Source organism: Pollachius pollachius (genome assembly GCF_949987615.1).
Source record: "Pollachius pollachius genome assembly, chromosome: 1".
NCBI classification, from domain to species: Eukaryota; Metazoa; Chordata; class Actinopteri; order Gadiformes; family Gadidae; genus Pollachius; species Pollachius pollachius.
Window position 1 is genome coordinate 24,914,828 of NC_136934.1, and position 144,179 is coordinate 25,059,006.

At 44.6% G+C, this 144,179-nt stretch overlaps 3 protein-coding genes across 4 annotated transcripts in view; 2 read left to right on the forward strand and 1 right to left on the reverse strand.

Annotated features, from left to right (window-relative positions):
* The window catches only part of LOC307086626 (protein crumbs homolog 2-like), a gene marked incomplete at both ends in the record, with an annotated part of 16,669 nt that extends 14,380 nt beyond the window's left edge, over window positions 1–2,289 (forward strand). Inside the window, 4 exons of the mRNA XM_079751899.1 lie at window positions 1–42; window positions 880–996; window positions 1,519–1,645; window positions 2,068–2,289. The exon at window positions 1–42 is cut by the window's left edge and continues 826 nt beyond it. Coding sequence (XP_079608025.1) covers window positions 1–42; window positions 880–996; window positions 1,519–1,645; window positions 2,068–2,289 — 508 coding nt within the window. The remainder of the gene's footprint in view (window positions 43–879; window positions 997–1,518; window positions 1,646–2,067) is intronic.
* A 3,855-nt stretch (window positions 2,290–6,144) lies between these two features.
* On the reverse strand, window positions 6,145–82,403 carry znrf3 (zinc and ring finger 3). Of its 2 annotated transcripts, none has more exons than XM_079749219.1 (8): window positions 81,999–82,403; window positions 34,442–34,564; window positions 16,254–16,328; window positions 14,684–14,815; window positions 13,307–13,417; window positions 12,097–12,264; window positions 10,443–10,545; window positions 6,145–10,153 (listed from the first exon to the last, which is right to left on the reverse strand). In XM_079749219.1, exons 1-8 carry the CDS (start codon window positions 82,224–82,226, stop codon window positions 8,439–8,441), a joined length of 2,655 nt encoding a protein of 884 aa, XP_079605345.1. In that variant the 5' UTR covers window positions 82,227–82,403; the 3' UTR covers window positions 6,145–8,438. The 2 variants fall into 2 exon arrangements, with proteins under 2 accessions (XP_079605345.1, XP_079605346.1); XM_079749220.1 differs by having other exon boundaries at window positions 13,307–13,414; window positions 81,999–82,352.
* A 44,830-nt stretch (window positions 82,404–127,233) lies between these two features.
* xbp1 (X-box binding protein 1) lies at window positions 127,234–130,295 on the forward strand. Its single transcript, XM_079744904.1, has 6 exons — window positions 127,234–127,657; window positions 128,142–128,238; window positions 128,341–128,457; window positions 128,563–128,735; window positions 128,879–128,891; window positions 129,074–130,295. The coding sequence occupies exons 1-6, from the start codon at window positions 127,389–127,391 to the stop codon at window positions 129,680–129,682; spliced, it is 1,278 nt and encodes a 425-aa protein (XP_079601030.1). The 5' UTR covers window positions 127,234–127,388; the 3' UTR covers window positions 129,683–130,295.
* Window positions 130,296–144,179: the final 13,884 nt, after the last annotated feature.

Genomic DNA, 144,179 nt, shown 5'->3' on the forward strand with positions numbered 1-144,179 from the left:
AACCTGCTCCTGTCCTGCAGGGTTCGTGGGCAAACGGTGTCAGTGAGTACTGCTGCAAGGTGCTGGGAGGAGGAGTCGGGTAGGGGGGGTCTTGGTGGACCACATATGCAGTCTTTATGGGTTGGTTTTGGTATTTGTAACATGTGAGCATGTGTGAGTAACAGAGCTAATACCCAGTGTGGTTGGTCGATTTTAAAAAGCTGAGCATCCCGAAACTGTTGCTATTTATGTCACCACGGATTATACTGTTTATACATCTTTACTCTCTCAATGTCACCAATCAACAAAGTTCAATATTCTCCCAGTGTGTTTCTTAGGCAAACACAAATTAACACAAAATATCAATTGGAAAGCATTCAAATGGAAAATATATAATGGAATGCACAAAACAACCACATTTTTGCTGTAACATTTTATTAACTAAACAATATTTATTATATATTTGTTTTTCATTATATCTATTATTTTTGTCAATTTGTAAATTTGTCTATGTTAAATATTAAAACCCACATACCACCTACAGTAGCCCACACACTGGCATGTGTGTTTAGGATCCTCCTGTGTCTTTGCCCTCCTTTACTTTCTTTACTACTTTCATACTTAATTAAAAGTGACAGCTAGATTACTATCCCAAGGTTAGAAAAACAACGTGACTGCCCTCCTCTTAATGACATCATGTAGGAGGACAAATTCCTTCATTAAGTTGGTAATGAATGTCAAATGTTTAAAGCGTAAGCAGCCATGACAATCTAAATATCTCAGCTTATGACACAGCACCTGGTTTTAACTGATCTGAAATGCTGTGTGTGTGTGTGTGTGTGTGTGTGTGTGTGTGTGTGTGTGTGTGTGTGTGTGTGTGTGTGTGTGTGTGTGTAATAGGTGGCGTTTTCCTCCGGTGGCATGTGACGCAAACACTGAGTGTCTCCATGGCGGTATCTGCATGGGAGGCGTGCTGGGGGGGAACTGCACCTGCAAGCCAGGGTACACTGGGCCCAGGTAGGAGAACACATTTAGACACGTACTGGGATACATTCATACAGACTAGAGTACATACTAGGCAACAAACTGTACGTAAGTATGTACTCTAGTATGTATCATGTGTATGTGTGTATCGCTTACCTGTAAATACCTGTGTATCGGCTACCTGTATGTGTATCGGTTACCTGTACGTACCTGTGTGTGTATTGGTTACTTATACGTACCTGTGTGTGCTAGTTACCTGTACATACCTGTGTGTATTAGTTAACTGTACTTACCTGTGTGTACGGGTAATCTGTGTTTACCTGTAAGTATGGGTCACATTTTTATACCTGGGCGTATTAGTTACCTGTGAGTAACTTAGCGTATGGGTCACCTGTCCTTAATTGTGTGTTGAGTTTACCTGTGTATATTGGTGCTATGTCCTCATCTGAGCATGTCATTCCTGATCTGGTGTGGCAGCTCTGACCGGGACCTAGGGGAAACAGGGATTAGTTGTGTGTCAGCAGGAGTTGTGCTAAAGCTCTGTTGATGTTTCAGGTGTGAGGCGGACCTGGACGAATGCCAGTCTGACCCATGTCTGAACGGCGCCACGTGTATGAACAGACTCAACCACTTCCAGTGTGTGTGTGTGCCAGGCTACAGTGGCAGGATATGTGAAAGCAACGTGAGTGAAACAACCATTCCACAGCCTTGGCTGGGTTATTATCACATCACAAATCATGTTGCATATTTAGCCTATTACTTAATTATACATTTTGAACTATTGTTTTTTTCAGTAAAGGAACACTGTTCATTCTCCATGTAATGCATTTTATTGATTGATATAAAGAACTTTGAGCTGCATTGTATGAGTTTATGGTTTATAAAATACAATAGGACTACTAAGAGTAGTTAATCCTTTATTGACAGGGAAGTCTATTTCCATCTTCAAACCATCCAGGCTTTACTATGTGAGACGTGATTTCACTCACTCACTCACTCACTCACTCGCTCACTCACTCACTCACTCACTCACTCACTCACTCACTCACTCACTCACTCACTCACTCACTCACTCACTCTTCTCTTCTCTCTCCCTGTATGTAGAAGCTGGAGCTGAGTGAGGGTGTCCCATGGCTGGTGGTGGCAGTCCCCCTTACCTCCCTGTGCATCCTGCTGGCCATCCTGGCCACATTCTTCCTGGTCCTCACCGCCCGTAAGAAGCGTCAGTCAGAGGGCACGTACAGCCCCAGCTCCCAGGAGGTGGCCGGGGCCCGTCTGGAGATGGGCAGCGTGCTCAAGGTGCCCCCAGAAGAGAGGCTCATCTGAGGGCCGGTCTGAGGCTAGTTTCAGGCTAGTCAGGGACTGGTCTCGTTTGGTCTGGATCTGGTCTACAGCTTGTCTGGTCTGGTCTGGTCTGGTCTTGGTCTGGGGCTGGTCTTGGTCTTGGTCTTGGTCTTGTTCTGGGCTGGTCTGGTCTGGTGTTGGTCTGGTCTGTTGTGGTCTGGAGCTGGTCTGGTCTGGTCTTGGTCTAGAGCTGATCTGGACTGGGGCTGGTCTGGTCTGTGGCTGGTCTTGGTCTCATGCTGGTCAGGTCTTGGTCTGGTGTACAGCTGGTCTGGTCTTGGTCTGGAACTTGTCTTGGTCTGGAACTGGTCTGGAGCTGGTAAGGAGCTGGGCTACCTGAGCGGAGGTTTGGTTTGATGCAGTTTGATGGTCGGCCCCCCCGTCTCCCTCCGACTCACTAGTGCTTTTGACCAGACCAGCAACTCCCAAAACTCTGATGATAGTGCTGTGTGTGAATACATAGAGCTGCTAAGGACAGTTGTGGATCTTCCAAGTGCCACCGAGCTATGAGGTACAATGGAAGAAAAATATTGATTTTTAAAAAGGAATGACATATCCCTCGATCAAGTCCCTTTACTACTGACATTACTTGATCCTGTTCCTCTGTGGTTCCGTTTTGGAGATAATTGTGGTCAACAAAGTTCCTGAGAAGGTTTTAGAAGGTTAAGACTGAAGTAGGAAGACCCTAAAACTCTGTGAAGTTCTGAGTGGGATGGTGGGATGGTCCAGCTGAGTTTTGATGTATCGATCCACCAAGGATGTGCACTATGTTGGTGGACCACTACACCAACCATTTTTGGTAAATCATCACTGTGTACATAGAGAATGTTGTTCTGTTGAGTTCACAATGTGTATATACTGAGGTATTTTAAAGACACTGAATATTTTTTTACTTGTCTAAAAGAAGGAGTTTATGTTTTTTTTCTGGAATTCTATGTGTTATTTGTATGGTATTGGAGTGTGTATACAAAACTGTTAACTTTGTAGTGAAAGATATCCCCAATGTTCCCAAAGAACGAAGCTTAGAGAGCAGCTCATTGAAACCTCTAAGTAATGATTTAAGGGAAACTAAATAAGGGAATCAGACTTTATTCCTGAAAGTATTCCACAATCAAGTCTAGGCTTAATATTTTCTTGCAGTAATGAAACAAATGTTGAAGTCAGAATTGTGAATGAATGAGGCACCTATGTGTTTATTGTGTGCTTTAAATTCCACGGTAAATAACACAAAATGAATTATACTTTGACGCGATTCCAACTTTGACACTGCTGTCTTCCCAAATAGATCACAGATCAGACCTTTTGCTTGGACTCCTATTTACTATAACAATAACATGTTATGTATACGTAGGTAGCTCCGGAGCTGCTGTACTCACATGAAGCTACTGCAGTCTCCACTGTCTCTGCCTTCCTGGTGCTGCTGTCAGACCACCCACAACCTGGTGCTGTTAGCACTGACCTTTGTCCTGCTTTTAGAGACAGTGTACACTGTTACTTTGAGCTACTTTAGATACAAAAGGTGGTTAAAACTAACAAACTTTGACTGAGGCAACTGGTTTCTCACTGTTCTTGTTTTGTACCATAAGAGCCTGTGTGAGAACAGCTAATGTGTGCCTTTCTGTCTGCCTGGCTGTCGCATAAGGGAACTGAAACGATATAGTGTGTCCAGTGAACCACTGTGATGATTGTATCTTTTAGAAAATGCAGGAAGAAATTGTATCATTAGTATCTCTGAGAGCCACGCTTACAGTGGTGTAATGTATGAAATAACACTGGGATGAGTGAGTCTTTGGTTATTTAGTATGCATAATTTATATATTTTTACACCTGAAAAGTTTTGTAAAGCAAGTAGAACAACAGTAATGTTGCTTTAGCTAGCTTCCCTAATTGCTGCTCTTCTAGTCAGCTAGCCAATTGTGTCTCTAGCTTGCTAAAACAGCAGTTAGCTAGCTAGCTAGATGACCTGTTCGTTAGCTGACTAGAGCAACGACTAGATAGGTAGCTCAAGCTGTTACATGTCAATGTAAACAAAGCAAATGTGTCCTTTTTTAAAGGTTTTCTTGTGATTGAACTGCTTATTGCCTCTGAGCGTGTAAAAGTTATTTTTCCAAACTACCACAAAATCAAGTTTTTTATTCTGAAGTGTCGCAATATTTTTTATACCTACTGCAACTGTCAATTTTTTTTAATGTTCTTAAAAAACGGGTATCTAGAATTGGAAAGAAACTCCTGAAAACACTGTTTTGAGATGTGCACGTTTTAAATGCAACTAGATAGCAATACTGATTGATATATTGATAATGAGGACATAAACCCAAATGTTATGGTTTTAATTATTGTGTTAATTTTTTTATTTCATGCTCCACTGTAAGATAAATAAATAGGATTAAGTATAAGGCATGAGTTTTTTTTTGCAAAACTGGTGTTCAATGCATTTCTATTTATGTTATCTCATCATTATTCATTTGGTTTTAGGGTTTGGTATTAGAGTTGTGTTTCTCACGAATTTTTATTTTTCGTACTCTCCATTCCCCCCGCCCCCATCTTTTTCATAGTATTTCTCGTTCTCTCCCTTATTTCCCCCTCACTTTTTCTTGATTTCTCAGTTCTCCATCGGTCTTCCACACCGAACCCTTAACCCGGACCCTTATAGGAAACCCTAATCCTTAATATTTTTTTTTGCAGTAATGAAACAAATGTTGAAGTCAGAATTGTGAATGAATGAGACTCCTATGTGTTTATTGTGTGCATGAAATTCCAAGGTAAATAACCAAAAAATAATTATAATTTGACGCAATTCCAACTTTGACACTGCTGTCTTCCCTAATCTTCGTATTAAATCTCATAACCAATAACCAAACCAAAAAACCTGTCCCTAATATAGGAAACCCTTACCCTATTATACCAAACCCGAAAATCTGACCCTAATAAGAAACCCAAACCCTAAAACCTGACACTAATTAGAAACCCTAAACCTAAAAATTGACCCGAATAAGAGACCCTAACGCTAAAACCTGACCCTATAAGAAACCCTAGCCCTAGTATCAAACCATATAACCAAACAACAGACCCTGAAACTGGACCCTTATAGGTGCCCTAACCCTAACACTCAACCCTAGAACCAACAAACAAACTCTAAAACCTGACCCTAAAGAGGACCCATTACCCTGGTATCAAACCATATAACATAATACCAAAACCTAAAACCTGAGCCTAATGGAAAACCCTAACCATAGTATTAAACCTTAAAAACAAAAAACAAACCCTAGAAATGGGGTTCTAACCATAGAAAGTTTTATGTTCCGATTTTTGGAAATATATAGTTCATTCATTTAACAAAATCTAAGTAGTTTAGTGTTCACATTAAAACTTTCAGGACATCCCGTCTGGGGAATTAACTGTATATTCTCTGGTAATAGGGCAGTCTAGAGACTAACTTTCCGGTTAAAGTTCCAGAGATACATGTACATTTATAACTGTTCTATTTAATATTATATAGTACAGACATACAACCTAGAGTGTTTCATGTGCTGTCACTCACCTTGTAAGCTGACCTCTTGGTTATTTTCACCATCATAACACTTTAAATAAAATAATAAATGGTTGCTTGGTAATTCTAGAATGTTTGGCCAAAAAGCAAGATGAGTCGAATGAGGCCGAATGAGTTCTTGTTCCAAACTAGAACTGAATGATCAGTGCATGCTGTTGAAGAAAACACACCACAACTTGAGTTTTACTTGAATAAAACTGTATATTTTACAGATCTTTGTACACTTTAATTACAAAACTGTATCATACTAAAGTTTTAAAATCAATTTTTTGGTCATAGAGATTTAATTGTCTTGTGTGCAATTACCATGTATATACAAAGTCTCATGTTAGTGATTTTCCTCAAAATAAAAAGCAACCAATATCTCCAAAATGTTCATACACTCTGAACAAAAGACATGGCTTAAAGATAAATATATTAGTAAATAAATATTCGGAGAACATATTTCCATTTATGAAACGTGTTGCTATACAGGAACAGAAATATACAGATGGATTTCTAGCCTTTTATAACATTTGTAATGATAATGACGGAAAATAATTATATTCTTAAAAAAAATAAAAAATATTATTTTTGTACACATTTTAATATTCTTAAGTGCTAGAAACGATAACCCCAAAAAATTAAATAGTGACTTAATTACCCAAAAATGTTATATCTGCAGTAGGTACAGAAACCTCTATGCAAAAGGCAAGATTAGATTCTCACTTGATTACAGCACTGGGTTATCATATAAATAGGGTTATTTTAGGAGGTTTGCCTCTGTCAAGAGAATGAGTACATTTCATAGAAACAGTATCAAAACAGTCTGCAGGACAAACGGATAGGTCTGTATGAAGTAGAGTTGATATCGACAGCTTGTGTTGTACTGTATGATAGGGAGACACTGTGGTATGTGTAACTGCAATGCAAAATAATAAAACAAAATAAATCACATTACAAAAAGGAACCCTTATGAACCATGAGTCTTCCTGATCCTTTCCTTTGGCCTTTTGAAACACACAAGAACCTTAAGAGCCGCACATAAACAAGAGCATACCTTGTGGAGGACATTTTGAGTGCCAGTGAAAAAATAAATAAATGTAAGGGCTAAACTCCACATTTCAAAGAAACACAATAGCCCTTTAGAAACTGCTTTTCTCAGACGGCTTTCTATCCAATCGCGCCTCCCTCTGTCTGATTGCCCGGCCCCCTGTCCGACCGCCCAGCCCCTTGTCCGACCTTAAGTCCCTCTGTCCGACCGTGCAGCTGTCTGTCCTACCGCGCGGCTCTCTGTCCGACCACACAGCCCTCTGTCGACTGCAGGGGTCTTCTTACCGACGGAAACTGTCCGCATGGGTTTCAAGGGAAGCTATGATAGCATAAGGCTTATGTGTTATACTGGCACGTCCACGAGTAGGCCACAGCTGGATAGAAATGGACCGCAGCAACCTGAAGGTACAACGTGTCACACAGTACTGAGACAAGCAGCGTTTATGCATGTACATTTCTATGCTTTATTAGTTTCCAATTCCTATCGATCGCTTTATACTTTTCTCAAGAGAGAAAACCGGTCTGTTTAAAATGTATCAAACATGGCAGGCTTTTACCTAGATCTTATAAAGAGACCATAGCTGTGTTCAAAATCATTCCCTATCACGGATATAGTGCACTATATAGGGTGCTCTCCATTTTGTAGTGGTGTTCAAATTCTCAGTGGTTAATTTCATTCACTATATAGTGGACAATAAAATTTAGTGAACATATGATGTTCCCTACATGTTACTCCCGTATACCACAATGCAATGTGGTCGTGTTTTCTAAACGTCATTTACTGACGCAAATGACGTTTAGAAATGTTTAGCGTAGTGTCCGAATTCTCGTTTGTTCGTTCCCTATATAGTTCACTATATCATAAACACTATATAGGGAATAGTGAGTGAGTGAATAGGGAACGATTATGAACACAGCTCAAGCCTTCTGAGTTCTGGTGAAGCTCATCCATACAACGGTTTCTACTGGAGTTTGTGGTTGATGAAGCATTTTAGCATTTTCAATGTTCACGTAAACACATGAGACATGATGAAGTGACACGAAGTGAAGGATCTAAATCAAACCAGTTGCACAAAAAAAGGAAGCTTGATTCCAAGTGACAAGCATACAAATGAAAGTAGGGGACCAGTTACAACGCCATTATGGGATGGCAGATCCCTTGTTACCATTATGGGATGGCAGAAACGTAATCATTATGGGATGGCAGAACCCTGGTTACCATTATGGGATGGCAGAACCCTGGTTACCATTATGTGACGGCAGAACCCTTGTAGAGGGGCAATGTGTCCAAGCTGTTCCTGTTTGTGTTACAAGGCCCCAACAAAGCTTTTAGTACCAGCTGGCCATGTCCAGCCCTAGTACTGAACTGAATAAACTGTGTATCTGCCAACCATAATTTTCAGTAGAAATATTACACTATCGAAGATGCCAACATTCTGAGTTTTGCAAAAAAGGCGACTGCAAGGCAACTAAGGGCTTTAATTTGACCGCCTGATTGATCGGTTGGCTTGCATTGTACCATCGACGAGGCAGTATAAATGCTAAGTCCTTACAGTCCCCGTTCACTTGTAAATGTATTGCTTCCTGATTCCTTGTTGCTTGTTGGGCCATGGGGTTGGACCAGGGCCCTCCTCTCCTCCTCCTGTGGGTACACCTGACCTATGAACTGTCCCGAGGACAAGTACCCCGCCCTCCTGTCCGCCTGCGGCCTCCCTGACTGGGCCTCTGCCTCCGTCGTCCCGTTGGCCGGCAAGAGGCTTCCCTGGGTCTCTGTCGCTGCACCCAACTCATAGTCTGTGTCCTCGGGAATTATGGGTATTCTCTGGCTGAGTTCACAGCGTCCCTGCCCAGAGCAAGCGTCCGAGTCTGTGTGTGCGTACAGCACGTTGACGGCGTAGTCCTCGGCATAGCGCGCCACGCGATGCACCTTCCTCTCCTTGTAGAAGCAGCAGGGCCCCCCATCGTACCCCCCCTGCTCCGACGGCGGGCACATGTGCTCAGGGGCAAAACACTTCTTCAGGGCGGCGCTCTGAAACTCCGCCCCTAAGCGACAGCCCCGGCCCATCGGCCCCCCTCGGTCCTGCACCTTGCGCTCGGCATTTGGAGGGGGTCCCTCCAAGCAGCAGCCACAGGTCCCGGGCCCTGGAGGCCCAGGGTCCCCCGACTCCTCCAGAGCCCGGCTCCCCTGGTCCGCTGCGCAGGCCGGGACCCCTGCTGACGAAGCCCCCCCGCTCTCCCGGGGCTCCAGAGATGAACGACTGCTGTGGTTGGCCTCCAGGCTGCAGCCCCCTGGCGCCCCGGCGGGCTGGCCCGGCGGGCACTCGTGGCCCGAGGGGGCGGGGCTGAGCGAGTCGTCGGCTGGCGCTGCGCCCGTCTCCGCCCCCGCCGAGGTCCTGCAGGGGCTCTTGCTGCGGTAGACGTAGGGGTCATAGTCGCTGCTCAGCGAGCTGCGGAAGGTGGAACAGCTGCCGTACACGCCCTGGTTGCTGACCTCGGTGCAGTCCAGCATGGAGTCGCTGGAGGAGCAGTGGCACTGGCCCGAGCTGCTGCTGCTGCTGTCGCTGCCGGGGCAGTCCGCCAGATAGCCGCTGCACACCGAGCGGTGGCCGTGGTAACAGCCCAGGGCCGACACGCTCCCCGTGTCGGCCATCCGTGAGCTGGAGGCCGGCCCCATGTGCATCACTGTTGGATACAGCAGGCCCTGCTGAAAGGCCCTGCCGTGGTGGCCCTTGTGGGGGCCCGCCCCGCCGTTCAGCAGCCCCGCCATGGCTGGTCCCTGGGCCCCGTCGGGCGGCTGGGGGAAGGTAAGGCCCTGGAAGTAGTAGTGCTGGTACATGGTCTCGTACTGCGAGAAGCAGGTGGCCCGCGAGAAGCTGCGTCCGCCATGGAACTTGGGTCTCTTGAAGGCCGCGTGGGGCGGGGCCTGCGCAGCAGGGTAGGCGGGGGGTCCGCGGTGCTCCAGCCCACAGTGGTGGGGGTTGAGCGAGTGGTCCAGGTGTAGTGTGGGATGGTAGCCGCGGAGGAAGGCTGCAGAGGTGGACTGAGCCGGGTAGAGACCCTGGGGGTCCGGATGCTGGTCCACCGTCAGCACGGTGATGGGGTTGCCGTGGGGGTCCATGCTGGTGCGGGTGGGGTATGCCGTCACCTGCCCAGCGCGGTGCACCCTGCCTGGGTAGTGGACGGGCAGCACTACCCTCTGCTGGCGGCTGTGGACTGAGCTGGCCGGCTCCATGCATACCGACCCGGGGGTCCCCTTCTTTTGTTCTGTGAGAGGACGGACAGTGAACAGGTGTTGGTGAGCCACTAAAGTTTATTAGTGTGTGTGTGTGTGTGTGTATGTGTGTGCTTATGCACTTTATTGTGTGTGTTTATGTGCACTTTATTGTGTGTGTGTGTGTGTGTTTTGATAAAACTGCAATACTATAATAATACTGTAGAATCTAGAGAATACTGTAGGTAAATCTTCATCACACATTGACGACAAACACACATGTTTTTGTCGTCAAAGTTGTACAATTCTTAAGAGGGCTTCAGAAAGGAGCTGCGAACCCACCGAGGATGTTGTGCCTGCAGTGGGGGCAGGTGTGGTGCTGCAGCAGCCAGGGGTCCACACACTTCTTATGGAAGCGATGAGCACACGGGATGACTCGCAGCTCCTGAGAGAGACAAACAAAACAAAACATGATTAAATAAACGCAGCCTATACAGATAGGAACCCAGCTGAGCGTTCCCCTGCAGCACAGCATCGACCTGTCACGCTGGATAGGATTAAATTGGCAGAAGAACATGCAGAGGTTTATGTAAAATAAGAACAGAGGGCCGTGGGAGGACTTAGCAGAATATTGTTGTACATCTATGAATAAAAGACGAGAAACCATTTGCCAAAGGGCTTACAGAAAATAAATAAGGGAATAAAGGTTCTAGGAAACGTCATCAAATTGTAACCTGATTGGTCGTCGGTTGTATTGAGATATACAGTATCTCCACCAATGGCCACCAGGTGGCGGCAAAGCACTACAATAACCCCGACCTTGGTACTTCTCCACTGCAGCATAGGGCTGCTAATCCTTTGACAAAAACAATATTCACTGAAACTTTTCACACAATTCGGCTCGAGATCTGCCATCGCGGTGCTCCCAACAAAAGGGCCTTTATGGAAATGAACCGCCGTATCCATGCCAGGGTTGTGTCTACATCTCCTGTCTTTCCTCTCGTGCTCCTTCGTTTGACTCACCGCTGGGCTCTTTTCCACGCACACGCTTGGGTTGCTTAGCTCGCAGCTGAAGAATTGCTTTGATGCCATTCAGCCTTTTATATCTCCACTTCCTGTGTGCAACACTGGTGCCACAGTCCCCATGTTGCTCCCCCCTTCCCACCAAAGTCACACGGAGCCACAGCGAAGCCACAGGTCTGTATCCCACACATTCCTTGTGGCTGTGGATGACCAGCCCAGTGACAGAGAAATCTCCAGGGGCCAAACTTTAAAAGTCTAGGGTACATACGATGAGTCTCTGGAGGATTAATCGACACCACCATGGGGGGGCAGGAAGCGGAACAGCAAACCCCCCCAGGTACAACGAAAGGCGGTGTACCTGGGGGCTCCATCTCAAATACATCGGAAGGAATGTCCTAGAAGAGTTACAGTCTCCCCAAGCACATCCGGGGACTTCCACCTCCATTGTCCACCAAAGACTAAATAAACGCCATTATGTTTCTGGAACACCAAGTATTTATTGGAGACAGGTCAAAGCTGGAACAACACGACCAGTTGTTTGTGCGTCGACACGGAGAGCTCCGGTATAGCTTGTGATTCCTGATCCAATCACACCCTGCGGGCGGATCCCACGCACACACCAGGCCCAGAGGGACGTCCCTCACAAACCCATCAGTAAATCAATGTGTGCAGAACATCATGCTGGTACTGGTTCTCTTCATCAATATTAACAACACACAGGAGACCTGTATGTCGCTGTGTAACACAACAAGGACCACTGTAGCTCCTCCTCAAGGGTATGATGGCCCTGCCTCACAACGCTACAGCCTATTATCTCGGTTGCACAAGCAGTTTCCGTAGCAACCGATAAGTCACGTTAGCGGCCTGCTACGGGCGTTGTCGGTGCGAGGTGCGTGTGTCCCTTCAACCAGTCGGAGGCTCGCAGCATTAAAGTTTGCCTTTGTGTAAACAGAGGGTTTGAGATCGGCCTCACCTCCCCGTCCATGTACTTCTCCAGGCAGATGGCGCAGTCTGAGGTGGAGCTGCTGCTCAGCCAATCAGACGCCCCACAGCTGCTCTCCCGCTGACTCTTGACCTTGGCCTTGAACTTGCGCGTCTCCATCTTCTCCAGAGCCTGGATGGCCATCCGGTTCAGAGAGCTCTGGAGGAGAGACGAGGAGAGGAGAGAAGAGGAGAGAAGAGGAGAGGGTGACGAGAAAAGGAGAGGAGAGAAGAGGAGAGGGGGACTTTTATTGGTCTGAAAGTTCTTCACCGGGGAGAGGTGGAACTGGGTCATTAGACAAACACAAACCCTAACTTGTACTCAACGTGATGTTATGGTTGCATGTGATCCAGTGGGATTCCGTAATTTGTAATCATTAAAAAGAATACATTTATGCAGCCAAACCCAAAGGTATGTGTGGCTCTTTCCTTTTTAAGAAATGACGCACTTGTATGCACAAGTTGGGGCAAGCACCACACGCACACACACACACACACACACACACACACACACACACACACACACACACACACACACACACACACACACACACACACACACACACACACACACACAGCAGAACACCTGTCCTGAGGGCTCCAGCTTCTGGTTCAAGCCACATTACCAACACCTAACCATAACAGCTAACCACAAACAGCTTACCACACACACCTAACGTTAACCAACAGCTAACCAAAAACAGCTAACCACACAAACCTAACTATAACCAACAGCTAACCACAAACAGTTATCCACACACAATTAACCACACACAAATAACCATAACCAACAGCTGACCACAAAGAGCTAACCACACACAGCTAACCATAACCAATAGCTAACCAAACATAGCTAACCACACACAGCTTACCAAAAGCTAAACAAAATCAATGGCTAACTAACGGCTTACCATAAACAACAGCTAACAAATGGCTAACCATAACTGACTGCTAACCGAAAGCAAACCAAATCCAAAGGGTAACTAAAAGCAAAGCATAACCAACAGCCAACCATAACCAACAGCTACGCAACAGCTAACATTAACCAAAAGCTAACCAACAGCTAACATCTCCATCAATAAACATTTCTTGTGTGTGTGTGAGAACCAGGAGGGAGGGAGTCAGTCAGTCAATCAGTCAGTGTTTGTGTGTGTAAACCAGTCAGTAAGTCAGTGTGTTTGTGCGTGCGTGCGTGAGTGTACCTGGCTTCTTCTTTGTTTTAGTTTAATCTTGATGAGCAGGATAAGGCAGACCAAGGAAACAACCACAAAGAAGGCCAGGAATATGCCCATGTCAAAGTACTCCGTGGGCTGCTGTGAAACACAAGAACAAAGCCAGACACACCAGTAAGACAATAGGACTCATAACTATACTAAGAATACACACCAGTAAGACAATAGGACTCATAATTATATTAAGAATACACACCAGTAAGACAATAGGACAATATAATTTTTTTTAATAATCAGCTTCATCATGATTAGCTGGAAAATGAAGACGAAAGATGAATGGAAATGATCCCTCATTAAAGTGGCTCACTTGAGAAGCATGCAGATATAAATATATAAACACTGACGGATCCTTGAAGTGGATGTGCAACGTATAAGGCAAACTGAATATGCAGGCCAGTCACGTAAAAACAAAAAAATCTAAAAAGTGTCATCAGGAAGTGTTCGCTGAAAAACATCAAAGTCTTTTAAGTGTGAGCCTGTTGCACCTTCCTCACTCATCAGACACGTCCATGTATGTCATGGTTTATGATGAGATATTCAAAGTGAAGGAAGGAGAAAGCTTTGGCACTGGCAGTTGTTAGTCTGTTTCTGATTCTACTGGTGTCCCTCTTGTGTATAATCACGTGAATCATTTCATTTCAGTGATATTATAGAATAAGTCTGGTACATAGGCATATCATTATATGTTCATCATTATCTAAAAATACATTTTTTCCTTCAGTCAGTACATCAACCTTTGCATCTAAAATGTGAAATGTATTCAGACATGCAATGATAACGGTGCAATATTTGATTAAGAACGTACAGTATATGGTGTGGACATCTAGAAGGCTTAAGATAGAACTGGGGACATTTGCCATTAGCCACAAGACAAAACAACATTATGACATTATGTCATTCCTTTCGTGCAACGTTATTCACAAGACAGTAGTTGTTAGGGGTAATCTGTGATCTAGCAGTGTTGAAGATGAACTTCAATGGGGACAGGGCACAGAGCCTGGCCCATAAACCGACAACTAAAGGGGCCAAGTTGCACCTTGTTTCGTGATTCGTTACGGACACATTCTATTGAAGAGAAACCGATTCGTTATTTTTTTCAAGGGGAAAGTGTATTCGTAAAGTGGCCATTCTATATGGTGTTATTTTCAAACCTTTACAGTTCACTACTACAACAGGGATTAGCTCCTTCGGTTGGTTGGATGACTGTCTGGTGGGGCGCTTTAGCAGGACAGGAGGGCCTCACCACCCTTTTGGTTTCTCTGGTGCAGATCCACGCTCCTTATATTTTTCTAGAATGTGAGGGTCACACACGCACACATGTCACGTGAGGGAGGCTTGCAGTCTCACCTTGGGGGGTCTGTGTTGTATGCGAGCGCGGGCGACTTTCTGCTTGTTTACGATGTTCATCAGCTTCATGGCGTCGTTTCCCTTAACGTAGACCACCGGCCGCTTCAGGGGGTCCTCGCCCACCTGGTTCAGCTAAGAGAGAGAGACCCAGACCGAGGAAGAGAGAGAGAGAAGAAATACCAACATAAGAACCCACATATACCACAATGCAACAGCACATGATCACCATGACAGCAGCCTGCATACATTGAACGACCCTCTAATGAATAAGACATAACATCAGAGCCCCCAGGCATTAAGACAAAAATCCACTCTGTCATTACCCCCAAGAGGGAAGGGGGGGACAGACCTATGGCCGCCCAAACTGACCAAAAACTGTGGACAACTCCTGCCTGAAAAGCAGCAGAAAATAAAAACACGGCCGGAGCTAGGATTCATGGCATTTATGGCAGACTACTGAGACAGTTTGACATGGTCATTCCTCCTCCTTCCTCCATGCTCCAAGTCTGCCGCCCTAATCTGTCATTTGAAACGCCAAACAGACAAATTATGTTTTTATCTCTCCTGATGTAGTCATGGTTGAATGACTGAATTATGGAGACTAAATAAATAAATAAATAAATACATGAATAAATAACCCATGTAGATGTTTTGACTGGCTGTGCCATTAGGGCTGGTCTGTGACTGTGCAAATGCAAACTGTTTACTTGGGAGGTAGTTCATTATAATGATACATTACAATAGTGTATCCTCATCCAACGACCGGTATATCCAGCTACGCTAGTTCAGAGCAAATTTTATAGGTTATGTTTTCCTCCTCATCAAATAATAACTAGGTTTTGAATTCCCTGGCCATTCTCTGATCCCACAATAACACGTCATACCAGGAGGTCAAGCTCTTTAAACCTCTCCTGGGCCCTCAGTCCCCCACAGCTCCCCCTCCCCGCCCCTCGGCATCGTGGGTCCTGTCTCTGCCGATCCACCCTGACTGGAAAAGCCTCTCGGGAATTTACGGCAGCCGCCCTGCGCTGCCTTTCATGTGGTCTCCACGCAATCCCTTTTATCTCTCAGCTCTACGTGCTCACAGCCCGGCGGCAAGGGGGAGGCGGGGGAGGGAGAGAAGACTTAGAGAGAAAAAGTTGTACAAGTCCGGGCCTGGGGAAGATGAATACCTCTGGTGAATTCTTGCGACAAAACCACTCCGAAGAGAGACTCCTGTATTAATATGTTTATAATATATCAGAGAAACAAAGACAGAGACAGACACGTCGGACAGGGAGGACACATGGACTTGGTGTGTTTGTCAGACAGTTTAGCAGGCAGAGCAAGACTTGATCATGTCTCCAATGATGAGCTAATGATGTGTTGATCGCTCCCTGTGTAATTATAACCTCAGCATCATCAAGGACCAGTGAAAGCTGAACCTGAATATCAATATTCTAAGAAAACAGCACAGCACAGCACAGCACAGCCAGCCAGCCAGCCAGCCAGCCAGACAGGAAGGCATTATGAGAGGCCATTCAGACTTGAATGGCATGTTCTAAAACTGCACTTTGAGTTGTACACAAACCTGGTCGATAGCATCTGGGTTCTCGGACACGTCAAAGATGACAGCAGTAGCCCCCCTCTGAACAGCTCTTTTGGCCTGCAATCAACAGAAAGGCGTTATTAGTTACAGAACTGACACTGCAGCAATAGCAGTCAGAATATACATTCTGAACCCCAGGATAGTTTTCCGCACAGGATGTCAAATTAATGACCACTAGAGGGCGTTCTCAGACTAGGGCTAAAGACGCTTAGAAATTAGAGGTAGGAGGTAGTAGGAGTCTCTCTCTGTAAGTAAGTGAGTAAGTAAGTAAGTAAGTAAGTAAGTGAGTAAGTAAGTAAGTAAGTAAGTAAGTAAGTAAGTAAGTAAGTAAGTAAGTAAGTAAGTAAGTGAAACAGAGAGAAACAAGGCGGTGGCTAACAGAAGATATGGTGATAAACACGTGTGTCCTATCATTAGTCTTCATGAGGTCATTGCACATTACATCTGTGCCGTATTATAACCATGCTAGCAGCTAACAGCAGTGTATTGTTACCAGTGTAGGCCTACCAATAACAAAGCCTTACCAGTAACAAAAGCACAGACAATGACAAGAAAGTTAACATTTTATTCCGCCAGTTTCACGCTGCAGTTCATTTGCTTCTTTTAGCTGCTCAAAACGAGACTCCCTTTCATCCGAGAGTAGAGAAAGTTGTTCTGTTGCCGAGCTCTTTTGAAGCCTAATGCTAAGGGCTAGAGATAAAGGAAATGCTTGTATCCGCAGAAATCCAGAGGATCTCCTTGCAGAATCCAAATTGGTTCCCCCCCTCTCTGCCCCTCCCCTTGTCAGAGAGTCCTTTACCCAAACCCCTGCTTCACCCAGCAAACCGTCGCCCCGTTTGATCCAGGGTGCCCTATTTAGACGCCGTTTGATGTCTGCAACACAAGATCTAAAAGCTTGTCTGGGATCATATCCTGGTATTATCAACTGCCCTTGGGCACCTGCCAGCACTCTTCATAACTTAAGGGGGGGGGGGGGGGGGAGCAGACATCACACAGCAGAGCTGTGTGATGTTGTCCTTCTGCAAGGTCTGGTCCACACACACACACACACACACACACACACACACACACACACACACACACACACACACACACACACACACACACACACACACACACACACACACACACACACACACAGAGTCATCTAGCAACTCAATGAGACAAAGGTAGTTCAGCTCTTGGTTTTTTGATGCCAGGGATATCAGAATTCATGCAACATTTACGTCACACTCGATTGAAATTTGCACAATTCTGCGCTTTTGGGAGTCACTCTGTCAATGAAAACATGGAAGACAGTTGTGGGGGAGGAAGTCTGAGGTCGAACTGAAAATGGAACGCTTTTGGTCTAATGAGATTTCTCTCCATCAGGAACATTTCAGAGTGTTTCTACTTCCGTTCTGTCACCCAATATAAGCCCTAAAGCGGCACTGCCACGTTCCTGAGCTCCACATAAAAGCCCTGGCTCCTCTATTCCTTCGTCCAGCCTGCTTTACATACCACCACCCCCTCCCTCCGATCTTAGACTCAAATTTTCTTAAACTTGGAAGTTCTAAAGCGAGAAGGGCTGGACTTGGGGAGGAGGAAGGGAAAGGGAGAAGAACAGAGCGTGTGTGTGTGCGTGCTTGTGCATGCGTGTGTGTGTGTGTGTGTGTCTCTCTCAGGGGCGGGGGACAGCTTCAAGCTTCAGCTTCTGCCTCTCACCCAGTTTCTTCCCCCCTCAGCTTTTAAATCGCTAGCCCCCCCCCTCCTCTATTTAACTCTGCACAAGCCTGCCGCTTTTGATGTTAGCTCTGCCGGTTAATAATTAATAGCTGTTGGGAAGACGCAGGGAGAAGAGTGATATGTGCACTGTAAAGACGCTCACTCCTAAGGTCCACCAGTGAGTGACGCGCCTCACTGCTGCACACATTCACCTACAGGCAACTGTCAGCAAAAAAAACTAATAAATATGAGCATTTATAATCGATCCATCTTTTGTTTGATTCAGTCGTGGAGTGGTATGATCACAATAATCCCCTGTTTGAACCTACTCTGGCGACGGCAGCTCGCAAGAAACCAAAAGAGAACAAAAACAGAAAAAGACTCCCGCTGCTGCCATACTTGGAGCCATGGGCATTAGGGTACAATCTCACCAAGTGGCTAGAAACCACAGCACACAGAGCCGAGGAGGGCCGTCTAGACTCCAGCACACACAGAGAAAACAAAGACTATGTTTAGTGTCTCCAAACAAGCCTGCCAGCGAGGACTTCTCACTCCTCTTCTCAGTGTCCATCAGCCATCACAGGCAGCTGCGCTTCACACTGACAACTTCTGCATCTTTATTACTAATGTGAATGCACTCATATATGAACCATGCGCTCGCGCTCACATGTCCACACAAAACATTCATTTGGATCACTTCATGCACACCCTCACATGCGCACACACACAGCAAGGCTGCCATTTCTACATCTTCTGCTTTATTTTATGTGTACTTTGTTCCTCCTCTCCTCTGGACTGCTGCTGTGCTCCCCTCCCGCTTTCTGCTATAATTAAGCCAATTAAGCCAAGTCTTCAGAAGACTCTGCTATGCTATTATGCCGTAATTTCATGTTGCTGGCTTTACAGTTTATTAAAAGATAAAGCTTTCTCCCATGGATTCTTTTATGTGGTCACTTGCCCTCCTTCTTCGCATCTCTCCCTGTGTGTGTGTGTGTATGTGTGTGTGTGTGTGTGTGTGTGTGTGTGTGTGTGTGTGTGTGTGTGTGTGTGCGTGTGCGGGTACATTTATATTCAAACCAAATTAAATCAAATGTGGCTTTTGTCATACCAACAACAGACTTATATACACCAGTCTGGTATGAGTCTTATATACCATATCATGGTATTCTGGTAAAAGGAGTTCAAACTGTCTCCATGAAGCAAGTCCCCAGGCTAAATCCAGTGCAGTACATTTACATTCCCCGTAGAAAACAGAATGTAGGCCTCCCTTTCCTATTGAACAAGAAACATGGGTCCTTGAGTGCTACTCCAGCAACAAACATTTGATTTGACCTTTCCAGCCATTTGACAATATAATGAATAAGTTTGTTTGTATGAAACCCTGACGTCACATTATGATTATATATTGATCCTTGACTTGTTTTCACAATTCAAGTCAAGGGTGTTCTGTTTAACTGCTTGTCTTCATTCACAAGCCTGCTGGTGGCCGCCATGTTGAACCCCGAGATTATCATCTTTTGAAATCTATGGATTCCATCTGCATTGACAATCATCCGGAATTTGAGAATAGTTTCACTTCCTAATTCAGTCAGAAGTTTCTTCCCTCTGAGCCGTTTCCAGACACTGGGCAGGGTCAGAAATGTAGCAGTTATGATTTGTCCCTCTCACTTCCACCACTCACCAAGATGATGAAAGGTTTATTCTGGAAGTAACTTTGCTCTCTGTTGTGAATGTTAGAGCTTATATTTCAGCTTCAATAGCAGAATCCATAGAACCTCAAGAGACTCTAAACCAGACCCACAAGCGCACAACATATTTAACAGTTGAGCAGGTATTCAGGGGCTGGAACCAAACAACAACAGAAACACATTTACCTCTTCTTATTATGTAGCCTTGTTTTGAGAGACCGTCGCTATACACACTGTAGTTTAATATCATGGAATTCCATCCAAAATAACAACCAAACCATCTAAAAACACGGTGTGAGTCCTCTCAACCCCGCAGGGCTCTGGGAGGAGTCACCTGCGACAGCGGTGGTTCAACTGAAGACGGTAGAGAGGCGGTCTGGGGTCAGGAAGTGAATTTGGATACTTTTTGATCCTCAAATGTTTCGACAGTATAAATGTAAAAGACACACGAGGGGAAAAGCAGCGTCCGAGTTTGTGTGGAGTCTTCTATAAAAAGAGAAATAAAAGCAAAAAAAAAGCAAGCTTTGCTGTCAATGAAGTGCAAGGAACGATGGTGTCTGTGACAATGGTGGTCCCGAGTCACCAACACACAGTTTCTCTGAACACAATGCTGAAAATGTACGCTGCCAGCAAACTGTAGCATTAAAAGGTGTGTCACTGTCCAGTGTCGCTGAAAGCAGGGATCACACTCCATCGGTAAGTTTGAACACACAACAGGAAGCCAGCACCGTGGATCTGGCTTCCTGTGGTACATAAAAACATAGATTTTTGTTTTTATGTAATTGAGTAACCACAAACCGGGATAATGTATAATGGTAACTAAATAAATGTTTTTTTTTATAATACTGAACAAATTCACTAGTCTCAAACTACAACAAAACAATTCAGGCTTATATCTCTAATCAGCAGACAGGCAGAATCTGATACCGCTAGCTAGCTATCTTTTTTGTCTTATTATGTCAAAGTTGATAATGGCAGTAGCTTAAAAAAAGTAGGCTGTGTAATAGTTGCCGGTTTCAGCGTTATTGGACAAACAAATTCAAATTTATTTCACGAAATGAAAGGACCGAGCTGTGTGCGTGCTTTGCTGTGAAGTTATTGTGTGTCGAACTTCCAGTGTTCGACGTCCTTTTGAAACAAGACACAAGAATATGTTTGAGGATGAGGCGGATGGAGTCTAATCAATCAAGAATGTAGTGGCCCGGTACGAGAAGCAAAGCAGGGAGCCATCCAACTCTTGCATTGAAAGATGCGTAACTGTTCAGTGTCGCTGAACGCAGGGACAGGGATCGCACTAGATCGGTAAGATTGAATACATTTTCTTTTGTGCCCTGGCAATTGGAATACATTTGAACACAGGTGTGTGTGTGTGTGGGAGTGTGTATGTGTGTATATGTGTATGTGTGTTCGCACGCGCGTGGTTGTGTTTGTGCTCCGGTATGGCTGCTTGGCCTCCACTGAGGACCTTCATGGTTCTTCAACGTTCTCCGTCGCCGTCTCCCCCTTGCTGCACAACGTGAGGCACAGCATTCCGCGTCGGTTGCGTAACCGCAGTCACACAGAGCCGTGCTGTGTTGGATGTGTGTGTGTGTGTTTGTGCGCCTGTGCGTGCGTCGGGGGGACACCTCAGAGGGAGCTCGCCAGCGAGTCTTGGCAAACAGCCGGGCTCGTGGACAAAGCAGGAAGTGACGGTTGGTCACCGAGGGGGTAGGGGTGGACACTCACATGGTTTACCCAGCAGACCATACCCCCTCATACACACATGTACACATGAACACAAAGACCCCCTCACTGCTGTCACTCAGTGTATCCTCAACCCTCTACTCTATACTTTCTACTCAAGTCTTAACTGTCTCCTAAACTCTCTACTGTCTACTCTACTCGGTACGGTCAACTCTACTCTTAACTGTCTCCTAAACTCTGTACGGTCCACTCTACTCTGTACGTTCTACTCTACCATGAGCTACAAAAAATGTAGCTCATGGTTCTACATGTTTGAAATACCAGTAATATATAATTTTTTATATTAGCCAGATTGTATTACCTCAAAAACCCAATCAAGCATAAAAAAACACCAGTTTACTCGCTAACAAAAAATCATATACATTTCTCGCTAGAAATGTTATCTCTCTCTCTCTCTCTCTCTCTCTCTCTCTCTCTCTCTCTCTCTCTCTCTCTCTCTCTCTCTCTCTCTCTCTCTCTCTCTCTCTCTCTCTCTCTCTCTCTCTCTCTCTCTCTCTCTCTCTCTCTCTCTCTCTCTCTCTCTCCAGGTGGTGTTGCTGTGTTCTACAGGCCCTAGGCGACTCGACATTAAATTGTGCCCTGGACAGGACTTCCGAGAGGGGGGGGGGCCGCCAGTCCTGGATGGTAGGTTATACAATTAAGAAAAAACAACGGCGGGCCTCTTCATAACTCATTTATATATTTTTGTAATTCCATAATGTAAATATATATATATATTTTTTTATTTTCTTTATTTTTTTTTAGAAACCTTAATTTTTAATAATTCTGCCTACTCTGCGTATAGGGAGCGGTGGGCCTGGGTGTGGCTGTGGTCTACAGGTGGTGCTGCTGTGGTCTACAGGTGGTGCTGCTGGGGTGCTGCTGTGGTCTTCAGGTGGTGCTGCTGGGGTGCTGCTGTGGTCTACAGGTGGTGCTTCTGGGGCAGGGGTTAAAACAAACGTTTTTCACCACCGTCCCGGAAACGTCCCGAAAAACATTTTGAACCATCCCGAATCGTCCTGAATTTTCCCAAGAATCTTTCTTACATTTTGAGTTGTTAGGCTACTTACTGATAATATAATAAAAACACAATACATTATGCTGATAAAATAATATATTTATCTCCAGACTAGATTTGTTTAGCTTCAAGGGGACAACCAACACCCTCAGTCACAGAACGTGACCTTCTGCCAGTACTCCACCATTTAGTGACTGCATTTAGTGAGTTGTATTCGTCAAGAGGAGGGTCATGCAGAGATTTGCATGAGGCTGTTCAGAGTGTCATTGGCTCGGCGAGACCTCCAGTCCGACTTCACCTGTTTTTTTCTTTTTCGCGGCACGGTCAGCGCATTTACACTGCCCGAGGTATATTGCCTGGTGGAGCTAGCACCCTAATTTACCCTCCCGGACCCTACACACGTTGGCGGTTTATTGGGTTTCATTCTGATGTAAATGCGACGGCTCCGCGGTTCCGGAGGGTGCGCTGTCTCTACACAGACAACGCAGCGGTATCATCATGAGCAGTTCTAACTGGAGAGAAAGTCAAATCCGCAAGATGCTGATTATATAAGAGAAGGTGATGCAGTCACATTAAACAAAGACGTTGAAAGATGGTGCGATCTACGAGAGAGACGCAGAGGAACTGTCCTTACAAGGCTTTTGTGGTGGTCAGCAAAATAAAGAATATGTTGGCGTTTTTGCAATTGTAAATAGTAAACCGCGTTTGTAGCCTACACTCAGACGTGAACTCATTCTTTCATGCGGGTAATAAATAAAAAGATTTAGGGGTATGCAAATTATTCTAAAGAGGTCTAGACTAGAGATGCGCATCTGGCAGTCATACCCGCGGACACCATGGATAATCCACGGGTTGGGTGGATTGCGTAGAAAAAGTAATAACTTGGAGGAATTGCAGGCGGGTCGCGGTTGAAATAAATAAAAAAATATTAAGTAGGTTAACATATTGACTAGACAAACGGCAAACTGACAAATTTGACATGTATTTTTTTATAATCTCCCTGCGTCTGAAATGCGCGAACCTCTCCGCCCAGCGCTCCGTCCACTGGTTTTCCATAAACATTCCACTGTGCGATCAACCCTGCTGCGTATGCCCTCACACACATTGTTGAAATATGCTGGATGCTTTATTCTTTCTATGTGGCTTTTAGTTAATGATCGGGCTACAATAAGAACACGTTGGCTATCTAATCGCTGACAACGGGAAATTTCATAGTGGACATTTTAGCATGCCGACAGCCTGTTCTCGGGACGCGGAACACGCAACTCAAAATTGGGACGTCTGGTCACCCGATGATCGGGCGGGTGCGGGTATCAATTGTTGAAAAAAACATTGCTTCGGGTGGATATTGATATTAGGCCGCGGGTATGGATGACATTACAGCTCATCCGCGCATCTCTAGTCTAGACTCCGTGCACAGCCCCAACTTCTCCAGTGAGCCAAGAAAGCCCGCGCCGTGACGAACGGGGGATTTGACCCCCTCGGTTTTACACAGGAAACTTGAGATAAGATGGTGAAATCGCCTGGTGTGCCAAGCTGCGACTGGAGCTCAGTAATCTTTCCGTCACCATTGTTGCAAGCAGTCTCTGCGTCTCACTGAACACAAACGCAAGCACGCCAGCCAATTGAATGAAGCTCAGTAATTCTTCCATTTACCTTTTCACATAAGTCTTTTCCACAGACCGCAAACCCATTCGGGTTCGCAGAAAGTGTTGAAAACTTCAACAGGAACTTCCCACAAAATTCTCCTCATCCCGAGGTCGACCCGAGAGAGAATATTGATCCTCCCGATGACAATTAATTATGTCCCCGGGACGTCGTTAATTTTAATCCCTGTTCTGGGGTGCTGCTGTAGTCTACAGGTGGTGCTGCTGTAGCCTACAGGTGGTGCTGCTGTGACCTACAGGTGGTGCTGCAATGGTCTACAGGTGGTTCTAATGGGGTCTATAGGCGGTACTGCTGTGGCCTACAGGTGGTGCTGCTGTGGTGCTGCTGGGGTGCTGCTGTGGTCTAGAGGTGGTGCTGCTGTGGTCTAGAGGTGATGCTTCTGTGGTCTAAAGGTGGGTTTTGCTGTGGTCTAAAGGTGGTGCTGCTGTGGGCTACAGGTGGTGCTGCTTTGGTCTACAGGTGGTGCTGCTGTGACCTACAGGTGTGAACCACTTGGTTCATTTATTATTCTGATGTGTTGCGTTTAGCACTAACTGAAATGTAATTATTATTTTCCCATATACTTTGAGCTACAACCATATGATTAACGTGTAGGTTAAATCACTACGGTATAGTGGCAGAAAGGTCAGGTCTTTAAAGTTCGAAATTGAGATAACGATGGCTTGTGCGGTATTCTGATAGAGATAAGATCAAAGCTCTGCCTTTCAGCAGTGCACCATGATGCAACACCTGTCTGAGCTAACCTCCTCTGGTAGTACTACAATGCAGCCACTTCTGACTCCAGTCAAAAACTAAAGCCAAATTCCGACATTGGTTGTGGAGAACACAATGCAATTTGTTTAGCAGACTGACGCAACTTCCAATGAAAACCTTGTGTATAGAGGATGCAGTCCACTTGTGGGTCCGACATGTGTCCAACACCCTGTTTCTCTAGAAGGCTGTTGGCTTCTACAATCTCCGAGAGTACGAGAGTAATCCTGAAGTGTCACTAGGTCTATAGCAGGAAAATTGCCAGTGCACATTTCCCGGAATATCAATCCTTGCTCCTGTTCTCACATGACACTGTGCCGGAACTTGCCAGGTAAGACTACATGTGTGAAAGGGGTGCAAAAAAGACAAAACGTGCATGTGTTCATGCACACTCAATCTTCGGTCAACCCCTCCATCTCAGTCCATAATCTCTCTGGCGGAGCAGAAAAGCTACAACACAGACACACACACATAGCAGAGGACTCTTCAGCAGTTGGAGAAGGATCTGATGAGTGATGTGTGTGTGTGTGTGTGTGTGTGTGTGTGTGTGTGTGTGTGTGTGTGTGTGTGTGTGTGTGTGTATTTGTGTGTGTGTGTGGGGGGGGAGGGGGGGCAAGGGCCTTCATGCCAGCTATGGGCCCTGACACAAAAAATGGGATACAATACGAGGCAGGCTGACATAAACGTATGCACTACTACGCACACAGAAACAAACAAACAAGCGGATCCGCATGTGCGTGTGTTCGTTTTTTAGATGTCTGCTCCTATCTTCCAGAACGGATGTGTTATTTTGATTTGAGAACAGCGCTGCGGTTTGTAAGGTAGAGATGCTACGACCACGGAGTCATGTCAGTTCATTCCAGTGCAGCTGTTTTGAACAACACTCAAAATGTGGTCTTTTCTTTCTAAAGCGGTACCATAACTAGTGTCATGGACACCCTCTACCCGCACTCTGCCCACCTCAGCCCCTCTCTATCCCCATCCCTCTCTCTCCCCCATCCCTCTCTCTCCCCCATCCCTCTCTCGCTCTCCCTCCTCTTAAGTCCTCAGTACTCCTTTCTTCACTCTTTAAAGAGGGGCCCAAGCTGTGAAGTTTGCCCCCCCCCCACTCTGAGGCACATGACACAAGGAGCTTCCCAGTGGCCATGGCAACCGGCGCAGTGGGTGCCGGGAGCCTTCTTGTGGCGGGAAGAGTTGTGATGAAGCAGCGAGTTAAGTCTTTAGAGAAGGGAGGGGGGGCTGAGGGACCCCTGGTCGTATCAAGACCCCCCAACACCCCGTCAAGAAGAGTGGCCTGGATTATATCAGCACGTTGAGGCCTACACAAACATGAAAGAGGAGACCCCCCCCCTCCAGGAGAGCTCTCCGCTTCACAAGCCGCCCTCCCCCACGCTGCACCCAACACGCCTCTTTTTTTATTTCCCTTTGTCCTCTGGAATTGTTTAGTGTGTGTGACGACATCTCAGAACAGAGGGGTGGACCTCACAGAGGAAGGGTTAGCATCGCAACACTTAGCACCTCTGGTTAGCATCAAAACACTCACATCCAGGGGACTAGGTTAAAGTAAAGATAAGTCTCCTCTTTGGTGACCACATCCATTAACCACTAACTCATGTAAAGTGACTAGGTTAAAGTTAAGATAAGTCTCCTCTTTGGTGACCAAATCCGTTAACCACCAACTCATATAAACAGACAATGTTAAAGTTAAGATAAGTCTCCTCTTTGGTGACCACAACCATCAACCCCTAACTCATGTAAAACTTTATCACATTTTGTGATTATGGAGAGATGTGTGGAAGTTCAATGTTCAACCTACTCCTGAATTGTACTTAAGATCACATGTACAATGACTTCCAAACAAGGACACAGCATATATGGCCACACATTTTATTTCAAGCAACGCAAGTGAAATATCGGTTTAAACAGACTCAAAATTGCCACGCAATCTACCGTAGAAGGAGGAGGTAAAATGTTCAATCTAATATCAAGTTTTTCTTTGATTCTACAAAAAAAAAAATCCCACTTGTGCTAGTGAGAATAAAGAGGGTGTGTACAAATCTTAAACAAAATAAACCATTGTAAATCAAACTCGTATAAAGACTGGCAGCAATCTAACAAAGCAACACTGCGGAAATGACAGAAAGCCTAAAATTCAGCGATTTTCTTCTCTCCCATCACTGTCCCCCACTCTGTCGGCTGGTGGCAGTGACTGGAGAACGAGGCACCACAGCCAGAGAGGGAGATTTTAACCCCAAGATCAGACACATTTTAAATTATGTTTTTTGTATAAATCCATTAAACCGGTAGCCCTTCCTTAAGTTTTATGAGCCGGCAGGAACCTCCGCAGGAAAAAGCATTAAAGGTCCCATGGTATGCTACTTTATGGATGCTTTAATATAGTTATAGTGAGCCCCTAACACAGTATTTGAAGACATTCCTGAAATTCAGCCGTAATGCAGAATTACAGCCACTTCGAGCCAGTCGCACATTGAGCTTTCCCCAAACACACCGTTTCGGTGTCTGCAGCTTTAATGCAAATGAGGGGGAGAGAGGCGGGTCAAAGAGGAGGGTGGGGATGTGGCCCTGAGCAGCTTGCGGCCACGGTACTATGCACTCTGTTTAAGAAGCGCACAGAGCCTTTGGCCGTGTTCTGTAAATATTCTAGAACACTCCGGGTGGTCCGGCGGGAGTCCTGGAGCTCTATATCTCAATATCATACTATACATAGATATCTATATCATATAGTATATATTATCACGGCAAAAAGCTGTGTGCGCTCCAGACGATATTATGAATCTCAAACGACTGCGTCTGGTTCTCCGACGTCTCTAGTTCTTCCACTTCCACATCAATTTGAAGTAGACTGAACCGGAGGCCCGCCGGAGCACCACCGCCTCGGCAGCGGTGGCGCTTTGTGGCGGTGGTGCCTCGCGGCAGGGGCGGCAGGCAGCAGGGCTCCGGCGGGAGACAATCGCGGGCAACAATCCCTTTCTCCTCAATGTCGCTGTTCATGTACTTCAGGGTGTCAAAGCCAAAGTTCTTTTTCCCTAATTCCTTCTCAACCATGGCTGAGATAACCCCCACTACAGTCTCGTTGTGGAAATACCAGAGACGTTAGAGAACCTTGGTGTTATGCGCCATAACACCAACAGCAGAACGGTTATCCAAATAACAAAGAAGTGTACACCACTTGAGTTACAGTGTGTGCAATCACACACACACACACATGCGGCGCTCGCACGGTTGTAGCTCATTGCCTCATTGGCGGCCCAAACTTAGGTAACTTGGCCCCTTATGACGACATATGGGGCCACATTCCAAATCAGCACGGCTGAGCTTCCATTTTTTCAAAGGCGAGCAGGATACCTAGTGCTAGCTTTACACCGAACGCAAGTTTTAGCCACTGGGGTCCATAGGCAGGCTAGAGGAACTCATATTAATGTTAGAAAACCTCATAAAGTTTGATTTCCATGCCATGGGAACTTTCAAATACACACCCATGAAAAGAATAATAAACGTGAAATCGCAAAACACACACACAAACACACTTTGTTCCACAATGTACAAATGTTCACAATGTATACCGTTTTCAACAGTGATCCTGTATGAAAACTGGGCTTGCGGCATCGCACCGTACTGGCACAGTGTTGGCCTCTGTGTGACCTATAACTTTGTGTCTGCTTATGCAGGAACAGCTAACATGGCCGCAGGCGTACTGCCAGTCGCCTTCCACATCACACTCATCTGTCTGCTGGCCCATCTCCCTCGCTTTCATGTACATGACACACACACACACACACACGGCTGTTTGCTCCCCCAGTATCAGCCCGGGGCCACGGGGGCAGAGACGAGCTCGCACAGCAAACCCATTCCCGCTACGACGCAGTGGGGAGACGTCTGGCCGTCTGTCGTGTGTGGGCGTGTGCTCATGTGAAAAGAGAGAGCATTTCCCATAGAGGAAGCTAACTTTGAGGGGCAGGGTGCTCAGGGCAGATTATTTTATTACAAAGCTTTGTTTTCAGCAGGTTGTGCAGAGGACTTCTTTAGAAATGTTGTGTTGCCGGTGCCGGGAGATCAATGTTCTTGTATGAGCAGGTCTGTAGCAGTAGGGACGCACCTCCCACAAACTCAAAAACACCTGCAGAACTCCAGAGGTTCAGAGAAAAGTTGTTCAGGAGAAGCGGCTTTCATAACATCCCTCTCCTCCTCCTCTGCCGAATCAAAGCCCTCTTCAGTTGTTACACAACTCCCCCCATAATTAACCTCCACCATGTGCTGGTTGAGGGGATTGATGTCAGAGGGGAAGCCTGGAACAATGCATCGCGGGAATGGTAAAAATGGGTGGTGGTGGTGGTGGCATGCCTGGGCCCCATGTGGCTAGCAGGACTAGCGTTTACAGCACATGAAAAGATAGGATATATCAAGCTGGCACGTCCATAGAGACCCCAGCCGGCCGGGGCCACCATTGAACGGCCAAGGACTGTGGTGCATGGTGTGGGGAGGAGAGAGGGGGGAGGGGGAGGGGTTGGAGGGTGGGGTTGTATGGGGCATCAAGGCATCATCTCCTAGAGGGGAATCAAGGGATGCTGATTTTAATTACCAGGACAAATGTAATGTTATTTACAAGCAAAGAGTCTTCATTCTTCTATATTATGCTTGTTTGACCAATGCTGCACAAAATAAATTTGCACTGCATGAATATTGAATATAATCATGTCAAATACTAATTTGAAATAAATAGCTATACAGATTGTAGATATGTGAAAGTAACCCTTGAGCAGGTCTTGCAAGAAGAACTGAGGATTTTGTTAAGGCCTTGCATAACAATATTCCAAAAAACACGAAGGTGACTCATGCGTTGCCAAAACCTTTTTCATGTAGCACTGTGCCAAAGCTCAGTCCAACACCAGTGATTACATATCAGTCCGACACAGGTGAACACAGCTCAGTAGAACACTCTGGATCACAGCTCAATAGAACACACTGGATCACAGCTCAAGATAACACACTGGATCACAGCTCAATAGAACACAGAGGATCACAGCTCAGTAGAACACACTGGATCACAGCTCAATAGAACACAGAGGATCACAGCTCAGTAGAACACACTGGATCACAGCTCAGACCCATAGTGGATCACAGCTCAGTAGAATACCCCTTGGATCACAGCTCACAACACAAACTGGATCACAGCTCAGTAGAATACCCCTTAGATCACAGCTCAGTAGAACACACTGGATAACAGCTCACAACCCACACTGGGTCACAGCTCAGTAGAACACACTAAATCACAGCTCAGAACCAATAGTGGATCCCAGCTCAGTAGAACCCAGGGGATCTCAACACGCTCTCGGTGCTCCGGAACCTGGGGAATGAGATCCCAGTGTGCCGCACCGGAGGCAGCACTGGAGGTCAAGGGTCAACAGCCTTGCGGCTCTCACAGGAACCAGAGAGGAAGGAGAGGAAAAAACTGTGTACATATAAGTGAACCACCAGCACTTTCGAGTGCTTCCTTTGGACTTCAGAGAACTGCATGATTCCACTCTCTTCCTCTTCCCAATTCTCTCCTACCCCCATCCAGGACTTTCTGCTACATGAAGTTAAAAGTAAACCTATACATTAGGAGAATGTATAGTAAAGTATAATTTATTACTTTAATCCAAAAGACTACGAATAGAACATTGTTGGGACCATAAGATAGTTAGGATATAATGTAGAATAGACAGCTTCAAGTATGCCATGTATGTTTACATGACAATTCTTTGAAGTGTATACAAAAACACAATCCTTTTTCTGTCTTGATTAGTAATGGAAGATGGGGGGAGGGGCAGATGCTTCTGGTATTGCCAGCCAACGTGACTTCACCACTAATCTGCACTTTGCAATCTTGTCGGAAACACAGAACCCAAATCATATTCTACACCTGGGTATCAGAGTGGCCATTAGAAAACACTCCATTCACAACCTCTGTCGGAGCCGTCTGTTGCCTAGTTTGTGGTATAAATAGATTTCAGAATCTATTTGGAAGTTGGCCCCCATTAATTGACTAGAATTGGACACTTTGGACAGGGGAGATGAGTCTACCTCCTCTGGGCCGTACCAAGTGTAATTAGAGGACCCATTGTTGCATCAGAACAGTATGATGGCGTGGGTTCAGCACACAGCTGGGGTTCCTGAATACTCAGCCGGTTCATATTAGAACGCCAAGTAAACAGGGATTAAGATCTGGTGCTGGAATATGGTAATGGAGTGGACCCAGACTGACCAAACAAGACCCCCCTCACACATTATCGGTGGCACTAGGGGCAACAGAATGGGATAGGCGCTTTGGTTCATCTTGGGGCCTTGGGGTCTGTGGGGGTGGGGGGACTGTTTTGGGAATGGGTGAGGCAATATGAGGCGTGTGGCCAGACCAGACCAGACCAGACCAGTGAGTGGCCAGACCAGACCAGACCAGACCAGACCATACCAGACCAGGCAAGGCAAGGCCAGACCCAGCCGGGTCTGGCAGCCAAAGGGACATGAACTATTGGGTCTTGATTGACAAGCATGATGGCACAGGGGTATGGTGCCTCGCTAAGACCACGTCACCAACTGCAGTTCGGAGGGTCTAGCAGTAGGTGAAGTCCTAGAGTGAGAATCTGACATAGAGGCAACAATGGCCTTTTCATCTTCTAATTATAGCCCAAACCTGCTGGCCTGGAGAAGCACTGGTTGGAGGGGCTAGTCTGGGCTACAATGTCACAGCTTCAAGCAGGAACATGAACAGAGTCCGGGAACATGAACAGAGTCTAGGAACATGAGCAGAGTCTAGGAACATGAACAGAGTCCAGGAACATGAACAGAGCCCCAATGAGTAGCACCGTATGAGATATTGACACTGAACTCCATAATGGTACAATGATAGAGGCCAGATTGATTCATGGAGCGTTCTGTCACAACAAGTGTGTACAATCAGCAAGAGGGTGACATTCCGCCACCTGGCCACGCTGTAGGTTAGTTAACTGTAGGTTAGATGCCTACTGGTTAAATGCCTACAGGTTAGATACCTTTAGCTCTCCCTGAGCAGCACGTCCAACCTACACCAGCTCCTGAAGGACAGTTGGAGGAACTTCAGCGTAACGGGAGGATTTTCCTATCGTCCTTCAAAAAGGCTTATCCATCACAATTCACCGAGCATGGCGTTCAGTTCAATATTTCAGAATTTTCAAGACTTGACACATTGTGCATGCAAGTGAAAATATTGCTATTCAGTGTGTGTGTGTGTGTATGTGTGTGTGTGTGTGTGTGTGTGTGTGTTTGAGCATGAATATGAATATGAATGTGTGTGTTCTGGCACACTGGCAGCACACCTCCTCAATGAGAGAGCACCATTAGTGTGTCTGTAGGGATGTCACGAGAACCGATATTTCGGTACCAAGTTGATGCGACAGTTCTAAAAACTTGATGGTACTCGTTTTTCTACAGTACCGTAGGTACCGGGGATGCAATTCCTCCGGACGTCATGTGGGCAGCATATACACCTACAACTGTTGTAGTCTGCCGTTAAATGGCAAAGGAACACGGAAGATGGCAACCACAGCTGCAGCGAGTGCGACAGCTCCGCCTCGACTTGTCGAAAAAAAATAATACCAAGATTTGTGTCTGGAAGTACTTTGCGTTTGAGGAAGATGATCAGGGATTAATAATAGATTCGCAAAAACCTATATGCAAACGGTGCCATTGCGTTTTTTAATTGAAAGGAGGAAACACTTCCAACTTATCGAAGAACCTCAAAGACAGACATCCAGATTCATTCAAAGAATTCAAGTTGAGTGAGTTTCAAGTCATGTTAACGTTACATTAACAACGTATCCAAAGTGTTACCTTGGTATTTTGGTAAAATACACTGTGAAAAGCGAGGGTCGCATTTCTATAGAGCCTACCGTGTAGCCCCCTTTACCGTTTGCATACAAACATAGCGCCACACTACAAACAACCACCACACACAGTTTAATCCACTTCATTTATTTACTCAACATGATAAATATTTCACAGCGTCAACAATGCATTCATTTGTATATCCAACGCAATGCTTACATTCATTAGTTTATAGTGGTGCAACGGATCACGGATTACCCGTGATCCGTACGGATCAACCCTCACGGTTTGGGACGCAAGTGATCCGCGGATTAGCTGACGATGCAAAAACAAAAACAAAAAGTTGTGTGTTCCCATGATCGGCGCATGATTAAAGGACAATTCCGGAATTTAGCACATTGAGCCCCCTTTCTGGTTTGTCTAGGATGAAATATAGTGGTTGACACAAATGCTAACTATTGGTCCTGTCTCGGGTATTTGGCTTATTTCGAATCGCCCCTGCCTGCTTCACGACGCCTGGCTTTGGGAATTCACACACCTGTCCTTTAAACGTACGTTTTCAGAAATGTGCAACTCACCGAGTGGTTAGTGGTGTTTGTTGATGTTCCGAATCAAGGATCGTAGAGAAGTACAGTTTCTGTTGTGTTTTATTTGGCATTTTGTAAATCCCATTGAAACGGAAACCAGACCGGAACCGGAAACGGACAGGGGGCTGTTTATTTTTGGTTGTAGTCTTTTCACTCGGTTCTCCGTATCAACCGTAGGGCTAGAACCGAGCGAAAAGACTACAACCAGCCCACCTTTCTGTTTCCGGTCAACGAGTAATGAGTCTTCCAGAAATCAATGGATTTACAAAATGCCAAATAAAACACGACAGAAACTGTATTTTGCTATGATACTTATTTTTATAGATGTTAAAAAGAAGAAGGAATAATGCCTCAGATTGTACTTTATTTTGTTTTAAAATATTTTAAGATTTTATTTATACATTGGAGGGACATCTTGAGTTAAGTTTTTTATTTTATGTGGACACAAGCTAATTCTATTTTTTATTTACTATCCATGTTTTAAAGAAGAAATAATTCCTCAGTTTTCACTTTATATCGTTTGCCACTGTTTTTGTAATGTTATAGTGGTTTATTCTTATTCATTACCCGAAGGCTACATGCCAGTGCCACTGTTTTTTGTAATGTTTTTAATAAATTAGTGTATGTTAAAGTACATCAGATTTATTGCTTTGTTTTTGTTTTTTACTGTGGCATCAAATTGGGTATTGAGAATCATGGAATTTCACTGGTATTGGTATCGACAACTAAATGTCTGGTATCGTGACATCCCTAGTCTGTATGACATAAGGCCACCTTCAATCTGAAATGGCTGCTCTCTTTCTGTCACTGAGCATATCCAGGAGAAAATGAGAGGCCATCGCCTCCACAGCCCCGTTCCCCTGGGAGAGTTGGAACATTCCATTATAAGAAAAGCTTAATTAAGGCATGATAAATATCACTGTGGGCTTCAGAGGGGTGTGAATAATAAGGAGAACAACAGGGGAGGGGAGGAAACACAAGTGTTTTTGGCTTTCCCCCTCACTCTACCCGATCTATTCTGTAAAGATCTGCTTGAAGCCAACAGAATATTCCAGACCAGTGAGACAGTGAGAGATTAAAACGTTTTTTTGAAAGTGTCAGTGTCAGTTCATGTCAGAAGACAACATTCCCCCATGTTGAGGTGTGGTGTTTTTAAAAAAAAAGTTTGTTTACCTTTCCCAGCACGGTGAGACAGCTCGGGTCCAGCTCGGGTTGCTCCAGCTTCACCACTCCTACCCATCCATACTCATAGAGGTCCTCATCATCGTTGTTGTTACACAGTCCCAGGGGATGCATCTGGAGGGAGGAGAAACAAACTGTCAGCGTTGTCATATGGTGATATAGAACAGGTGCATGGAGATACACAACTCCTTGAATTTGACTTAAGAATAGTTAAACAAAAACAAGTCAGAAATGTCGACCCCCAATTTCCTTTGATATAAAAAAAGACAGACAGGATTAGAGTCAAGGGATTGGTCGGCTGCCATGAGATGACTGGCATTCACCAGAGTTGAGGAATCACGCGTTCTTTCTTTGTAGGGTCCTTGGGCTACTTGTAGCGCATTTCCACCGGAGGCTGCGGGTCGGCTCAGTATGCAAAGGTGCGGCACGGTTTGCGTTTCCAACGCCAAAAGTGGGCTTGATCCGGACTGAGCCGTATTGAGCCGTACTCGTCTCGCAGTACTCCTCCATAAGGGTACTGAGACGCCTGAAAGGGTGCTGGCAAGCCTGAGCTACACACGCAGGCCGTTGATTGGTCAACAGAATCGTCACTTCCGTGCGACAGGGGGATAATAACAAACACAGTACCCGCATTTATTGATAACAAGCTTCTTTTATTGAAGAAAACGTTGCGCAAAAGTTTGACGTCTTTCTTGGACATCCTACATTGTTGCTCTTTGTCCATTAAGCCATGTTCTACTTTTTCCTTGGACTTATTAACAGGCTACACTGTGACGGACTGCTATGAGGTCACGATGCTTACGTAGCTGCCGTGGCTATCACCATCCGGCTTAAACCCCGCCCTACCATAAGGGTACTGTCGGCGGTGGAAACGCGATCCGTAACTGAGCTGGGCTATACCGCACCTTCACTACTGGTCTGAGGCGAGCTGGGCCGAAGCGTAGCCACCAGTGGAAATGCTCCATTAGGCGCCGAGCATGACATAAAAGCCTCCCCTCCCCTGGCTCCAGCCTGGGCCAACACCACCACCTCAACTGTAAAGGTGCGTTCATATCAAACCCGACGGGGCGACACGACTCCATACAAAGTCAACCTAGAGACACGAATCGGGCGAATTTTTCGCTATAAAAAACCTGCGACAAGATTTGATTTGTAGCCGACACTTTTGCCCTGCACGGGCGAGCGCGTTCACGAGGATTAGTAGCGCGACACTTTCGCTCGAGAATGTTTTCGAATATTTCAACTTTGCCGCGACATTCGCATGATAACAGGCAATCAGTGTTCACTCCCTTGAGTGACGTAATGTAACAGCCAATCAGCGTTCTCTGCAGTTCCCTGCCACCCGTTTCCTGCCTTTCAGTCCGGCGTGAACCGCAGCATAGAGAGGGAGAGAAATTGATTGTTGCCGTTTGCGACTCCGGGAGCTCTATAATATAATATAATATAATATAATATAATATATAATATAATATAATATAATATATAATATAATATAATATAATATAATATAATATAATATAATATTTTATGTATAATATCACGGCCAAAAGCTGTGTGCGCCTCTTGATGTCCGTAGTGGGAGGAGCTCTCGTGGGGATTGGGCTTTGCGGGGTTTGTTGTAGTTAACGGCATTGCTGTGGTTACCGGTCTTCTGTGTTCCAACGGCTTATTAGCGGTGGTATCTAATAAATCGCTGTCTAATCAATACTTTATTCATTGCCTCTTCCATGGTCATTAGAATATTATGAATAGACTGCGTTGGGTTTTCCGACGTCTCTCCCTCTTCCACAACAGGTAAAGACATGCAATGGTGGTTATCTCGGCCATGGTTGAGAATGAATTGGCATGAAGCATCGTTGGCGGGCAAAAGATGTGGCGCAACAAATTTGCCTAATAAAACTTGCACAGCGACAGATTATGATTTGTAGCGCTACAAAACTTGGGCGACCACGCGAACAGGCGACAACTGTGTCTTTTGGTGTGAACGCAGCTTAATGTAGCTTCCCTGGATGGTCCCATGAAGTGACACGATGAGTAGGGATCGACCAATATGATTTTTTTAGGGCTGATGCAGATACCGTTTATTTTCATCAGCCTTAGCCGATGACGGGCTGCAGATATTCTTGAGCCGATATTTGGAGCCGATACTGCTTTTGCTCCCTCAATATACATCATAAAAATGACACGATGATTACAAATGTTACAAGTCTCAATTTAAAAAAGGAACATTTATTGAACTGTGTCTGTAAATCATGCCGGGAAAAAAACATAGGCGAACGCAGCATCCAGCATCAGCCGATGCAATACATGTAAAAAACGCATTATCGTCCTCTGTCAGTTGCAGCTAAAACTGGAAGGATCTAAATATACAATAGAGTATTCTACCCTTATCAGCATGAATTTGTGAATCGGCCCTTGAAATAAAGATTAAGCTTATTATTCAGATGAATACCGATTGGTGTCGTCGGCCATTCGAGAATCTTTTCTACTTAAGAACGAATTGCTTAAACCCACGGTAAATTCCCAGGAATTCCATTTGATTCCATGGCTGTTACATGTAGCCTGAACAGGAAGTCCGCTGAATAGCATCTCAATGATGAAAATGGGAATAGAGACTTGCCTATGAGTTTTCCGATAAGCTTTGTTGAGATTTTCAAAATTTCCTTTAACAAGCAATGATCAGTGATTACTTCTAAACCACAAGGAGTAATTTTACCAATACGACTTCACACAATCAAAACAACTGTGTCTTTCCACAGTTATGAAGAGGATGCGCTGTACCAGCCTTTGTGATCATTCCATTTTATTCTTAACCCCGCTGTGTTATCCCAGTTCAAGCAGCTTGAGAGCACTTGAGAGGCAATATCTTGTGTTTATTAGGACTATAAGACAGCTGACAAAGAAAACAGCCCTTCTTAAAATCAATGTATCTGAAATCTTGCTTCTCGTCTCCATTCCAGTGCCAGGTCTGAGGGAGACGTCATATGAAGATCAGAGGGCGTCAAAAGCCACAGTTATTGTAGTGGCATGTTATCCATAGTGAAAGTATGAGTCATGGATCTGAGTTGTGTGACAAACAAATAAATGCAAAGCAGCAGAGTCTAAATGAATAAATAAAGCAGATGAAAGCAGCAGCTCTGGCCGGCAGTGTAAACCAACAAGCGGTCGTAATAAAAACCTTTATGTACACCTGGTTGGCGTTACTACGGCAACCACATGCCCTCGGACACGGAAACCATGACCCCAGATACCCTTCACCTCTCCCCACCTTTGTACCACACTTTACCACTGTGAGAAGCAAGCATGGGTGTGGTGGAAGCAACTCAGAGCACCCAGTCGCCCAGCAGCACAGACCAAAGGGGATCATGCATTACATTTACATTTAGGGCTTTTAGGAGACGCTTTTATCCAAAGCGACTTACAACCATTCATAGACACATTCATACACTGATAGTGGAGTCAACCATGCAGGGTGACAGCCAGCTCGTCAGGAGCAGTCAGGGTGAGGTGTCTTGCTCAGGGACACCTCGGCACTCTTCTAGGAGGAGCCGGGGAAGTGGGGTTTCGGGGTTGCTGCGTATATCCTTTCATTGCCTTCAGGGTGAAATGTTGTCGCGACACTGGATTGATTCCACACATCACCATGTGCTAACGGTCTCTAACGGCAGGAAGAAATCAAATTATGAGAAATGGAGAATTCAGCATTCAGCAGAGGAAGATAAAGGACAATTGTGACATCCATCAGACTGAAAAGGGAATAGGACGGGAGATCTCAGGTCATGAGAAATAACACCTCACTGAGCAAAATTAAGAATGAGTAGAAGCCCATGTCAGGCCTGCCCGACACTTTGGATGACCGATGAAAGTTAACAACAGAAAATAAGGTTCTGGAATAAGTCTGACTGTGTTGTGTTGAGTCAGCAAAGAGCTCCTGGCCGATATGGTGAAAGAAGAAGTTGAGGTTTATATTACAATAGGTAGAAAGTATTATCTTTTGAAATTGTTATTTGACTAAAACAGTCCCCCCCCCCTCTCCCCCTCTGTCCCTCTCTCTCCCTTCCCTCCCTCTCCCTCCTCTCTACGTATGGAGGGTCCAGGCAGGGCAGAGTTGGTTGCTGTGTGTGGCTGACCCCTCTCCTGCTTGTCTAACAGCTTGAAGGACTGAGGGGAGCCCCGCCTGGCCCTGGGTCCTGAACACTGGCCCATTGTGCCTCTCTCCCCCTCCAGAGGTACGGGGCCATCCTCTCTCCCCCTCCAGAGGGATGGGGCCGTCCTCTCTCCCCCCTCCAGAGGGACAGGCCATCCTCTCTCTCCCCCTCCAGAGGGACAAGCCGTCCTCTCTCTCCCCCTCCAGAGGGACAAGCCGTCCTCTCTCCCCTTCCAGAGGGACAGGCCGTCCTCTCTGCAGCGGGTCTTTATTCTAGAAGATGGCGATGTGATCCTCTACAATCATCATCATCTACTTTTCTCTATTCTCTTTAAGGTTTTGGTTTCCAGGGATGGTAGTCTGAACATCTAACACTGGAAAGAGGGAATGGGCAACCGAGCTGGAGAAAAGCGATAAATAAACTTAAAGTGTGAGATCGGTTCCCAGTGAATTGGGTCACAGATTCTGTAGCTGGGCTTGGCAGTGAGACGGGGGCATGTACACAAAAGGCGCACACACACACACACACACACACACACACACACTTCTTGTGCCTGTGGAGGTGGGTTATCCCCGCCTCCAAATGTAGGCCTCTCAGCCCTGAAGCTCTGCCCACTCAGAGCACCAGGCCTATCCTGCTCCATGCCCACGGCCCCGGTGGAGCAGCATCCAGTCCCAGAGCCACAAGGGGGCAGCTTCCTGGGTCTGTGCCCTTCCCGTTGGCCCCGGAGAGGCAGGATTTTTCATGGGTATCCCCTTACACGGCCACACTCTCAATGAAATCATGGCCGGGATTTGAATTCCCCCCGTCACTCAAGTGGACCCCTGCCACACATGAACACACACACACTCAAACACCCACACCAACACACGCCTCAACAGTAGCTCTGACGTATTTTGGAAAAATTCCAAAAACAATTTATTTCAAGATTGGTTCTTTAACTCTTTCATCCCATTAATCACAACATGTTTATATAAAACTTCTCAGTAACATACAATCACTAATTCTCAGTCCCAACAAAGCTAGAAACACAGCATGTCTAGAATCACAACAAATATTATTTTTGAATAAAAACAAATCCAAAACAACTAAGAGTACATTTAAAATCCCCCCACCTCCCGGGAATGAGCCAGAGGGTCATTCCCGGAGGGGCCGGAGGGAGGGATTGTAATGGATAAAAACTGGAGGGCACCTTCTACTGCAGAGACCCCTCCCCCCCATGGGGCGCAGCTCTCAAAAGAAATCAAAATGCAAGTCACACCATCAGCACCATTCTTCGTGTCCGTGACACATTTCACTGAACCTTTGATCATCCAGCGACCACTTCTCAAACACCCCTCCCACCACGCCCCCCCGGCCCCATTCTCCACCTCCTGCTCCTCCTCTAGGCCTCCACATGAATGCTACGCCCAGTGAGGAGGCCTACCCCCCACCTCTCCACCCCTTAGAAGTATTCTGTTGAACTGAATTCACCCCACTCCCTTAACCCCTGTATGCGCCATCAACCCTGTGTGTGTGTGTGTGTGTGTGTGTGTGTGTGTGTGTGTAGTATATAGTCGACAAAGTGAAGTAGGTATAAAACTAGTGAAATGTGTTTCCTGTTGTGTTCCATGATCTTCACAAGCTTGATGCCACAAAGGAAAGTGAAAGTCATTCATATTTTTATTTTTGCAGGCAAATCGTATATATGAGAAATCAGACTTTAAAAATGTCCTATTTGCACAGTAAGGAATTTAAACCCATAAATAATTTGCCAAATCCCATATTTGCACATACTGAGAGTTGTGGGTTTCTGCAACATGGCGCTTTCAAAACGAGGTACACCATTGCATTATAGGTACTCCAGTGCAGGATACATCAGAATGGCAGGGTAAGCATTTCCGAGAGGCAAGAGAAAAATCTGATCCATTTGGTTCCAACCGACCCTCCGTAGTGACAGTGATACCTTCCCATGCATGACATGCTCCAGGGACAGCATCAGACCAGCGCGGTGAGGCCGCATGACGGGGCCACACACAGGGATGGCAAGCGCAACGCAGGAGACTCCGGCGAGCGGGGACTGCATGGAGGTCAAAGTGACCACTCCATTGTGGGCAGCATTGGGAGGAGAGAGTGTGCGTGTGGGGGGCTAGGGGAAGAACGAGTGTGTTTGATGGGATGTTTTCAGCGGCGCCTTGCTTCATGGTAACACCGAACAGAGCAGGTTGCTTTCCGGTTCCTGCGAGGGCTTTTTGTGGGGCAGGAGAGCTGGCACCAGTTTCACACACACTCAAAAACTAGACGAGGAAGAGAGGCCTGGGCACCATGCCAGCCACCCGACCCCCCACCCACCTGTGTTTGCAGCGGTGTGTGTGTGTGTGTTTGCAGCGGTCTGTGTTTGTGTGTGTGTTTGCAGCGGTGTGTGTGCGTGTTTGCAGCGGTGTGTGTGTGTGTGTGTGTGTGTAGCGGTGTTTGTGTTTGTGTGTAGCGGTGTGTGTATGCATGTGTGTAGCGGTGTGTGTGTGTGTGTGTAGCGGTGTGTGTGTGTGTGTTTGCAGCGGTGTGTGTGTGTGTGTTTGCAGCGGTCTGTGTTTGTGTGTGTGCAGCGGTGTGTGTGCGTGTTTGCAGCGGTGTGTGTGTAGCGGTGTATGTGTGTATGTGTAGCGGTGTTTGTGTTTGTGTGTAGCGGTGTGTGTATGCATGTGTGTAGCGGTGTGTGTGTAGCGGTGTGTGTATGTGTGTTTAGCGGTCCGTGTAGCGGTGTGTGTGTGTGTGTCGACCTTTGTTGGACAACAGCATTTAGAAGGCGACCAGAGGGGTATTCCACAAAGCCGGTTTTATCACATAACCGGGTAAGTTAACCCAGGGTTTGCGGTAACCCTAGGTTTTCCGTTCTAAAATGAACACGGTATGTTAGAAACATATGCTCTGAATCAAACCTGGTCGGAGCAGGTTTTGCGCAGGTTAAGTTTGGAACATAACCCGGTTTTGGGTATTTAAACCTGCGTTCACCGCAGATTTCATGTGTTCACAATGGCATGCCCTTTTGATGAGAGGCCTTTCGGAGCGCAAATTATTCGTGCAATCCACCGGGAGCGATTAATAAGACCACGGCTCGATATCTTGGCATATCCGGATGACTTTTTGCTGGAGAGATATAGTTTCTCGCGCAAATCTTTAATATATTTATATAGCCTTCTCCAGCCTTACATAGCCAACACTACCAATCGAGGACCTGGCCTCAGTTCACTCCAGACTATTTGCGTAGCCCTCAGTTTTTTGCAAATGGTAGTTTTACCTATAATGTTGGAGATGCTGAGCACATCTCAGTCCTTTCAGATGACCCATCCACGTCCGGACTAAGATTTTCATTGGCCTCCTATCATACAAAGAGCAACATTGGCTGAGTATTATGCCGAGAGGCGCTTACAACAGAAAGTATAAAATAGTCCTAACGGACTTACATCCACTGTTCGATTGCAGCCGGCGGCTCCACTACAAGCACTAATCCATCTTGATCTGTGAAGTTGATGAATTGTCACTTTTAGGTTTTCTACCCAGTTACCAAAAAAAACATTTGGAACATTTGCGCTGTGGCACGCGCACGGTTTGCATGTGTTACTTCGAAGAGAAACAAAATCGAAAATACAAGACAGTGTATTTTCAGAAAAACAGAAAAACCTACATTCAACCAGTGGGGTACCCTCACACGGCCCCTGACTCTCTGAGGATATACCTCCAGGTACCCCCTCCATGCCAGGGCGCCCTGAATTTATGTCTATTGCCAGCTCCTCCACCGGGGTCAAGACAATTTGAGGGTCAGATCCAGTCTGCCGACTGTCGGCCTTTTCACGATTGGCTTAAAAAAAGGGCTTATTTAAATGCAGGAGTGACAAATATGGTATGACAATTTAAATGCTGGACTGACATATATATATATATATACCAATACGATGCTGGGAAAAGCTTACCAGTTTGTATGTTTTTATACTTAATTTTTACTTGATCCGCTGACCGCTTGGGAGCCATCGGAGTACATCGTTTTTAGAAGAAAAGGGTTATGTGGTAGGAACGTTAAGAATGCTTAGCTGGGATATAAATAGATTCATGGCTCAAATATTAAGGATCATGCTTTTGACATGTAACTAACGCATTTACGGAGTCAGCGATCCACTGCCAGGCTTTGGTTCTCTGGGTTGCAGAGGCTTTAGCGTTCCCTTTTCTTGTGATAATGTCCTTCTCGTCAAAGCTCTCCAGGAGAACCTGGAGTTCCATTTAATTGAAATAAGTGGCCGTTTCGCCATTTCGATCAGGGTTTCCATGATCCTTACATCACGTCTTTATAGGTTTGCCGTGGACGCGCACAACCCTGTGTTAACAAACCCCGTGTTGATTGAACTAATGCACAACCTGTGAAGTGGAACCGACAGCTCTGGTTTAGTTGGCACAGGGTCAATCAACCTAGAGTTCAGCGTTAACTCTGTGTTTGTTAAACCTCCGTTCATGGAATACCCCTCAGTGCACATGTATGTAAATACTTGTGCGAGTTGCTGCGCCCAGAATATATTCTTTTTAAAGAGCAACCATTCTTCCCCCCCCCCCCCCCCCCCAAATGGTGGTCAGTGAAATCTTGAAGTCTTGAGTGAACACCAGCCCTAACAGGGCAAGTGTGTGTGTGTGTGTGTGTGTGTGTGTTTGTGTGTGTGTGTTTGTGTCATGCCCTGATGCACACACACACGCCTGAGCAGGGAGCACATGGTTGCCCCCCCCCCCCCCCGGCAACTCGCTCTGCCATCACGCACACACTTCCTGCTCTGTGTGGCGGCCGGCGGAGGATGAAAGGCGTGTATGCGTGTGTAAATGATAGGCGTGTATGTGTGTGTAAAGGATATGTACGCCACCGTGCTGGCACCTGAGCGTTCAACAATCTAAAAGGAGAATCACAATTCAAAGTGTGTGGGAATGGAAAACACGCACACACACACACACACACACACACACACACACACACACACACACACACACACACACACACAGTCTTAACAGTTGGACATAAATACCTGTTGCCTTCCAGATATATTTACAGAGGGTGAAACTAACCCCAACAAAATGGCTACAGCACAGGGCAGGGAGGGATCAGTGAACATTCGCAGACCTCCACGGAAGGTGGACAAAAGAAAAAAACCTTCCTTTAATGCAGCTTGTGTGAGTTGTCTGTGAAACCGAAATGTGAGCAATTGACACAACCGGTAGGGGTTACCCCTTCTGCACTCTTACAGGTTCCCTTCACGTGCATCAGGGAGACACGCCGTTTGGAGACGTATCATCAGTAAATGAACAAACTAGCCATGTACAACATGCATACACACAGCTCTCCCTTTCCCAGTGCTACAAATAACTTGAAAGCAGACTGGCAGCCTTGAGTTGAGCGAGAACAGGATCACGTTACAGAGCAGCAGCTGGAGGGGCCGTACAGGTGGAGCCTGATCCTACCACACACTCACGCACGCCACACACACACACACACACGTAACATTATCTCTGTAAAGCGATCCCTCCGCTTCTCCCCTCAAATAATGTCAACTTCCTCCCCTTTGTGTCCAGCAGACCGGGCTGTAGCAACAATTAGCCCAGTCACTTGTGTTTGGTGGTGGCCATCTTGGATTTGGTGGGTCTTGCCCCGATTTCACATAGGGTGAAATGTCGGAACTCTACAAACGTTTTGAGTTGAGAAGGGTTGCGTTTTGTTGTTTCTAGTGCAGTTCCTTTGGTAATATAAATAAATAAACCTAAACAAAGCTAAAACTCATACATTGTTTTAAAGAAGATTCAGACTTGGGTGACTCAGGAGGCAGAGAGTTGGGATCAAGGGACACTCGGACAGGGAGTCGCTTGAAGAAGGGGGGGGCCGTATGGGTCCTGGTCTGTTATGTGATGATTTCAGCTTTCAGTGCGGACATGCAAAGATACGAGGAAAGACCAAAAAAGGAATCACCTCCATGCTATCGTCATAGCAAACACATGTGGGTGTTTGGGCGGGCGGGGGAGATGTGATGTCATGTGAAGGCCCTGAGACGCAGCAAGGGCCCTGAGATGCAGCACAGGGCCCTGAGACGCAGCACAAGGGCCCTGAGACGCAGCAGGGGCCCTGAGACGCAGCACAAGGGCCCTGAGGTGTATGTGTGTGTTGATGTGTGTACGTGTCTACTCTGCACCCACAAGATGGCCTGGTTGTCACTTTCAGCTTTTCTGTCTTATAAATGCGGAGGAACACGAACAAAAGGTGCGGCGACAATGTGCAAAGGTCAACACAGGACTGGACACCCCCCCCCCCCCCCCCCCAGGGGTGATGGGATGGAAACAAGTGACCTCCATTCAACCCCTGAAGGAGAGAGCAAGGGAGCTGTGTCCCTGTGCAACGCTGGACTCACAAGTGTAGAGCCACCATATTGTCTCAGCGTCTGCGATTTCCCCCGTCGTCATGGAGACGTTATATATAAAACACACATTCAAGGGGTCAACCTGACTTTGTGTTACATGCTATTGTGTGTTACAGTGTAGTGTGTGAGTATCTGTGTGTTACAGCGTAGCATGTGAGTATCTGTGTTACAGCGTAATGTGTGAGTATCTGTGTGTTCCAGCGTAGTGTGTGGTGGCGTAGTGTGTGTGCCAGCGTAGTGTTTTTATGCCGTTGTTTTATGGTGTTAAAACTGTTGCAGCATAGTGTGACTGTTACACTATTTAACACACACACACACACACACACACTACAACCTAGTTGGTGTTACAGGATAGCGTGTTACAGCGCATGATTTGTTACAGTGTAGTTTGTGTTACAGCATAGGATTTGTTACAGCGTAATGTGTGTGTGTTACAGTGTATAGTTTGTTACAGCATAGTGTGTGTGTTACAGCGTAGTGTGTGTGTGTTACAGTGTAGAGTTTGTTACAGAATAGTGTGTGTGTGTTACAGAGTAGTCTGTGTGTGTCACAGCATAGTGTGTGTTAAAGTATAGTGGGTGTTACAGAGTAGTATGTGTGTGCCATAGCATAGTGTGTGTTAAAGTGTAGGGTGTGTTAAAGTGTAGTGTGTGTGTGTGTCACAGCATAGTGTGTGTTAAAGTGAAGTGTGCGCTACCAGCACTTCACCTCTCAGGAGTTGTCAACACACCCACACCACGTCAGTTGCAATATTAATTTGCACTTCTGAAATGGGGCATGACTAAACTAGGTTTGTTCCTCGCTCAGCAGTTCACGGGCAGTCTTGTCTCGTACAGTCTCGTCTCAATATTCCCAAAAACAACCACGGGATCCCTAACCAGAATAGGGGCTGAAATCCCCCAATACTTCAATCTAAAGCCTCTAAACTGCTGTGCCTACTCCATCTACTACCTATGAAAGCCCATTCCCGCCACAGGAAAAAAAACACCACAAACTATCTCATAATTATGAGATTAAAAATCATAATAACGAGATTAAAAATCATAATTACGAGATTTAAAGCCATAATAACGAGATAAACAAAGTTATATTAATGACATTTAAAGTCCTATTTACGAGATTTATGTACTTTACTGGTTAGCCTGCCCCCTGACCTCACATCCTTCAAGTTCGAAATCGGCACGACAGAGCGGCACGCGCTACTAGGCTACCAGTCGGTGATAATAATAAGCCATAATTTTGGACCTGAGGCTGATGAACCTGCAAGTCATTCACTTCTCTCAGTCATCCTCCTATTGGCAAGGCGAAACAGCAAGGTAACCGAATTTGTAGAGATACTCTTTTAAGCCTACATTCAGTAATTCAGCGTCTTTTCATCTGGTTTATGTTTCCTTTAAAAAAGCACTCTGCTGCAGCTTTGTTCTTATGTAGGTAGTGCTAGTATTAGCACCAGAGCCATTGGAAGCGCTAGAAGCTAGATATTAGACTAGCCTAGCTTCTAGGCTAGGCAAGTGGACTGTGATTGCGTCCTCGGTTCTGCCAATTATGCTTTCTGTTGATTATAGAATGCTCTTTCTGTAGACATCGTTTCGTCAGAGTGCATTTAATCGTTTATTGGTAATCTATGCGAAGTTGAGGTGTGCATAGCACTATTGGCGCGTTTTCTTTTCTTTTGTTAACCGCTAGCTAGCACACTCAGTACGTTTACTAGCATAGCTTCTAGGCTAGGCAAGTGAACTGCGATTGCATCCTCTGTTCTGCCAATTATGCTCTCTGTTGAATATAGAATGCTCTTTCTGTATACATCGTTTCGTCAGAGTGCATTTAATCGTTTATTGGTAATCTACGCAAAGTTGAGGTGTGCATAGCATTATTGGCGTCTTCTTTTTTTTTTACCGCTAGCTAAGTTAGCTAGGACACTTAGTATGTTTACATGCCCAGCTAAATCCGATTAAAGCCATAGTTCGACTATGCTCCTCAATTTGACAACTGCAATGGTCCGAGGATACATGGCGGTGAGAAAATCGATTAATTGGCCAAAGCATGTCATGCCCGGTACGATAGGTGGCGCTGTACCCATTTCAACTAGTGGTAGTAGAGCCACTGGCTGACATCTTTACGTCACTAGCAACAACAAACGCAATAATTTTGCCTTTTGTTTTAATATTATGCCACCTCTACTGATGTAAAGCTCAATATAATGAACAAAATAGAATTGATTATAGAATGTTTAGATGGTAATGTGTCCATGTGCTAAATGCATCACAATGAAGTTGGCCTCTGTTCCTTTCGTTAAATATTTGTGTTGGCCTCTCACAGGATGGATGAGTTGTGCGAGTTCTTGAGGTCGCGGAATGTACCAGAAGAAAACATACAGCAACTGGAAAAGGATAAGGTAACTAGTCTGTTAATGGGAGAAAAATAGGCTAAATTGAGTGGAAATGTTGAAAATGGGAAATGTTCAAGATTTTGTGATTGAACTAAATTATTTTCAGGAGCACCCATTAGATCCCCTGACTACAGTTGGGGAACTTTATGAAGTAACAAAGCTGCCCATTTTACACTTTTACTACAACAACCAAGAAGGCTGGTTACAGTGAGAATCAGCTTGCAGCCTCCCCCAACCCCCCTAGGCCTAGTGTACCTCTGGCTGAAGGTCAGGAAACCACAGATGTAGTATATGTTAGTAGCAGCAATGTCCTGTCTGACACAAACGGTGATCATGAGCCCTTCGATTGCTCCACTGATGACATGACAGATTTGGCTAGTGTGAGTGAAGTTGATGCCGCCAATGCTGTAGATGTCTTGGAGAATAGTGGCACAGTTACCTTTTTTCAAGGACACCTACATGATCTGGACTGTGTTAGCCTTGATGATACCTTACAAATGTCTCCTCAGGCATCAAGTTCACCTACTCCAAGCCTAGATATTGCCCATGTGCCCATTGATCAGAGTGAAAGAACGAAGAGAATAATTGTTGTTCACCGTGGGCAGATCCTGAGAGAACTAATCACACATTTTTTGGACGCGAGTGTCATGCTAGATGACGTTTTCATCCAAGTAATTCTTCCCAATGGAAGTTTGGAAATGGCAGTTGATGAAGGTGGCATGTTAAGGGATGTGCTAACTGAATTTTGGCTGAACTTTTATGAGCAATGCACTACAGGAAATACTTTCAAGGTGCCTTTTCTACGCCATGATTTTGGTAAGCAGCAGTGGGAAAGCATTTACATTTACATTTACATTTAGGGCATCTAGCAGACGCTTTTATCCAAAGCGACTTACAATAAGTGCATTTGTTACAATAAGTACATTTGTCATAAGAAGTGAAACAATATATCGCTGTCGGTACAGTAAAGATGTTCATAGAACCAAGTGCAAGTATTACAATCGCTAGGCTAACCCATTCCCCGTGTAAAGCAATGATAGCAGCTACTGTAGATGCTACACAATTAAGTACCTTGAATAAGTGCAATGTACAAGTGCCAGGACGTACAACATTCAATGGTGGCTGTGCATTGGTTTCTATGCAGAGTCGAGGTGAAAGCATTGGCAGATTAATAGCAATGGGTTTGCGAAAAGAGAAGAACCTGCCTGTAAAAATAGCCACAGTAATTTTGGAGCAAGTTGCCCTGGGAATTTTGAAGAGTAGTCTTGTCGACTGCTTCCTGAGATATGTCACAGAGTCAGAGAGATTGGTGTTTGAATCCTGCCGTTCAGATTTTGAAAGTGTGGATCAGGAAGAATTGATAGAAGTAATGGATCTCCACAGCTGTCGAAAAATGCCAACCGCTGATAATATTGAACAGCTCTTGGAGGAGCTTGCCCACCAAAAGCTGGTTCAAGAACCCGCCTTTGTCATAGAGCAGTGGAGCAATGTGCTGGCACCCTTTAGGTCAGAGTTAGAAGGCATTTCAGAAGCGTATGTAAATCTTCATCCAACACTGAGAAAGGTGATTAGGTCTATGTCTTACCCCACTACTATGAACGACCAGCAGAAGAACATTGGAAAGCATCTTAGCAATTACCTTAGAGAGTCTGACACACAGCACCTGTCTCTATTCCTTCGGTTTTGCACTGGCTCTGATTTGTTTCTTGGTAAGACAATTACTTTGAGCTTCACGCATCTGCAAGGTATGCGGAGACGGCCTATCGCCCACACATGTGGATGCTACTTGGAGTTGCCAATTGATTATGACAATTACCCGGATTTCAGACATGAAATGAACAAAGTATTGGAGAGTGGTGTGTGGGCAATGGACATAGTTTAGCTGATTCAGCTGCCATCAGCAGCCTCTTCATGTCAAGATGATTTAATGAACAGATTTTGAGATGATGGATTATATGTCATATGTAAATATGAAATTATATAATGTACTGATGTATTAATGTAATGAGATTTAATGTACATATTTTGATATGTTGGATTATGTAAATATGTAATTATATAATGTACTGATGTATTAATGAAATGTCTTGAAGTCATCCCCACCAATACATAGTTTAGCAGATTCATCTGCCATCAACAGCCTCTTCATGTCAAGATTACTTCATTTAATGATTTTGAGATGCTGGATTTTATGTAAATAGGAAATTATATAATGTAATGTGACTTAATGTAGAGACTTTGAGATGCTGGATTATATTTAATGTGTAAATATGTAATTATATAATGAACTATTGTATTAATGTAATGTATTGAAGTTATCACCACCAATACATTGTTTAGCCGTTTCAGCTGTAATCAGCAGCTTATATATATCCCCAGCAATACTTATGTTGTTTTTTAATGCTGTTTTATGGGAAGATAATAAAACTGTTCATTAAATTGTGGCTAACTGTTTAGTTTTATCCCAATAATCAATATTATGAGTCTGATGCATGATTAAGTATAATATATTAAGTATGTTTATATCAAATATATTTATTTTTGCAGTAGAAATGTCAACTTAATGTTAAAGACACTACAACAATTGGAGAAAAGGGGCTACGACATATATTGTTAGGCTTGTATTGTTGCAGAACCAGTTAAAGCCTACTCTAGTTACAGATAGATACAAGTTAAGTTTTGCTAAATGAGCTGCATTAGGCCTAATGCTGAGTTAGGCCTACTGCAGCTCATCTAGTACAAACAACTACCCCTGCTTTTAAGGCTGTAGCAATTCATTGTTAATTAGCTGTCTAAGTCTTACATACATCTTGTACACGTCGTTAGTTAATTCAAGGCCATGCTCAGACATAAGCCCCACACAAATGTGAAACACATCTTCATCACATGGGAAGTCTTTGTAAACACACTCCCCCAAGCAGGCCTCGATCTTCTCCAGACTTGGGTGATACAGGTAGTCCGTGGCCCCGTAGAGTTGAGGCACTGCCTGGATGATGGATGGACGGCCATGAGGACTTTGTGAGTTGTGCACTCGACGCATCCTGTGCTCATTCCAGGCGAATGCGACCTCCTCCAGTACTTCCTGATAAGATAAGGCTCAAAGTGAATACAAATGAAATGCAATGAATTGCATGAAAAAACTTTCCTACAGAAAGAAAGCAATGTGTGGTTCTTGTACTTAACTTTTTTGGTAAAACAAAATCACTAGTATAGTGTAACAATAAAAATATAATAATACAAATAATAATAGTCCACAGAAAAAATAAAGCAGTGAATAGTGAAACTTACCTGAATTGTGGAAAGAAAACAGAACTGGACCAATGACTTGTCCAGGAAGGTGTCAGCAAAGTATCCATCCCATTTTAATTTATCGAAAAAGTCCATCCAAAACTGGGCGGACTGACTGCGTAATGTCAGCTACCATCTTTCAATGCGCTGGTTGCCAGTGCTTGGACCAAATGTGACATGTTCGATTTCAAGTTGACCCTTTAAATCTCGTAATTATGACTTTATATCTCGTAATTATGACTTTAAATCTCGTAATTATGACTTCAAATCTCGTAATTATGACTTTATATCTCGTTATTATGACTTTTAATCTCATAATTATGAGCTAGTTTGTGGTGTTTTGTTTTTTTCCTGTGGCGGGAATGGGCCTCCATAACTACCTTATGTAGACCTGTCTTAAACATTGTTAAATTGAAAGTACACATAAAGTTATGTCAAAGAAGACGCATTGACCAGCTCTGTCTTTTGATGTCAGCGGGCCCACAAAGACGCTTCAACTGACCTGTGCTCCGCGTCACCATGGCCACAAGCAGCGTTTTGGAAACGCTAAACCATAAACAATCCCTCCCCTCCACCATCTGCTCCTCTTCACAACCTCCCCCCCCCCCCCCCCCCAACGAGCTTTAAACCAGCGCCACAGAACGTAATGTCATGGCGCGATGCGCCCAGATGAATGCTGCTGAGAGACACTTACTGCCCAGGGAGCTTCATACCTGGCTGGCCTCTCTCCCAGGGCTTCTCACTGTATACGTACGCATGCTCATCTCCGTGTGCGTGTCTCTGTGTGTGCATGTGTGCGTGTCTCTGCGTGTGCACGTGCTTGCGTGCGTGTCTCTGCGTGTGCGTGTCTCTGCGTGTGCGTGTCTCTGCGTGTGCGTGTGTCTGCGTGTGCGTGTGCAGGGTTGGACAGCACTGAGGGTCATGCTAAAAGTGGACGAGAGGGAGGAGTGGAGTCATCAACACCACGGCTCTGAGGGCCCTTTGATGTTGCGCGCCGTCTTTGAAGGGCCCCGGGCGTGGAGGAATGCTGATCCAACCCCCCGGCCTCCTTCCCTCCCACCCCATCCCCCCTCCACCCACAACGCTCCCAGCCAGGGTTGTGGAATGTAGCTCAAGCTGCTGCCGTTCAGCCTGCTGGAATGGAATTAGAGTGAACACACACACACACACACACACACACACACACACACACACACACACACACACACACACACACACACACACACACAATGCCCCCGCCCCGCCCACCCCCAGGCTGGACAACATGGTGGACCAGCCGTGCTCCACATTGTGGTTCTGGTGACCAGAGGGACAATGGAGCAGACTTCTTCATGAGCCTATTTTTTCGTGAACCCCCACACGCGAGTCTGCGAGGGAGTGCTAAGATAAGGTGACGCGATACTTGGTTGGTTACATCTCCAATCAATGAGACATAATGAACATCAGCCTGTATCGGGGCAGAACCTCAGCCCGGCGGTGGTGGAAATGATTTGTGTTTGAATTGCTCCAGGAGAGAGTGGCCGCGTTGTGGCCGTGCAGAGATCAAAGGCGTGCCAGGAGAGCCACAGGCTGGCTCATTGGCTGCCCATTACAGTGAGGCTTTCAGATAATAGATGAGAGGCTGGTCTCCGGTGACGACCCCGCTGCCAAACATGCATAATGCCCGGCCGTATCAAAGCTGCCTCACAATGATAAATCACAACGGAGGGCCCTGGATATGTATACCCATTCCCATCCTTTAGGTGTGTGCGCACAAGATCTTATGCGTGCGTGTAGATGGATCTGTGAGTGTGTATAACAAACACACACCGTTTTAGTGGGGCCGACTGTTCTAATCCAACCAACCCTCTAAGGGGGCTTTCAGCAAAGGTCAGGTGCATTCTGTTCACACACCCACCCACCCACCCACCCACCCACACACCCACACACACACCCACACACACACACACACACACACACACACACACACACACACACACACACACACACACACACACACACACACACACACACACACACATACACACACACACACACACACACACACACACACACACGTGACCTTCTGCACAACAACTGCAACAACAGAAGAATCAGAGGACAAGCCTGGCTGAAAGGACTAATGAAAGCGTAATGCGAAGGCAGAGGGAATCCCATATCCACAGCAAGTGTTTGTCCGAGGATAGTAGCGCCCCTTTGAAATGGAGAACCTTTCTGGTTGGATCCACTGCTCTTCCTGGCTAACGACTTGAGCAGAAGACAATTCCCTTGGACCATAGAAGCCTTTGAGTGACTCGAGTGAGAGTGCTATATTTTGTTACATTCAGTTCACCCATAACCTGTAAATGGTAAATGGGCTGCATTTATACAGCGCTTTTCTAACCAGTGGCCACTAAAAGCGCTTTACAATATTGCAGTGCATTCACCCATTCATGCACACATTCACACCCCCACGGCGAATTGAAACATGCAAGGCAACAGCCAGCTTGTCAGGAGCAGATAGATTGAGGCGTCTTGCTTAGGAACACCTCGACTAGCTAGGCGGATCAAACTAGCAACCTTCCGGTTACCAGACAACCCGCTCTACCTCCTAAGCTACATGCCGCCCATGTATGTATTCAGACAGGCCTGGGGTCCCTGCGTGGCCTACGGTGGCAGTCAGGCCCAGTGCCAGCCTACCGCGTGTTGACTTTGTGTGGTTAAAGGGAGGATGGGGAGAGAGTGGGGGAGAAAGGGATGAGGTAAGGGGGGAGGCTTCAGACATTAGCACTAGCCTCAGGTTTCACTCCCCTCCACCATGTTTTCTTTAGGAAACACTTAGCAGAGCTCACAGCCACACCAAAAGAAGTGCTCCATCACTTCCTGCTCTGGAGTTTGAGAGTTAAAGCCCCACTCTTTGACACACACACAGAAACAGACACAGAGAGACAGATGTGCAGAGAGTAATATGGCCTCCAGCGGCCTGGATGTGTGGATCATTAAACATCCCCAGTAATGAACCCATGAAATGAAAACAGTAAACAGTGAAGGAGGAGGTACCAGAGCACAGTGGACCAATGATCAGAAGGAGTTTGCTATTTCAAGATGAAATAAGTAGAATAACATGAATAATCACAAACCGAAGTTCACTGACAATGTGTTTGAGGGAATAATCCTTGTGGAGGAAGACACCAGCAATCTGAAACCCCCCCCACCCCCTCATCTGAGATATGAACAATAGAAAGTGAGAAAACCCTGTTAAAACAAAACTTAAGAAGAGGGAGCAAAATAAAATCCATCTGAGAGACTAATCACCCAACCTGCCGAGTCCCTGGTTCACTAAAGCTAGCCCTATCCTAAACACTAGCTTACCCCATCCTAAACACTAGCTATCCCAATCCTAAACACTAGCTTACCCCATCCTAAACACTAGCTATCCCAATCCTAAACACTAGCTAGCCCAATCCTAAACACTATCTAGCCTCATTCTAAACACTAGACAGCCATATCCTAAACACTAGCTAGTCCAATCCTAAACATTAGCTAGCCCAATCCTAAAGACTATTTAGCCCAATCCTAAACACTGACTAGCCCAATCCTAAAAAGTAGCTGACCCCATCCTAAACACTAGCTAGCCCAATCCTAAACACTAGCTAGCCCCATCCTAAACACTAGCCAGCCCCTTCCGAAATACTAGCAAGCCCAATCCTAAATACTAGCTCTCTCTTTGGGACCCGTTATGAATCTGAAGGTGTTACAGATTCTCTCTCTCTCTCTCTCTCTCTCTCTCTCTCTCTCTCTCTCTCTCTCTCTCTCTCTCTCTCTCTCTCTCTCTCTCTCGCTCTCTCTCTCATTTGTGTTCACTGCCAACTCCCTCCCTCTCCTCTTTGGAAAAGAAAAGTTCTAAATAAAGGATGATGATGTTGATAAAAAAAAAATTAAAACGCTGTCATGAGAGGAAATGAGCAAAGTAAAACAGGATGTTGTGTATTTCAGGATCAAAGTAATGTGGTGGTGGTGGTGACCAGAGCTGCACTTCAGAGGAGTATCAGCAGGGGGTTGTGGGGGGGGTGAAGGGGTTGATCTCGGCTTCCCCTCAAGAGATTTTCTTAAACCCATTACATCAGCTTTTTTCTGCTTCATAGACTCCAAGCAGGAGCTTTTGTAGAGAGAAAATGACCTTAATTGACATTCAGCGAGTTGTGGTTGTGGTCAGGCACTTTTTGGCATAAATAAACAAGATTCCTGAGGCTTTCTTTCCCTAAGCCTGCTGCAAATGTAGACCCATTTGAAGACACGCGGTCTTTGTGAATGCAAAGTGTTAAAGTCACAAGTCCTGTAAGCATCTTCATCCTCTTCCGTCACAGTTTGTCAATTAAAAAGGTTGGTGTGATGTCACATCTCACGCAACGGCCCCTTCTGTCAGAGGAACCTGGGAGGGGGAGCTATGATCTCCACACAGACTACGTCACCAACATTCTGTACTCCGTCTAGTTTTTCATGGCAACTTCCTTTCATACAAATATAAATCTCTGTGGCGGGACACAAAGCTCTTTATTCACAAAGCATGAAACACCAAGTGTGATCTAGAAAATGCATTTCCTGCAGAAAATACGGTGAGTGCTGTAGTACAAAGTGAGGTTGAAAATATGTTTTAAAGGTCCCATGGCATGAAGATCTCACTTTATGAGGTTTTCTAACATTAATATGAGTCCCCCTAGCCTGCCTATGGTCCCCCAGTGGCTAAAACTTGCGTTTGGTGTAAAACTAGCACTAGGTATCCTGCTCGCCTTGAAAAAATGGAAGCTCAAGCGCGCTGATTTGGAATGTGGCCCGATATGTCGTCATAAGGGGCCAAGCTACCTCCCATTTCTCTGCCTTGCCCGCCCAGAGAACTTGGCCCGCCAATGAGACAATGAGCTATGACCTTGCGAGCGCCACGTGTGTGTGTGTGATTACACTGTAACGCAAGTGTTGTACACTTCTATGTTATTTGGATAACCGTTGTTGGTGCTGTTGGTGTTATGGCGCATAACACGTTGGTTCTCTGACGTCTCACGTATTTCCACAACAAGACTGTAGTGGGGGCTATCTCAGCCATCGCTGAGCCCCGCTGCCCGCCGCCTGCTGCCGCCGCGAAGCACCACCGCCCGGCAGGGAGGGGGAAGGCAACAAAAGGAGCCATGGTTGCCTGGGAGAGGGGCCGGCCTCTCCAACTATGTCAACAAGAAGGGCCCGCCCCTGGGCCGCAGCCCGGCGGAGGTGAGCTGTGTGTGTGCGTATGTGAGTTAACACTTGTTGGCAACTGCTCTATGTGTTTGTCTGCCCGGCTATACTATCCTCCTCATCTTCAAGCTTGTCAACCACACCGTGGCCTGGGGGCCAGGTAGGACTCTGGGTTTCACACATTCCACATTGGGCTGGAGACACACTTTCACATCATAATATGGAAGGGTAGACTTCCAGGATGGTATGAGATTTATCAAAAGATCAGAAACGGATAAGATGTCAACAATATAACCTCAGTCTGTTCTGGTCCTTATTAGGTTTTAGTCTGGTCCTTAGGTCTGAGACCTTAGTTCTTAGTCTTGTCCACCTCCTGGCTGAAAGATATTAAGAAAAAACTAATATTCCTAAATCAAAAGTATTTGTGGCCTTTCCTGTGCACTGCTGTGTGATCTTCCTGTTCCCGGGAGCAAGACAGCAGCAGAATCCCTCTCACCACTGGAATCAGCCGTAGGTTGAGAGGAGAAACGGGTACAAAGCTGCCCAGATGCCTACTCTGACCCTATATCACGCACTGCCATGGGAGAGACTGATGTAATGTGATTCCAGCTTCAATAATACATAGACGCGCACACACAAACACACACACACACACACACACACACAGTATTGTATTAATTTAACGGACACTTAAGTAAGTGAGTACGGGAAAGTGAACGAGTAAGGGATAGAAAGATTGCGAGCAAGCGTGGGAAAAGAAAGTGAGAAAGAGAGCGCGAGAGCTAGACGTTGCGAAAGCACTGGCTTGACAGCAGCTCAATGAGTTAAACATCAAACCAGCTTTACACACCGGGATCTTTGAACAGGTCATCTCAACACTGAAAGGCCTGTTCAGCTGCTGAGTTGTCCGGCTCCCCTCCCTGCTCTTTAACCATCCATCCATCCATCCCTCCATCCAACCATCTCTCCATCCCTCCATTCAACCATCCTCCATCCCTGTAGTTAGCCCCTCATGCTGAGGGGATCAATGATACAGTAGAACATTAAAACATGGTATTCCCTCTGCTGCTGGAGGAGGCAGTGGAAGCTCCATCCAGTTGCCCTTGGGCCAGTTAAATTCTGTCCCTCTTGTTTTGACAATCATTCAAGGAGATAGTGACTGGTGATGTCCTCAAACTCCCGGTGGCACCAGTAACAAAGACCACCAGATTAAGTCTTTTTTTACTGGGTCCATGTGTACAGATTCTTCTCCCACCAATCACACATACATTTGTACATTCAAGTGATGTACAAATGTACATCACTTGGTGAGCATGGCAGCCAAGATCTGTCTGGCATAGACCTCTGGTTCAGGATTGAAAGCTGCCCTTTCACATGTTCCCATCACTAAGTATAAACCACAGAGTTAAGTGGAATGCAATAATCCAAACGTTATTCATCATGAGTGAATAACACTCAGCATTGCTGGAGGACACAAGTCGTGTTGATAGTTTATTTGAGCGTCAGTGGTCTTCCTTCACTGTATTAAGCATCACTAAGGTAAATCTAACAGTCATCATTGTACGATTTGATGTTCATAATTAAAGTGACTTGGCTACTGCTGCGTATTTATACATACAATATTAAGAAGTCCTCCAACACCCAATGAGAAACATCTTAACAGTTGGCTTTGATTACTCTAGGGCTGCAACTAAAGATTATTTTAATAATCTATTAATCTGTCGATTATTTTATCAATTAATCGATGATTCGGATAAAAAAACGAAACATTTGTAATTGCCACATCTTTATTTCAAAACTGAACAGTACTTCAAATTCACAGTGCAGACTGAAGTGTAAAAACACCAGGTTATTGCTCCAACGTCCCAGAACTATTAAAAGTAATATTAAATGATAAAAAAATTAAAAAAACATATCTGGGATAAATAAAACAAAAAAACATGCAATGTATGATATACATTTATATATATATATACAGTATATAAGGGATGTCCATGGTTAACCGGTCAACCGATAAGATCTATAACCGGTAAATAGGCCTACTAACGGTTAAAAATAAATTAAATCATCTTAATTTCTCTCAGATGACAGGAGATCGTAAATTTATATTGATATTGATACCATTTTCAAGACTCCTTGAAAAATAACTTGTATTATTGCTTTAATTGCTGATAAGATGATCATAGTTCAAGATAGGACGTTAAACAGGTCATAATTCCATCTTTACTGTGTATTTTATATTGCTGGGAAAACAGATTTTCGCCAAAATCTCAGATTTCTTTTTTTTTTGTGTTGCATTTGAACACATCAATCGTATTACTGAGCCGACCGGAACACATTTGACACTGTTTGCGACTTTTTTTTTTAAAGCTAACTAGCTCTATATCCTGCCGATTTTAACATGGATTTAAAAACTGGATTACTATTTTAAACTGACGGGACTTTTTACACCGTCCGGTTGTGTGATTACTACCGCTGCTTTGACTGTTTATGCACGCGGTGCCGACTCCGAGCCCGTCTGCACACCGTCTGCAGCAGCAGCAGCTGACAGAGTTTCAGTTGGACTAGACGGATACTGAGGTTTTTTAACTCAAAGACAGTGAAGGTACAACACTTTTTTATAGGCCTACAGTCCAGTGTTAAGATAAGACCAAAATACAAGCTGTGGTCGCTCACACTAAAGCTCGCTGTGGGCGTGCATGATCCATGAACCAACCTGTCGGCGGCTGGCTGTAAACAGTGCCGCGCCTACAAGTGACGTAATAATCGCGCGACTCAACGAATCGATGACCAAATTCGTTGCCAACGCTTTTAGTAAACGATTTTTATCGATTTTAGCGATTCGTTGTTGTTGCCCTAGATTACTCCATTCCCCCATTCATTGTTTCACCTAATATAATATACTGGGGGCTACAGAACAACATCTTACACTGTATATATATAATGAAATTTCCAACTGCAAGGCCTGAGCTATTGTGTTGAAGACGGCGTGACATGTTAGTTACCATAACGGTTCTTTCCACCATTATTGATCGCTGTATTAAGAGTCTAATGTACAGGTAGGGGGAGACAGGCCTAGTGGGCTTATGCTTCCTCGCTAGTGTGTTTGTGTGTGTGCGCTTGCATGTGCACGCATGTACATGCCAGTCACAATAACAAAGCAGAGAACAGTGTCTTTTCTTTTAGGAGGGTGACCTGCACCCCCCGTCCGCCTGCGGCCCCTATGAGAGGGACCAAGCCTCCCTACCACTCGCATCTCATCTGCCAGCCGACCAGCCAGCCAAGCCAGCCAGCCAGGGCCAGTCAGCCAGGGCCTGGCCCGCAGAGGCCTGTCATCACAGCCACAGAAGCATCTATTCATCCCGGCCAAGACAAAGCCAAAAGTGTACAGCAGCCATCCCAGGCATTTCAAGCATCCAGATATCCACCAGTGATATCATTTTAGGGTGTTCTTGGGTGCCCATGCTAGTGTTTTTTTTCGCTGTCGTCCTCATCCTCTCTTTCTCCAGCCATCTCTCTCCAACCTCACCCTTTTGACTTCCACGTCAAACTTCTCCAAGGAGACTGAGACGAAGAGAGAAAGACCTGCATTAGAAACCCAGGTCTTCACTTCTCATTTTCCTAGTGGATGAATGCACAGCTTCCATCTGTTCCAGTATTGAACTACTGGTCAGAGATACTTTCTCACAAGGTTGGAGACAATGTGAGGCGACATCATGAGGTGGAGTGCCCTCAAATCAAAGATGCGAAGGTTATGTAGAAGCCTATCACAGTTTGCATAGTTGGAGCATTGGTCATGTTTCAGCAGACGGGGGCGTTCGCATGACTGAGGACCCCTTAGCCCAGTGGCACATTCTCCACCTGCAGATACCATCAGCCTCCATCCCTCTGTCTCCCCCTCTCTCTTCTATTTCTCCCCCCTCCCCCTCTGTCTCTCTGGGCATGTGTGCTGGCCAGAGATAAAGGAATCAGAGATAAGAGGAAACACAAGTCGCGATGAAATACACATTGCTGGCAGTAGAGCAGAACAATTCAACAGAGACAATGGGGGAGTGTGGGGGGGAGAGAGAAAGGAAGACACTGAATAATATAAATATTAGGAATAAACTAGTTTGAGAACAAGGGCTGCTAGAGTAAGGACTATACAGAAGAGCCAGGATCATGGTTTGTTGTTGTTTTTGTTCTCAGTGTTGGAAATGTCCCTTTCTACTGCAGAGTAGTACAAAGAATAAGCTGAAGGGAATGGTCATAAAATGAACCATTTGGTGGATCGTGTTTCACGTGACATTTGGGATGCACAAAAAAACAGGCATCAAAATTAATTAAAGATAATATACCAATGTTGGTGTATTGCACTAAATAGCCATTAGGATACTTTTAGGTATTAATGATATAAGCACAATATACATTTACAAGGTCCCCCCCCACCACCACGTTTTGCAAAGGGTTGAACATCTAAAAGAAGGCAAGATACCCAACAGGGACACAAAGCCATCATCTGTCCAGTGGCAGCAGCACAGTTCTTTTGAAAAACAAGAGTGGGTGTGAATACATCCAGACTGTTGACAAGGAAAGAGAGAGAGGGAGACAGGTGGAGAGAGAGAGACAGGTGCCACATTGACACCAGCGACCTCAGGGGACGTATGCATCCCAGAGTAGGGTCCCCTTTCAACATAGACCCTGCTGCCGTGTGTGTGTGTTTGTGTGTCCTATCTTGCATCCAGCGCAATTGACTTTCTACATCGACGCATACATCTTTGCTAGTTTGCACCCGGCGCAAAGCCGATTTTCCCCTGCAGCAAACCTGCGCCACCAAACTTGCGCCCTGAGAGGCGTGTCGGCGAAAAGCATAGGCATGTTCCAGCGCAAAGGATACATGGTGCTATCTTACAGATCGATAAAGTAGTAGCGCAACTTACCGACAAATACCTGGTCTAAGTGCACTAGTGGATAGCGCAGTTGTTGTTGCTATTTTGACGTAGCCTACCATTGCAGGTCGGAACTGCAACATTTTCCCATAGGGGCTGCATGAATGGACACTGTAGTAGGCTATGCCATGCGTAAAAATAATAATAATAATGATGAACTCGAGCAAAGTAGGCTATATCCCAGCCTTCTAAAACTAAATCTCGTTTTAGGGTAAATGATAACGTTGGTTAAATTATTTGGGAAAGAACAGATGATACAGCGGTAATAAGTTGTATTTAAATCAATGCATCTGCAAACACCGTATAGCAAACACATATTTTCTTGACACAGACATCGTGTACAAGCCCATAACGTTTAGGATTGATGAGTATTTGATCGCGAGAAAACATTGTTTTACCGCGAGTGAGTGTTAAAAAGAATGAATGAATGCAGGCTCGCGTGTGTGCCTCTATCTGTTGAAACACACGCAAACTAAACACGTAACGCATACAGTCCATGGCAATGTACATTAACGGGGGGACACATGCATATTAGGAACACAAGTCGATAACGATTATGTATACAATAGGCCTACTGGTAAGAAACAATGTGTTTTAATGTATTGCCGCATGTCATTAAATAGACCCACAGTTGCAGCCACAGGACAGCATATCATATGTGTGTTAAGTTTTCTTTGCTGCAATTTACATGACGACTCAGTATTTCGGAAGTTGTAGAAGAAAACGCTATTCCATGTGTGAGTTAGGCCAGTGGCGTCACTAGGCTGTTTCATTCAGGGCTAAAGCCCTGGATATTATTTCATTAGCCCTGAATCTTATTTTTTTTGCTTGCTTTACACTAGAAACTAACATGGGGATTCCAGGGGCATCTAAAAGTAGCCTAGTCCTTCTGGCAAGAGAATAAACGATTTAAAAACATAACCAGACTGTTTACCACCTCAAGTGAATTAACCTATCCTATCGCCAGTCATATATATATATATATATATATATATATATATATATCAGTGGAGGCTTCTCCATTTAGGAGAGGGAGGAAGATCCTCGCTAACATTGTTGAGAATAAAAATTGTAGATTGCCCAGACTATTGGAATGAATTAATGCTCTTAAATATGATTACTTTAATGCCTTTGAATATATAATGTTCGTTTCCCTGGGTAAAGGGACATTAGCACCCCCTGTCGCCTACTGACAATTACTTCAGGGAGGAAGGTCCTCCCTCAGCCTCCGTTGACTCCCATTCATTTCCCCGAAAGTACTGGCGGCCGGTGAATAACATGGGTTTCAATGGGAGAGAGGAGGAAAGTCCTCCTCTGAGTGGGTGTGACCTTAAGACGTCTGATTCGCGCAAAAATCCATTCGCGCTGCGCTATGAACCAATAAGCAGGATCCCTGGCTGGTGAGCAGCGTTGCCAGATTGGGCAGATTTCCCACCCAATTGGGCAACTTTAAACCACGTTAGGCTGGAAAGATTATCATTGGGCGGGAAATCTGCCCAATCTGGCGACGCTGTCGATAACAAACCCGCGCTGCCTGCATTGCCGGTCAGTCTAAGAGACGCAAAGCAGGTGAAATCATCTGAAGGATAACGAGATTCTAACATTTGCGACTGAAGTATACAATGGAAACGTTGGAAACAAAGGAAATTGTTCATGTTAATTACAAAGCATTCCATTCATTGAGTTACAGTGCTAAGTTAGCGACCAAAGAAAAAGGTAGACCACTTCGCAAAATCGAGATCACCAAAAGTAATGGCAACGTCAGTGTTGTGGGAGCTACATGGTTTGCTAGGTACTCATGGCTTACTGGTAGCATTACTAGCAATCGACTGTATTGCTGGCCCTGTTTGCTAATGAATAATGGCAAATCTCCAATGTGGGCTGTTCATAGTTTCACTGATGTGAAAAATCTTGATAGGGCAACCAAACGCCACGACAAGTGTCAAGTGCACGTTGGTGCTGCTATGCAACCTTCCTTGCTAGGCACCATGCCTATAGATCAGGTTGTTTGAAATAATGTTCTTGTTCTTTTACTAGTTTGTTACTCTGACCGTTCTGTTTGATATTGTGGAAAGGGTGAATGATTCAGAGCATGATGCATTTTAAATGGCATCACTTTTGGTCTTGAGTCTTTTCTTAAAACAATTGTAACTGAAAATAAACATAGCTAAATTACAACCAATAACTTCAGTCATTGAGGGCAAAAATAGGCCCAGATTTTTTTATTTACTTTTACAAATCAAGAGTAGGCCTGATTTGACTAATAGGCTTTGCATCCTTTCCTTCTGCCCTTGTAGTCCATTTCAAAGACATGCTGCCCACCAGCTTTCAAATTACAGTGATGCCACTGGTGGCTTTGTATCAATTTTATTCACATAACTATCCCTCCCTACTATTTTGTAGTTCACCAAAACACCCTGGAACAACTTGAGTCTTGCATTCTTATGCCACCATACACCAACAATGCAAGCAGGCCAATGGCATCCAAGCACGCAGTCCTTCCTCCCTCACTTTAAAAACCACCAGCCGCCACTGATATATATATATAAGGTCTGTCTCACTTGAATTCATTTTACTCAGAAATAACTTGAATGGAACTTTAGCTGTCTGGGGATAAGCAGCACAGCAGTCTAAAAGCTATTTAAAGCTATAATAAACTGCATATTTTGTGTATTTACGTAAAGCATTATGAAAGATTTAGCATGCGCAATAAAGCATACAAAATATTGCATTTTCCCTTTCCCTCTGGCTAAGCCCCGGATATTTCAGAAACCTAGAAACCCCCCTGAATTAGGCCATATTATTTGGCCATAAACTGAGCCATTTGAAGTTTGAAATTCATGTGGTCATGCATCTGTCTCATCGGAGACTGCAAACGCACTGTCAAAATATCAACTTGTCAGGTTCAAATGCGCTCATGGCTCTTAAAGGCCCACTATGCAGGATCGGCCATTTCTTCGCTGTTTTCTCGGTTTGCGCTCAAACTTTTCTCTACACAGCTTTCCCTACAGCTTCATAGTAGATATTTTACAACACTGTCGTAACAACTCATTGACGACCCTTCCCCATCCACTTCTACGTTAGCTAGCCATGTGCATTTGTTTTCAAAGAAGCTGGCGTATGCGTGGAGCCATGTCCGAGGTAGGTATTCGCTGTTCATAAAGGTTATACATTTTGAAATGGTGTATTTGTGTTACAATAAACATAAACCCATCCTTTTTTATAGTTGATGGGGGGATGGTATATCCTAGATTACAATTGTTTTATCTTTGGTTGTTGAACCGAACGATCAGTGTAAGAGTGTTGGCCAACATAATACATAACGATAGCATGAACAATTTGCACAGCAATCTTACATTTATGTATCTGCTCAAGTGCGTCACTTGTATACGCAGGGAGATAGATTCAGACATTGAGATGGTATTCTGTCGCCAGTCCCGGCAGGAGAGTTGTCCCGGCAAGGGATGGCCCCAGACGTCCCAGCCCGAGCTGGGAGGGTGAAGGGGGCACGGAGGAGGGCTAAAATTCCTCAGAGGCAGCAGAGTCCACGTCCTCCACAGCAGAAGAGGATGATGAGCAGGAAGAGGCAGCCACATCGGTGCCCCCCCTCACAAGAGGATCAGATGGTCCATCAGCAGATGGCCCCGCAGAAGGCGGAAGTGAGGACGGGGCAGGCTGGCCAGGATGCAGACGGTGAAAGTCCGAAATGAGTCGAGGGTCCACAATGAACCGAGCCGGCACCCAAGTGCGCTCCTCCGGACCGTACCCCTCCCAATCCACAAGATACTGCATCCCACGTAGGCCTGTCACGATTTTTTTTTTCTTGGCGATTAATTGCCCCAGAAATTATTGCGATAAGCGATAATATTGCCGTTTTTCAACTAATATAATGATAATGGCATAATAATGCAAGTACACCCTTTCGAAGATCAATAAACATTTATTTTTAAAGAACACTGGAACTGGACTTCTGGAAGACATTTAAAATATCCAGAATAAATTAACAAAACAACCAAAAACATAAATAAAATGGACTCAGTCTATTTTAACAAAAAATGCTCAAGGGGGTTTACTCGTTGTGCCCTGTAATTATGAGCCGGAGCCCGATTTCAACCCGACATTTGTTACTTAGGCCTACTTTGGTAAATATATATAATATATATAAATATATATAATGTATAGAACGCCGGTCATTATCGGGAAAATAAGCCCAGACGGTGTCCTGTTCGCCCTGAAGGGGCTTATTTTTGATAATGACCGGCGACGTTCTATACATTATCCCGCTTGTTACACGGCTACTTGCCAAAACAAAAAAATAACTTCACATGGTGTGTCTTTTTACAATTTATTCGTTTGATCAGCAGGGAAATAGTCTGCCAAAGACGTTGACATTGCTTAGCAACCGAAGACGCTGGGGTTGACAAGTTACTGGACTACTATCTATGCAAGTGAACGGAGCGTTCCATGACATTGAGAAGACCCGCGTAACAAAGGCCTATAATATTTCTGTTTATGGCATAGATTTCTTCTCAGATTAGGCCAATAAAGCAATGATTTAAAAAAAAGTGTGAATGGAAATTATTGCGGCCAGCAAAGAACTATCGCTCATTTTAATTTATCGTGCAATTAATTGATTTATTGCTTATTGCGACAGGCCTAATCCCACGTCCATGGTGGCGAGAGCGAAGGAGGCGCCTGACAGCATACACAGGACCGCCATCAATGAGCTGAGGAGGCGGAGGCGGCATGGGAGGAACCAGAGGACTCTCTTGGACTGGCTTGATCCTGGAGACATGGAACGTCGGGTGGATCCTCATGGACCGGGGAAGCCGAAGACGTACCGCCTCTGGGTTGATGATGCGAGCAATGGGAAAAGGTCCAACAAACCTGGGAGCCAGCTTGCGGTTCTCCACGTTTAGGGGCAGGCCACGGGTGGAGAGCCAGACCCTCTGGCCAACCTGGTAGGCAGGAGCAGGCGTGCGGTGGTTGTTGGCGGCGGCAGTGTAGCGGTCAACCGACTTGAGGAGAGCAGTACATGCCCGGTCCTAGGTACGCCGGCAACGGTGAACGAAAGGCTTGTGACGATGGGCAAGCAGCCTCCCTCTCTTGGTTGGCAAATAATGGGGGCTGATACCCATATGCGCACTGGAAGGGTGAAAGTCCAGTGGAAGAGCAGGTGAGGATGTTGTGGGCATATTCTACCCAGATCAGTTGTTCAGACCAGGAAGCAGGGTAGTGGTTGATCAAGCAGCGAAGAGTGGTCTCCAGGTCCTGGTTCATTCTCTCAGTCTGCCTATTGGACCGGGGATGGAACCCAGAAGACAGACTGACGGAGGCCCCAACTAGGCTGCAAAACTCCTTCCAGAACATAGATGTGAACTGGGGCCCCCGGTCAGAGACAATGTCAGTGGGCAGTCCATGGAGACGAAAGATGTTCTGGAGAACCTGTTCAGCTGTCTCTTTGGCAGAGGGAAGCTTGGAAAGAAAAATGAAGTGGAGCATCTTGCTAAAATGGTCGACAACTGTGAGGATGGCAGTATGACCTTTGGATGTAGGTAGGCCAGTTACAAAGTCCAGGGAGGTGTGAGACCATGGGCGATGAGGAACAGGCAATGGGTGCTGGAAGCCGGCTGGTGGATGATGAGAGGTCTTGTTCTGGTTGCACACAGGACAGGCGTTGACATAGCCTCAGACATCCTCCTCCAGTGATGACCACCAGAATCGCTGCTGCAGGAAGTCTCGGGTCCGCTGAATGCCAGGGTGGCAGGTGAGCCGGGAAGCATGCCCCCACTGGAGCAAATCGGAGCGGAGGTGAGCTGGAACAAACAAACGGTCAGGGGGACAGGAACTAGGACCAGGCTGGTCCTCAGTGGCAGCCCGCACCCACTTCTCTATCTCCCAAACGAGACAGGAGGCTGGGACGATGGTGGAGAGCTCAACCATTTCATCAGGACACTCAGGAAACTGCCGGGAAAGTGCATCTGGTTTAATGTTACGAGACCTGGGTCGATAGGACAGTGTGAAGTTGAACCTGTCAAAGAACAGTGACCAGCGGGCCTGTCTGGAATTCAGTCTCTTGGCAGATCGAATATATTCCAGGTTGCGATGATCAGTCCACACAATGAATGGCACCTTGGCTCCCTCTAGCCAGTGGCGCCACTCCTCCAAGGCCAGTTTCACTGCCAGAAGCTCCCTGTTACCAACATGGTAGTTCCTCTCCGTGGGAGTTAGGCGGTGAGAGAAAAAGGCGCAGGGGTGGATCTTCTGGTCGAAGGAGGAGCGCTGAGACAGAACCGCCCCCACCCCCACGCCGGATGTGTCCACCTCCACAATGAACTGACGCTCAGGTTCGGGGGTCTGGAGGATGGGAGCAGTGGAGAAGCGAGTCTTGAGGGTGTCGAAGGTGCCTTGCGCTTCGTCAGTCCAGCGGAAGGATATCTTGGATGAGGTGAGGGCCAAGAGGGGAGAGGCAATGGAGCTGAAACCTTTGATGAAACGCCGGTAGAAATTGGCAAACCCCAGGAAATGCTGCAGTTGCTTGCGTGTCCCCGGGACTGGCCAGGAGGTCACTGCTGAGACCTTAGCTGGATCTATCAGCAAGCAGTCTTTGGCAATGATGTATCCCAGGAAGGAGACTGAGGGTTTATGAAATTCACATTTCTCTGCCTTGACATACAGGGAACTGTCCAGGAGGCGGCGGAGGACAGATCTGACGTGAGTAACATGCTTCTCCTGGTTACGAGAAAAAATCAGGATATCATCCAGGTAAACGAAAACAAACTTGTTCAGCATATCCCGGAGCAGATCGTTGATTTCAGGTTGATTTGCAGGTTGTCGTTGAAGTTTGGAAGACAGCCGTTGGTCAAATCAAAGGGCATCACCAGATTTTCATAAGTCCTGTTGGTGTGTTGAAGGCCGTCTTCCACTCATCTCCCTCCCGGATGCGGACCAGATGATAAGCATTTCTGAAGTCGAGCTTGGAGAACCCTGTTGCCCCCTGGGGCAGCTCAAAGGCTGTGGAGAGGAGTGGAAGGGGGTAGTGGTTCTTAACTGTAACGTCATTAAGTCCACGATAGTCTATATAGGGCCACAGAGACTTGTCCTTCTTCTTCACAAAAAAAACCCTGCACCAGCAGGTGAAGAGGAGGGACGGATGATCCCTGCCGCTAAGGAGCCTTGTATGTACTCCTCCATGGCCTCTCTCTCAGGGGCAGAGAGAGTACAAGCGTCCCTTGGGAGGCGAAGTGCCCAGGAGTAGGTCTATGGCACAGTCACAGGGGCGGTGAGGTGGCAGGGAGGTAGACTTAGCTTTGTTGAACACCTCTTTCAGGTCATGATAAACTGCTGGAACTCCGGTGATATCTGAGGCTGGAACAGTAACAGGAGAAGCAGGCGACAGCGATGGTGTCTTGAGGCAGGTCCGCTGGCAGGTCTCTCCCCACTCCCGGACGAAACAGGTAGTCCAATCGATGTTGGGGTTGTGCCTGCGAAGCCAGGGGTACCCCAGGATGACAGGCTGACTTGGTGTAGACTAGCTTAGGAGGGTCCAGTACCAAAGACCCTCCTAAGCTTCATCAATATCGACCTTACCAAAACATTTCCCAATACTTGACTTCCCTAAATCTTTTAACAGATGACCTGACAGAACGTGTTTCTGTGGGGAAAGGAAAACTGGAGAAAGCAGCACCTCAGAGGTGCTATGAACATCCTTACTGTAGGCTACTGACAGCGATGTAGTCTCGTTTCTCTTTCTTCTGACAAATGTACTTGTATTGTAAGTCGCTTTGGATAAAACCGTCTGCTAAACGCTGTTAATGTAAGTGGCCACTCAGAAAAGTGCTATATAAATGCAATCAATCGTTTGTTCCAAAAGTGTTTCTCTGTTTGTTGGGATTTGTGCCATATCATGTATCAATGTGTTTGGATAATCACTGCTTCTATATCTGAAAATGTGCATATGTGTCATTCCCATGTCGTTTTATTAATGAATCCCCATGAGTGATTGTTTCATACAATGTATACATGTATTCTTATTTAACCGTGTGTGACACTTTTCTGCTCGTATAGGCTACTTAACTGAAATAACTGGTCAGGGGCATTATCATCCCTTGGACGATCTGTATGATCTGCTTTGTTGATCTGAATAAACATTGTGTCTCAGAGTGATACTGCCTTGCGTCACATTGATTCTCGAGCTCGCTGCTTTGCTAAGAGACGATCCAGAGCAAGAGACTACACCATCAGGCGACCGAAATGATAGCGAAAGAGCTCATAACAGTGTTTTTGGCTGGGTTGTAAGCAGTGGAGGGAAACACAACATTAGGTTTTAAATAACTGATGTAATGGCCTCTTCTTTTTGGAAACGAGACAAATACCATTGTCTATAATAACATGGACAGTCGGGTCACAAGTTGATCTGACTGCCTCCTGCTCTTAGGAAGAAGACTAGTTCTAGTTTTTAGTACTGCAGCTGATCTAGTCTCTGTGACTCAACAGCACAATGGAATGGAATCTCACCTTGAAATATTTTCCCGCCAAAATGGTATGAGTTTGAATCCCGTATTTATTATTAAAAAAACACACAATTTTCATTTACTTTGGCTTAAAATGGTTCTACGTGACAAGTTTCCTCCAATTAGACTCCAAATACGAATGAGATGGGTATGTTTTGACATTTTATTGAAAACAAATCAAAGAGGCATTCGCAAGGACAGCTACGAATCTTTTCCCAATTTCCAACAGCTGCCGTAGCCATGACAACAAGCGACACATTCGGCTGATGGTAACCAGTTAACACGGTCATGAGTTGAACTGAAACACTGGGGGACGAGACAGACGAACGGCAAAACAACCATGGAACCAATCGGTTCGGTAGCGACTACACTAACACCCCAGCAAGCTAGAAACATACAGGGCTCACAACAAAACGAGCAAACACATTTTTACAGAGACTATCAACATCAAGAAAGCAACAATACAAAGAGGAATTCGGCATCCGATTTGCAGTCTTTTTCTTTCAGCTCACGCTATTCCTGAGAAGCTCGCCCAACGTTTACTCATGTCTGGCCTCTCTGTGGGTCAGTCTCCTGTTTCTCTTCTTCTCTTCCTCCGACATTAGGTTTCTCTGTCTCTTTTTAGTTGGCTGATCTATGATGAATGTAACAATCCCTTCGCTACTTGTGTTTATATCGAGCCGGTTCTGTGTTTGTGGGTCTGTAGTGCCGTAAAGCAATTTTTTACATCGCAAGATCCAAGACTCCGGCGAGAGCGGGCGGCGGGTTGCCGGCAGAAACTTGCATATTGCCTTTCTCTGCCAAGATGCGCTAGGGGGAGTCGAAACAGCGACCAATCGACCCATAAAGTGTTATAGAACCATCACAATGACTCTTAACCTGTTATATTAAGGTAAATTTAGCCCAATAAGTTGCATAGTTCCCCTTTAAAGGGGATGGGAGATGGTTTATTTCACGTTACGCCCAAACCACACCTACGGGTAATTAGGCTACTTCAGGGCAACCCTTTTGAGATTTGCGTCGGGCGCAAGTCATTTATCCGCCAGTATAATAGCAACAGCGGCAGAGCCCCGCCCACAAAGCTACTTCCGTTTTGCGCTTCTCACTTGCGTTTCAGACCGTTAAAATAGGGCCCTGTGTGTGTGTGTGTGTCTCAATTGGAGGCAAGATATTGTACCCAACTTTGTTAACAGCTGAAAATTGAACCTAGAAAGAAAGGAAATATTAAACCCCTACAACTATAGCACATTCTCTACAACAAAGTTAAAATGGAAATTTGAGCAACAAAACCAGTTGTCCTCAACCTTTTTTGAGCAAATGCCCCCCTTTAGTTACTAAACCAAAAAGCTAAGGAAACAGTGCCATGCTGCTGTGATCCTGTGTTGACCAGGAGGCTCCACTGGCTGCCAGGCCGCAGAGCTCTGTCATCCAACAGTTGTCCCCTCTGCTAAATGTCATCAGAGAGCAGCCAATTCCGACACTGCGCTCGGGAATCCATAGGCTCTTCAAATACCAGGCGGCCGGATATCCTCTTAGTTAAAGAGGCATCTCCAGGGCTAGGCCCGACACAGCGGCCAACTGGGGGTGCGTAGGGGGGGCACTTGGGGATATCATTGGCCAAGCTTAAAAGCCTTTAGGACCGTCATCAGTGTCACTTTGAGTTGATACAAAATTGAGAAGGTGGCCACGCTAAGCAGGCTACTTAGAGAGCCGTAGAAACCGGTCCACTTTCCTACGGCAGCGGCGCCGTGACATGGCAAAGACCCGCGTTCCATGCAGCGAAGTGCAGTCACTCCAATTCTGAGGAGGATGTGCTCAACAAAGTGAGGTCAGGTTACTGCTCTCCTGTCATTGGCCCACCTTGTCTGTAATTATTCCAGCCAGCATCCACCCAGCCTGTGTGGTCTCCCCCACCTCATCCCTCCTCCTGTTTAGTATTTTTAGGAGAAACCCAAAATAATATTAATAATACAATGAGCATTCTGATATGTCCTTCATCCATCGCATGTCTTCTCAAACGGCTGAGAGGAAAAAAACTGTTGCCAATGTAAGCTTTTAATTCACGGGTTACCAATACAGTCTAGTGAAGGATCATGGCTTCTATTCTGTAATAAGTTAAAGCAGAATTTCTCCTTTTGCCACAACGTTAAGTTGGAAACCCGCACACTAACTGCATTTCTAGGGTTTGACGTTGCCTAGGTGATTGTTTCTCCAGTTATTGCAAAACAATAATTATGATGAATGTATACATCAGGAGCTCAGCCAGCCTCTAGCCCGGAGCCGACCCGAGATGCAGACGGGCTCTGACACCGCCTGGACCATACGGGCACGTTGGAGCTGAACACTGGTAGTTAGACACATGCTAGTACTATAATGAAAACAAAACTAAACCAAAAGTGTTTACATAAAAGAAAGGGTTTTCAATTAGCAAGGAAAAAAAAGTGTCTTGCCAGAGATTGGTTTACAGAGAAATGGGCTTGTTTTTGTTCTCTCTGCTACAAGATGCCAGCTGGCAAGACACAGCTTTTGGCTTCACTGCTCTGTCTTTAAATAAGAGTCATATTCACCATGGTGATAGCAAAATGACACATGTTGCGGCCCTTAAGACATCCATAGAGAAGAGCATGAGAGGGCAATCGACGCCCGTAATGCTGGACCCAACCCTCTCAGACAGTTCATCTTGGAAGTTTTTCCCAACATGCGTCCGCTCTGGTTCTGCTCTGGTCAGATCCCTGGAGGACGCTGAGAAATGAAGTAGAGGAGAACCTACTACAAAGGCCCTCTCTCTCACACACACAGACCCCGACACTAGACAACGGAATAAACCGTTACTCAAGCATGCCAAAGTTATTACAAGATGGTATGACCACAGAAGCTCTCAAATTCATAAATGATTGCATCCCACGTTGTGTCCAAAGACTATTGAGCTCCCTGCCCTGGGAGTCATTTAGAAAACAACCATAACAGAAGACTCATTATCAAAGGACTGCAGGAAGTGTGATTCACAGATGGCCATTAAAACTTCTCATTGTTGTATAGCCGCTACTATTAATCAAAACCTAGAAAGGGGCAGTTCTCAACGGCACATTAAGGAATGATGTCAGACCCATTCAGACTCGTTGGAAGTCAGAACGTCAGTCAGAACATCTTCAGACATCGCAGTGAAGTCACGTAGACACAAACCTCAGTTTGTGAACGGTCTGCATGGTTCTAGTACGGATGGATCTATGTTCTCTGGTGGCTGCTTCATCTCAATGACGGTGTTCTGACAACAGAAGTGATCACACAATCTAAAAACAAAAACTAAATTTGTGTCAAGGGGACAGAAGCCTTTATTTATACCTGGAACCAGAGGAAAGGACTGCCTAACAAGCATTGAATTTGCTCCCCGTCTGAATGTTGGAGAATGTTGACTCACTTGAGGGGCCTTGCGGACGATAGTCTCCCACTAGAGAAAGGGAGCTCTGTTCTTTACAACCATGAACATCCAACAACACAAGAAACTGAAAGACTGTGGGCCTCGACTGTTAACTCCTACACAGAGCTGCAGTGTTAAAGGCTGACCTCCTTGTGAACCCCAAATAAATAAAAGGCCAGCTGTTTATCTCTTGGTCCACATCAAAGAGGAGGAGGACCAAGCAGATCAGGGTCTGAGGCGTGTGAACAGCCTTCTGAAGCCACACCAACAATGGTAGCCAGGTCCTTTCCTACAGCAGGCCGTCCTCCACCGTCCAGGGACCTGTCAGTGAGTCATCAGATCATGACCGTGGCGGCATTTGAGAAAAGCCGCCACGGTCATGACTTGAGGGTCATGCTTTTGTCTGAAAACAAGTACAGCAAACACACACACAAGGCCCTGGATAAACTCTGCAAAGTACAAGACTCAAGTCTGTTCCTCCTGTTGTGTACTCTGGTGCCATCCTGAGTCTGGACGGGTTAGGGTCTGGTTCAGGGGGCCAGGTAAGGGTTTGCACAAGTCCTCGGGCACTGAATGCAACCGTGGACAAAAAGTAAACTCCTTCAGCCTTTAAGCATCATGTTCAGGTCACACACACACACACACACACACACACACACACACACACACACACACACACACACACACACACACACACACACACACACACACACACACACACACACACACACACACACACACACACACACACTTTCCCTCCCTCCCTCAGTTTAAGCAAGGGGACACCTCCACCTTTATTTGCACAGGAGTACATTTAGCCCAAAGGCTAAATTACATCATCATTCAGTTTGGCTGTGCAGCATATCAGGGCAGAATTACTCAGAGTCCTTTGAAGGGCCCGATCTGCACTCTCCCTCCCCCTCCTTCTCCTTCCCTCTCTGTTTTTTCACCAGCGAGCCTGGCCCCTTCCCCAAACTCACACAGCCTTTGATGTTAGCACCAAGAACTTAGCATTACAACGCCCCTCATAGTTGACCGGATCTCCGCCACCTCCTCACCTGGGGTCCTTCAGAGCCGGTCTCCCATCGAGCTGAGAGAGCATCGACTGGACCTTCTTATATTCAAGTTAAATGAGGGAGTACAAGTACGGAGAGGACCTTCGAGTCACCGCAGAAACACTTACCCACACTTATGGACTCAATCCTCACACCTAGATGTATAATAGTAACTGTCAACTATGCTAGAATATGTTAACAGTAAACAGGTTACGGTCCTTGCCCGTAAACAGCAAGGGCCGTAACCTAGAAGTTGACCCTACAGCCAGGAAAGTCAGTAGGGTAAACTAGAAGTGCTTTGCTGTCAGTAATTGGTAATAGTTAGTAATATAAGTAAGTTGAACTTCTGTATTACTTCAGAGCCGGTTCCATTCATATGCAGGGGGTCCTTTGATCTGGATAAGAAACAGGAGAGATGGAGCTGCATTGTACATACACTACAGTACCAGTAAGTGCCAGAGAACACAGACTAGAGTACTTCAGTCTATGGGGGAGGAGAGAGAGAGAGAGAGATGCCATAAAAATAAATATCAAACTAGACATCCCGATTAAGATCTGGCTAAAAATATTTGACGCAGTGATAGAGCACATTGCGCTCTACGGTTATGAAGTCTGGGGCCCACTCACCAACCAAGATTTTATAAAATGGGACAAACATCTAATTGAAACCAAATAATGCCTGCAGAGCTGAATTAGGACGATATCCAATCGTTATTAAAATTCAGAAGAGAGCCCTAAAATGCTATAACCACCTTAAGGAATGCGACAGCAACACACTCCACAACAAGGCTCTTACCCACAGAGAGATACACCCAGAAAAGTGTCCCCTTAGCCAGCTTGTCCTGGAAATCTGTCCAATACACAACAACCAACACATCAAGCAAAACTAAATTTTAAGAAGACAAAAGGAAAAGTATTTGGCACATTGGAAAGAGTCAACCAAAAACCAGAGTAAATTGGCATGCTATTTGTCCCTTAACAGAGACTACACCGTGGCAAAATACCTGACCACCGTGACCGACCCAAAACTGAGGAGATCCTTGACCAGATACAGACTCAGCGAACACAGCCTGGCCATCGAGAAGGGACGCCACAGACAGACCTGGGCTCAAGAGAAGACAGACTGTGCTCCCACTGCACACACAACCAACTAGAGACAGAACTGCACTTCCTGACTTCCTGCCAGTCATACAAATACATCAGGAATACACATTTCCCACGGATTGCGAAGGCATGCAAGGACTTCAAAAACACTCCAGATGCTCACAAACTGCCATACCTGTTGGGAGAAATACAACAATGTGCGAACGAAGCAGCAAGATTCGTCACCTGTTGTGATGAGAGAAGGACCTTAATCTCCCCATAGACTCATCCCTCTGGACTCACTCTTCACACAATAATTGCACTCATCCTCCGTAATGTAAATACTGTGTATTTAGAGTGTTTGTTTGATTTATCTGTTTATACAAGATACTGTAATTTTTGTAATTTTTATAATATCGCACATTTTACTTTTTAAAGTACTTTTATAGTATAACATTTGATATGTATAGATATTTTGTATTTAACTGTTTATACTTATTATTATTATTATAATATGTACCTTACCTTTTTACTTTTTATTTTATAATGCTGTTTATTTTATTGTTCACCTGCTTTGGCAATGTAAATGTATATTTCTCATGCCAATAAAGCTTTTTTGAGTTGAATTGAGAGAGAGAGAGAGAGAGAGAGAGAGAGAGAGAGAGAGACATATTGCGTTGTCTCAGTACTGGCCACTATCCCTACCAAGCGGCCCCCGTGGTGGGGAGGGGATGGGGAGGGGGGAGGGGTTGGGGATGACAGGGGGACTAAAGTGGGGGGGCAGGTGGTGATAAACATAAGGGAGTGTATGGGCTCCATCATGGAGTCTGATCTGTCCCCATCTGGCCCCACTGAAGATGACCCCTGGCCCGCTGTTTGGGAATCCTTTAAGCAGGAAACAAAGAGAAACAAAACCCAATTGCAGGGTGGTGGTGATGACAGAGTCCCTGTCAGAGTTAATGTGATGCATCAGAGAATGGCTGACTGAGGGCACAGAGCCAATAAAGTGACCATAAGAACCACAGAGATGTGATGATAAATAGGAGTACTGTAACGTCCAGTTACATTTGACAAACATTTGTGATAATTACTTATTGAGGTACATAAAATAACGTCAATTGAACCTGCAAAGTGGATAAAATGACTCATCCCTCTCTCTCGCTCTCTCTGTCTGTGTCTGTGTGTCAGTGGGTCTGTGTGTCTGTGTTTCTGTGTGTGTTGCATCTGTATTTCTCCTGGTTTATGTTTTTGCATATGTTCGTATTTAGGTCAGGACACAAAGAGGAGAAGGAAAATAACCAATGGTCCAAGGAGGGAGAGAAGGAAAGGAGGGATGGGGAGAAGAGGGAGAAGGGGGAGAAGGGGGAGAGGAGAGGATCTAAGCTCCCATCCTATCGTCTTCTCAGCCAACGGGAAGTCAGAACCTGAACTGCCAAAACATGTACCGTGGTGGCGTTTACTCAGCACATTCCTGTAGAACAACAAAGGCCCGGCGCTGGTGTTTCATAACCCTCCGTACCGCTGCTCTTTGTCTTCAGGCTCTGTGTGTCCGTGGTTGGAGGGAGGAGGAGGAAGGGGGGGCTGGTGCTTTTCATCCTATTTGGACAAAGCCAGATACACTGGGGGACTTTCACGATGTGGAACAAAAACTTCACCTGATCCAGGTGAACCGTATTGACTTCTTACCAAAGGAGGCATTTCTGATAAAAGCCTACTCGTCCCCGTTAAAACAATGGCATCTTTATCAGGCCAGCATCACTTTGTTGCAGGTTTTGCACTACAACATTGGAATATGTGTGCAGGGCATCACATAGGAAAGAAGAAAGACAGAGCCAGGGCCATTATTAACATATTAATTCATATGTCACCAAGATAATACAAGGTCTTCATCTATAAGCCCTGACAAAATGCTAAGAGACCAAGGAAATTATGAGCTGGATGCTAGGAGGGGAAGACAGAGATTAAAACAGAGAAGTAAAAGAAAGAGAGAAAAGAAAGAAAGAAAGAATGAAAGAGAAAACAGATTTGACTTCTAATCTCCTTCTGAGTGGCTCAGATCAAAGCCTCCTTAGACGTGCAGCTCAGGCCCCGTCCACACGGAGCAGATTTTTTGGTGAACCGCATAAGTCTTGTGCGTTTCGGCCGACCGTCCAGAGGGAGCCGGCCAATCCGTTGCCCGAAACCGCACATTTCTGAAACCACCCTCAGTGGTGGTTTCAAATCTATCCGGACTTATGCGGTTTTGTGTTAGGATTCGTGTGGACGCCTGAAACGCAAACGATGACGTCATTAGCCCCCAACCAGCTGGGGAACGTCAGAGTTGCGTCTAATTTTTTATTTATTATCTTATTTGTGTTATTTTTGTAGCTTTAAATGAAGCCCCTTGATGAATTTAATTACTAACTGTAGATTAAAAAGTATTTCTGCTACATTTAAAAGGTTGAATCTCCTTGTGACTGAATGTTTGTATAAGCGCGCAGGCTGTATGCGCGCAGGCATGATGCGCTCCGCTTTTTTCTGTGGAGAACCAGCGCCTTGAATATTTACTACAGTGTTTCTACAGCTCGATGCGGTTTCGCAATGCGGTTCAGGAGATATTCCTGAACCGCAACGAAACCGGATCATTTTCGCCCGTTTCGGCTCCGTGTGGACGGGGCCTCGGTTGAGACCTGCACGTCTCCCGGAGCCTGAGTGCCATCTCACCCAAAGGTAAAGGAGAGAGAGACCAAGAGAGAGAGAGACACAGAGAGAGAGAGAGACAGAGAGAGAGAGAGAGAGAGAGAGAAGTTAGTTCATTAGCATGTCATTGATGGAATCCATCGGTATGTACTCGATGAGCAGGAGAAAAAGCAGCCGTTTTTCCTTGAAGTCAATTCACATGTGCTAAAGGACGCGTGACAAATGCTGTCTGTCTGAATGAAGCAGACAGTGGGGGAGGGAGAGAGAGGAGGCAGAGAGAGAGAGGAGAGACAGAAGAGAAAAGCAGTCCTGCAGTCTGTTCTATTCCAAAATGGGGGGAGAGAAAGGCAGCCTCAAATTATTTTGGCTGGAACTTGAAAGTCAAGCGGTTTGCGGTGAGGAGACGATAGCGTTTAAAAATACAGCCAATAAATGGAAAAAAAGTAGGCGAGCACACTTTTAACCTTTTAAACCAGCGTTTTTGTGTACGGCTACTGTTGCTGTGGCGCTGGGAGTGGCTCCCTGTACAGTCCGTCTGGACCGTTACGGCCGCTTGGGGTTTCCTGCCTGTGGCGAGAGAGATGAATCCCTGAGCGACTAAAGCTCTCATTATAGTCTAAATCCAGCAGACACAACTGCTGCCAGCTCCTAGGTAGGCCCTCTGTCAGCTCCTAGGTAGGCCCTCTCAGTGTACTACAGCTCCTAGGTAGGCCCTCTCAGTGTACTACAGCTCCTAGGTAGGCCCTCTCACTGTACTACAGCTCCTAGGTAGGCCCTCTGTCAGCTCCCAGGTAGGCCCTCTCAGTGTACTACAGCTCCAAGGTAGGCCCTCTCAGTGTACTACAGCTCCAAGGTAGGCCCTCTGTCAGCTCCTAGGTAGGCCCTCTCAGTGTACTACAGCTCCAAGGTAGGCCCTCTCACTGTACTACAGCTCCAAGGTAGGCCCTCTGTCAGTCCTAGGTAGGCTCTCTCACTGTACTACAGCTCCTAGGTAGGCCCTCTCACTGTACTACAGCTCCTAGGTAGGCCCTCTCACTGTACTACAAGTCCTAGGTAGGCCCTCTGTCAGCTCCCAGGTAGGCCCTCTCACATTTAGGCTCATCAATGTTGGCCTGGGATCACTAAACCACTTCCTACCCTCGCACTCACCATCCCCATCAGAGGCATGAAAGCTTGAAAGCATAAGTCCATCAGTAATATCACTGAGGCCAGACACTGATACTGTTGACTTTCTTTATGTTAGGCATTGTTGCGTTGCTGTAAAGTACACTACTGTTAAAGACATTTCCTGTCGTGAGATAATCAACTAAAACTAAAACGAGTTTTCCGACATAAACAATGCACTATGGTTTGGGTTGTGTATGTGCAGGTTGGGAATATATGCCACTTTACCAGGACCAGTTACAATGACCAACTAGGAACCATGGACACCATTACAACACATGGTTAGATACTTGGCACCCAAGTGGTCCACTGGAAGGGGTGCCCGGTGTGTCGCTGTTAGCCCCTGGTTAATTTCTTCCAGTAACAGGTTGCTCTAAGGAGACACTGATTGCTTTGCTATTACAAAGTCAAATTAGATCAATGAGGAAGGCGTTGTAGTTAAAACGTAGGGTTTGGCATGTCACTCACATCCAAAGTCCCGCTCCTCCTTGGAGCTTAACCAGAGGCAAATTTACTTAATGTATTTATTTTGGCCAATTTCTGTGCACTCTGGGCTGAGCCGAAGCGGTGTTAGCTTTAGGGAATTAGCAGAGGAGAGCTGGAAAAGCAGAGCGGTGATGGCGGTTACCACTTTACTCAGGAACCCTGCCAACAACCCCCCCCCCCTCCAAACAGCAGCCTTCCGAGTTGCAAGTGGAGAAATCTCCCAGCATTCTTGCGGCATTTCAGAGGCACGCCCCCTTTTGGTCGGGCCCCCTCGGAATTCTGAGAGTATACCGAGTTCAGTATTGATGCTCTCAACAGAAATGGCTGCTTGTACCATGGTGGTCATTTTAATGTCGATTTTAAATGCTCTTACACACTTGATTACCTTGCTACTTTATACCGGTCACCAATTCATGCATTGCACAGTCTTGCTGTGCGTGCAATACAATGTTAAGTTGTGTTGTTTGTTTTTGAGCTGGTTTGCTAAAGTGGCTAATGTAGCTAACAATAAACAACGACAAGCCAATTTCATGACACAATCACAAAGATGAACGGGAACGCTATATGTGCACCAGAAATGATGCCACAAGTGCAACTCGGAAGGCTGGTGTCCGAGGCATCTGGATCACACCATTACAATTATATTATTTATGCATGATATGTAACTGAGAATATTAACGTCTACATGGATGGGTGCATGTTGAGGTGTCGGTCAGTGTAATCTGTGAGACAAATCAGCAACAAAGCCCTCTGAGCACTGATTGAATCACACTTAAGGAACCACACACACACACACACACACACACACACACACACACACACACACACACACACACACACACACACACACACACACACACACACACACACACACACACACACACACACACACACATTTATATGGATGCATCTGTTGGCAGAGCTTCAATGTGAGATACAGCTAGATGTGCTGGAGGCCAGCGAAGGCCCAGCCTCAGAATACAACATAGAAAGGAACAGGAAGGGCAGTAGCATTGTGGAAGGAAAGAGTTTGATACAACTCAAAAATGCTATATTATTCCAACTCCTTCCCAACCAGGCTACTGCTCCGTAGCTTTACAAAGGCTCAAGGGAGAAAAGAAATTAAAGGAAAAAGTGTTTGGTTTTAAATTACACTATTTGAAGACATAAAGTTGTCATTCCTTCTAGTTTTCACATTTATAAATCTTGAGTAAAACACAGAGGAGAGACTATTGCTGGTGTGTTGGGCTTGACAAATGGACCCTCATTACGGCTGGACCGAACAGAAGCTGCATCTCCCTGGTCAGAGCGATGTCAGCGAAGAAAGCAGACCTAAATAGATGTGGTTTCGATGTAAAGCTGAGGTCCGGCATTTCTGTCTGGTTAGCGTGGCGTCAAACGACCATCGCTATGTATAAACCAGGGCCACTTTACTGTGTGCTCCACATCTCCCTTCTGAACACCACAAATTACTTTCATTCTCTCAGAGATATTCAGCGTCTACACACAGAGCGAGAACACACACTTCCACTCACAAGCCCTTCATTAAGTCAAGACTTAGGGAATATTCTCTGCTTCTCTCTCCATTTAAAAATAAAGGGAAATATGCAGTAAACACAGAAAGACATTTGTGTTAGGGGTCATATTGGATGTAGTTCTACTAAATATCCCCTGTGGTTCCATTTGATCACTAGTAATGTGTTGTTAACGTTTATAAACAAGCCTGTTCGGTAATAAGCAAGGCATTACAGTGTCTCACAGGACAGATACAAACATGATGCACAACGACTGGGAGTTTAGGGACGACCATGTACTAGTGTATAGTCAACACACAACTGTGTGTGTGTGTGTGTGTGTGTGTGTGTGTGTGTGTGTGTGTGTGTTTGTGTGTATGTGTGTGTGTGTGTGTGTGTGTGTGTGTGTGTTTGTGTGTGTGTGTGTGTGTAGCCAATAGCTGCAGCGCGCGGTACATGGATTGGCTGTGACGTCAGAAGCTCCAAATCTACGCGATAGAAGAATATAAGTGTTGATCCACACTTCTCCCAAATAAAGCAACCGTTGAATCAGTCCATTCAAATACAATTAAAGTGAATTGCAAAACAACCAGTCGACCTTATTCAACTACATACCAACTACATATGCACACGATACAATACGCCTGACGTTGGAGCACGTTGCGATACGTTTAAACACTTTAAGATCAAGCCTTGTTGTGCTTCTACTCTCCATGGAATGATTCCCGGGTAGGAGACGTGTTAGTGCGAAACAACTCCGATCCACAGCAGCGGGGAGGCACACAACCCATACCCTGCGATGAGATGTTTCCTGGGAATGAATTCCACAAGATAGAAGCCATCTTGTGACCCCCCCGCCCCACACACACACAGCCCCTTTTGAAGAAAAAAGTTTTGCGAAGGGGTGAATGGGGGGGTTATTCCATGAGGTGCTGCTCTACGTAGCGAGGTGCTTGTCATTCGGAGGAGACAATGTGGTCGTTATACACACACATATACACATATATCTAGATGTATACATATATATATATATATATATATATATATATATATATATATATATATATATATATATATATATATATATATATATATAGAGAGAGAGAGAGAGAGAGAGAGAGAGAGAGAGAGAGAGAGAGAGAGAGAGAGAGAGAGAGAGAGAGAGAGAGAGAGAGAGAGAGAGAGAGAGAGGGAGATACACACACACACACACACATACATACATGTATATGTATATATATATATGATATTCTACATACTTGGACGATCTCCCCCTCCGCGCTGATAGTGGCCCCAGCCTTGGAGAAGCGTCCTTGCAGCCCGGTCGTGTACGTGGTGTAATCTCCATTGGGACTCGACTCGAACAGAACCACCTCCACAAACGCGGTGTCCTTAGCGACCACGGAGCCGAGTGACGTGGAGACCACGAAGATCACCAGGACCACCGAGTCGGGGTCCAGGGCCAGGCGCAGAGGGAACAGCATCATCTTGCCGGCTGGATCTGCGCCGATCGGAACATAGTTTCCAAGGCTGATCGGATGGATCGAAGGAATCGAGTCTGTTCGGAACGGTCGAAAAGGCGAACGACACGCAGCGGACCCGGAATTGTGCAATAAAAGCTGCAGCGAGACCTGAGCGCGTTTATTCACCACTGCAGCCTCGTCAATTACACTCTCTCTCCCTCCCTCCCTCCCTCCCTCTTTCTCTAACTCTCCTCTCTTTCTCACCCCCACCCTACAAAGCAGATCTCCTTTGATCTCCAAACACGTGATTGTTTTTCTCTCTCCCAAAGGGTTCTTCCCATCCACCAGTCCCTCGGACCCTCTCCTCTGCCTCCCCCTCTGAAGGGAGCACTCAGTTAAGGACGTCCGGGTGCCTCAGGACAGGTTGACCGCACACCAATGCCGTTTTGTCTCAACCTTTCACTCTTATCGCGGGTTATTACGTTTATATCGAGTGTTCTCAATATCGGTGTTCTCATGTCTTTATGCACACAAGCTCGCAAACACACCCATACTTCCACGCAGTTGTCAACTCTTGTGCCACCTTAACATAAACATTGCCCTCTCCGCTCGTTCCTCAGATATATATATATGTGTGTGTGTGTGTGTGTGTGTGTGTGCGTGCGTGTGCGTGTGCGTGTGTGTATGTGTGTGTTTGTGTTTACCTCAAGGTTAAAACCTGGTACACAAATTATCAGAAAACATCGTTTAAACACAACGTTTAAAAAGATTAAAATCAGAGGACGACAATAGTGCTTCACAAACCTGTGTCTACAAATGATGGGGTTTTGACCGTTTTATAAATGATTAGCAGATTATATAGAGTTATTTATAATCAAGTAAGTAAGTGAGGGCTATGGTTATAAACAGAAAGACAACAACAACAAACTGTCATCTTCAAAGTGGCCAGATTCAGAAATACTTGGTGTGCCCTGTTATAGGCTGGGAGTTTTTTCACTTAATTATAAAATATTAACATATTTTATACACTTCATAATAACAACATTGTCTTACTTTGAAAAACGTCTACTTACATTCTTTAGATGTATTACAGAATTGAAGCTGCAGCATTTGATCAGGCTCCATGGTCCATCATATATGAACAGACTCTCAAACCAACCCAGCCTGGTGGGGCTACACACCCAATGAAAGGAGCTGATTGTGGATGCAGCTCTTGGGCAGAAAACAAAGGAGATGTCATGATTGTACCATGCAGGAGAGACCCAGCTCTGTCTCTGGTTCTGCAGACTGAGATGTCCACAGTATCTCTTGTCTTAACACTCAGGGCCTGGCAGTCTCTCAATAAGGCAGCGCAGTCTGTTAAAGTGTACAGAAACAAACCAATCCTTTAGACGACACAACATGCCTGGCAGAGTTCACGCCGTACAATCGTACCGGGGATGTGGTATATTGTCTAACGTTGTGTGTTCTGCGACAGTGTAGCATGAAGTACACAGAAGTGTGTCTAGCGCTACAGTGGTTATGATATAATACTTTAGTTTCCCAGGGAAAATGCCCAACACACTACTGCACCAGTTTGATACAAGAGTCCCCCCCCCTCATTCCACAGGCCTCAGAAAAGAACAATGACATACAGCTTTAGAAAATAAACCTGCATTAATTAAATACACAGACCTTTAATGATAAAACATGCTAACGCAGATCCATGTCGGGCCTGTAGCTCTACACATTACCTTTCTGCCTGACACAGGCTACAGAGATGGTTATTCCTTAGCCATTACCTTACTTAAAAAGGTTTACAAACTTAAAAAACGACCTTAAAATGTTTAAAAGTAGTGCTACTTCAGATAGTTAGTGTGTTCCAATGGACTGGTGTTAAGGGCTGCTAGGACAGGTTAATAATAATAATCTTAATAATAGGTCAGTTTTTTATAGCGCTTTTCTAAATACTCAAAGACGCTTTACAAATAAGAAAGGAATACATACAGACAGTACAGACACTCAAACAAAAGGGAAAAAATAAACAACACCACAACAATAGGCAACACATTAAGAGAGTGGGAGAGAGTGGAAGATGGCGGAGGATGATTTGTCAAATGTTGTAGGTGGTCCTGAAGAGATAGGTTTTAAGTTGACTTTTGAATGATAACACGTGGTGTTCTTATCATAAATGATACGGATGATTGATTACATTTGGCCCATGCTTATTAAAACCAACTGGAGGCCTTCAGGTCCAGAAGGCAGCGGGCGTCTGAAGAAGGCTGGTCAACGTGTGGTCGGACTCAGAAGGGTTGACAACATTTTGAGTTGAGGAGAACAAACCTTGTGTTTGTGCTCCTTGAGTACGACATGTTTGTGACATGTTTGTGCTCCTTGAGTACGACAGAGATTACAGATCACAACAGAGTGATGTCATCCATTATTCAATCATAATCAGGACCACATGAACATCTGTCTGAAATGACATACACGCACACACACTGGATTTACACTGGACAGACACACACACACACACACACACACACACACACACACACACACACACACACACACACACACACACACACACACCCAGGCCCCCTTTAAGTAAATATTACAGAAGATATGAAGTTGCTTGAAGGGTGGCACCAGGGTGAGGTAACTCACCTTTCAACTCGGCTATTAACTCACCTACTTCAAATCAGTCCACACATCGAATGAGTTAGTTATCAAAGGTATTTTGTCAGAGGTACTTCGGTTTATTTTGAAATGAGGCTAAATTCGAAACAAAGGAATATATATGCTTTTTAAAAGAATGAACAGAGTATACTATTAGGCAGTCGATTCTAGAGGCTAATGGGCTCTTTAAGTCAGCACGCCCTCTGCTGTGTGTTTGGGGTACTGCATGCATTCTGAGTATTTGGTGTTGTGATTTGGCCTTTGATGATGATTAGCATTCTGGGCGTTTTTTTTCCTGGGGGTTCTATAAAACAAGAAAATATGGTCAACTCCTGTCTGAAAAACATCAGAAACCCAATACCATACCCTGCATTATAATTGATTGACAGGTCTCAGTATGTGTTTCTACGTCTACTTGTGCATGTTTATCTATCTATCCATCTATCTATATAAATATCTTCCTACATAATTACCTTCATACCTACCTACCTAACTATCCATCTACCTATCCATCTATTATATACCTATCTATATATCTAACTATCTCCTACATAATGACCTATCTATCCATCTATGTTTCTCTCATAACTATCTATCTTAAGTAGGGCTAACTCTTACGTGTATGTGTCTTTGCGTGTATTCTGTCTTCAACTGATGTAGGTACTACCGCTCCCCTATAGTCAGCCTGCGGTCAATACACAGCTCTTCGTACCAGCATCCAGGTGAATTGTTTCATTGTTACATAGTCCTGACACTGGTTTTTAATGAAGTGAGGAGATGATGAGCGTTTACATTAATCAGTGTAGCATATTATTACATAGAGTAATTAGGGCCCCCCCCTTCTATTCTTGTGATGACAAACACACAAACACCCACACCCGCACACACACACACACACACACACACACACACACACACACACACACACACACACAGAGCTGGCTCCTGGAACTCAGAGAATGCTACTATTATAAACTCATATTACTGAGTTTATTCACACAGTGGAAGGTGTGTTGAATTTCTTTGTCATGTATTGGTTAATCATCTATTGTCTTTGACATATAGTGTAGATGACTTTGCCTTTTGGTTGCGGCTATATGAATACACTTTGCAGAATTTCTGAGGTTATAGATTTCACAAATAAAAAGCTCAGCTTTGAAGAACTTGTGAATACCAGACTCCTCTGAAATTGAATAAGATTATATCGTGTTATATCCAACAGATCTATTCACTGATGGTGAAACATGTCTTCACCATCAGTACTAAAAAACTACATGATCACAAACCAAGAGACCATCCCCCTAAGTCTTAAGCTTTTGTTGATACAGCCGTTATATTCACTAGCTGACATACACTAAAAGTCCTCAGGGGCACCTTGATTATCAGGTCAAACAGTTTGTGTATAAAAACTAGAGGAAAGCCAAGAGAAGAAATGTGAATTAGGACTGCAAAAGACGTGGCTTTGAGGTCACATCACTATCGAGGGGTGGACAGGTTATTCTCAGCTCTCTGGCTTAAGGGTCAGAGTTCACTTTGACATTCATATATGTGAGAGAGAGAGAGAGAGAGAGAGAGAGAGAGAGAGAGAGAGAGAGAGAGAGAGAGAGAGAGAGAGAGAGAGAAAGAGAAAAAAAATGTTTAGGAAAGAGGGCGAAGAAGGGTGACTGAAGCTTTTGAAATGAGGCACTTGTATGTTCAAGGTGTCTGTGTGCGCACAAGTATGTGCATGTGAGAATGCCATTACAACCTTCCACTCTTCCCTCCTTTACTTGGTCAGTCACTATGTTTTTAACTTCATAATCCTTTGTGGAAACTTTATCTTTGAGACCATTTCTCATTCATAATCACATTCACAACCCTTCTCTACACCACTGTCCCTTCTCTCTTATTTTTGACCCCCTCCCTCTTATCTTTTGAGAGAAGTCCTAGCATTTCTCTCTTTCCGTTACTCTCATTTTAATTAATAAACTAGTCCTCCCTCCTCAGATGTGTACAGAGACTGCAGTACATTTGCAAAGATTAGTAAATTAAAGGATTGGTTGGATCGACAGAAAGTTTATTGAATATAAGTACTGTAATGTTCTCACTAGATGAACATCCAGCTATCGAGTCAGTTAAACATGAAACTTCAAATGACTTGAGGAGAATGTTCTGTGTTGAATTTTTTTACTGAAGCTTGTATATTGTAAAACTAACACAAGAATAAAAGGCAATGTTGGCATTACAGCTCAGAAGTGTTAAATATACGGGGCGCTCCGGTGGCGTAGTGGATAGAGCGCGTACCATATTGGCTCCGGCCTCCGTTGCAGTGGTCGCGGGTTCGAGTCCGACCCGTGGACCTTTACTGCAGGTCATTCTCTCTGTCTCCCCGTTTCAACTCTGTACTATCAAATAAAGCTTGAGAAAATACAAAAAAGAAGTGTTAAATATACTAAGCATGAATCTTACAATAAGAAAAAAGAGAACAAACAATGGAGGCTAGACGCCAAGCATGAGGTATTAGCATAGTATGTACAAGTTCAGAATAAATGTGTTTGTGGAGTAAACATTTAAGTTCACACTTAATGCAAGAAATATTTGGTTTTCTACATGAACATACTTCCAACAGAAACATTTACTTACAAACAATGCGTCTAACAGGTATAACAACAAAGGATAACAGAAGATTGTTGAGCTGAGAATCATGGCTTGAATGCCACATGTAGACTGACAAAATGGCTACTTCCTGTTTTATAGCAGGCTGCACTAGCATCGACCACCACTAGGGGCATTAACAAACAAATCCACACAGTGTCCAAAACACTCCCCGCCTGGGGTCTTAGAAAAGACTCCAGATAACTCTTACTAATCTCAAGAGTCCTCCGGAGACAAAAGAAGGACCACCTCAATCATAGGTCTAGAGTAAACCTCTGGCTTGCCTTTTAACACGTGGAGTTCCACTTTCCTTACCAACCAAGGCTGGCTTCGAAGGGCCTTTGTGATGATGGCCATGGGCCAGTCGTTCTTCTTTGCCCAAGCATCCTTGAGGTTAGGAGTATCGGTGGAGAGAGGATGACAGGGGATTCTGAATCAGAAGAAACGGGAGTGAGAGGCCATGCATTGATAATGGCGCTGGCTTCGGCCATGAGGGTTGTCTGGACTTCGTGAGACATGCGTGACTTCTCTTTGAGAAGCATGCCGTCCAGGATGCAACGGAAAATTCAGACCATCCGCTCCCATAGGCCGCCCATATGAGACGATGAGGTGGGTTAAATACTGAGGGGTCAAATTTCTGTGCCTCCAGTTACTACTGGTGGGGTCGTGAGTGGGACCCATCCATTTTATTGGGGGAGCCTGCTTGCCTCTGTAGCTTGGAGCCTGCTTACCTCCGTATCCTGGAGCCTGCTTGCCTCCGTAGCCTGGAGCCTGCTTGCCTCAGTATCCTGGAGCGTGCTTGCCTCCGTAGCCTGGAGCCTGCTCGCCTCCGTATCCTGGAGCCGGCTTGCCTGGAGTGTGCTGGCTACTGTAGCCTGGAGCGTGCTGGCCTCCGTAGCCTGGAGCCTGCTGCTGCCGGCCTCCGTGGTTTGGAGGCTGCTGCTGCTGGCTGTGGTAGCTTGGAGCCTGCTCACTTCAGATGGTTTGTGAACCCCCCTAGGCAGACCTCGCCGACTACTACCCATCCAATGTCCAACCTCTGGGTGAATAGAGTGTTGTGAGGCCCATTGATTTGTTTCCTGATTTTATGGACTCTCAGCATTTCCCTGCTGAGCAACAAGAGTATCTCTGCTTGAGGATCTAGAGGTGGTATCTCATTCGCGACCTTCCTCAAGTGAGTCTGATGATGCGCTGCGTCGGGGGTTTGAATCTCTGAGCGGTTGTCGGGAATCTGGTTGCATTCGAGGAGGGTAAGTAGTGGAAGGCTGATCTTCTGGTCGATTGACTCTATGACGTAACCATGGGCCCTTCATCCGGCTGTCTCTTTGAGTCCTGCGCATGTTTTCAGCTTGTATGGAAACTCATAACCTTGGATGTTGAAGAACTCTGATCTCGCCAGAGATCTGTTGCTCTGCTCGTCAAGTATAGCATAGACTCTCTTAGATTTGTCACGGTGCCCCTCTGGGTAAACATTGATGAGATATATCGTTGAGCATGCTCTTGCACTCCAATGTTCAAAATTAAGTGCTCTGAAGTGTATTCAAAATATGTATCCGAAGTACATAATTCATTCCAAGTATATATTTTTCAGAAATATACTTCATGTTAAGTATATTTTAGGTAGACTTTTGGAAAAGTATACTTCTTCTTAGATCTATTTAAGTATCGTGTAAGTGTACTTGCAATAAATATACCAACGCTAATGTACTTAAAGTTTTGTTTCAGTATACCTCTTAAAAGTATACTTAACTGATCTTTTTTGAAGTTTATTTAGAATATATTTCAGATAAAGTGTATTTCGGTCAGGATGTCATCAAGCGCAACTGTAATTTACTAATGATTGCTACTACTGTAATACTGTCACAAGATTTGGAGGGAGATTGGTTCCGCCTTGCTCCGCTCTGCTGACCGCAACCGGCACATTGCTGAACGACACCGCTCCCAGGCTCCCAACTACCTCCCGGGGGAGAGGGTTTGGCTCTCCTTCAAGGACCTAACCCTCAAGACGGTATCCAGAAAACTCACCACCCGTTATGTGGGCCCTTTTCTGATTGCCTCTATCATCAACCCTACAGTAGTCAAACTAAAGTTGCCTTTCCATATGAAGGTTCATCCTACATTCCATGTTTCTCGGTTGAAGCCTGTTTCCACCAGCACTCTGTCGCCCCCGGTTGCAGCTCCTCCACCACCCCGCATCATCGATGACCACCCAGCCTACACTGTCCAGCGGCTGCTGGACGTCTTCCGACGATGCCAGGGGCCTCTACGAATAGTCAAATCTCCTAACCTTTATGCCTCCTATCCTTAACCTTTGTGGAAAACGTCATCAGGTCAAGGAGAGATGAAAAGGTGCCTCCTCTCGAACATAAAAGAAAAGACAGCACTGTTTAAAATGAATTAAACTCCACTTTTCCTAACCAACGTCATTGAGCGACGGCGGGTATTGCCGTCGCTCATCACTTAGATCGGACTTGGCCAACGGGAATAGCCCACTTGACTTCCAATTCACATGTGAAAAAAAAGAGGCTAAACTTATGTTGATGTTGAAATTAACTGCCCCCAGTAGTCTTTCTTAAATGTGAAGTAGGCATTTTCTTTTCTTATGGTGTATTTTATGTGCTTACTAACCAGCAATAAATGAATTCATTTATATTCATATAATAATGTTTCTGGAATTGGTATCCATTATTATCAATTGTATTTTCTTCTCTTCTATTCTTCTGCTTTACCACGTCTCTCATGCGTCTTTGCGTAGAGTCGGTAAACTTCGTCGTGGCATGTTGCTTTAAATATTGCTGCCGTAAAGGATTATGGGATGCCACTATCTCCTTTCCTTTCGCAAAGGAAGCTCAGGAGTAACCTATGCTAAAGGAGGGTTAAAGGAAGCATCGAGGCTCCTTTCCTAAGCATTTTTAGAGTTCGAACAACCTTTCCTCCAAGCACTTCCGATTCATCTCGATAGGAAAGGAAATTTCCTATGCAAAAAAGAGAATTCGTAGAGGCCCCACGGTTACCAGGGGCCTCTACGAATTCTCTTTTTTGCATAGGAAATTTCCTTTCCTATCGAGATGACCCGGAAGTGCTTGGACGAAGTTTACCGACTCTACGCGGAGACGCATGAGAGACGCGTTAAAGCAGATAAGAGAAGACAAGAAAATACAATTGATAATACGAATTCCAGAAACATAATTATTTGAATATAAATTAATTAATTTATTGCTGGTTAGTAAGCACATAAAATACACCATAAGAAAAGAAAATGCCAACTTCACATATAAGAAAGACTACTGGGGGCAGTTAATTTCAACATCAACATAAGTTTAGCCTCTTTTTTTTCACATGTGAATTGGAAGTCAAGTGCCCTAAAATATTCCTGTTGGCCAAGTCCGACCTAAGTTATTCTCACTGTTGTTAATAACCTGATTGAAATCAACACGAGAAGAACGCATGGATCAAAGGGCGCTTGTTGTAGTCAATCTTCAGAAAATTGTAGTTTCACACTAGAGACGCTAGAGTTCGGTAATACCCGCCGTCACGCAGTGACGTCGGTTAGGAAGAGTGGAGTCAAATTCATTTTAAACAGTGCTGTCTTTTCCTATGTTCGAGATGAAGCACCTTTTCATCTCTCCTTGACCCGATGACGTTTTCCACAAAGGTTAAGGAAAGGAGGCATAAAGGTTAGGAGATTTGACTATTCGTAGAGGCCCCAGTACTTGGTGGACTGGGAGGGTTATGGCCCTGGGGAGCATAGCTGGCAGCCCCACAGCAACATCTTTAATGCATCCTTGGTCCGAGATTTCCATGAGGAGCACGCTGATACACGTGGTGGGTCGCCCTTCAATGCATTTTAAATATTATCTTAATTAAATCTAAAAAACATAAATGGTTTAAAATAGTAAGCTTGAAATAAGTAGTAAGTATGATTTCCATTACTTAAACATAAACATTTTAAACACCCCTGGAATGTGTTCAAGGTGCAGTAAATATGCCAAATTGACCGTAATAATAACACATTTGAAATGTAGTCATTTTACATTTGAAATATACTCAGACAACATATCGACCACCACTAGGGGCATCAACAGTGTTGGGAAGGATACTTTTAAAATGTATCCAGTTACAGAATACAGAATACATGCCCAAAAATGTAATATGTAACCTATTCCGTTACATCACTCAATCTGAGTATTGTATTCTGAATACTGGGATTACTTCCATATTGAATTGAATTGAATTGAATTGAATTGAATTGAATTGAATTGAAATTGAATTGAATTTTATAAGTGTAGGAATGCGGCATCAGATCCTGCTACCTAAACAGGCCTATTCTGGTGTGTTCTTCTGTTCAAACTGGGTGATTGTGTTAGGCCCAAATCTCCCTAAAAGTACACTATATTATATAATTGGCTGTAGAGGAACAAAGACTATATGGGTATGTTAATGCGAAAGACATTTGCTATTACATCAAAAAAACAACAACACTGAGCATAGGTGCATAGGTGTTGCCTATAAAATCACCTTAAAATAAAAGAGAGAGAGAGAGGGGGGGGGGAGTGACAGAGGGGGAGAGACAGAGGGGGAGAGAGAGAGGAGACAAAAAAGCCTCAGTGAAAGTAAATAATCGTGGATATCCAGCGGGCTGCACTCGTTGTGATATTGATTTGTTTCATACAGTTGTGGACCGGTTGAACTCCTCCTCCCTCATCCTGGTGCTGAATGTGTTAAATGCATCGGCATTTTTGTGTGTGTCTTCCAGCATACGTTTTATGTGGGTGTCTGTCCAAATATCCAATAGACATTCCATCTCCTCTTGACTCCATGTTAAGCCACGACTCATTTTCACCCGACGGTCCGACAATGTGCTGCTAGTCTTGGAGTTACCGCTAATCAAACAATAATTCCCATAATACACACGGTTGAGCGGATGCCTGCTACGTCCAAACCCCGTACCAGGGTTTGTTTCGAAGCAAACCGAGACCAGCTTTTCAGGGAGGTCTGATTTGGTTCGCATCAAAGTGAGGTGGTTGCATTCACACCAACGCAAACATACCGAACCAAGGGACCAAACTCGTTTAGTGCACACTAAATGCTGTTGGTGTGAAAGCACGAATAAACTCGTGAAACAGAAGGATCGTCATGTAATCCATTGATTTCAACAATGTAACTGTATTGTAAATACCAACAATTTAAATTGTAACAGTAGTTATAATTTGTATTGTGAATACGTAACGCCGGTACATGTATTCCGTTACTCCCCAACACTGGGCATTAACAAACAAAACCACACAGTGTTCACAAGAGTCCTTGCAACGGGTCGGGTACCCGCGGAAAAGTTGCTAAAATGGGCGGATTGTGACGTCAATAAAAGGGGGGGGGGGGGGGCGGATAGCAGATGAGAACCAAAACAGTATTTTAGTTTGCTGAAATAAAACGCAATGGAAAAATTTGTGAGTATTTGTAATTCTAAATTACCATTACCACATCGCAAATATGTGTTTAAGTCAATGATACGACACTTGACCCATCAAGTCACTACTGTGACTTTTGATTTCTTTGTTTGATGCATCTCCAACTTGACTGATGATGTGTGAAAATAACAATCCCCTTGGGGACATTAAAGAACCTAACCATCTCGTAGTTGGAGAGCAAGAGAGTAGGCTACTATGGATGAAGTGAAGGTAAAGTTGGCTATAGCCTACGTGCAGGGCCGCTGCTGGCCATTTCGGTGCCCTACGCGAGCGGGGGGGGGGGAGCCTCTTTTTATATATTAGGTAAAAACATATAAATGCCGAAATTGAGTGATAGGTTATGCAATTAAGAAAAAACAACGGTGGGCCTCTTCATAACTAATTTATATATTTTTTTAATTCAATAATGTAATAATTTTTTTTATTTTTTATTTTTTTTTACAAACCATAATTTTTGGTGCCCCCCCAGGTACTTGGTGCCCTACGCACTCTGCGTACTCTGCATATAGGGAGCGGCGGGCCTGCCTACGTGCTCCAATAGTGTGAGATAAAAATAAAGCACATTCGAGAGAGGGAGAGATGTCTTTAGGTTTTTGAAAAAAAACTTTATTTTCAGTTTCTTTCACCAATAATAATTTGCCATTTTATACAGACAATCTTTGGATTAGATCAGACAGTAAAAAATGAAATAAATAAATAAATAAAATACACACCCTCATTGAAACACAGAGTTAAAAGAGAGCTTTCCCCCCTGTACTGAGCACACTGCTGTGTTAAAGCACCATTCTTCGGTGAACTCCTCCAATGTGTTCATCATTTTATGGTAACTGAAGTCCACCCTCACTCTGGCCTTCACCAGTACCCTAAACATTTCTGTCAGACCAAGGCCTGCCTCCCACTCTATCGCCATCTTGGCTTGACCGAAAAGAAAATTCAACGGACACCATTTCTTGGAATTTTTCTTATCATACCCAGCACCAAAAATAAAAGCAGCCCCCGACCAAACCTCCAAACCAAATGTGGAATAAAACTCTCAGTCTGTGACAGTCCAGGTAGCAATGCTATGGACAAGTCTCTGACACAGTTGGGCTGATTTTGGAGATAAAAACATTGACAGCCAGTGCCACCTGCAGGATCCTCCAGTGCAGGTCCCCTGTCCTCTTGTTTAGTGGAGGCTTGTAGAGGAGCCTCCACCGCGGCGCCCGGCCCTCCAGCCTCTCCTTCCACACCGTGTCTCTGTTGGTGCTTAGCTTTCCTTTGTATAATGCCACCACACAGTATTTGTAAATAGTTTTTCCAGAAAGCAGTTGTAAATTCAAAACAGATTTGGCCAGCCCGGTCTGGTCGACGGACAAACTGAGTTCCGGGAACGGATCCCCCTCATCCGGTACCTCCACCCCGCTGATGTAGTCCCTCAGCATCTCTTTCTCCTCTCTGTTTAGTCTGTTAATCCATTGACTCAGGATGTGTCTGGTGTGCCGGCTGGACCTCAGGCCCAGAAGAGAAGCCACTGCCTCCGTGTTGTGTAGCCCGGGCCCTGCCACGTTTACCACCTGCCTCAGCCTGACCTCCCCCGTGGAGCGTAGGTGCTGGGTGAGGCCAGGGCTGCTGCCGTCCTGTATGTCAAGCCGGGCCCCGCACACCAGGGGCTCCTCCAGGAGCCAGAAAAGAGATGGTGCGGGCCCCAGTCTGTCCTATTTAAAAATAAATATTTAAAAAGCGTCCATGCTTTAAAAACACCATGATAAAAAAGTGGCAAGTAACACACACGATAAAAAACACAATTCAATAAAAACAAAGACTTGTCTGAAACGAGGCCTGCTATCCTCCTTAAAATGATGCCTGTTACCTGCCTCCAGACGACATCATCATGGCACGAGAGGTAACGCTGGACAAACTGCAGCCTAAAAGCTGCTGCCCTGCTCCCTAGGTGTACTAACCCCTACCCCCCCTCTTCTTTTGGTAGGTACACTCTGTGGAACCCAATGCAATTTATCCCAGAAAAAGTTTAAAAGGACTGTTTTTTGTAATTTTTGGCAGCAGCCCAGCAGGGGGTTCCAGACACTTGAGCCTGTGCCACAGGGTGGACAATACCAAGTTGTTAATTATGAGGTCTCTTCCTCTGCATGACATGTGGGGAGGCAGCCACCTCCACTTTGCCAGCTTCCCCTCCACCTTCTTTAATACACCCTCCCAGTTCTTCTTTTCAGTCTGTTCATCCCCCAGATGAACTCCCAGATATCTGAAACCTCCACTCTTCCATGTCAGACCCCCAGGGCAGCTGGGGCAGACCAGCAGCCCACCTCCCAACTGCCAGCATCTCGCTTATTGCCCAATTCACCTTGGCAGCTGAGATTTTTCCAAAGGTTTCAACAATTTTACTCAGTTTTCTAATATCTTCTTGATTTTTTGTCGTCTGCATATGCTGATGAAATAAAATTCGTACTAATGTCAGGTAAAATCAGGCAATCAATAATAACACGAACATTGTGCAACATTGGTTCAATGGACACGACAGTGAATACAGCATACCTGGCGCAGCCTTGTCTAATACATCTTTGTACATTAAAAGGTTTGCATAGACCACCATTTATCTTCAGCACACTCTCAATGTTCTCGTACAGGACCTTTATCTTAGCTATCAGAGCCGGGCTGAGGCCATACCTTTGTAAGACTTTCCAAAGGTAGCGGTGCTCAACCCGATCAAAAGGTTTTCCCTGGTCTAAAGAAACCAGACCAGCATCTAAGCCCAATGAACCGGAGACTTCCAAAATATCCCTAATAAGTGACACATTGTCAACTATGGACCTGCCGGACACACAGTAAGTTTGAGTCCGGTGGATGAGCTGTTCCATCACCTTCTTCAGCCGGTTGGCCAGGGCTTTGGACAGCAGCTTGTAGTCGGAGCACAGCAGTGAGAAGGGTCGCCAGCTCTTAATCTCCTGCAGGTCTCCCTTCTTAGGCAGCAGCGTCAGCACTGCCCTCCTGCAGCTCTGGGGGAGAGAGAGGTCTTCAAAACTCTTGGGGAACACCCCCAGCATGTTGTCTTTCAGTACAGCCCAGAAAGCTCTGTAAAACTCTGAGGGCAGACCATCGATGCCGGGGGCCTTACCACCCTGCACACTCTGCAAGGCAACAAGCCTCAGTCAGGGGCCCCTCCAGCTCCCTGTTGGTTTCTTCTGACACTGTGGGCAGGTCCTGACAGAATGAGTTGAAGGCAGCATCGTCCTCTTGATAGTCATTGCTGTAGAGCTGCACATAAAAATCCACCTCTCTGCTCCTGATGCCTGCAGTGTGTGTCAGCCTCTGTCCAACCTCTGCCCGCAGCGCATGAATCTGTCTGCTCTGGCTGTTCTTCTGCTCCAGGCTGAAGAAAAACTTGGAGGGAGAATCCATCAGAGCAGCGCTCTGGAAACGTGAGCGGACTAGCGCCCCCTGCGCTCTGGGGCCCAGCAGGTCTGCCAGTATGGCTTTTTTAGATTTGAGGCTTTCAGTACAACCTCCATTTCCTGTGGACTGTGCAGAACTCTGCAGCTCCACTATATCTATCTCCAGATCTTTCATAGACTTGGTGATGTCACAAGAAACATTCAGAGTGTACTGCTGACAAAGCTGCTTTATTTGTATTTTACCATGGTCCCACCATTGTTTTAAACAAATAAAATCCCCCTTCCTCTCTCTAAAACCTCTACAAAAATAAATAAAAACCTCTCTAAAATTTGCATCTAAAAGCAAAGCGGGGTTAAAATGCCAATAGGCAGACTTACTCTTAGACTTGCAATAGAAAACTCAAATAAAACCATTGAATGGTCCGAGAAGCCTACTGGACCTATATTACTGTAACGGGTTCGGAGTAATGCGAGCAGGCAGGGTTGTCGTTCTCTCAGCGGGAGATCGGTGTATTTGATTTAACTGGGAACAGAAATACTCAAAGTACAACAAAAAGGTCCGTTCAGAGCCGTCTCTCGGTGGATCAGGGTAGGTTCCACTCGCTCCGGACCTCCGTGGTCCGTTTGCTCCTGGGTTTTGGTCTCTCCCACTACAACACAAAGCAGGCACATAAGTACACACTCCCTGATTGGCCTGAGTGCAGACACCGGCTCGCAATCAGGTCCAATCCCCCCGGCCAATCCCGTGCGCTCCTAACCTGCCCATACTCCCCCTGCAGGCCAGACGTCCCACGTCCCCCCACAATTACACCCCTTAAAAATGCTAAAATGATGCGTAAAAGAATAAAACCTGTCTAACCTAGCTAAAGATAACACCAGTTCTCTGCTGTGGACCCAAGTGTACTGGTGAATCTTTCTCCATACGTCACTCAGACTTTGAGTTTCTATTAGTGATAGCATTGCCTTCTGAGAGGGTGCGTGTGGTTCTGGGTGGTTTTTATCATAAGTATCGTTTGCTGTGCAGTTAAAATCCCCTCCCAAAAATAAAAAAATCCTCTGGCACACACTGATTTGAAATCAAACTAAGTTTGTTTAAAAACTGAACTCTGCTAGGGCCAGAATTAGGGGCATACACATTAATAAATACAATATTAAAACGCTCATACTTTGCTTTAACCACCAGAACCTCCACCACATGCGATACAGGACAAAAGTCATTTGAAAAAAGAAGAACCACTCCTGCACTTGTTCTTTTAAGAATAGCTTAAAAAGACCTGTCCGTCAAACTCCCTCCTCCAGTCTGTTTAATTAAACATCACTATGGGTCTCCTGCAGTATCATTACATACATATTTTTCAGTTGAAAAGTTTCAAAAATGCAAGTTTCAAAAATTACATCGCTAGCTCCATTCACATTGAGAGTGGAAAGTTTCAAGTGACTCATTAAAACAGATGTTATGAGAGACACACAGGCTAGCAGAGACAGCAGGCACACTGCTTTAAATACACTCGGCATCTTCATCATTGCTGAGCTCTTTCGCTAGTCTCTGTCCAATTTTTTTCAATCTGTAATACTCCTTCTCAGTGAAGGAGTTCATCTGAGATTTTACAGATAATAGCATTTTTTTGTCTGCAAAATATTTAACATACTGGACATTTTTCATATTTTTTGTTTTTTGCAAGAACACCTGTATACTATGTACTGAGGACATCTCATCCAGCTGTGAAGCAGAAGCCAGTGGTGAGTAAGTGAGGGGCTGGCTGTCTGTTACACAGTCCTCCATCTCCTCCTCCTCCTCCTCCTCCTCCTCACTAGACTGTCTCCTCATCACTAGACTCTGTCTGCTCCTCCTGCTCCTCCCTAGCTGCTGTTTTTTTTGCTTTAGAGCCACATGTTTCACTGGCCTGTTTCCTTTTAAGGGGAGCTTTACACATACTCTCTTCCTCCTCCATCAACCCATCCTCACTGTCACTCTACTCTACTGCAGCAGAGATGGGCCCAGCCTCTACACTCTCTGCTGGTTCTGTGATAATATTGTTCCCCTCCTCCTGAACAACACACTCACTGTTTTTCATTTTCAACACACAGTAGAAAAAAATGTTCAGGATTTTTAACAACCTGCTTTTCATTTTCAACATTTGCATCATCATGAGTTGCATTTTTTGGATTTTCCCCACACTGCTTTACAGTTACAACATTTTCTTTTTGTAACCCGTGGAATTAGATGCCACACAGGACACAATGACTTTCGGGGTTTTTGTAGCATTAATTTATTTTAGAACACAATGATTCTTGTGACAGTGTTATATATTCTAAATAAACAGACTATTAGCTTACTGTGCTCAACAATTGCACTTCAATTTAAATCAGCTCGAATTATAAAAAAGGAATGAATAAGGTAAATACAAGAAAATATCTAATATAGAAAAATACGCCAAAACACTACATTAGAAAAATACAGTTAAATACTAGTTTAGAAAATACAATTAAATACTTGTTTCGAAAATACAGTTAAATATTAGTTTAGAAAATACGGCAGTGGCATGAATTTCAGCAAACTTGAACTAAAGCAAGCCTCTCCCGAAGTTTCCAGTGAACTTATTTCCCCCCGAGTCGTTATCTTGTTTTCGCTATATAACTGTTCCATACAGCAACAACAGCCAGCATATGTCCATAGGCCACTCCGTTAGCACACAATGGAGACACACCTCGGCTTCACAGCAAAGACAGACGCTGTCCAAAGGTAAACGACCGGAAAAAGGGACCAGGATGCACCGGGCGCAGCATTATATAGTAAGACTCAATACTGCCACCCTGTGACCAGACGGCCACACTAACCGTTGCAAACCACCCGCAATCCCATTCCCAATTACTACATCTGTAAGTGTTATATTCATAAAGAAAACTACAAACAACTGGTTAATAAAACATCATTGGTTGAGAACCATAACACACTAAGTGGAAACTACATCCTATATAACTGTACCACCCGGTTACATTTTGTATTCTCAATGTTTGTAGTATTTGGAACAAGATTTTCCATCCTTGCAACCCGCTGTTTTACAGTGTCAACATCTTTGGAGGAGCCGGCTGTTGCCTCAGCAGGCTCAGCCCGTTTTCCAGGGGTTTTCTCCGGGCAAGCTCTAACTAAATGCCCTTCTTTCCCGCAGCCAAAACACTTTAGAGTGCCGCAGCAGGGGAGACTTGCATCCTGACGCCAGCTTCCTGATTGCAGAAACTATTTTCCCGTGCCTCGATAGTTCCCGGATCAGAACCTTGTCACCGATGAACGGAGGGATGTTAGAGATGGTAATCCTCGCTGCCCGCGTTGTAAGCGGAGACATGGACACAAACAAATCCTTTACAACGATCCCAGATTCCACCACTTTGTTTGCCTTAGCCACACTGCCCACAAATATAACGACCGCTCCGTTCATCCAGACTGCGGACCTGATGCTGCTGTGCCCGACTACACCTGCCACTGCCAGACTGCAGTCCTCCACCGAACAAGGGAAGGTGGTGGAGATCTTGAAGCCATGCATGCGGCTGAGCTCCCCAAAGGCCACCATACTCCAGGCGCACGACCAGCAGCTGCTGGTCGATCGCGAAAAAAAAAAACCAAAGTAACACCAAAAAAACTCACAAAACCTTCACCCACCTATATTAACAACATTTACCGAAAAAAACTATAAAAAAAAGTTTGCAGAAACTCAATTTCGCTCTCACTCCTTCCGAGAGAGAGAGAGAGAGAGAGAGAGAGAGTGAGAGAGAGAGAGAGAGAGAGAGAGAGAGAGAGAGACAAAGAGACAGAGACCAAGAGACCGAAAGATAGAGAGCGAGAGACAGGGAGACAGACAGAGACAGAGGGACAGAGAGACAGACAGAGGGACAGAGAGACAGACAGAGAAAGAGAGACCAGAAGACAGAGACAGAGAGACAGAGAGAAAGAGAGATCAGAAAGACAGACTGAGACCGAAAGACAGAGAGTGAAGTGGCGAACCCTTTGTTCGCTCTATTTGTTCCTGAGGCAGAGATAGTCCAACACACATTTCCTGGGAAGCACGCACAGAGAGTATTTATCTTTGTGTTGATTCATTTATTAAGCAATAACTCCGGTTGACTTTCCAGGAAATAACGAAACATAAAAACTCCAAACAATGTAACTGTTTTTGTGGCCAAAACAGGGTTCTTAGTATTGTACACAAAATGACTTTTCAATGTAAAATAATATGTCAAATAATGAGTCCAATATTGTGTCCAATAATGTGAAATAATGCGGTCAGAAAACTGTTGCCTCCCTGCCTTCCAAACCTGAACAACAGTAATTTATGGGGTCAGAACAGTCTCATTAATAATGAATGCACAGAGAAGGATTCACAAATGTATTTTGTGATTTATATATAAATTACTCTCTTCTCACAAATACATTTCAATGCACACACAAATGGATATCTGTATGTATAAATGTAAAGTAAAAAAAATGTAAAAAATGTTAAGTGTGATTGGCTGAAAACGAGGTAGGCATCTGATTGGCTACAGTGGGTTCCTTGTTGAAAAAAATGCATTTGTGAATCCAGCCACGTCAGGAGAGTCTCAAAAATCCACATATAAATACAGACCAGTTCCCACACAAATGCAAACAAGTTCACAAATGAAAAGCGTCTTGTTAATTCAAGTTTAACAGTTTGTATATAAATGTAACAACATCCAAATACATTTTTTATGAAAATTGCAAATATTTTAAATTAATATATTTATGGATTTATATTACATTTATTTAAAACAAGGCACATTTGTGTGTGGATCAGAAATGTGTTTGTGAACTGAGCACCCACAAATTTGGTGCCGCAATCTGTTCTGATGGTGAGTATGGTTCCTCTCCGACATAGGAAACGCCGTATGGCGTTGATGCAGGAGGCCGTATCGAAGGAGCTCGCCACCTCCAGGTGAACAGCTCGACTCACCAGACAGGTAAATATGACTCCCCATTGTTTGACCAGTGATCGACCTCTTTAACTTCAATAGGTCCGAAGTAATCAATGCCCACATGAGAAAATGGTGGAAGATCTGGTTGAACCCGATCCTCGGGTAAGTCTGCCATTTTCTGCTCACCAACTCTTGCTTGTGTGCGTCTACAGAAAACACAGGATCTTATTATTTTCCTGGCAAGAGAGTTGGAAGAGGGTAACCAGAACTTCTGGCCTAGTCTGGAAAGCATGTGGTTTCTTCCTGCGTGTCCAACCTTCTGATGAATGTCACGCATGATCAACTGGGAGACGTGGGAGTCTTTGGGAAGAATAATCGGGTTCTTCAAGCTTGTGGGCAGAGCAGATTTACTTATCCTTCTTCCAATCCTTATGATTCTGTCATCAAGAATTGGATCCAATTTCCAAATGGAGCTGTCAGTTCTGACTGCTTGCCTGTCCTCAGGAGCGCAAGTTCTGAGGCAAAGTAGCGCTGCTGTTCATAGCATATGACTGACCTCTCTGCTTCATCCAAGTCATAAACAGTTAGGCCTTGTTGATTATCTGTAGGTTTGGTGTTAGTCACACATTCCTTTGCCTTTTGTCTTTGAAGCAGCAGGAGTCTTTTAAGTTTTAGCAACCAGCCAACAGCTCTCTGTAGTTTTTTCCAAGAGGAGAAGTGTTCAATGAGGTCACTGGTTGCACCTCTTCCTTATACAATATAAGGAATGCGGTCACTTCCTTATATTGCTTATACTTAAGCAGCTCACATAAATTACCTTTTTTATTTCTGGATCGTCTGAAGGAATGTGGTGTATATCCACTGGCTCCTCAGGCCATTCAGTTTCCTTTTGTGACAGGAAGTCAGGACCATTCAACCATGTAGCTGAATCCAAAAACGTTTCTTTATTCAATCCACGTGAAGCATAGTCTGCTGGATTGTTGTGAAGTTGTGGATCGTGGCAACTCTGTTAGCAACGTAAGTATGGAAACATTTGGTCTTGTTGTGAATGTATTTCAGTACGGATGTACTGTCTGTCCAAAAGGTAGAGTCCTGCAATTCCATATGGAGTTCTCTTTGTAGCATCCTGTCACTGCCAGTGAAGCAGCGCCAGGCTCCAGCCTTGGGATGGTGATCTGTTTTAATGGAATTACCCTGGATTTCCCCAGTACAAATGTAACATTATTGTCTGCCTTTTTGTGAGTCGGAGGTAGCTTGCTGTTCCATATCCTATCTCACTGGCGTCGCAGAAGTGATGCAGTTCAGCAGTCATTGTGAGTCCAAAACTTTCAGGCTTTATACACCTGTCCACTTCAAATCAGCCCAGCTGATCAAGTTCTGCAATCCATTGTTTCCATGGCTTTGCAAGATGTTCTGGAATCACTTCGTCCCATCCACACTTGTCCATACACAGCTTCTGCAGAATTTGCTTGGCTTTGAGGATGAAAGGTGAAAGGAAACCAAGTGGGTCGTAGATAGAACTCACAATAGAGAGGATAGTTCTTCGGGTACGAACTCTGTCTAGGATGGTAACACTGAAGCCAAAGGTGTCACTCTGGATGTTCCACTGGATACCTAGAACCCTTTCAAGAGGTGGTTTCTCTTTGTCTAAATCTAGCTGTGCCACTACCTTGGCTCTGTGACTTTCAGGCACTGTTGTGAGTACCTCTTGGCTGTTGCTTACCCATTTGGTAAGTGTAAACCCTCCTTGGACACATGCTTCCATAAGGTCCTTTGTTAGCTTGATTGCTTGACTAGTTGAGGCCACGGACTTGAGAGTCATTGACATAAAAGCTGTTCTTGATGTTATCGAATACTTCATTACTGTATCATCCGAGTGGTCTCTTCCAGTTTGTTTCAAGGCAAAGTTAGCAATACTGGGTGAAGATACTGCGCCAAAGAGATGCACCTTTATCCGGTACACTTCCAGTGGTTTGCTGATGTCTCCCTCAGGCCACCACAGAAACCTGAGGAAGTCCTGGTGATCGTTCTGTACTTGTACTTGGTAGTACCTTGCCTCGTCGGCCATTACTGCAATCCTCTCCTGACGGAACCGGAGCAGAATGCCCAGAAGTGAGTTGGTTAGATCTAGGCCCTGAAGCAGTTCCTAATTCAGAGATTTACCTTTGTAGGTTGAGGAACAGTCGAATACTAACCTCCGCTTCTTCTTTCTTTTATGGTAAACCCCATGATGAGGAATATACCAAACTTGACTGTCATTTCTTTGGAGTAGCTCTTGGGGTACCTTCTCTGAGCAGCCTTTCTGCAGCACATTTTCCATGAAGACCTTGTATTCTTCAGCATAGGTAGGACTTCTCTTGAATTTCCCAGCCAGGTTTAATGTCCGCTGCAGTGCCACGTTGTAATTATTTGGCATGAGTAACTCCTTTTCTCGAAACGGCAGGGGCAGGATGTAATGTCCACTTTCAAACACTCTAACTTTGGACCAGCTCCATAAATCTCCTGTCCTCACATGACATCTCTTCCTTCTCCTCAGATTCCTTTTCCGGGAACTCTTGGTTGTACTGCCTGAGTAGCAGGTCTTTCAGATTATCCATTGAAATGCGATTGACTGTCATTGATACTCTGTTTAATTGATACTATGTTTATCCATTGCAGATGAAGACCATTCACCACCCATCCGAGAAGTGTCTTCACTGCGTATTGTCCATTACTCTGGCTGTTAATTATCTGCCAGGGTTCCATCGCTTTAGGAACATTCATTCCTATCAACATTTCAATGTCAGCATCAATCTCTTCCTTTTGGATTCCACGGAGGTAAGGCCATTTCCTGAGTTCTGATTGGGTAAGTAGGGTTTCCTTTGAAACAGGGGTTTTAACTTGTGTGTAAACTTCAGGTCAATAAATTCAATTCCATCTAGATTGCCAACTTCCAGTCCTGTGATCTCATAACAGCTCACATTGTTTTCCTGTTCCATCGTCCGCAGCAGAATGTCAGTTTTGCGTCCGGTCACATTCAGTTGGTTCATTAGCTTCTCAGTGCAAAATGTGGCTGAGCTTCCCGGATCAAGGAAACTAAGTTTGAATGCACTTGCTTCCTTTGGCAGCATTAACTTGAACTGGAACAATAGCGAGAGCACATTCTTTACCGGCCCCAGTTGCATCATCAGCCGACACTTGTGCACTGTTTATTGATGTCCGCTTTGGTGCTGGGGAATTGCGGTTTTGCAAGGGTTACTTATCTGAGGTTCTTGTGTCAATATGTAGAAGGGTTGGATGTTTCCGCTGACATGTTTGGCAGTCTAGTTTTGTCTTGCAGTCTTTGCTCATGTGACCCTTTTTTAAGCAACTGAAGCAATATCCGTTTATTTTCAAACATTCCACCTTTTCGTTGTGTGGCTGTGATTTAAATTTGAAGCAGTCCAGTAGTGTATGCTTGCCTTCACAGAAATAGCAGACAGCTGAAGTAGCAGCATTAAAGTTGGTGTGCCCTTTAAATGCATACTGTCTGTTGTCTTGTTCTCCAGATGCTGCCACAGCTGTCACAAATGTATTTCTGCTTTTAAGTGTCCTTATTTCAGTGCTCCTGTTATTTGGGGATATTCTTGGAGCAGGAGTTGGGTCTTTAATGTCTCCAAATGCTGGGTGCAGTAAGATGTTGAACTGATTTTCAATAAATTCAACAATGTATCTGAATTTAGCACAAATCTTTCTTTTCTGAAATTCTTCATATGCTCTTGGCCGCCACCTCTCTCTAAGCTTGTAGGGAAGCTTGGATACAATGAGCTTTAAGGTGGATGTCACATCCAGTTCATCCATGTACTCCAAGTCCTGCATGGCGTTGTTTTAATAGCTGTCCAGCTTAGCGCTTTATTCAGATAAGCATTTGCAATCTTCATCTCATCACCAAAATGTTTTTCTAGTAGTTGCATTGCTTCTGGATATCCTCTTCTTGCGTCCATGTGCATACATCTACGAACAAGGTCTCTGGCCTGACCTGCTGTAAACTGTTCAAGAAAGTAGAGCCTATCCTGGGAACTACTTGTCTTGTCCTCTATAAAGTACTTGAATGCATGCATGAAAGGTTGGTATGATAGTGGATCACCTTTAAACACTGGCACTTCTCTTTTAGGCAATAGAGACAGATTTTGTTGCATTATCATGAGCTCAGTGATATCCCTTTGACTTTTTACCATTGTGCTGATGTTGTAATGAGTGATATGACTGGTTGCAGTGTTTCCCAGGTGTGGGTTTGGAGCCCTTGTTGCCACTTGAGAGCTATTATGAATGTCACCAACCGTTCTCTGTAGTGGAGTTTTAGGCATGGCACCAAATTGATTGAATTCCAAAGCAGATGTGTCTGTAAATGTTTGTTCCACATTTTCCCGTTTGCTTGTTTCCTCAAAATATTTATTCATAGCATCACCATAAGACTCTATTACATTTGGGTTTAGGAGTACTTTCATTTTTGCATCTGGCGCTGCAATTTCGGCATCCAGTTCCACTTTTTCCATTTTTGATTTGATGATAGTTTCCTGCAACTGCAATGAATGTTTTTCTTTTAATGCAGCAGATTTTGCCTCCAGAGCTGCTTTCTCAGCTGAAGCCAGCCGAGCAGCAGAAGAAGTAGTTGATGCAGTTGTTTTCCTTGAGATGTTTGATATGCTGTCCAGTGGGTCAATCTTTAACTGTGCACTCTGTTCCCTTTTCCATGTTTTAACCTCATTTGTTAAGTAGTTGAAGTTCATCACTCTTTGCTCATACCAGTCCAGAGCGTCAGTTTCTTTTTCCTCTTGTGATAACAGCTCTTGAACAGAATTGTGAACCTTATTAAACTCATCCACAGCTTGTTTGAACATATGCATAGATTTGTCAACATCATCAATATTTCCACCTTCAGTCAACAAGGCTTTTGATTCATGTAGGCCTATTCTCCTTGTGCACACTCCAAGTTTCCCTCTGCGTGTCGCAATCAGAGATTTTAGACGATGTTCCGCTTCCGCGGCCGTTTTAAGTTCAGTCATTGTCCCATTTCTTTTATTATCGTTTGATTTATTGATTTCCTTTTATTAGATCGCTTCCTTATTTATTTTGCTCCGTTCGCCTTTCCGCCACATCCGCGGGATGCACGTTAACACAGAGCATCTGTTGCCACTTTCCTTAGCGATCGCATCATAATTAATTTCAAACAGACAGTTCATAGAACGGCTTTAAACGCGGATTTCATCCGCACATCCATATTCACAAGCACTTTATTGTGCACGGCTCATCCATGGGTTTGTTTACTAATGGGTATCCAAACGAGATGCGTGCGCCCATCTTCCTTTCCTTTGTCCTCTCCAAAAGTTTGTCAGACTCGCAAAGTTTTCTGACTATGAAGTGGCGAACCCTTTGTTCGCTCTATTTGTTCCTGAGGCAGAGATAGTCCGACACACATTTCTTGGGAAGCACGCACAGAGAGTATTTAACTTTTTGTTGATTCATTTATTAAGCAATAACTCCGGTTGACTTTCCAGACAATAACGAAACATAAAAACTCCAAACAATGTAACTGTTTTTGCAGCCAAAACAGGGTTCTTAGCAGGGTGCGATTTGTGAAAAAACCAGAGGGGGGGATAATTTTGAGAAACATTTTAAAATGTTTCAAAATGAAGACGGACCCTGTGTATTTTGGTTGTTAATTATTACGATGTAATGGTGAAAATACTTTGGGTGGGGGGGATAATTTTTATCCCCACCGAGAAAAAAATAATTCAGCAGAGGGTAGGACGTGTAAACCAGAGGGGGGGATAATCCCCACCATCCCCACCGGCAAATCGCACCCTGGTTCTTAGCATTGTACACAAAATGACTTTTCAATGGAAAATAATATGTCAAATAATGCGTCCAATATTGTGTCCAATAATGCGAAATAATGCGGTCAGAAAACTGTTGGCTCCCTGCCTTCCAAACCTGAACCACAGTATTTAGCCTGCCCTATATGAGGGCCTCCAATAGGCTCCAGGTAGAGCGTGACACACCTATTTCCCCAGGTGACACAAAGGACTAATCACCACATCATTACAAAATGCATAAATATACATATGAATGAAAATTAGATTAATATTTCATACACATATGATTCATAACTCATACTTTTAGCCTTAGACTCAAAATATATTTACTTAAAAATATTCAACACAAAAGACCTCCAAATGGCTCCAACAGAGAGAGAGACAGAGACAGAGAGACAGCGACAGAGAGAGAGAGAGAGAGAGAGAGAGAGAGAGAGAGAGAGAGAGAGAGAGAGACCGAGAGACAGACAGAGAGAGAGAGGCAGAGAATGAGAGAGAGAGAGGGAAAGAGAGAAACAGAGATAGACAGAGAGACAGAGAGACAAAAGGATAGAGAGACCGATAGACAGAGAGATAGAGTCAGAGAATCAGAGAGACAGAGAGACAGAGAGGCAGAGAGACCGAGAGACAGAGAGACATAGAGACAGTGAGAAAGAGAGAGAGAAAGAGAGAGAGAGAGAGAGAGAGAGAGAGAGAGAGAGAGAGAGAGAGAGGCAGACAGAGACAGAAAGGCCGAGAGACAGAGACAGAGAGACAGAGAGACAGATCACTAACCCGGGGTCCACATAAACAGTGGTATTTTTTTAGACATCAAAAGCTGGAACAATAAAGTCGATAACAAGTTCTGTTCTGATTGGTCGTAGAAGGCAGAGAGGTCACCACATACGCACATGAAAACACACACGCCCACATGTACACGAACGCACACACACAGGTATATACAATCACAAACCCTCCATGTGAGTTTATGCACACTTAAACCACATCTAAACCAGGATGATTTGCATATTAGCCTCAAGAATGGACAACACCTGAAATACAGCTATGTCTAGTATAGGGAAATTAGTCCTAAAAGTTGATAACATAAAGAATAACAACTGCATACCAACAACCAGGGGATTTTCTAGGTTTCATGAACATCTGGGGCTTAGCCCAATGGGAAAAAAAAATGTGCGTATAGCGCGCGGCATATTTATTTGTGCGTATTTATTGTGCATGCAAATTTTTTCATAATGCTTAACCTAAATAAACAAAATACACAATTTATTATAGCTTTAAATAGCTACCAGACTGCTGTGCTGCTTATCCCCAAAAATCTAAAATTCCATTCAAGTTATTTCAGAGTAAAATAAATACAAGGTAGGTAGGTGCATGACAATGGTAGGCCTACCGTAAAACTTCAATAGCCCAGGGTTTTATTTGTTTCAATCAATGAACTTTCAAACAAAACTCTTGCTCAGCAAAGATGGTAAAATACTATAACATTTATTATTTAAACCAATATGAATATTCCTACCGTACGTAGGCCTATACACATTACCTGGCTATCGAATAATGCCTACACACACACACATACACACAAACACACACACACACACACACACACACACACACACACACACACACGCGCGCACGCGCGGTGGCAGAGTGGTTATCGGGATATTCCCAGTGGGCTGTTAACGTTTCGGGGCTGTCGGGCTGTCGGGCTGTTTACTGCGGGATAACAATATTGTGTTTATAAAAGTTCCTTGCAGCGCCGTCCAAGCCTGAGCTGTGCGCCCGCAACCTCTCACTCACTCAACAGACGTTACACTCACAAACTGTCAACATTGCAACCAAATCGATTTTGTCTAGAGGGGGGGTAACTGAGCGGCCCCTCCCGAAGTGGTACAGCCCAGGTGGGCCTTGAACTGCGATTGGTCAGAAAGACGTAACAGCTAATGAAAACATTGAACTCTCGTGCAGGCTCGAACAGAGTGACACACAAACACACACACACTTTTAAGGAGTTTTTCACCCGCTCCGTATCCTTGCTTGCCACAACAAGTTTGTGCGGTGTGCTTGTTGTTGTTTTTCCGGTGTAGATCCGGTATGGTGTTGTCGTCTTTCTAACGTGACTAGTTGCTGCTAGATAGCAGGTGAAAAAAGTACAACGTTTGCGAAGCCAAAAGAGCGTTAATTTGCACGATAAAAAAATTAACGCTGTTAAAATGTATATATATATATATATATATATGACTGGGGATAGGATAGGTTAATTCACTTGAGGTCGTAAACAGTCTGGTTATGTTTTAAAACTGTTTATTCTCTTTCAAAAATAACGTTTCTTTCAAAATAACTAACTACCAGTAGTGACTAGAATCATTTCATCACTTCTAGACTGAATTTTATTAATGCATTCCATAGTTACCTGTAAATATTCCAATAAATATTGATTTTTTTTACCGAAAAATTTTATTCTAAGCTAATTAAATAATATCCGGGGCTTTAGCCCCGAATAAAACAGCCTAGTGACGCCACTGCCAACAACCTGTTTGAGAAATGTTTGGCTAAATACCAATAATATTTAAAGTTGGCGAGCACTAACTGAACTTCCATAAGCCTAATGAGAAGGGTGTGCCTGCCTCTGCGAACACAGTCTGTGATGTCTGGATCAATCAAGGTTAGCTTCAGTCTCAATGAAGCGGGTTTCTCGTCCAGTAGTTCGCTTCGGCTGTCACTGGATAATATTTGCGGTTGTCCGAGCGAGACGTGGTGCATAAGAAGCTGTTCCTGTCTATTGAATCGTGGACTTGGACTGCTTCAATCCGTCACGTTTTAGGAAAAATCAACTGGTTTGTCTTCAACAACTGCGTGCTCGGTTGTAAGATGATATTTGAGATGCAATGGTTTCATGGATTCATTGCTAAATCACCAAATCCCACCACGTACTACTTGTTCTTGGTTCACTGTCATCCACTTCAGTTATTTACTGCACTGTTCGGAATATTCTCCTCCTGTACGCACTCATGTTAGTGTATTTCCATCGTCTTAGTATTTTGCTATTATTATGCTATTAAATAAATTGTATTACTAGGGTTAGGTTTTTTTTGGGAGATTCCTCTGCGTACCACTAAATAGCGCACAGTTGGAGAACTAATGGCTCTGGTACCACAGTTTGAGAACCAATGGTCCAGTTGAACCAAAATGAGAGCAGACGGATGTTTTGATTGCTGTGGTATCTCTTTGACAACTATAACTCTTATCATTGAACATTAAAAGTCCAGTTAATATGTAGACATGATTGTAATTCGTTCCCAAATTCTCATGCCTCATGCGGCAATACAATACAGTTCTCCACATGGGGGCAGTGATGAGGAATTATTCATCTATTATTTTATTTTTATTTATTTATTTTGAGGAAATGTATATTGTTAAACTTAAAAGCATTTCAATATTCCACCTATTTCCCCCTATTCTTCAGTATAGGACACAAGTTTGTGCACAACGAATTCCTAACTCTACAAATAAACCATATTTTATTTATTAATTTACAAGTGTCATAATGCCTCAGTGAAATATAACACATATTTGACATTTAATCTGATAGTTCTAGTATAATTTATACAATACTACTTTACTTTATTTGTCAGTAGGGCACTGAAATTAATTTTGCGTACCTGGGAAGGCCCCTCAAAACATTTTGGACATACAGGTAAACAGGTACAAATGACACATGACATGACAGTACAGCGATACACAAGCAGCACAGATGAAAGATAAGGCAAGCACAGGTGTTAACCGGAAAGACACAAGTACAGACACATGACACATGACATGGCACCGCCAACAGAGCACACAAACCACAAATGACAGGTAAGGCAGTTTAACAAGGTCATACGAGACCGATACCTATGGAATCATAAATGCTCAGGAAATGTCATCTTGGTTTGTTCAGTAATAGAATGGACTGATGTACAAATGTACTTTTATTTTTCCCTGTGAGGTTACTCAAAAAGGCAGTGCTACAGTAGAGCATAATGCTCTGAATTAGAGTCAAAAAATAGAAACTTAATTTGGCTACTGGCCCCAAACTATTTTAGCCTATGGAGAAAATAAATGCGCTGCTGTATCCTTTTACCAAGAAAATCTATGTGAGGAGTCCAAGATAGGATCTCATCTACCATGACACCTAAGTATTTATATGCAGAAACTTGATTAATTTCAACATTGTGGATTTTCACTTTGAGGAGTGGGCAGGTTGGGGGCTTACCGAAAATAATTTCCTCTGTCTTCACTGAATTAATAATAAGGGCGTTTTTGTCACACCATTCCACAAACCAATCAACGTTTCAACATAGTCAATAAGGTGGAGTCATCTGAGTATTTTAACAGAGACTGGTTTAGTACCGAGGAGGTGCAGTCTGACGTGTAGAGTGTGAACAACACAGGTCAGACAAACGTAGGGGTGCCTCACCCCTGAGGGACCCCTACGTTTGTTATCCTGGGAGATGACAGTGTATTGTTTACCTTGACCAGCTAGATCCTATTTGTGAGAAAGGAGAAGTACCAGAGTATAAGATGGAGGTTGATCTGCAGTTGAATCCTTTTTTCCAGCAGTATGTCTGGCTGAATTGTATTGAACGCCGCTGAAAAATCAAGAAAAAGAGCCCTAACATATGTTTTAGGTGTGTCCAGATGTTTGGAGACTAGGTGAACCAGAGTAGCCACTGCATCTTCTGTGCCACACCCTTGCTTATACGCAAATTGAAAAGGATCTTGGTGCTTCAATAGGGCTCTGTTAAGACACTGGACCAAATTTTTTTTCCAGAGATTTCATAATGACTGATGTGAGGGCTATTGGCCTATTATCATTGTGTTCCTTTGGGCATTGTTTTTTAGGGAGGGGCTTAATGTGTGATGTTTTCCAAGCTCCTGGGATGTAGTGTGTGTTAACTGACAGCTGGAAAATTGGTTGCCAAACAGGGGCTAATTCCCAAACAAAATAAGGTAAGGGTGCTGCTGTGGTCAGGACCTAGGGCTTTCCTGGGGTTGTTGCGTAGGAACGTGCTCCTGACATTTTCCACTGGTCTAGGTAAGGTATTAAAATAATTGAAATTGGGGATAAACATTTGTTGCTGCAATTACATATTTCTAACAGCTGGGGGAAGCAAAGATTAAATTGATCAAAGTAAGACTGCAAATGTTAAAGTAAGTGATCGTAGTAGAATTTACAATAACTCAAGAAACACACACACGCACGCACGCACGCACACACACACACACACACACACACACACACACACACACACACACACACACACAGGAAACTGCGGCAAAGATGAAGAAATATGTAGAAATGCAGTCGTTTTCTTTTTCTTATACTGGTCATTGTTCATATTGTTCTCCTTTTTTTCTAGAGGCTGTAGAAATTCTTCAACCCTTCATTTACTTTTAATAATTTATTTTCTGTAATTATTTCACCTGAAACCATGCTAGCTGTAACCGGTCTTCTGTATTAGTAAAGGCCGATTTAACTTAGGCCTACATATGTAATAAACATGGTGTAGCCTGTATAATCCATCGTAGAGCAAAGTGCACAGTTTGGAATCCCTCATATGTGACTTTGCACCTAGCAGATTTGAAGTCACCAAGACAACATCAACATATTATAATGGGCTTTCCGTTGAGATCTTCGTCTGAATATTACTGTTGTTGGCAGCAATGGGGGGGAGGGGGGTTGTTGTGGTGAAAGAAAGAATTGTGAGAGCAGAGAAAAAAAAAAATGGCCAAGCAAACAAATGCCATTGTGTCAGCGTTCAAACAAAGCACTGTTTATCCGGGACAACAAAAGGCTTTCTGCCTTCCTAAGACAATTACTGCCACCAGCGACAATAACTACTCTTCTATTGGTCCAGATTTAGGTCAGTTACCCAGAAGGGGTAATTGGCTTAGGTGGGCTGCCTCCAGTAATATCTCTCACCTCACAGCAAGGAGTTAGTGAATCCCATAAACAGTCTGTATACTCCCCACCACCTCCGTACGTCTAGCTTTGCTGGCTGTTGAGGGCCGCTTCTGTGTTGACCATGTGTTGGAACACAGTCAGAGATGAAAGACATTCCTGTGCAGCTGCTTCAGATAGCTGATTGGTTCATTGATGCAGTGGTTAACCTACTACACCTGGCTCTGCACCAATGCAGTGTGAAGTTATATTCATACTCAGTAGTCTCCCTCCTGCTGTTCTGTAAACTAAGACATGTCTGCATGTCTTAAAGGTCTACATTCTTTCCTGTTAACACAGGATGTAGAAACCATGCCGAACAAGTCACAACAATACATTTGAACAGTGCTTGAATTGGAATAAAAAAGGTGCCAGTACTCTAAATCAGCAACTGCACAGCACGAGCGCTTGTGGCTCTTTACCTAGATAAACCCTATACTAGTTGATAATTTTCAGACACATTTCTCTGTAAAAAAAATAATAATAAATAAAAAATACGCCAAACCTTATCTTCAAATTTATTTAGTTCATATTTTTGTACAGGAAAATATTATTTGTCTAAATGGATACAATGTACAGTGAGATGGCAACTGTGTTGCTTTATTGTAGCTACTTGCTTTCTGCTTGTTTGTTTGCTCTGTCTTTCAACTTGCTTGCCCTAGTCCCAGCTCTGTCGTCTCTGATTGAAGTAGCATATCTGCAAATTTGTCACAAACAATTAGAACAGAGAGAGAGAGAGAGAGAGAGAGAGAGAGAGAGAGAGAGAGGAAGAAGGGGGGAGCATATCTGCAAATTAGACACAAACAATTAGAACAGAGAGAGAGAGAGAGAGAGAGAGAGAGAGAGAGAGAGAGAAAGAGAGAGAGAGAGAGGAAGAGGGGGGGAGCATATCTGCAAATTAGACACAAACAATTATAACACAGAGAGAGAGAGAGAGAGAGAGAGAGAGAGAGAGCGAGAGAGCGAGAGAGAGAGAGAGAGAGAGAGAGAGAGAGAGAGAGAGTCTTGGAATAAAGATATCACAACTTAGATACTCACTCTTGAATTCCTCAGTCTAGTCCTCTCCATCCAGAGAGGGTGACCGGTGTTATTTTTCCATTTCTGCTCCCTGCACATAATTATAAATATTGCACATTTGGAGCTCTCTACGCACGTCAATTCACGCGGTAATATTCTGGGTAGAGAAGTCTTTATATTGTAATGACCTCGCCGGTGACATAACGATGTCCAGTCATGAGTACTTGAAGGAACTTTAATGTTACAAACCAGGTCACTGAAACCCGTAACCAACAGCAAAAATCCACACTAACAACAACCGGTTACCCTGGCAACCCCCAACCCCCAACCCGGTCCCTTCAACGTGCAAGCCCCCACCCTCCTGTTCTCCCAAGGCCCTCCCCCAGCTGACCTGATGATTCGCCCTCCACACTGATTGACAAGTAGAACATTCCAATGCATACACAGAGAACAACTGGACAACGAAATACTATGCAACACATAAATTACAAACTCTTTAAATGTCCCAGAGTCGCTACATTATGATATAATATAATTAGCTTGATCTAGCTCTCTTTATAGGTATCCACAACATGATAAAATAACTACAATATGCGTACCTAGATGCGTCATGAGGTGGCGTACGCAGATGGGTAAAAATCAGAAGTCCCGGTATTGCGTACTGGTGAGTTCCGGCCCAATTCAAGCACTGCATTTGAAAGTAAAAACACTTCTAAGCGATTGTGGTCAAGTAGATTGTATACAAGAATGATAGAGCTACATAGAAGGTAGACAGACAGACAGACAGACAGACAGACAGACAGACAGACAGACAGACAGACAGACAGACAGACAGACAGACAGACAGGCAGAGCGAGCTAGAGAGAGAGCAAGAGTGGCTGAGGAAGATAGACAGACGAACAGTCAGACAGACAGGGCGAGCTAGAGAGAGAGAGACAGAGGGCCAGATAAGGCCAAGGAGGGCGTGGGAAGAGCCCAGACGGAGGGGGGGAGAGAAAAAAACCATGGATGTGTGATGGAGACCATGTAGGCAAACACACCCACCTCTGGCCCCCCACAGCTGGTCGTTGTCACAGGGTGTTTCCCCCGCCTCACCCAACCAACCAACCCACTCATTATACTACCTGCCAGCCCCCACCCTTGTGTGCACACAGGGGTCCCTCTGTTCGCCATATCCATGGCATGCCGTTCTTCCCCTGTAGCAGCCAGGGCAGTACTCAGGTAGAACCAACAACATGGTGGTGTGTCTAAAGCTACCGGCGGAGAGAAGGGAAGGAGGATAGATCGAAACAGGTTATTCAGATCCATCAGAAGTCTTTAAAGACGGAGAGGGGGTTCAATTCACTACAATGTAATGCCATCCCCGGCGATGTTTGACGTTCAGAGCGGTTGCTCCAGCAGCCCATTCACTCCTGTATTAACCCTACTACAGCACTAATAGACGCTGTGAGCATCTTTCCTATTGTTTTTCCTTTTTCTGTGAAAATGGCGGACATACTTTTTTATTCTGTGTGGAAAATATGATATTTTAATATAGTTACGCCATTAAAAGTGTTTATGTAAACATTTTTAGAGAGAAATGTGCATTTTACTTTCATAATCTTCGCTCGGGGAATGTGAAGGATGTTTGGTTTGATAGTTGTGACTGAATATTTCAGATCTCGACAAAAATATAATAACATGGTTGCTATGATGGTTGCTATGGACACTGAAACCAGAAGCTCGCATGCCGTTAAAATCGTGGCTATAAAACCATTGTCTTTGCTGATTACGTTATTTTATGTAACCGTGTAATGATGTTATTTTATTTAACAACTTTAAAAAAACCTTTAAGCCCTGAAGGAAAGAATAATTCACCGCCGGAAGTCGGGAAGGCCCATGCAAGTGAACGGAGCGTTCCACAGCATTGAGAAGAGCCGTGTAATAAATAAATAAATCAATAAATATATTGATTTATTTTATACGGAGACCACCAGTACCACTTCCTTGAAACAACGAGAATGGTCTATTAAATTCAAGATGGGAGTATAGGGATATAGTGCCATACGTCAATATGAATTTCATTTATAGAATTTCCGAGTTGATGGTCAATGGTCAGATACAGATCTTGTTATAACGATAATTGAATAAAAGCTATGGTATACTTATAATATTATAACTAAATAATTGTATATTTATATATATAATATATATTTTAATATTTAATTAATTAAATACAATAACCGCTTTAAACATGTGACATGCCTCGTTTTTTGGCCTTTTCTTTTCAATGGGCCTGCGTCCACGTCACATGACTCTCATGGTTGCTATGGTGGTTGCCAGCCCCCTCTGCTCCTTACATGGCTCCAAACCAGCTCCAAACCACGTTGGTTAAGGGCAGCAACGGAGCTGCCTTCAAATGTGTTGTTTTTGTCGTAAACAGTGTTTGTAATAAAGCCGTTTAATTTTTTCAGTGACGGGGTAATCGAACTAGTTACTGTTTCTGTCGTTACAACGCCGTTACCGTTACTGTACGTTAAACGCGGTTCGTTACTATGAATTGATTGAATAAACTGCGTAAACCGAACGCACCCCTGGCTCCAAAGACAAACTGCTACTGAGGAGACCGGGTGGGTTAACAACGAGATAAGCGATTATGATTGGCTAAGGCAGAGTCATGTTTCATGGTAGCCAATCGGAGCCAGTGTTTTTACACACAAGCCAGGACACACGCGTCACACACACGCAAACGCACACGCCAAACAGATTCGATGAAGCAGCAGAAATGGCGAATCCGGAGCAATCCGATGAAAAGTTGGCATTTTCTGTAGTATTCGTCAGATGATCCACAGCCTTTGCAACTAAGCAAATTAAAATTCAGTTGGAAGTATATCAGGGCCTTGAATGGGCAGTTCAACCATTTAACACATCAAGACCAAGTGAAAACTGCTCAGAAAAATCCAAATTCTTTGACATATAGCAACTTTATTTTTTTTACAGTAACGCAAATAGTCACTTTCCCTGGTAACTAGTTACTTTTAATATAGAGTAATTCAGTTACTAACTCAGTTACTTTTTGGAACAAGTAGTGAGTAACTATAAGTAATTACTTTTCGTTCCCAACACTGGTCGTAAACTAGGGTCCGCTGGTTAGGAAATAGACAGATATTCCAAGGTTTCCTTCAAAAGGCACCTTGGAATATGTTTCTATTTTCCGCAGTTTGGACTTGTAATTAATAAGTTACTTTTTTAATGAAATCAAGTCGTTTTTTTAAATCGCTGTCTGGTGGCTTGTTACGTCACTCTGAGAGACACGATTTTATAGTGACACAGCCTATAACCTATTCTTGAAAGTAAAACACCAAGCTCATTGATTTTACGAGGCAGGGTTATTTGAAACAATTAATTAAATATGTGTGAGAGGTCATTCCTCCTCCTGAGTGTGCTTCCTATTTATGTCTAGTGTACACCCCTACTGTCCACAAGCACCCCCCCCCCCTCCCCATATGGATATGGAGGATTGTTGCCAGGTCCGAGTGGTGGTGGTGTCATATATATATATATGCAAGAGGGCATTCAAATATACTACAATGATCAATTAGGAGGCTGAAGCCCTAAAGGAAGTGATGCAATAGGTGACTGAGTCGAGGACAATAACAAGTAAGCTATAGACCTGGGGCCTCTTTTATACCAAAGGGGATCTCAAAGGACGCATATCATTATCAACCTGGGGGTTCCAGCCCTACAAGAAATGACTCAGCAAGTGCTCCATCTCGTTGCACCTCACCCAGCGGCTGGCTTGCAAGAATTTCGCCTGAAGTTCTTCCCAGACCTACACCCTAGCCCCCCCACCTTATCTGAGAATCAGGCCTCACTTTAATAATGGGGTCCTGAGAATGACATATCCGAGATTTGGAGGGGGGGCGGGGGGCGGGCTATTTCCCAGAGACCCACATTTTTCACAGAGTAATCCTAAAATGCACCCTGGTTGAAGGTCTAATGGACAAGTTTCTATCATTTGTCAACTAATTTAGATTAATTTCTAGCAATTTGTTGCCAATGCGTTTCAATGGAGCATTTGATGATGCTGTGTGAGCCTTTCCTGTAGGGCTGGGCCCCGAAGTTGATAATCGTATGTGTCCTTTGAGACCCCCTTTGATATAAAAGAGACCCCAGGTCTATAGCTTACTTGTTAATGTCCTCGACTCAGTCACCTATTGCTTCACTTCTTTTAGGGCTACGGCCTCCTAATTGATCATTGTATTATATTTGAATGCCCTCTTTCATATATATGACACCACCACCACTGGGACCTGGCAACTAGGGATGCATCGATTGTGAAATTCTGGGCCAATACGATGTTTAAAATAACAATTTGGCCGATAGCCAATGCCGATGTTTTTTTGTTGTTATTTATTCCTCCTTTTGTGCCAGGGAAACAAACCCTACACCCACACACGGACACAGACACGCACCTCGTATACACGCACACACAATGACACAGGGAGAGGCTTTTATGGTTTGTATGAAATCAATCTGTTTATTTCAACAACTGTGCCATCAACATTCAACATCAAAATGATTTCAACGTGGGCTTAGGCAGATAGGCCTACATGCGCCGAAAACAGATCGCTATTTATTTGACTGAAAACAGCCTGCATGACGGTGAACTAGACATGTCTTTAGCATATGGAAACTGTGGCCAAAAAAAAAAACTTCACACGGTGTGTCTTTTTACAAATTATTTGTTACCAGCATTCGTAGTGTTGATCACCTGAGAAATAGTCCGCCAAAGACGTTGACGTCGCTTAGCAACCGAGGACGCTTGCAGAGTGATACGACAGAAAAAAAAAAAACGCCCGCGTGCACGTGTGGTTTGTTTAAAAATAAAAGTGAAAGACAATGTCGGTCGTGTGGGAGTATTTCAATGTCTTGGAGAAAGATCAGCAATATGCATATGTTTGTAAGACATGTTCCAGTGACATTTCAAGAGGCGGACGCATTAAACATGTAAACATCGGCCACTGCCATCGGTGAATTTCATCTTATTTTCCGATAGGCCGATGGCAGTCAAACACGTGAATATTGGCCGTTACCGATGTTCGTCCGATACATCGGACATGGCACATGTTTAAAGCCGTTATTGTATTTAATTAATAAAATATTAAAATATTTATTATATATATATATATAAATATACAATTATTTAGTTAAAATATCATAAGTAGATCCTACCTTTTATTCAATTATCGTTTTACAAGATCTGTTTCTGACCATTGACCATCCTCTTGGAAATTCTATGAATGAAATTCATATTGACGGTATGGCCATATTGACGGTATTTGGCCCATTCTCGCACACCCATCTTGAATTTAATAGACCATTCTCGTTGCTTCGAGGAAGTCTGGTGGCCTCCGTATATAATATATAAATTAATAAATAAATGTATTTATTTATTTATTACACGGCTCTTTTCAATGCTGTTGAACGCTCCATTCACTTGCATGGGCCTTCCCGACTTATGGCGGTGAATTATTTTTTTCCTTCAGGGCTTAAAGTTTTTTTAAAGTTGTTAAATAAAATAACATCCTTACACGGTTGCATAAAATAACATAATCAGCAAAGACAATGGTTTTATAGCAATGATTTAAACGGCATGCGAGCTGCTGGTTTCAGCGTCCATAGCAACCATCATAGCAACCATGTTATTATATTTCTGTCGAGGCCTGAAATATTCTTTGTCATAACTATCAAACCAAACATCCTTCACATTCACCGAGCGAAGATTATGAACGTATAATGCAAATTTCTCGCTAAAAATGTTTACATAAACACCATTTTCACAGAAAAAGATCCTAAGAAGTATCCAATTGGAAAGATACTCAAAGCGTCTATTAGAGCCGTAGTCGGGTTAATACAGGAGCGAATGGGCTGCTGGAGCACCCGCTCTAAATGTCAAACATCGCCGGGGATGGCATTACATTGTAGTGAATTGGACCCCCTCTCCGTCTGCAGACGACACCGAAGGGTACCTTTCCCGTCAGCGACCGACGCCAAAGGGTACCTTTCCCGTCAGTGACCGACTCTGAAGTGCCTTTGCCAACAATCGGTATTTGACGTTCTCGGAGTGAGACTGTGTTGTTCTTGCAGTGTGCTTTTTATTATAACTAAACTATACTCTACTGAATCATTACATTATTACTACAGTATAAGACATTATTTAAAAGAAGGAAAAGGGTATTTACATTTAGTATTTTACCAGATGCTTTTATTCAAGAAACAATCCTTAAGCATATAAATGCAACGCAGCAATGGAATAAATGCAGCGCTGCAGTCACCATGGATAGAGGGGAGCCATCCCATTCAGAAACAAGAAACACAATAAACTTTTAAGTGAGGGCTACGATTCCCTGCTGAACACACACATAATGTGAATATAATGCAGTGTGTTTTGTTTATTTTCTGATGCATAACACCTAAACTGATGAAGCTCTGTGGGAAAAAAATGGTCCCTAACTTTGAAAAGAGATCACAGTTGCATTTTTCCTGAAGGAATACGTGGTTTGTTAACGCCCTGGAGTTTATCCTGCAGGCGGTAGAGAAGAGTTTTAACAGCACTCTGTGTTCAGCCCTCCTCCTTATGCCATCACAGCATACCGCCCAGATACACACACACACACACACCCACACACACACACACACACACACACACACACACACACCATAGTGACTAGGGTGTGTGTGTGTTAGTGTGTGTGTGTGTGTGTGTGCGTGTGTGTGTGTGCCTGGGCGGTGGCTGAATAGTCTTGTAGATTTAGTTTGATTTAGTTTAGAGGGTGTCATCATCTCTGTGTCTCTATCTTCACCAAAGCAACATTTCATATTGTATTGGTTCAATAAAGAGTTGTTAATGTTTCCTTGACCGCTCAGGGTCAGGTTTGCAGATCTGAAATGATAATGTTTTTTTTGTTCATACAGGAAGATTGTACCAGTACAAAGTGTAAGTGTAGCTGATAAACAACTACTACTTATTTTATTACTCCTACTAATGCTGCTACTATACTAGTGCAACTACAACTACTGCAACTACTACTACGACTAATATACTACCGCTATTATTTCTACTGCTACTGTACTACTACTACTATTACTACTACGGCTGCTACAACAACTACTAATTCCCTAACTACTACTACTGCTACTACTAACGCCTACTACTACTACTTCTACTGCTACTATACTACAACTACTACTACTGCTACTACTACTAATATTACTACTCCTACTACTAACTACTACTATTCCTGCTACTACCACTACTACTACTAGTACTACTACTACTACTACTACCACTACTACTAATACTACTACTACTACTACGACTGCTACTACTGATATTATTACTACTTGTATTACTACTACTACTACTACTGCTACTACTACAACTACTACTACTGCAACTACTAACTCCTACTACTATTCCTGCTACTACTACTACTATAACTACTACTACTACACAACTTCTACTACTACGGAAACTGCTGATACTACTGATATCATTACCATTACCAGTACTACTACTACTGCTACTAATACTACTACCACCACTACTACTACTACTACTACTCCTTCTACTGCTGCTACAATTCCTGCTACTACTTCTACTACTACTACTACTGCAACAACTACTGCTGCTGCCACAATAAAGCAATACAAGGGACACACATACAAGTCAGAGTAATACTGAATCTGAGGTGCAGCAGTGTTGTGGATACTACGGAAGGCTATGGTGTAGCATACTATTAACTGTGAGGAAATACTCTCAGCTCAATGTGCAGAGCTCAGCACTCTCCTATTCTATCTCCTTCTATCTCTCTTTTCAGAACAAGAAGCAGCATTTGAATATAACGGCAACTTCCTTCACAGGTACACACTTCTGTCTAAACAGTCAAGACTCTGGCTTTCACACTGGACGCCTAGACCAGGGGTCTCAGTTGCCTCTAGAGTAGAATCAAACGCGGCTCTATCAGTGTTAACCTACACATTGTGAGTGTTATTCCCTTTCCAAATATTTATTCACCATAATCTACAATATATCGTCAATTATAAAATGCAGAAAACAGATGTTGACAATGTACTATGGTTTTCAGCCTAAATGTCTAATTTGAAATGAATAAATTTCTTCCCCCAAGAGGATTGAAGGATAAGTCATCTCTTCTTTAGTATCAATTTAAAATCCTTTACTTTAGTCTGCCTTTGCCAGCTCACCACGTTGCCAGAGCCCTGGCCTGGTAGGAGTCCCTCCGACCGGATACCGTGACATTGGCATTCACATCCAACTAGTCAAACACAAATCATCATACGTCACCACCTTCATTATCCTCCCTCACGTCAACAGTCTGAAAACAGGATAAACATGTTCTGTCTCATATTTGGATTGGGATTGTCATTTAATTTTCTGCTCATGCTAATACGTGCTATTCCCATTCAAATATTGAATTGTCCTATATTTCGTAATTATTTTGTTTGAACAAGACATGAATGTTTATTTTACTTTATCATACTAACATTTACACACACAAGGACCATAGTTAACCTCATACTTTTGAGTCATTATTTTGGTACTTTTTGATCACCTAGTAGAGGGATCCACAAACATCCTATTCCTTCCTCTCATAGGGTACACAGAGAGATGGCCCTGCCAGCTAGCTGTCAGTTGTTGATGGGTGGCCGCCCCAACCGGCTCCTATAGCTATGTCAACACATCAGTGTTTGCTGTGCACTCCTGTAGTAAGATACCGGGGCTAAGGTGACAGACCGCAGCAAGGCAAGGACAGAAGAAATAAAGAGAACATGACCTTTTATATGTAAGAGAAGGTGGATCTGCTAGGGGAGGCGACAGCCTAAGTAGCCTACTGTTGTGAGCTAGAAGAGGGGGCAGATGGGGACAGGTCAGAGTGTGATCCATCATCTAAGTGCCCGGGATATTGAAAGCATGTATTCATGTCATTAATCATCATGATTATGTATCCTCTATTGAGAAGCACGAAGCTGGGTGGAAGGCCAAACCATGTTAGTGTTTCTACAGTAAACAATCACTTGTTTGCTCTTTGATTTAAAGGAGACATATTATGGTGTTTTCCCAACAAGTAAACATAGTATTTGAGTTCCAGAAAACATGTTTTTGAAGCTGTTTGCTAGAAATAGCTTTTAGGGAAAATAATCTTGCCTATCGCTATTCCCCTCTGTTTCAGTTCCTTCAGAATGCGCTGTTTCTGGTGTCTGTAGCTTTAATACAAATGAGCTGCTGCCCATTGCCCAATGAGCTCGCAGACTGAACCACAGCATGGAGGAGAAGGGATTGTTGCCATTTGCAGACTCCTGGAGCTCTATATCTATATAATATAATATAATATAATAATAATAATAATATTATTATATATGGGTATTTATATAATATTATATCTAATATCACGGCCCAAAGCTATGTGTGCCTTGGATGATATTATGAATCATAAAGGCTGTGTCTGACGTCTCTGGCACTTCCACAACAAGTAAAGACTCGTAGTGGGGGATCTCTCGGCCATGATTGAGAGGAATTGGGGGAAGGGAACTTTGGCCTTGACTCTCTGAAGTCCATGAACCACGACATGGAGTAGAAAGGGATTGTACTCCGGGAGCTGAGCTGCCGGACTTGCCGCCGAGACCTACCCCCGCCAGACCTGCGAGTTTCGGCGGCAGTTCAGCTCCCGGAGTACACCCGCCGGAGCAGCCGGAAAGCTTTGGCCACAGTTCAGCTCCCGGAGTACACCGCCGGAGCTGCCGGACTGCCGCCGAAGCGTCGGCGGCGGCCGGACGGTTTCAGGCCGATTCATACTAGGGATGTTAACCGATGACCGTTTGACCGATGGTTGACCGTATCAACGTTAACCAATCAAAATTTTCGCTTGTCGGTTAAAAACAAACAAAATAAAAGATGATCAGATGAGGTGACTTATTGGAAGTTGGACGGACACCGCGTCTCTAGCCCACTGTTTAAGTTCTCCTCAAGTCTTAATTATTCTCTCATGCGTGCGGCGGAGAATATGATCTCTAAATGATTATGGACAGAAGACTAAACGCTATAAGACTACAGTTAGCCATCTTTTTCCCAGATCTTTTTGTGTGAAGTGAAAAAAATTATCCCTCACCCCCAATTTTTCTATCTCCTCCAAACTAAACAAGTGGCGTCTCTTCGGAGCTGTCACTTTATTAAATGAGTAGCGGCAATGTTGCAAATGAGCTCGTACCGCTGCCCTCTTCCAAATGGCCCCTGGTGAATCCCGCGCAGGGTCTCAACCAGATCCGCGCCATCTCAGACCATTGTGGGCGTTCGCGCCGCTCTCTACACATGGTCAACTTGCAGTAAGCATGCCCTACTGCAAGTTGACCATGTGTATGTGAATGGTTGGACTTCTGACTCTATTCTGCCCCCTCGATTTCCGTTGGTATTGCGCCGTTTCTCCCGGAGTAGCCTACTCCGGATTCGTAAACTCAGAGGCGACGGACCCACTGTCGGACGAAACGACCTCCGGGACCGGACGAAAGGGTTCCTGTCCGTATTTACCGTAGGGTGTGAATGGACCTTTCGAAGCCAGCCAGACTACAGCCAGACTACTCCGGGAGTACAATCCCTTTCTCCTCCATGTCTCCTCCTCCGGACTGCCACCGAAGGGATTATACTCCCGGAGCTTAGCTGCAGGGCTAGCGCCGAGTTCCCCCTGCCGGAGCTGCTCGACCGCTGGTCCACAAAATCTTAGCTATGCTCTTATTGGAGGGGAGTGGGGAAGTGGGAGGTACTATTCAGCTGTGCCCCCTTCCTACGTAGGAGGTGGCGCCGAAACGGGCTCGCTTGTTTGGTAACTGTAGGCGGGGTACTTTCAGAAATGCATATTAGGGTTGGATTTAGTGATTCGTTTCCATCATTCAGTTCGTGTCATTCAGTTCGCTAAGAGGAGTCGTTCGCGAATCGTTCATTTGTTCGTTCAGTCGAGTTTCCGGTAGCGGTGAATCGAATCATGCACGGTTCTCTGAGTCAGTCAGACTCAGCCCCTCCCTTGCTCGTTCGTTCAGTCGAGTTTCCGGTAGCGGTGAATCGAATCATGAAATGCACGGTTCTCAGACTCAGCGCCTCCCTCGTTCTCATTCTCAAACGTCAACATTACAACTTTAACCAAAAGCAGCGGGATGGGGGTGTAGTTGATTATTGGATGTTTAACATATCAGCAAGATAATAGACTTGATTTAGCAATGATGGTGGGGGTCCCGGGTGTTTAAGGCTCTGATAAACAGAACCCTGTGCAGCCCAAGACTAAATCTAGCTGCCAAAATTAACACTGCCTTCAAAACGAGAGCTGGTTAATTGTGAAAAATGCATTAAACTGTTATCAGAAAACGCGGTTATATACTATAGACCCTATAGTATCTGTGGTATAAAGGCTGGTACGAATTTCTAATTACAAATATGTACACTTATAGACCGTTGCGATTCCCATTGAAACGAATGGCGCAGTGACTAGTCTTCACAACGAGAGCTGGGAGGTTGTAAAAAATGAATTAAACTGTAATCAGAAAACGCAGTTATATGCTATAGACCCTAGAGTATCTGTGGTACAAAGGCTGGGACGAATTTCAAATGATAAATATGTACACTTAATGTTGAAAGTATACCGTCGCGATTCCCATTGAAACGAATGGCGCGGATCAGACAACGCGGTTATATGCTGTTGTAATGACCTCCCCGGTGACATTACGATGTCCAGTCATGAGTACTTAAAGGAACTTTAATGTAACAAACCAAGTAACTGAAAACCCGTAAACAACGGAAGAAATCCACACTAACAACCGGTTACCCAGGCAACCCCCCAACCCGGTCCCTTCAACGTGCAAACCCCCACCATCCTGTTCTCCCAAGGCCCTCCCCCAGCTGACCTGATGATTCGCCCCCCACACTGATTGACAAGAAGGACATCCCAATGCATGCACATAGAACAACTGGCATAACGGGCAACGAAATACAATGCAACACATAACATACAAACTCTTGTCCCAGGGTCGCTACACTATAGACCCTAGAGTATCTGGTATAAAGGCTGAGACGAATTTCAAATGATAAATATGTACACTTTATGTTGAGAGTATACCGTCGCGATTCCTATTGAAACGATCAGTCCTAGAACAGGATACGATTGGCTGGCTCTCGTGAGTCGTGAAGTCTCTCAGTCGGTCCCTCCTCACCACTCACACAGTGAGTGAACGAACTGTCAGCGAGTCAGCGACTAGTGGGTCTGGGAGGAGTGAGTCTGAGAACGAACGAGACGAACAAGAGAGAGGATCCAGTTCGGTTCGTTCGTCTTAAAGATTCGTTCATTCGAACTGATTCGTTCACGACAACGCCAACTCTAATGCATATCACACTCAAAAAATCATGTACAGACTTTTTTAAAAGTTTGTATGCGTGTGGGAGCACCAGAGACCCAAAACAACACCCCAAATCCCAGGAAAAGTGTTGTTTTCATAATATGTCCCCTATAAAGTTTAAATTGAACTGCATACAATTGATCAAAACAAATCAACTAGAATGATGTATTTAAATGTATTCAAATCGTTTACAGACGGTTAAGGGGCTGATTCTATAACCAAATCATGCGCCAATATTTACATGGCCACTAAGTATTTCCTTAACACGGTACAGATGGCCTAGTGTGAGTGCGCACTTAATCTACCAACACTGGTGAACGCTGGCAACAAAGAAAGGACATTGCCAAGAACAGCAGACGAGGAAATGTGATGCAACTCCTTTAAAATAATGGTAACAAGATTCAACTCAAAACATGAGAAAATATTTGATATTTCATAATGGCCCAATATACTCCTGAATTGGAAAATTAATATAGTTATGTTTACTAATATGAAATAGATGGGGTTCTGGAATTTAAATGGAAAATACTATATTCAGGCCTTTTCTCTCTATTTGTAGTCCTAGTTCTGTGAAACTTTACATCAGACCAGCGGCCAATCGGAGGCGAGAAATGCACGTGCGTAATCACGCCAGTGAGCCTATCAGCATGTACCACGACAGTAGAATAAGATCCCGAGCTCAGGCGCCCTTAATATAGTTAGAACATACGGGGATCAGGGAGCAGGAGAACCGGAGTCCATCTTTAAACACAAAAGCGACACCCCGTATCCTCCCCAGTACCCCTGACCCAGCAGGACTACCCCATCACCTCTCAGGACCCAGACCCCAGGAGGACTACACCATGGTCGTCGTCACCGCGGGGCCCGGAGCCTCACACAAAGTGCTCCTGATAGCAGGGAAGCGGACCGGGTCGTCCGGAGCGCCGCAGCCGGGCTTCCGCCGGCCTCCGGCGGGCTTCAGCCGGCCGCTGTCCGCCGTGCTGCCGCCGTCCGCCTCCTCGAGTCCCGCGTCGTCCGACTCGGACTCCCCCTCGGTAGGTGGAGGTGGACCCCCGATGAGGAAGAGACAGCGGCTCACACACCTCAGCCCGGAGGAGAAGGCATTGCGCAGGTCAGTCTCATGCTTTTAAAATGTGCAAATGGTGGCTTTTGTCGACACTGTAATGTATCCTTGACATCGTTAAGATATTCCATTGTTCAGAATTTAAGAAGGCGATTTGCCCATCTGACGTCAAAACAGCAATTGAGAGAAACCCTCCAATGAAAGCCTCATAAACGTTGCCTACTACATTTTGCAGCCACCAAAAATGAGTAATGTCGCTGAAAATATCACATCTTGAACCTTGTATGTTCAAAAACGTACTTTTGAGGATTTTTGTTGGTATTGGACTTTAAACGCCAGTGTCGAGCTCTAATGTCTAGACCCGCCCAGTCCTGGGGGCTGGAGTCGGACACTGATACCCTGCTGGTCTGCCTGCGTGGCAGGAATAGGGCCCGTTGTTGCGCAACAGTAACCACGGCTCGGTCTATGGAAGGATCATGGAAGGAAAGTTTCATTAACATTTTTCTTCTTGTTCTTCCATTCTTTCTCTCAGGAAACTCAAGAACAGAGTCGCAGCACAAACCGCTAGAGACAGAAAAAAGGCCAAAATGGGGGAACTGGAACAACAAGTCTTGGAGTTGGAGCTGGAGGTATGTGAACCCTCCCTTCCTCCTCCATTATTTGCTATGCAGAACAGCTGTTGGTTTTCATGAGGCAGTTGAAAGTACCAATATTTGTATCTCTCCCTGCAGAATCACAAACTTCACATTGAGAATGGGCTGCTGAGGGAGAAGAGCAGCGGCCTGGTGACCGAGAACGAGGAGCTGAGACAGCGGCTCGGCTTGAACGCCCTCGAGACGAAGGAAAGCGTAAGGAGACTTCACAACAGAACACTACTGAATCAGACCAAAGGGTCGGGTCGGGGGGCCAGCTCAGGCCATGTTCCAACACTAACCCTCCTGTTTGGTCCTCAGGTCCAGGTCGTGGTCCAGGGGTCCGGTGGGGACGAGGCAGGTTTAGGGGTCGGGTCTTCTGAGTCCGCAGCACTCAGGCTATGTGTGCCTCCGCAGCAGGTGCAGGCCCAGTACCCTCTAAACCTGAAGACTTCCCAATGGTTCCAGATGGTCCTGACGCTTCAGACCATGAGGTGAAGCTCCTTGAGATACATTCTTCTGTGTTGTCCCGCTATTGGCTGGTGTGAATGTAGGCAAACACGTTGGGCTGATGCATATTGTTGAACGATTGCTTCTTCTTGGTTGTTTGTGATGGTAGTTTTGTGGACACCTGAAGGAGATGTGATACTGTACCCTGTTGGGGTGGTTTCATTGATCAGCTATCTTTGGACTGAATGAAAACACCCTTGTGTCACATGATGGCCTCTTCCTGTTCAACTCCATGAAGATGCTAATAGCGTGTCCACTGGTTGGTTCTTACAGGGTCATGGTTCAGTAGGCTAAACCCCCTCTCTCTCTCTCCCCCTGACAGTCTGATCTCCTCCTGGGCATTCTGGACATCCTTGACCCAGAGCTGTTCCTCAAGTCTTGTGAGCAGGAGTGTGCGGAGCCGCAGGTGTTGCTGGTCGGCCGGGGGCACCCACTACCGGCCGCCCCACCTGCAGCTCTGGGGGCCGCACCAGTTAAGTTGGAGGCCCTTAATGAACTGATCCACTTTGACCACATCTACACCAAGCCCGTGGATGTGGAGGAGTGCGACGGGCAGCACAGCGGCCACACGGAGAGCGACACCGAGGTGAAGATGGAGGCGCCGGTCTACCGCGCCTCCAGCTACGAAGACGACGCCGCCACCGACGCGGACGACGAGGTTGAGCTGGAGACGGAGACGGTCTACGTCAAGGACGAGCCCCAGGAGGAGGCCATCCCCCGGGGCCGGCCCACAGACGACTTCCTCTCGGCGGCGGCGGCGGCGCTGGGCGGCCTGGACAAAGAGGCCTACCTGGCGGATGCCTACAGCGACTCTGGATACGAGCGGTCCCCCTCCCCCCTCAGCGACATGTCGTCCTCCCCCCTGTGCTCCGAGAGCTCCTGGGATGATGTCTTCGCCAACGAACTGTTCCCCCAGCTCTTCAGTGTCTGAAGCCCACGCCAAAACCCTGTTGAACCCAGCCTGGGCCTGGTTGCTCACCTAGCGGCCATCTTGGTTCTTAAAGCTCACTTGGGGTGGGGGGGACTGAATGTGTTAAGTTCCCCCCCCACCCACCCACCCACCCACTACCAGCGAGCATTTAGAAACAAGGTGGAGATAAGATGGCCGCGAGGTGGATGAATAGGGCCTGTAAATGACTTGTGGTGTAGCAGAACCAGGTGTCGACCATAAACGCATTTTAATCATTTAAAGCACCATCTTAAAGTTAGAAGTAAATCAGAGTAATCCTTTTTTACAACAGCAGGTCTGTACATTTGGCGTTGCTGACTTATGTCAGATTTGAGTTCTCTGGTTACATGGCATCTCCAAATGCTATTGTGGCTCCAGATGGCCAAATCTTCCTATAATGAAGGGTGGTTTGAGCTCCAGTATTTCAGTTGATGTGTCTATAGGGGACGGGGACTGATCATATAAATACAAATCTTATTTATTTGTGTATCATTTTCAGAGTCTTTGTATGTAATTCGTTGGCATGTAAAAATGCATTCTTTAATTTTATCGCTCTCCGTGTAGTCTAATTACTGCATTAAAGCTTTGCATTCAATGATGTCTCCTTTTCTGTAGCAATAGAGGGAAACTGTTGTGGGGGAGAGGGGATGACTAGACATTAACATAGTATAAGAAATGAGGTCAGTTTTCTCAATACAGAATAAGCAGAAATTGAGTTCTGCAGTTAGATGTCAACTTTGATATTCGGCTTTGTATATAGATCCAGGACAAAATGTCTGCTTGAAAACAGTTTCAATAAGAATTCGGGACTTGGTGCCCCTTCTTGAACACAAACAAACAGTTCCGCTTAATGTAAACAGACCTATGTCCTGCGCTGAGTTTAACTGATCAAGGCATTTACCTGGGCTAATGTTCATAAGATTTTAGTGCATTTCAATACTTTAAATACGTTTTCCATCATTTGACATTGTCAACAATATCCTGCTATATCACTTCACATGTTGGATTTAAAGGAATTTGTTAATCATTCCGTCTGTGAAACTAGAACATTCACATTATGGCTGAAATACTACAGTTGAGTCCACTTATACTCATGAGGGTTCAAAGTGCATGCAGATAAGAGTGACATGATTATTTGTTCCCTGCTATCTTGTATAGTACACAAAAACAGGATATAAAAATGGTGGCTTATTAAACGGCATAATACTTTGTATGAGAAGGGGGGAGGTTTGTGGGAGAAGAACCCGAGGCAAGGGCTCAATGCTAGTGTACCAGTAGAACAGAGTGAGGTGGTTATTGTTATGTTGTCTCCGTCAAGGACAATAGGGGGGTAGGGCTTTGGGTGGGGGTGGTCACACCTTTCCCCCAAAGGCACCTTCTCTTATCACCACACTGCTGGGGCCTTATTTTATCTCCTGCGGGGGAGGGCTGGAGATAGGTGTATGTTGAGCCTTTATTAAACGGGGAGTCTGCCTACCCAGACCCTCCCAGGACTGATGAAATCAAGGCCTCCGTTCTACCCTCTTCTGATGTTACTGAGCCCAGCCCTGTGGACCACTGTCGGCTCTCATAGTTGAATTCCTTGACTTTGTTATGGGCTCTCGTTACAAGATGGCGCTTGTGGCCGCTAGCCCAAAAATATTCCTGTGTACCGTGTCACCCAGAACGGGTGTTATTTTGGTTTATCATAAAGTTACAGATAATTATAGATCACAATGTACTATTTGTAATTAAAAAATCATTGTTACTACAGAGATATACCATGTGTATTCATCAAGAAGTATTTTCCAGCAAATATAACGTAAACAAGTAAAAAAAGACCACAATAAAAACACCAAATACCAACCTCAGCTACTAGTCCTCCATTTTGAGCATTTTGTCTAAGTATAGGCCGAGAGCAGAGCAGGCGACCTGGTTCAGAGAATGTGGTGAGATGATGACTGTTTCCGGTCTCATACAAGAGACCACAAAGAGCTGGTTCAAACCCCACAGCTGTGCCAGCGAAACAGAAAAATACTTTGAATTTGAGATTTCACTCCTAAGTGTGGCTTTTCTTCTTCCAAGCCTTACCTTCTTGTACAGACAACATGTAACTTAAATCGTTTTTTAACAGAATCCTTGTTGAGATGTTGGTAGCCTAAATGGAGGGTCTCCCATATATATTTGGAATATATTTGAATATATTAAAATTATGTACGCAGGACATAGACAAGTATTAAGTAAATTAATTTTACAAATTTCATTTGTCTGTTGCCCCCATGTGTACATAGATTTCTGCCATGTTGGCCTTTCTCAATGCTGGCAAAAAGCCATGATGTTGGGCAACACTTCTTAATGCTTAAATTAGTGACAGATTTATTTAATATTTAATGCAACAATGTAATTACCTATGTGTAGATATGGATAAGCCCTACTGGCAGTGTCCTATTACAACACTTAGCAGTAGTTTAAATGGGGTTGCTAAACCTACACTGGCAGCTGTCACACAACTGCCTATTCCCTATGTTTAAACAGTTGATTTATGTATATTGTGTACCATCACAACATCACTTCCAGAAGCTTTGCGGGAGTGAGAAAACAAAAAAATATAACACCCGTTTTATTTTTAAAACAATGCCCAATGTCCTTGGGTTCACTGAGGGTGGATTTACCCAAGCGTCCATGAAGATACATTGGTAGACCTCCCCATATTTTACCGTAGCACCCATCAAGCCCTCTGCCTGCTCTTTGAGCTCCCTGCTCCTTCACACATTCTACAAAGCATTCACTCCTTACCTAACAGGCCACCAGTAGATCCACTTGGAAAGTCCTTTCATACCTATAAACTGTAAGATTCTCTGAATGTACTTTTAAGACAAATTACGCATGCGTCTGTATAACCTGTATTATTATTATCATTATTATTGTTATTATAAATAACTTTAGCAGTAGTAGTATTGAAGCATTATTATAGTATGGTATTATTATTATTATTATTATTATTATTATGTATCATTAGTAGTAACAGTAGTATAACTGTCAATTATGTTCAATTTGATACATATTTGATATGTTCTGTGGGCAGAGACACAGCCTACCACCGGCATCATACCTCTAGAGTGTGGCAGTCTTTCCATTTGAAAGCTTTTATATTCTCTGTAAGCTATCTTTTTATGTCATCTAACAGCTAACCTTTATACACATCACCAAATAGTTGGAGACCATCTAATTCATTTTCTATCTGAATTTTGTTTCTTTGAAATATTTTTAACTGACTGATAACTGTGGAAAATAAATCTATATTACATATTTTATTCAGAACACGAAAAAAAAACGACCAAAATATGGAAACAGTTACCAGTTCTTCCCTGGGACCATTGTATTGTGATGTCCAGCCTAATGTTACGTTTAAACATTAGTCACAAAGGTGACAAACACAGTCATTTCTAAAGGTCAGTAGAGCTTGGCTTCTTAAAGAAACGCAACATGTAGCACAGGAAGGCTACATGCTGGCCACACACACACACACACACACACCCACACCCACACCCACACCCACACACACACACACACACACACACACCCACACACACACACACAGCATGAATAATCCATTAGCAGCCAGGCTGAGCTACTTGTCATCCACTCTGTGATCTTGCATTGTAATGGACCAACCTCCACATCAAAACTTTCACATGCAAGACTGAAGGCTGAAGTCGACAAAAGTTTTTATACCTTCCACCAAAACAACTGCATGCATTGTTCTCTTCTTATGTTAAAAAATATCTTTGAAGCGTCACACGTCCACTCCAGCTCCCCTCAAGCAGTCACGGTGATTAATCCTGTGCCCAGTCGTGACAGGACAAGAGCTTCATTGGTCGGCTGAAGCTATTGTCTTTGTTACCACCGGCAAAAAAGAGCCCTCAGTCAACTGTTTACTTCACTGCTGCTGGACAGCACGGTATCTTAGAATCCAACATGGAGTCTACTGTTGAGCCTCTACTAAAGCTTTTACGTTTATATTCTTAAGATAGTTGTCGGCTGTGTGTATATAGATGAAGTACAAAATGTCGGCTTGAAACCAGTTTTAATAAGAAATAGGAAATTGGTGCCCCTTCTGGGACACAAGCAAACAGTTCAGCTTAATGTAAACAGACCTCTGTCATGCGCTGAGACAGGCTTGTCATAGTTGTTAGGTGGTAAGTAGACCCTAAAGCTGATGATTGATAAGATGATAAATTATCAAATCTTATGACACAACCAAGAAAAAAAGAGCACACAGGGAAGAAAATTGAATTATCTTGATCCTGAAAGAACAGGATGAGGATTATCGAGGAGGGGATTCATCCCCTCAGCCATCTGCCATCCTCCATGATCAGCTCATCACTATATCCTTACCAAGTGCCTGGGCTTAACACACCAATACGTCCCCATCTAAACACACCAATACGTCCCCAAGCACCCCAGTACGTCCTCAAACCAACCAATACGTCCTCACACACCAATACGTCCTCAGACTCACCAATATGTCCCCATCTAAACGCACCAATTCGTCCCAATTTAAACACACCAATATGTCCCCATCTAAACACACAAATACGTCACCATCTAAACACACCAATATGTCCTCAAACACACCAATACGTCCTCAAACACACCAATACGTCCTCAAACCAACCAATACGTCCTCAAACACACCAATACGTCCTCAGACTCACCAATATGTCCCCATCTAAACGCACCAATACGTCCCAATCTAAACACACCAATACGTCACCATCTAAACACACCAATATGTCCTCAAACACACCAATACGTCCTCAAACACACCAATACGTCCCCAAACACACCAGTACGTCCTCAAACCCACCAATACGTCCTCAAACACACCAATACGTCCTCAGACTCACCAATACGTCCCCATCTAAACACAACAATACGTCCTCAAACACACCAATGACACAACCAACCCATCTAAACACACCAATACGTCGTCAAACACACCAATACGTCCCCATCCAAACACACCAATACATCCCCAAACACACCAGTACGTCCCCAAACATACCAATACGTCCCCATCTAAACTCACCAATACGTCCTCAAACACACTGGTACGTCCCCAAACACACAAATACGTCCCCATCTAAACACACCAATACGTCCCCATGTAACCACACACGTCTCCATTCAAACCACATAAGGCCCATAGAAGTCAGGTTTGTGCTGTCAGCAGCAGAACGCAGCCGTTGCAGAGTGATGATGCGTCATCACTAACATTTCTCTCGATTCTCTCTCTCTCTGAGAGAGAGAGAAAGAAACTACAGCAGGACTAAAATAACTTCCCTCAAAAACGGATGAGATATTGAATCGGAGTCTGCATTGTCAAAAGAACGTACGGTGTGTTGGGACGGTATCGAGAGCTCCTTGAGAGAGAGAGAGAGATGTACATTTCTATTATATTGTATTTTACGATCTTATTCAACTTTTTCACTTTGGCAATGTAAATTTACGTTTTCTATGCCAATAAAGTAATATAATTCTTGAGGGATACAGAAAAGTTAGAGAGGCAGATCTGAGAGAGGCAGAGCGAAAGAGAGAGGCACAGAGAGAGAGAGAGCGAGAGAGAGAGAAAAGGCAGAGCGAGAACGAGAGTGAGAGAGAGAGAGAGAGAGGCAGAGCGAGAGAGAGAGCTGACGTCAGAGACTGTCAACGTCTTTCATCGCCATGGTTTCATTTCCTGTACATGTGCCGTATCCGTGACACACAGAGGGAGGGCATGAATCCCCTCCACAGCGATTAGAGGAGCTCCGTCTAAAAGCTAATCCTCTGCTCCTTTTGCTCTCTTCTTCTTTTGTAATCAAAGACCTTTAACCTTGGGGAACCTGGGGTTCCTTTCCCAAAAGCATAGTTGCTAACTTCCTTAGCAACCTACCACTTAGGGACTCAACAGTTAATAGGAAAGTGTTACCCAAAACCATTTCCCCTACATAGTAAGCTCATAGTATGCAGTAAGTAATTAAACTCCATAGTGCTAGCAAGGTAAGGCTTTGTGACTGCTTCCCAACAACATAGTCTGGCTGAGTCCTTATAACCAACATGGTAAAAAGGCAAATTACGGATCCAGACCTGTTGTAGGTCCATATTATGCCACATGCTTCCTGGATATTCATGGTCACATGACCGATTTCGGTCTTCTTTGTCTTTTTTAAGCAATTAGCATTCCGAGTTAGTGCAGTACCGCCTCTAAATGTTAGGGTGTGGAACATCACTGGACATTTAATGGCTCACAAATATTTTCTTTAACAACCCTGTTACTTTTAGATATGTGATAAGATTCTAGGCAATGGGTTTTAGAGAAGTGAATTCAGTGACCCTTTCGAAATGAATAGGTTATCAAAATATTGTAGGAGGGAAATATACAGCCTATGTACTGTTAAGAGATCGACAGACCTCAAACATCAAAAATCCATCATTAGAACTGAGGAAACAAGAAGCATCTGGCAGGGCTCGAACCAGTGGCAAAAAAAACAAACCTGTTACACTCAATTGACTTGCACAGAAAAGGGGAGAAAAGTAATTTATTTACTTATCCATATCCTAGAGCAGGGGTCAGAAAGTTTGGCTTCGGGCCAATTTTTTCCAGACAGTAGGTGGTGGGCCAGAACATTATCAAAGGCTAGTTCAAGGAATTGATTAATGAAAGTGCATCTTGAACGGCGACGCAGGCCCGTCAGCTGGCTTAGTCATATGCCTACCATGCACTAGATGACTCTTAAAAGACGTACATATAAACAAGTGTAAGCCCTAATCACGTAAATGTCATGCCTGATCACGTTGGGTAGAGGTGTTGCTGCACTGTCTCCACAGAGACAACGCAGCGATATCATCATGAGCAGTTCTAACTGGAGGGAAAGTGAAATCCGAGAGCTGCTGATCATGTGAGAGAAGGTGATGCAGTCGTATTAAACAAAGACGTTGAAAGATGGTGCGATCTACGAGAGAGACGCAGAGGAACTTCCCTTACAAGGCTTTTGTCGGGATAAAAAACCCTAACCTGTCCCGAACCTAAAGGTAGTCAGCAAAATAAAGAATATGTTGGCGTTTTTGCACACAAAATAGTTAATTGCGTTTGTAGACTACACTCAGATGTGAACTCATTCTGTCATGCGGGTCTCTTCATTCATAAAACATTCGGGAATATGCAAATTATTCTAAAGAGGTCTAGACTCCGTGCGCAGCCCTGCCTTCTCCAGTGAACCAAGAAAGCCCGCGCTGTGACGAACGGGGGATTTTACCCCCTTGGTTTTACACAGGAAACTTGAGATAAGACGGTGAAATCGCCGGGCGTGCCAAGCCTCGACCGAACCGGCTCGACCGAAAGGCCTTATGCTGGAGAGAGAGCAGTAGTGCATAGTTTCCAATAACTCCCACTCAGCCCCTCGCAGCTTACGCGTGACCGTGACGAGTGTGTCTCTAACCTTCCGGGATTAGTAGCAGGATTTGATACAATTAAATTCAAAAACGGTTGTGAAAGAAAAAAAAGTTCACTGTATCCGGCCCTTTACAATTAAGCTAACAGATGTAGATATTCGATATTCAAAAATAATCAAAAATAAAAAATAATAATAAATTCATATAACCAGAATAATCTGGCGGGCCAGATATTATGTCTGGCGGGCCAGTTATGGCCCGCGGGCCGCCAGTTGCCGACCCCTGTCCTAGAGAATAGTGTAGACAAAGCAAATTTCTCACCAAAATCATTGTTTGAATTATCTTTTTTTCATAAACGTATCAACCGTTTGCAGCAACTATATTGTATTGCATGGATAGTGCCTATGCTGATGATTTCGCCAGTGTCAATACAAATTTGTGTGACTTTTTTTCCAAACAAACAATTATTTCCGAAATTGTTTCTAATGTTGATACAAAGGATAGGTAGGCTACACACAATCAAGTTGGCGAATATTAACCACAACTGTATAACAAGTATGTAGTCTAAATATCAAAGTTTGTGAGGCTTCCACCTGTGAAAAATTGAATGCCTCAGAGCAACTCCGAACTCTGCCTTTAGAAAATATCTGTTCACTATGTAATAGCTGATAAGTATGCAGCTAATCAACAAAGAGGTCAGCTACGTATTGCTATGTTAGCTGGAGATTTTTGGGAAACACTCGTGCTGTGCTCCAATATCCATACTATCCGTACTTACTAGTCTTAGTTTGAGTACGTAGGGCGTTACAATTCAGATCGGGCGAAAATAAGTGTACTGAAAGGCCCCAGATGGTGTACTCAAAACGGTCAAACCGCGAAGTGTGGATCGATAGACACTTTTCGTACCGTAGTGGAAGAGGGCGGAGCCAGGCTGAGCCAAAGTCGGCACATTTTCCACATAGCCTGCATTAATAGAGTCATTTTGTAGTTTTTATAGCTTTTTATATCTGCTAGGCGTAAAGAGTTCGCCGTTCAAAGCGGGATGTTTATTGCGGGGGAGGAGCCGCGGTGGCAGTTGCGATCGTAATTTCCGGTTAGTGCACCACTGAGTATTCGATTTGGAACAACACTGACATCTGAAAATGAGCGCACTTAGTGAGTGCGGATAGTGTACTAAGTTTAAGTGTACTCATGGAAGCATAGATATTGGAACAGTCGGAAAAATGCTAACTGTTTTGGGAAACGCAACCCTGGATGGATCACAACAACACCAGTGGAGGATAGACCTGCGGTTTTCTATGAAGTGCTTTGAGTTGGAAGACAGGATGAGGGAGGACTGAGGCCAGATATCAGCCAGGGGAGCAGGAATCGACAGGATAGTGTTTTTCTTCCCTGTCTTTAACCAAGGCCCGGGGGTCTGAAAGCTCAGTAGACTGCTGGTTGCTTGACGGTAATTACAGGCCACAATCACATGATCACAGAGCAGTGCTAGAAACACCACACACACAGACACACACACACACACACACACACACACACACACACACACACACACACACACACACACACACACACACACACACACACACACACACACACACACACACACACACACACACACACACACACACACACACGCACGCACGCACGCACACACACACACACTCTGGTAAAGGGGGACCTCACAGGTTGACCTTACTGGACTTTGACACTGGATCAAATCTAACGTAATCACCTCAGTTGAACTGACATTTTGTCACCATGACACAATAAATATCTACCTTGAACCGAGGTAAATAAGGGATTTATGTGTGTGTTTATGTTTGTCAGTGTGTTTGTGTGTGTGTGTGTGTGTGTGTGTGTGTGTGTGTGTTTGGGGGGGGGGGGGGGTGGGTTTGGAATCTGGACAGAAAAAACACAAGGAAAATCTCTTCACAGCTGCCTTTAATTCTGCAGCAACGAGAAGTGATTTATTGACTTCATTAGTATATCTGCCAGCAGTGGGCGGCCTCCATTAATGATAAAATAAACCAACAAAAATACAACTTACTAGCAGAACTAACGAAGAGACCAGTTAAAAAATATATATAAACTATCAGAAAACTGATCTGATTTAAGTTTGACTTTAAGGTTGATTGATTATTGGAGCATTGGATGTTTCAATGTCTTTGTCTCTGAATCTCTCTCATTTCCCTGTTCTGCTTACCACTGCCAACTTGTTACACAGCGAGGCCAGAGTGGAGCGACAGGCCTGGACGGTAAGGGAGAGTAAATATTTGGTTAGGCAGGAGGCTCGGTAAGGGAGTGTGTTTGAAAAGTACTGTAAGTTGACTTCGACAGAATGTGACGGTAATTACAGGCCACAATTTACGCACAAAAATGAACCCTATTTATAGATCTGCATCAGATTAATGATTTCCTGTCCCCCCCCCCAACACAAACACACAGAAAATTGCACATGCACACACACAGACAATTACACACACGCGCGCGCACACACACACACACACACACACACACACACACACACACACACAAAGACCCACACATTGGTCAGTCTGAGGTGTCGTAGTTGTGCTCTGACAACATTCCTGAAGTGAATGCCGGTTAACAACGCCCAGCCCTGTCTCTGTTTCCCGCTCCTACTCCTCCTCCTGTTAAGGCCCCGTCCAGATGGGCGAAAACGATCCGTTTTCGTTTTATGCGGTTCAGGAATACCTCCGTAAAGACGGATTCATTGCGAAACCGCGTCGAGCTGTAGAAACGCTGTAGTACACATTCCAGGCCATAAGGGACGCGGCTTCTGCTACACAACTCCAGCAAAAGAACGAAGAAGAAGAGGGGAGCATGCGCATAAAGCCTGCGCGCTGTTTACAAACATACTCTGGTAGCGTTTCGCGGTGGATCGAAATAGATTTTGGGCCCGTCCACACGGGCGGAAACGATATTTTTCCCTCCGTGTTCCTTGATGCGTTTCAGGAATTTCTCCGTAAAGACACTCATTGCGAGCTGTAGAAACGCTGTAGTAAATATTCAACGCGCTGGTTCTTCGCAAAAAAAAAGGGTTTTTTTTTTGTGTTATATTCATTTTGCTTTAGTTTTCAGATTTCATTTTGGAGATATGGTTTCACTTTCTGGTAGAGATTATTTTTAAACTAGGGAGATAAGCCAACAATGCAAGCCAACTACCCTTATAACATTTATGAACAAATTATTATATTGATGTTACATTAAGTAATTTAGGAGTCGCTCTTACCCACATGAAACCAAACCAATGTTTGTACATTTTATCTTTCTTGAGTGTGATGTCATGTTGAAGGGGAGAAAAAGTGTGTGTGTGTGTGTGTGCGTGTGTGTGTGTGCGTGTGTTTGTGTGTGTGTATGATGTCATGTTGAAGGGGGGAGAAATGTGTGTGTGTGCGTCTGTGTGATGTCATGTAGGGGGAGAGAAACTTGTCTGATTTTTTAAACTGGATGTGTGTTAACATCACCTGGAGGTACATCTCCTCCAGGTTACAAACCCAAACCGATAGAGATAGAAGACATGGAGATCAGAACACAGACAAGCCACCATGGCCTTCGTGAAGCAGCCCACTATCTCCATGATTCGTAAGTGTATGTGTTTATGTGTGTGAGACAGCGTTTGTAAATCAAGGGCGTAGTCTTGGTTTGAACATCGGAGAGGGCGGTTCCATAGCAAAAAGTGCAGGAAGGGATTTAATCACAAAAATAGAGAATGGGATTAAACAATCAGACGACCCTTAACACAATAATGGACAACAACAAATCCAACATGTTGCATTCATTTGCATTAAGTGAACCCAAGTTCAACTCTTGTCCCGCCCTCTTTAGTCCCGGTCTGAATCGTCTCCCTTCACAAGATTTCCCATGAGTATGTGTGCTGTTCTCTTAGTTTGCCTCGAGTCCTCCCTTATTCCCTCCCCCACCACGAGAGACGGCTGGGAGAGGGGAGAGGGTGAGGTCATCTGCTGCCTGTGGAGGAACGCAGGAACTGTGAAGGCAGATTTACCCTTGAGCACAGCCAGGCGTCGTACTCCTCCCTCGGCATCTGGACAACATTCTCCCTGACGATCTGGTGTGAGAAAGAGAGAGAAAGAGAGAAACGGACACGGGGAGACAGAGAGCAAGGGAGAGGGTGGGAGAAAGAGAGGGAGAGAGACGGACAGTGTGCAGGATAGAGACAAGGTGAGAGAGGGAGCGAGAGAGACAGAGAGGGAGACAGAGACACAGAGAGGGAGAAAGAGAGGGAGACAGAGAGAGAGAGAGGGCGACAGAGAGGGGGAGAGGTCATTTTTTCCTAAGTATTCTTAAGACAGGAAATGACACACACACACAAACATAGGCAGTTACCTCCCTCTGTTTCAGAGGAAGAGGTCGTTCTGTAAATGCATACACACAAAGACACAAAACAAAACCACACAGACACGCACATACTGCACATAGACAGAGCGAGCGAGAGAGAAAGAGGAAGTCAAACTCTAGTCCCCTCTTCTTGTTCTACCATCAGTACAGATCTTTACAGCAGTAAAAATCCTCCATCTGAGGGCTTCCTGTAATTACCTTCTGTGAGGAATGTTCCTCACGGGAGCCAGTGGGGACATGTTGAGAGACTGGCCCCCCCAAAAACAAAGCTCAGGCTGTAGCCTGTTGTCGACGCAGAGGAATAAGTCATCAAAATAAATCGCCTTTCACATTCAGGAGAGAGCAGCCCAGTGACTAATGTAACTTCTTGTAGACCAGCAATCACATCTTAAACTAAGCTAACTAATCCAATTCCAGGTTAGCCAACAACATTTCTAATGGTAAATGCAATAAAAACATTCTAAAATCAATACAGCATTTGATGTAGCTAGTAACACTTCAATTAGAGCAAGCGGGTTTGTTTCATGAAAACAAAAACCCTCTTGTGGTATATATGTGTGCGTGTGTGTGTATGTTTCCATCACTGTATCTCCTTCTCCAACTGCCAAAAACCTTGGTGTAGTGTTGGACAATCAGTTATGCTGCACCGCAAACATCACTTAAGTGGCCCGATCCTGCAGATTTGCACTTTACAACATCCGCAGGATCCGGCCCTTCCTCACAAGGGAAGCAGCTCAGCTTCTAGTCCAATCACTGGTCATCTCCCGCCTCGACTACTGCAACTCGCTCCTGGCTGGACTCCCTGCCTCTGCGATTAAACCCTTGCAGTGCATCCAGAATGCGGTAGCGCGCCTCGTGTTCAACCTACCAAAGTTCTCACATGTAACCCCCCTCTTCCGAGACCTCCACTGGCTCCCTGTAATAGCTCGCATCAGATTCAAGATGATGGTACTGGCATACAAGGCAGTCGATGGAACTGCCCCTGCCTACCTCCAAGCATTAGTAAAGCCACACACCCCAGCTCGATCCCTCCGCTCAACTACCTCAGCTGGACGTCTAGTACCGCCATCGCTAAGAGCAAGCAAAGGTCGATCAGCGAAGTCACAACTTTTCTCTGTTTTGGGACCTCAGTGGTGGAACGAGCTCCCTACCGATGTCAAGATCGCAGAGTCGCTCACCAGCTTCCGCAAAAGACTCAAAACTCACCTGTTCAGAGTTCACCTCGACTCTGCATAGAAACCAATGCACAGCCACCATTGAATGTTGTACGTCCTGGCACTTGTACATTGCACTTATTCAAGGTACTTAATTGTGAAGCATCTACAGTAGCTGCTATCATTGCTTTACACGGGGAATGGGTTAGCCTAGCGATTGTAATACTTGCACTTGGTTCTATGATCATCTTTACTGTACCGACAGCGATATATTGTTTCACTTCTTAGGACAAATGTACTTATTGTAACAAATGCACTTATTGTAAGTAGCTTTGGATAAAAGCGTCTGCTAAATGCCCTAAATGTAAATGTAAAATGTAAAATGAACCAGTAGCCGTACTTCGATGGCCACACACAGGTCTGGCAGACAGAGCTCCCATGGCTGCAGCCCCTCCAACACCTTGACTGAGTGATGTGGTCGGACTGGTGATCTCCTCTCCGACCAGGCCGCTCAGCTTCTGCAGCACCCTGCTCACCTCCCGCTCCCTACACACCTCTACCTGCAGCCGGCTCAACAGGCTGGAGATCCTGGACACACACACACACACACACATAATTTTGTATTACACCTAGTCATACCTGCAGGTGTAATACAAAATTACAAAAGCAGAATGGGTGTATTACTTTGATTCAGAATTTTTTTTATTTTTGTTGGAGGTAGAAATGTCCAATAACATAATAAATAACAATACATTTTATTTATAGTGCCCTTTTCATCCGAAGATCTCAAAGGCCTACATTCTAAAACTGGTGCTGTAATTTTATTTGATTTTTTTAACAAAAATAAAAAGGGGTTTAAAAACATCTAAGAGTGGGAGCCAAAGGTTTTCTTAAAAAGCAATCAGTGGATTGTGGTGCCCTCAAGGTGTCAGGGAGGGCATTCCACAGGCGTGGGGCGTCAGCACTGAGGGCCCTATCTCCTATTGCAGTGGTTCTTAAACTTTTTGTCTGGCGACCCCACAAAAATGTATGGCGAGGTCTGACGACCCCACTTTCCCCAAACCCATTCTAAGTCCTTACTCAAAATACACCCTCAAACGTTAACAACTAAATCAACCAAAAAATAGTAAGCAAGTTATTAGTTTTATTTATTCCATATGAACAAGAACTGAAAAAACCAAACCATCACGATTAAACAAGTGTAGGCTGCCGCTATCAGATCAGAACGCTATGTGCGTGGCACACGCACACACACACACACACACACACACACACACACACACACACACACACACACACACACACACACACACACACACACACACACAGCATTAGGCCTACAAGGAGTATTTTTTTATTTCGCTTTTCTGGTTTACTATCTTTAACAATTTCAATGGGAAGGGTGGGCCTGCTTCCGTAATTCTAGGAGGAATGCTGCATACGGCGACACAGAGATTTTCCTCCACGGTGCTGAGCCGACATCTGTATTTATTTTTTATATATGCGAGGGACGAAAATGTCTTCTCGCA

Excerpts from the sequence above, each read along its gene's own strand:
- xbp1 (XM_079744904.1), top strand. The coding sequence starts at position 127,389 with ATGGTCGTCGTCACCGCGGGGCCCGGAGCCTCACACAAAGTGCTCCTG. Across the intron at positions 127,658-128,141 it reads GAGGAGAAGGCATTGCGCAG|GAAACTCAAGAACAGAGTCG; the intron begins GTCAGTCTCATG and ends TCTTTCTCTCAG. Across the intron at positions 128,239-128,340 it reads TCTTGGAGTTGGAGCTGGAG|AATCACAAACTTCACATTGA; the intron begins GTATGTGAACCC and ends CTCTCCCTGCAG.
- znrf3 (XM_079749219.1), bottom strand. The coding sequence starts at position 82,226 with ATGATGCTGTTCCCTCTGCGCCTGGCCCTGGACCCCGACTCGGTGGTC. Across the intron at positions 16,329-34,441 it reads GTCTCACCGTGCTGGGAAAG|GCCAAAAGAGCTGTTCAGAG; the intron begins GTAAACAAACTT and ends TGTTGATTGCAG. Across the intron at positions 10,154-10,442 it reads CTGCAGGCACAACATCCTCG|AACAAAAGAAGGGGACCCCC; the intron begins GTGGGTTCGCAG and ends GTCCTCTCACAG.